At 47.0% G+C, this 142,362-nt stretch overlaps 4 protein-coding genes across 14 annotated transcripts; 2 read left to right on the plus strand and 2 right to left on the minus strand.

The window, feature by feature from the left end:
• Positions 1-44,091: 44,091 nt before the first annotated feature.
• ERMARD (ER membrane associated RNA degradation) lies at positions 44,092-75,083 on the minus strand. 8 transcript variants are annotated; one of them, XM_060168370.1, is made up of 18 exons: positions 75,040-75,083; positions 71,957-72,125; positions 70,493-70,632; positions 69,437-69,538; positions 69,056-69,145; positions 66,774-66,871; positions 66,195-66,331; positions 64,706-64,820; positions 63,664-63,766; positions 60,113-60,142; positions 59,389-59,457; positions 57,786-57,959; positions 55,091-55,174; positions 53,454-53,530; positions 52,786-52,911; positions 52,271-52,489; positions 51,302-51,415; positions 44,092-50,125 (listed from the first exon to the last, which is right to left on the minus strand). In XM_060168370.1, exons 1-18 carry the CDS (start codon positions 75,043-75,045, stop codon positions 49,945-49,947), a joined length of 2,034 nt encoding a protein of 677 aa, XP_060024353.1. In that variant the 5' UTR covers positions 75,046-75,083; the 3' UTR covers positions 44,092-49,944. The 8 variants fall into 8 exon arrangements, 7 of the variants coding, with proteins under 7 accessions (XP_060024353.1, XP_060024352.1, XP_060024358.1 ...); XM_060168369.1 differs by having other exon boundaries at positions 55,091-55,177; XM_060168375.1 differs by lacking the exon at positions 75,040-75,083 and adding an exon at positions 74,849-74,864 and having other exon boundaries at positions 55,091-55,177.
• Positions 75,084-75,194: 111 nt separating this feature from the next.
• On the plus strand, positions 75,195-88,974 carry DYNLT2 (dynein light chain Tctex-type 2). Of its 2 annotated transcripts, none has more exons than XM_060168176.1 (4): positions 75,195-75,309; positions 83,620-83,826; positions 86,610-86,768; positions 88,809-88,974. In XM_060168176.1, exons 1-4 carry the CDS (start codon positions 75,202-75,204, stop codon positions 88,917-88,919), a joined length of 585 nt encoding a protein of 194 aa, XP_060024159.1. In that variant the 5' UTR covers positions 75,195-75,201; the 3' UTR covers positions 88,920-88,974. The 2 variants fall into 2 exon arrangements, with proteins under 2 accessions (XP_060024159.1, XP_060024160.1); XM_060168177.1 differs by having other exon boundaries at positions 83,620-83,710; positions 86,674-86,768.
• A 6,786-nt stretch (positions 88,975-95,760) lies between these two features.
• On the plus strand, positions 95,761-114,802 carry PHF10 (PHD finger protein 10). Of its 2 annotated transcripts, none has more exons than XM_060167519.1 (12): positions 95,761-95,894; positions 98,800-98,906; positions 101,381-101,511; positions 102,133-102,216; positions 103,106-103,239; positions 103,330-103,479; positions 104,088-104,197; positions 106,239-106,392; positions 108,289-108,444; positions 112,964-113,072; positions 113,338-113,526; positions 114,618-114,802. In XM_060167519.1, the coding sequence occupies exons 1-12, from the start codon at positions 95,808-95,810 to the stop codon at positions 114,701-114,703; spliced, it is 1,497 nt and encodes a 498-aa protein (XP_060023502.1). In that variant the 5' UTR covers positions 95,761-95,807; the 3' UTR covers positions 114,704-114,802. The 2 variants fall into 2 exon arrangements, with proteins under 2 accessions (XP_060023502.1, XP_060023503.1); XM_060167520.1 differs by having other exon boundaries at positions 102,139-102,216.
• Positions 114,803-115,365: 563 nt separating this feature from the next.
• Positions 115,366-116,591, minus strand: C12H6orf120 (chromosome 12 C6orf120 homolog). 2 transcript variants are annotated; one of them, XM_060167521.1, is made up of 2 exons: positions 116,489-116,591; positions 115,366-116,217 (listed from the first exon to the last, which is right to left on the minus strand). In XM_060167521.1, exon 2 carries the CDS (start codon positions 116,171-116,173, stop codon positions 115,619-115,621), a length of 555 nt encoding a protein of 184 aa, XP_060023504.1. In that variant the 5' UTR covers positions 116,174-116,217; positions 116,489-116,591; the 3' UTR covers positions 115,366-115,618. The 2 variants fall into 2 exon arrangements, with proteins under 2 accessions (XP_060023504.1, XP_060023505.1); XM_060167522.1 differs by having other exon boundaries at positions 116,415-116,550.
• Between the last annotated feature and the right edge of the window lie 25,771 nt (positions 116,592-142,362).

Below are 142,362 nucleotides of genomic sequence, written 5' to 3' on the forward strand. Positions count from 1 at the left end.
CCCCGCCAGTCACAGAAGTGACAGCCGCAGACGTGGATGCACGTTCTTGGGGAGACCCCTTCGCGGCTGCAGGGAAAGGCTGCGGGAAGCCGCTGAAGGAAACCATGGCCCGGCCACATCAGAGCCGCCGGCTCTCCAGTGTCATGTCTCAGCAGGGTCGCAGCTGCCCTCCCGCCAGCGCCTCGTGTTCGGTGAGGACCCCAGGCCGTCTTGACCAGGCACTTTATCCACTCACCCTCGGTCACTCACTAAAGTCCTCCCGTCACCAGGCGCCGTTCCTCCAGAACCTCCTGTGTCACCCCTCCCTCCGGCCTGACTTAGACAGCGTCAGGCCCGCCGCCGGAGTCTGAGAACCTGGAGATGCCACGTAGCACCGACGAGGCCACTTTGTAAGTGAGGTTGAGACTTGGAAGCTGTTTGTTTTCTGTTTTTTTTTTTTTTTCTCTTGGCTCACTGGGAGCTGTTCTTGATTCCCAGAGATAAGCGGGTATGAAAGCGAAACACAGACTTGAGAAATGTCCAGACCTTTTCTGGGAAAAAACCTGGGCTCTGTTTGCTTTCCTTTTCTTCTTAAAGGAATTTGAAAGAGGAAGAAGGTGCCGCGGGCGCAGGTCCGGCCGGGTGGGAGCAGCGAAGAGGGGGCCGTCTGTCTCGGCCGCTCTTCTCCCTGCGTGGGTCTGGAAAGTCTGTGACAGGCCAGGGGAGCTGGCCAAGGGGTGGAGGCCTACGGGGTGCCTCGGGTCCCTCAGCAGCCCAGGCCTTTTGGTGGCAACGGCGCACACGAGGCTGAGCCGCACAGGGAGGCCCTGGAACCCGAAGTCTGCACGTCTGTGGCCCCGAGATAAATGGAGCGGCGGGTCTGGCTGGGACTTGTGGTGGCCAAACGCAAGGCGTGTTGTATACAAGAGGCTGGATCTCACAGTCCTGGCTTCAGATTCCCCCTCGCTGTGATCAATAACGTGTCATATGTAACTAAGACAAACGCCGCATAATGGCCCCGTGTTTATGAAGTCAATATATGGCTTGTAGGGAATTCCTTGGCGTTGTTTGTGTGCCGTGTAAATATTTTAAGACTGTGGCAGTAACAGGAATCTCTGTGTGTATTACACAGAGCTCTCTTTTATCCGGTTTGGAGAAGTCGGTCCAAGGAGCGGATGCATATTGTCCAAACAAACATTTGTTTCCTCCTCCAGCCGGCTGGGTGGACTGCCGTCCCCCCGCTCCCCGGGAAGACGGGCGGCCCCAGCGTCTGTTCACCGGTGGGGAGCCACTGGGCCGGGATCCTGTGGTGTGTGTGTGGTGTGTGGTGTGTCTCATGGTGCGTGGTACTCTCTGCTATGAATGGAACATCTGTGGACGGAATTTCAATTAACAATGAAAAACTTTCAGCCGCCCTCGAGTCCAGCTCCCGGTGCCCGTGTGCCGGTGAGGTCCTACGACCATCTCACAAGGCACACTTCAGCCGCTGAAAGGGGAACGTAAGGCTGACGTCAAGCTTCCCAGATACAAGGAGGAGACGGTCCACGTGCCCGTGAGCCCCTCCTGGCCCCTCCTTCTCCAGGCTCGCCATGCCAGGCGAGGCCTCCCCACGTGTTGGGCTCCTTGGGACACGCTCCTTCTGGAAGCGCTGGGAAAGGCAGGTGCTGGCTGCAAACCCAGACCTGTCATGTCGTTCAAGGGACTGGAATCAGCTTCCAAAGGAAGCCTGGGTCTGGAGCAGGTGGAACCAGCCCAGGAGGAAAAGCAGCCCGGCGGGTCTGTGGACCCCCCGCTGGGCAGCATGAGCATCAGGGGGTCCAGCAGCCGTGCCGAGCTGTTCACACGCTGGCGAGGGGCGGGGGGCCTGGGCGGGGTGAGATGGGGAGAGGCAGGGTCTGGCCTTCGGGGGAGGGAGGTGTGAGGAGGCCCCAGAGGAGGAAGAGGGTGGGTGGGTGCATGGAGGACAGGGGCGTGGAGTCCCTGGGAAAAGGCTGCAGAGGACAGAGGCTGGGAGCAGCCCCCAGGCCCCGTGAGAGCGGCCCACACCCTGGGATCTGTGGGCGCAGACAGCTCCTCCGCCAGCGTCCTCCCCGGAGGCCCTCGGGGGAGCCTCGCTGCCCTAAGACGCAACATCTCCATTTCCACGCGGCCCGAGAGGCAGCCAGTCTTCATCCTGTTAGAACAGACATGATTTAGGACATAACCGAGAGCCACCTGGGACCAAACAAACGACAGGGCTGAGAGTCAGCATCTGCAGTGCAAAAGAGGGCGGCTGCAATCCGCACTCCTCAACCAGAGATTTGGAAAGAGCTCCCCAAGGTCACGTGCCCGAGCTCCGTCCCCTGGAACGAGCTCACACACCTTGGAGCCCCCCCAAGTGTAGACGCGTTTCCTGAACTTCAGCCCCATTTCTTCCGTCCTATCCCAGACAACGCCTCTTCCTGCCCCCAGCGCATTGACTGGATGGAAATGGGCTGAAAAGAGCAGGGCCGTCTGAGGCGGCTGGACCCAGACGGCAGATGCTGGGCCCTCGCCATCACCCGCCCGGGCCGCCCCCCCGAGCCCTGTGCCCTCTCACAGGTGAACGGAAGGCAGGGACAGGAGGCAGAGAGCACGAGTCACCCCGAAAGAGAAGCAGATGAGACACTGGGGACACTCCACCCCTCGCGTGGTTCACCCTCGCAGGCGGGGGTCCCTCGTGGGCAGGGTTGGGGGTCCCTCGTGGGCAGGGCGCTGGCTTTCCTCCAGGACAGGGCCTGGCACCCACTTGCACCATGAACAGGGCAGAGCACGTGCGTGTGGCCCGTCAGCCTGGCCTCAGAGTCGGGCGGTTGTGACAGAGGCTGTAGGTCCGTGAAGCCTGAAATACTGACCATCTGGACATTTGCGGGAAAGCCATACACAGCTACTGTTCCTGTGGTTTAGAGAGGGGACCTCTAGTCCCTGGGACGCAGCCAGACGGTGCCTGACCACATGGCCCCAGACTTTCTTCCTGAGCCCGTCCTGGTCCCACACCCAGTGGAGAAGGGCGTGTGCAGGCTGAGACCCCCTGGACGCAGGCCCTGGGCAGCCGCAGCTGCCTCCGCGTTGGCCGGGTTCTGTTCCACCGGTGTCGTCGGTCTGCTCGAGCTTTTCCCCAGGAGCACCTGCACGCATTTCCTGATGCTCAGCTCTCCGGGCAATTGGCTCGTCCGTCGCAACTTGGGCCCCGCTCACCCTCTGTGATCAGGGAGGGTGTCTGCTGCTCAGACGGTGGACGGGAGCTGAGAGGTGGTGGACTCCTCTGTCCACTTGCACACAGTAGGCACTTAATAAATGCCTGGTGCTCAAAAAAACCCCTGCTCCAGCCTCTGCGGTGGGCAGAGTGCCCCCGGCAGGTGGCAAATCCTAGCTTGCGCCCTGAGGCTCAAACAGCCAGGAGGCACCAGGCTGGAGCGCAGAAGCACCTGCTCAGGTACCGGCCTCTCAGCGGAAAACCAGGTGAGCACAGGTGTGACTAGACGCAGGCGTCTGGGCCCCCTCCTGACTCAGCAAAACCACACCCCTCCTTCCCTCCCCTGGGGCGGCCCCCACCCACTCCCTGGTGCTCCCCTGGTGCCGTCACCCCACCTCCACCCGGAAAGGCCGATCTGGACCCTGGGGATCCTGGGGTCAGATTCCTGGAGGCCCTTCATGCCAGAGAGCTTCTATGCCAGGCCTCCACCCACCGTCCTGCTCGCTGATTAAACCTCCAAGTCCAGCCGTCGTGAGCGACCTGGGCCCTTCCAGGCGGACCTGTCACCCTGGAAGCTTCTGCACTAGAGCTGACTCTCCCTGGCTGTGGGAGGGTGCAGGGAAAGCGAGCCATGGCGGCTGTGAGACCTTAACTCTACGGGTTTCCTGTGAAGCCAGGCGCCACGGGGCACTGGGCACAGGGTGCCTGCCCCTCTGCTCCATGTAAGGCTGGGCGTGTGTGCCTGTGCGTGCACGTGTGTCAGTGCACTGTGCGTGTGAACGCACATGTGAGTGTGTGTGCCCCACATGTGCACGCGCAGTGCACGCATGTTTGCATGTTGGTGCACATGTGCACGCGTATGGACTTGTGTCAGTGCCGCCTGTACAGATGGAGCCAAGTGCTCCTGGAGCCAATGCAGAGAAAGGAAAGGGAGGCCAGGCGAGGGGAAGGGCTGCAGCCTGCCGGGCGGCTACTCACAGACCCAACACCCCAGCGGCCTTTGGCTCCAGCCCAGGGATGCCCTGGGCCGTGGGGGAGTGAGGGCTGTGCTGAAGCATCGGAGGCCCTGGGATGGACGGGCAGGAGGACGGCCCTGCTCACAGCACGTGGTGTGCAGGATCCCCTCCCAGCAGCCCACCTCAGGGCCTCCCGGTGCACACGTGGGAAGGGTCAACACTCACTCACGTGTGGCGCCGAGGCCAGGGCACCGGCGGGGACAGCTGGGTGTGTCTTCAGGCCACACGGCCTCTTGGCTCCGTGACCTTGGGCAATGCTGGCAGGTGGGATGTGCAGCCTTTCCGGGCTTTCTGCAAGGACGAGATGAGACGTCCAGCAAGTCGCAGTGCCCATGTGCAGGGCCAGCGGGGCCAGCCCCCCCGTCTCCTCTGCTCCTCCCGGGGCCCCGCCTCCCACCTCCGCACAGATGCGTACTCACACCCGCATGCACCTTCAGCTCGCGCACTGTCGGTCACACCCTCCGAAGACAGGCCACCCGGCATCCGGTAGGAAAGCAGACCGTGTGAGTCCTGCGGCCACACTGGCCTGGAGCCCAGGCACCACAGCCTCTTCTCAGGTCCCTGAGCTGCAGGGGCGAAGCCAGCAGTGCAGATGTGGGCCCAGACCCAGGGCCGCTGGGCCCTTCGATGGTCCTTCCAGCATCTGGAACCATCCACTGTGTCTCCCTTCAGATCTGCCAGATTGGCTGGAGTCGGAGCTGCCCCTGCTTGAGGTTCTTAGTAACAAAATGCAAACCGGGGTGATGCCGACACGGAACTCCCTGAGGACCGTCTGCCGAGGGGAGAACCAGGTGTAAGACGTGCATCTCAGGAAGATTCTTAAACATTTAATGTCATAGAGCCTTCTGAGATGGTGATAAAAAACTGTAGACCCCATCCCTGGAGACTTGGAATTATTCCTCTACCAAACATTAATTTATATTTTTAAATACTTCAATTATTATTATTAATGTAATTATGTATATCCTGAGGCACAATATCAATGTTAATATGCAATTTTAGGCGTCAATGCAATTTAGAGGAAACCCAAGTTCACAGATTGGATGTTTAGACCACGGGGGAGGTGAGTGTTTTTTTTAACAAACTCTGGAGTTATTCTTCAAGTCACGCAGAAAAGTAGGCTCCCGAAGGATTAGCCTTCGGAACAATCTCCTCAGGGTTGAGCAGCGGAGTGAACGATTGTGTTGGGGAAGATCTATCCATAGCTGTTTTAACAGGCGGGTGAGCCGGTAGCACCAGCTGTGCTCTTGCCTCCCCTTCACCGCCGCCAGAACCTGCGCGGGAGCCCCGTGGGGAGGGGCTCGCGGGGAATCCCACAGGAGGGGATGCGGCCCTGCGCCTCTTCTGAGGCATCGTTAGGCGGGTGAGCAGCTATGGGCCCCACCCTCCCAGTCTCCCCAGCTCAGCAGGCACCTGGACGGAGCATCTTATGCTCCAGGCTCTTACCCAGCAGCTCCCTCCCTCCACGGCACCGCGATCGGGACGTGCCCCCAGGCAGACGTAGTGGCCGCACAGACAGGCGCGAGGACGGCACTGTGGCCGCGGCCGCTTGCCCTCGCGTCAGCCCCGCACGTGCGGCCACCACCCTGCACTCGGGCCTCTCCCGAGCTGCACATCCCCTCAACTGTCTCCGTGCACGCCGGGGGCGAAAGGGGCGCCACTCGCTGCTACCTGCTCCCGGAGGCAAGGGTTTGAGTTGTGTTGTGATTTACATGGAGCTGTCCTGGTGGAGGCCAAGATAACCACTTCTGAAGACGTTGCCTCTGACGGTGACAACTGCACACAGAAGTGGCCACAGGCCGGCCTCCACCCAGCCTGGCCAGCATCTGGACCCCGTGGGTCTTAAATTAACACTGATCCTCCACAGCACAGCCTATCCCCATGGTGAGGATAGAGAGTAGACACGCCTAGTGACCCTACAGCAATGCCACCCGGCCACAAGGGGCTGCGTTCACATTCGTTCATTTGCTTCAAAGCACGTGTGAGTCTGGCCCAACGTGACGATGAGGATGGTCCCAGAGTACAGCCCACCCGCCGACACCAAGCAGTGCTCAGACCCCAGCGCCGCGGCGCGTGTGCTTGAACGGCCCTGCGCGCCGCAATTATCTGCTTACGGACCCGGGATTTCCTGGGACGGCGGCTCCCTGGGGAAGCAGCCTGCCGCGCCACGCTGAGTGTCAGGACACGCCACCTGGGAGGTGACAGGAGCAGGCTCCCAAGGGACCTGGGCGTGGGGACCCGGGTGAGCCCTGCCGGACGAGGTCTGGGGAGCTCTGTGAACCGCTCCGAGACCCCCGTGAAATGTGCGTGTGCACACACGTGCCCACACACCTGCGCACATGCACACGTGTACCATGTGCCCACGTGCACACACACATGACTGGGTGTGCATGGCAGGAGCCATTTCTATAGGCAGCCCCCCATGGGCACCCCTGCCCAAGGGCCTCTCGTCCTGTGGGAGAGACCCAGCGGTCAGTCCTGGAAGAGTGCCGTGTGAGCCAGGAAGCCACCGCCCTCTTCCAGGGGAACCAGGGCAGCAAGTGGCTTCTCTCAGATCCAGGGGCCGGCGTCCCTGCGCTGGTGACCGGGGACAGAAGGCCCTCTGGGAAGTGGCCTCGTTCCTGCTACACCAGGGAGGGCGGGGCACAGAGTTTACTCCCGGTTTCTCCCCCTCAGCTGCAAGACCTTTGCTAGAAGTGTCCTGGAGTCGACCTGACAGGAGAGGGCTTCCAGGGGATCAGGGGCCGCACAGAGGGGCAGCCCGTGCCAGGATTGGGGACGGGTGGGGGGCGCAGGAGGGAGAGTAGGGGCTCCCGCGGGGCGAGGCGTGTGCGCAGGACGGGCTGCCAGGGTGCCAGGGCGTTTGGGTGGCACGCCCCCAAAGCTCTCGGCACCATGGGGCACCCGTGGACAGAGGACACCTCGTGGGAGAGGCACAGCCCCAGGGAGGAGGAACGGCTCTTCCGTGGAGGAAATGTGAAAACACCTGTGCGAGGAGCCTGGGCCAGTTGGAAACCGGTCGCATCAGGGACCCATTGTTACTTAAGACGCGCAGAGCCATGGAGACCTTCTCCGTTCCATCCAGTACCCGCGGCAGGTTGAATAGCAGCCCCTGTGGCCCGCACAAGTCCACGTCCTGTCCCCAGAACCTACGTCCTTTACACGGCGAAGGGGACTTTGCACGTGGGATCAAGGGATGGATCTGGAGACAGGAGATTATCCGGGCTTAGCTGTTGGGCCCTTAGAGAGGGACGCAGGAGGGGCCCAGCCAGGGAGCGCCGGGGGCCCCTGGCAGCTGGGGCAGCAAGGCCATCGCTCTCACCTCCAGAAGCAGCCCTGCCACCGCCCGGATGTGAGCCCAGTGAGGCCGATTTTGGGCGTCCAGGACTGTAAGAGTACATTTGTGCTGTTTCAAGCCACTACGTTGGTGATTTTCTATCACAGCGTCAACAAGGAACTAATACAAACACCTTAGTGCTTTATTTCAATGAACAGGAAAAAAATTTTTTCGAAAATCTGTGATAACTTTCATAGGTTCACACTCAGCTTTAGGCCTCTCACCCTATTTTTTCCATAAGATTTTATGTCTTTCAACTACAAATTTCCTATCACGAAGGTTCACAGAAACTTGACTCCTAGACTCAGGGAAGAACTTCTTTGTTAACCATCTTCAGTCGCTTTTCTTTTATCCAAGAGGTAAACCTGTTTTCAGGGGGTCCCACTTCTTCCCCACGAAGGGGGCTGGTGTTGGTAAAGCAAAGCCGCAGCGGCATTGTTGGGCGAACAGGTGGCTTGACTTGTTTACTCTCTACACGTGGCAAACTCGGGGCCCAAAAGCCCTGGGGCAGAATTCTGCACACGCTTCCCGTCTTGGCCCCCAGTACGATCTCTTCTGCACGGCAGAGGCAGAGGGGGATTCAGGTCTGCTGTATGCTTCTCCACCCTGACCCACTCCGTTTCCCTGCACCCGGGGCAGGGATGGAGCTGGAATACTTACAAACGGCCCAAACGATGTTGCCCGTTGAGCACCCCTGCTACCTCTCCCGAGCCAGCCTGCCCGCCACCTCCCAGGGGCGTGTATCCTGGAGGACAGGCCACACGCTCAGGCTTCCAGGTATCGGTCACTCCACTTGCGGCGTCTGCCGATGGCTGCAAGGCCGGCTGTGATGGAAACACCAACGCATGCTCCCTCGAGGTGGGATGGGCTTAGGCTGGCAGGGGAAGAGGGTGGGTTCAGAACTGGACACTTTAAGTTTGCAATGCCTTGTGGTATCTAAGTAGAGATATCCAGTACTCTTAAATAACCCATATCTCAAGAGAGATCGGGGGCAAAAATGCAGACTTTGGGCCATCAGAATATGGTTCTCCATTACAACTGCAGGAACGAGTGGGAGAAGGTGCAGTTATAAGGGAAGGTGGTCGGTGACGGAACAGGGGGGCTCCAACATTCGGGCACATGAAGAGAAGAGCATTAGAACAACAGAGAGGGTGGCGTCAGGGGAAACGGAAAAGGAGAGGCTCTCGGGAGAGAGAAGGGGGATGGAGACCCAGGGGCCCCCGCTGGATTCGGCAACGAGGGTGCGTCGTAGCAGCCTGGCTAGAGCAACGGCGGTGTGCTAGCCAGGTGGAGGAGGGCTTAGGGGGGAGCACAGAACGGAGGAGACTTCGGCCGTCCCGTGACTTAGAGGGAGGGGAGAACAGACGGGTTTTAATGCCTCTGTTTGCAGATAGAGGGACCCAAGCAACATGCCATTCGCAGCAACATGGGTGGACCTAGAGATTGTCATGCTCAGTGAGGTTAAGTCTGACAGAGAAAGACAAATATCATATGATATCACTTATACATAGAATCTAAAAAATGATATAAAAGAACTTATTTACAAAACAGAAACAGACGCACAGACGCAGAAAACAAACATGGTTACCAAAGGGGATGGGTGGGAGGGATAAGTTAGGAGCTTGGGATTAACAGATACACATACTGTGTATAGAGTAGATAATCAACAAGGACCTACTGTACAGCACAGGGAACTCTACTCAATATCTTGTAATAACCTATAATGGAAGAGAATATAGAAAAAGATTATGTATTTTTACACATAACGTATAACTGAATCACTTTGCTGTACACCTGAAACTAATACATTTTAAATCGACTATATTTTCAATAAAAAAATTTTTTTAATGTGCCCACCAAGACCTTTGCGGGGAACACAGCTGAAGCCAGCAGAGGAGAACGCTGCAGAGCTCACCAGCTTCTCAGTCTACTGTGAGGTCTGGACATTTTTAAGAAGGTTTGAAAAGAAATGGGCTTATTGTCGCCCTACACCCTCGGTTTGTGGTCCCCAGCGTCCCCTGCCCACCACTCACATGACCCCACATCCCCACGGGCCCAGACGCAGCCCTGAGCGTGGTCACGTGACACGACCGGTGCTACAGGAAGGAAATCCCGGCAGGCAGACCGCCCCCCAACGCGGCAAGGCTGCAGACCTGCGCGGGGGCCGAGGGCTCTCTCTGCCTTAACCTGGAACCTTCCCAACCCTGATCCTACAACTTACAGCAGTTGGGCTGTGTTTGAGTTTGCATTTGTGGAGGTTTGCAAAGGAAAAGGAGCATAGAAGGGGTAGTGACAGTGGGCAGAAGAGGAGTGACGCTAGGGTAGAAGGGTCAGGATGGAGACTGTGCTCCACGACGCATGTGTGTACCAAGCTCAGCTGTGCCTTTTTATGCCCGAGCTCAATAGGCCGCAGTGCGCGTGGCCATCGCCGAGCTGCTGAGGTGGAGGCCCGAGCGAGCCCGTGGGTCTGGGGGTGCAGCTGCTGCTGGTAGATTTGTTACCCTTGACAAAGTGACATCGCAGGGCCCTCGGGGCAGGAGATCGGGCTTTCCTCCAGGCAAAGGCCTGTGGGGCTTAGTGCACAGCCGGGCAGCCCTGTTCTCAGACTGGCTGAAAGCGTCGGTGCTGGGAACAGCTCAACTCTCCCTGAGCTCAGACAGCAGAGGGAGATGCTGCAGGGAGATGTCAAACGGTCAGTTCTGCAAAGACCGGCGCTCAGGCCAAGCTCCTGTGTCAAAGATGGAATTCTCTGTACAACGTGAGTCAAGGCAACTTACACCCGTTAACGACGACCTGCTGAGTGTATGTCTCCCTGTCCGGCCTTCAACAAGACACACGAAGACGGCCTCGTCTTTCAGGAAGTAGGAAGAGAACTGACGCGGCTTCTCCTGTCTCCAGGTGGTCTGTGCTCCATGCCAACCCGCCCTCCGTCAGCTCCGCTTCTGAGATGAGGGGCCCGTCAGGGGCAGGATGACAGGGCACAGCCCCACCGTATGCCAAGGGCAATGCCAAGGTGGCAGCCATTCGGAAGTGGAACTCATGATGCTAATCCTTTGATTTTCACTGTCCACCAGAACTTCCTTTGATTATGGAAACGTTCCGCAGTCTGCGCCGTCCAATCCGGTGGCATGTGGCTACTGAGACTGAGGAGATGAATTTTACATTTCATTTCATTTTAATTAACTTAAATGGCCGCATGTGACTCATGCTACCACACGGGACAGCAGAGGCAGTCGCCGGAGCTCTTGTTTTATTTACAGACTTTCAGGTCCGAAATGTATTTGATAGAGTCTGAAGGTGACAGGGAAAAGTGCATTAACCTAGCTAGAAACTTTATCTGGACGGGACGAACAAAGACAAAGTGCAGTGGCGAGCCCTTGTGTTTATTAAGTCTGTATTTTAAACTGTGCTTTATCTGGGACAACACTCCTGAAAATTTCAGTCTTTTGCTTGGCTGCCTCCAGAATTCTGAAGACTGAGAACTCCCAAGGCGTGCCGTGCAGTGCCGGCACCCAGAGGAGTAACTGTCTCCTAATTACCCCTAATGAACAGCTGTTGCGAGTGAAGCCTGGTCAGCTGTTTGTGTTCATCACGGACACTTTACAGGTGACGGGCAGAGGGTCAGGCTCCAGAGGGGAAACCACACCATGGGGGTCTCTGCCCCAGACGATGGATCAGGGGCTGGAAGGGACCCGGCAAGGTCATTAGGTCGTTAGCTCCCAGCTGATCAAGACCATGTACCAGTTATCTGTTGCCGCGTAACAAATTCCCCCAAACGTAGCAGCTCATACCACAAATCCTTACTATCCCACATGATTAATGGAAGTCTGGGAGTGGTTCTGTCAGGCGGGTCTGGTTCTCGTGAGGCTGTAGTCACCCGAAGGCTTGACAGCGCCCAGGACCCAGGACCCACTTCCGAGATGGCGCACAGCCATGGCCGGTGGCAGGAGGTCACAGCCCTGACCACGTGGCCTCTCCCCAGGGTGACAGGGCATCCCCACAAAGTGGCAGGAGACGTCCCTGGGAGCAAGAGATGCAGGTGAGAGCAAGCGGGAGGCCAGGGTGGCCTCTGTGACACAGCTGGGAAGTCACGCAGCATCACTTCTGCACGTTCTGCTGGCCACACAGACCAACACGGTACAACACGGAGGGTGTGAGCACAGGGGACAGGCTCACTGGTGTGATCTCGACGACACTTCACCCTAACTTCTCATACCCATCCCGGCTGCTGATTTCAACTTCTCTTCGTTTTAAACTCCATCCAAGTTTAGGTAACACATCATCTCCTTTCAAAATAAGAGACGGAGTTCCCATCCATGAAGAAAGCCCTCGTGGCCTCCCAAACCTCACCCTGCTCAGTCATCACCCCATTTCCTCAGGAGCCACCCCTCCCGCTGTCCATCTGCCGCCCATGGGCCGTGGACGCACCCGCTCCGTGAGGAGACGGGGCGCTAGGGGTAAGGCAGCGCCAGCGACGCTGAGGAAGAGACCAAACCGCGGTGCCGTGTGCACCAAGTGTTTGCTTATTCAGCACTTATTCACCGAGCCCTGCTCTGTTCCGGGTGGCATGTGGTGCCCCAGGATTCAGGGTGAGTAGCGGTGCCTCAAAGAACCCAGCCTCACCCCAGGTTTACCTGACAACGTCACAGTGTATAGATTTTCCTCCCTGAGATCTGAATCAACTCTTTTAATTTCCTATCTATGGTGTTATTTATTTTTTAAAGAGCAAGCAAAACAATACTCCAAAGCACACGGCAAAGGCAAGGGATCTGAGGGTGTTTCTCACAGATTTGGTCAAAAGCAATCTGGAATCCCTACAGGCGGCCTTTATGACCCATGTTTACAATCGTTACCGAATCTCAGGCTTGAAGAGCAGGCCAGGCATGTGCCACAGGGACGCTGCAGGGAGCAAGGAGGAAAAGCACGCCAGCAGTTTGCACAGCTCCGTCTGAGCGTCTGCCCCGCGGTGCAAACCACTAAACATCTTAAAAATAACTTTATTTAAAGAACCCGTATGGACTTTTGAGCCCATGACATAAACAGACCACAGGGGGATTTTCCCTCATCTCCATTTCTCCCCATCTCACCCATGTGCTCCAGGAATGTTTAAGTTAATCACTAATTTTCGTTGTTCACAGCAGAACCCAGCAGAGAGTTCAGGAAAGGAGCCCCCTCCTCCCTCCTGAGCCTGCAGCTTCAAACCCAGCTGGATCTGGGAACCAGCGCGAACCTCGCACTCCCATGTGGACTTGCCGTGCAGACGTAGGGGACGATCCCCAAAGGTCCCTCTCAGGGGCTTCCTCGCTCTGACACTGCCGCAGTGACCCAGAAGCCCGGGTGAGGCCCCCTCATCCTCACAAGTAGACACTTGAAGGGGTGCCTCTGACCATCTCTAGGCCACAGGTTTGGATTAATTAGGAAATGAATAGATCCTTTATCACTCAGTCACTCCCCCCAGAAAACCATCTGAGAGATGCCCAGAATTGGAGGATGCTCAAAGGTGCCCAGATGAACCACACAGAACTCCCGCTACCCACGGGTACTCACTCTGGACACAGGCTTGGGTGAGGTCGGCCGTAAGTCAAGAAATCTCTTCAGGAGCTGGACGGGACTGTGTCTTCAGACAGCGTCTTTCAGGAGCCGGTTCGGCACACCTGCCTCTAGGTGAGGCAGAGTAAGACCTGCTGCCTGTCTTTCTACATAAGCCTTTACAGGGATGTCACTGATTCTCCTACATGTCACCTTTGGCTGGCTTCTCTCCCACCAGCAGAGTTCAGTCGTTGGGACTGAGACCAAGGAGCTGCAAAGCCTCAAACATTTACTACCTGGTGTTGCAGAGAAAGTGCGCTGACCCTGCTCTGGGTCACCACGTGACAGATCATTAACTAGGCCGCACCAACACCAGACACGGATTTATTAAGCTTCTCATTGCAGGTGCCTGGGCCGGGGGTCGACAGAGGTTCACAGTCACCTGCTGCCTGACAGCTGTGAACTGCAGAGCCGGGAAGTGCAGCCAGGTCCGGGGCGGGGGGCTGCCGCGGGGCGCCAGGCAGGAAAGGCCGCCGCAGCTCCCTGGGCCACGGGCGGTGGTGGGGACCCCGGCCCTGAATCCCTGGGGAGCTCGGCCTCCTCCTCAGGGCCCCTGGCTTCAGATCTGACTTACACATCACCCTCCTCGGGCTTTTTCTCCTCTGGGTCTATCTTTCCTTCTCATGTAAATTATACTTGTTGAGCTCCTACTGTGCGCTGAGCACACAGTAGGACAGTGGAGAGCACTCTCTGCAGCGTCACAGGGTAGAGCATCGGCTCCACACTTCTAACCAAGTTGACCAGTCAGAGCAGTTTTCCACCCACCCCTGTGCTCTGTCAGCCGGGGAGCCAGGGGGACGTTGTGGGTTCCTCTCTACACCAGCCTCAGAGGTTATGGGACGCCCCCCAAACCCCTCATGTCATCATAAACACCTCTGTGACCACACTTCTTAAACGGAATCGTGCACTCGTTCTCACCCCGCTGTATGGGGCCATTCCTTCCAGCCGCACGGCTTACCTCACCCGTCCACCCAGGCAGGGCTTCCGCAGTGTCCACGACGTGTGGACACTGTGCTGGCCGTCTTGGAGCACACAGACCTGCTCACAGGACCTAGAGTCCTGCTGTTCAAACAGTGCCCGTGACCCGGCATCACCAGGAGTTTCTGGGTAGAAGCAGAACCTGTCCCACTTCGTGCACATTGAGTCCGTCTCATTTTGACAAGATTCCCAGGTGACTCGTTGTCCATTAGAGTTGAGAGATGCTGCTCTAGGGAAGAGCTCACACACATTAACACAAAGGTAAGTGTGATCGAGGCCTCGGCTGGAGATGCCACAGGGGATGGTGACGGGGACAGTCGCTGAACTCTCCGTGCACTGATTTTGTACAGATACTGTCTTACCTGACCTTTTCTAGACCTTCATCAGGAGAGGATGTGACTGACGGATGAGACGGAGCCCTTGCGAGCTGGGTGTGTGTGCAGTCCACTCAGCTGGTCCTTGCGCAGCGCAGATTAGACCCAGGTTTGCCTGAACCGGAGCCCGTGAGCGTCTGCCCCCACAGACGCCCTGCCCCCTTCTCAGCTCCTGAGCCGCCTTACGGGTTGGGGCCGCCGCAGACCTCCCTCTAAGGCATTGGCCGAATTTTCTGCTGACCAGTTGGCCAGTCTCTACTCATTTTCTCCCAGAAATGTCCACCCAGACCCTCTGGCCCCCAAGGCCCTGGAGGTTACTTGGGCCACAGCGATGGGTGCGTTTTCACATCCTCAGCCATGCAACCCCAGAAAAGGTGGGGTCAGGAGGGCCGAAGAGCCGGAGGAAAGAGAAGAGGCGCGGAGACGTTCAGACAGAGCCACTGGGTACACCGTACATGTTAGCGCGCGCTCCCTCTCTGCAAATTCACTGCATTTGTGTTTTAAGAATGTCCCACCCAGGAATGCCAGTGTATATTTTGAATAAAGAATAGAATTAGCTCAAGTCAAGCCATGCGGTTTTCTATTATTTCTGTAAACACTGAATCTCAAGCGATATCTCACTTTTACTTTCACTGAACTTAAAAGTCTTATATTAACAGGAATTAACAACTGACTAGGATTCCGAATGGGTCATCTTCTTAAACCTTAACTATGTTAACTATCCCTTCACTATCTTAATTTCAACACCGAGGAGAAAAAAAATGCAAAAGAGACGTTCAAACAGCCTTCCAACTTCAGCAGAAATTCAGACACTGACCCGTGTCCTTCTGATGACGCTGCTCGTGCCAGGCTGGGAGCTCCGGTCCCTCTGAGCTGTTGGCCGGAGCAGCTGTCTGCCTGCTCGGCCGGCAGAGCGGGGGCAGCCCCCAAATACACAAAACTGCTTGGGGGGTCGAGTGAGAGAGGGGCCTGCCCCGGCCCGCTCAGCAGGGTCCCATTCCTGGGTGGGCAGGTGCCGCTGGAGAAGAGCCTGGTTCAGGGACAAAATGCACGTGCCACGCCCCTCGGGGGACCGCGCCACGCCCCCAGGGGACTACGTCACGCCCTGGGGAGGAGCCTCTGCGCCAGGACAGCTCCTCCCCCGCAGGCCCTGCAGCCCGGAGTCCTTATGGCGCCGACGCACAGACAGCGCGGTGCGGAGAGCGAGGCCTGCGTGGCTGAAACGCCCCGGGGTACCAGCGACACGCTCAGCGGCAGGGCTGCCAGGACCCATCAATCTGCACGAGCAGGAGTTGTTGTTCATTTCGCCATCACCACACCCTAAATCTGTGGGCTCTTTAATGCATGTGCAAATATTTTCCAGAAAACTAGTTTTTATTTGCATATTAAAACTTTCCCTTTGTGCTTTGTCTCCAATAAGTTCCAAAACGTGTATTTGCATAATGTGATATTTCTTGCTTTTTCTCTTTGACTTACACCTAGTCAACCCTCCCCCTAGTTGGTACCACAAACACGTGATTCGAGTATTGTCTTCTCTTGCTTTCGTTGTTCTGTTTCAGCTGATTTGTTCATAGTAATAAATACAAATGTCATTTTATTCCTGCTTGATATAAACTTTAAAGGGTAAAACTTTCATTTCTCTTGATGGAAAACGTCAGCCCAAAGTGGAAGCCAAACAAAATGTTTCCCTTTTCACAGCAGCGGGTTTCTCTTGTGGCAGCTACAGCAGGACAGTGTGAATGAACGTGGACCTGGGCCAGGAAGGAGCCCTGGGGCCACGGCCATGGGGAGGACACAGGAGTGGGCCCAGAGCAAAGCTCCTCTGACCACAAAGTTCTCTCGAAGAGTCAGCTTCCCGGTGCCCTTTAAACAATTCCGATGCAATCACCCAATTATGCTCGCTTTTAGCTATACATCGGCTGAGTAAAGGGAGGGGCATGACTGGTGACTCTTCTCATAAGAACCGTGGTGGTTACACATGCGCAGCATTTGGCCACACCAACCCAGACCTACCCTTAACGCATGAAGCCCAGATGCTGTGCGCACGGTAAAGGCATCGCTATAGACTCCCGACTGTTCAGCTAGAATTAAACCTCTCACTGATGGATGTCCACTCCCGGTCCTAGGACGCAGCTTCTGGTCTCACATTTGTTGATCGCCCACTACACGTGAGGCAATTCACAGGCCACACCTAGGCTTTCTTCACAGCTAATCTTCTTCTCGGAAAAAAATCTCAAAAGTCAGAAACTGAGTAGTCACTACTGTTAATTTATACCCACTGGATAATAGCTATAATAACAGACAATAATGTAACCATTCAAGGGAGAGGACAGTCACCCTGGGCTCACAAGGTCACCAACAGTTTCACAAGGAGACGGACCTGGGCAGAGGGTCTGGGTGCAGCTCTGGAGGTCAGTGGGCAGAGTCCACACGTGGAAGGAGTAGCCACGAAGGAGCAGCTGGAAGGGTCCACACCCCAGGGAGGCGTGTGGAGACCGGCCAGCCTAGAGCAGGGGAAATAAAGCCCTTTCCCACAAACGCACGTCTTGTTTACCAGAGCCCAGCGTAATCACCCTTGGGTTTTAATTCAGGACAATTCAATGATCAGCTATTGAGTAATACGCCCGATTGTCTCCATTGCACTGATTAATCTCTAATGAAACAGAATAAGTAGGTGGGACGTGTCCAGGTATTCCAAGCCTGACAACTGTGGCTTCTAGACAGTAGTAGTTCAGGAAAACAGTCAAGGATATGGGGAAAAGCCTTGTCCTCAAGAGAGCCCGTCCTTCCGGGGGTGGGGGGCTCTCCTGGGCCTCCTGAGGGCAGGGCAGGGTTCTCACCAGTGGTCGCCTGCTACTCGTATTGAAGGCCCAATAAATCAGCTGATCGATTGATTCCACTTGAAACACCCCACCTTGCCTAACACTCTGTAAACACCCAGGACCCCTTCAGCAGCGCTCCCTGAGGAGCCCCTTCCTTCCAGATTTCCAAAAGACCAAGGGACGCCTGAAGGAACGATGGTCTCTCTGGAGACCGGCCTCTGAAGACGAAGGGGCTGTGAGGGATTCAAGTCCGGATCCAGATTCCACGCTCTGTTCGCTGGGCTGGACTCACTGAACCCTGCGGGCACTTCCCTCCCCTGAAGCCACCGGGCTCGAGGGGCCTCTGCTTAGTCCAGGCTTTGCCTCCTCATGATCTTTATTGACTGCAGAAAAGGAACAAATTCCGTAGCCTGAGGCTGTCTGAAGGTGACAAGTGAGTGGTGGGGAAATAGCCTCACTGGCTGGGTCCTCACGCTTCCGTGCTGACAGCAGTGCAGCCGCTTCCGGAAGGCTCAGCCCTGGTGTAGTGGGGAGCAGGTCCTCATGGAAGCGTCTTCTGTGAGCACAGAGTTGGCAGACTGATAAATTTAGGCTGAGCATTTAGAAGAGAGACCCTGCAGCAAACTGAAATACGGCTGGCAGGTGGAACCCAGGTCTGGCGCCCTATACGAGCACTCCCAGGTGACACGTGTGCGTTGCCTGTCATCTGACCCACGAAACACAGCACAGGTAGCCCTGGGCTGTAGCTAGGTGACATTTCCTGTCCAGGACCAGAAAAAAGAGCAGGTGTCCTGGCTCGTGAGAGAAGACGCCCCAGGTCTCCAGGAAACAGGACACTCCAGAGTGTGCAACCCCACTCCACCCCGGCTGTGTGTGTGTCACTCCAGCACGTGTGCTCGCGCTCCGGGACGGCTTTCGGTGAGGGGTGCATCCTCGCGGAGGGGCCGGACCGCCAGGCCACTTCCTTGTGCAGCCGCATTTGCCACGAGCAGGGAATATTCCTAAGCCAGTGCCCGTGGTCAGGGGGCGTCCTGGGATGGAGGCAGGTCAGCCACACCCCAGCCCCGTGGATGACGTCCCAGACTGGCGCGTTCCCAGAGCGGAGTCAGAGTGACCAGGGAGGGAAGAACCTGGGTCCCTGCCGAAACACAGCCCACAGACATCCGCCCTGAGTGTCCTGTCTCATCCAAGAAGGAAGAAGGTCGAAAAGTTCAGGCAAAATTAGTGGCAGATACATTTTTTAGGAGATATTTTCTGTAGCTCCAAAACTGTGCCCAAATCTGACACAGATCCTTAGACCCTAAAAACCGAATGATTTCGAGTTGTCGCGGACATTTCCCAGCCACGAGGGAAGAGAGCAATATTCTAACTGGAGGGAGGGTGGCCACTGCTTGGATACCTTCCTACCAGAAAGTCACGCTTTGGACTCGGGGTTTGCCATGGAAGCGGAAAAGGGGCAAAGAGCTAACCTCAGGGAACCGTCATCGCTGAAGCTGTCATGCCTCAGACAGATTTCAGGGAAAGCAGATTGTAGTGAAGACACATTTCAAACATGGAGACGATGAAACAGGCTGCGTGCCTTCCTTCAAGAACCAGGACGTCGCCCAGGAAATGCTGTGTGTGTGATGCAGAGGGCTACCCCAGACTCACGACATGGGAATCAGATCAAGCCCCAGTTAACCGTGACAGGTTGTAAAAGAACGAGCTAATCCACTTGGACAGGAGAGAGAAATGATACGTAGACCCTGGAACGAGGCGAAGAAGATGATTAGTATGTGCAGGTGACATGATTTGTGTGGAAAACCTTTTGATGACAGGCGGGTGCGGGCACGGAGCGCCACGTAATTGATGAACAGAACCGACAGGTGACGTGGGCGGCCAGTGCTGGGATGTTGGAGAACAGCCTAGGGGGCAGGAGTGGGTGGGGGGAGGAGGGCTCAGGGCAGGCAGCACCCACCCCAGGCCTGCTGCCCAGCACACAGGGACGCTGCCCCCTATGGGGTTTCCAGCAGGGGCGGAGCCTGGACTGATTCCCAGGTTTCAAGGGTCCTTTCGGGTCCAAACGGGCTGAAGGACCAGTGAAGGGTCCCAGCTATCCCGTGGCTGTGATCGTGCTACGAGGGGCGGGCAGCCCCAGCCCTGGGGTCGGTGGGGTGGAGGCCCACGGGGGAGCCCTGGGGAGGGGGGCACTGCCCCTTCCTGCTCGGCTTCCCTCCTGCCCCAGCAGCTCCAGACCCCAGCCCCATCCTGGAGCCTGGGCGTTGCTCCGCGGCACAGGCAGGGCTTGAAGAGGGGTCTGAGGAACCCCCCGGGAGGCCTTCTCCACCACCTTCTGTGTCCCACTTCCTCTTCCCGCCACTCCTCCCTTGCAAGCCTCTGGGTCCCCCATCCTGCCACGCCTGTCACAGCCGCCCCGTCGCCGAGGCAAGGCTGCTGCAAGAGCCCTGTCCGGGTCTCCTTTCCACGTCAGGCGATTTAGACACGAAACTCCCCAGGTACCTATCTATCTCAAGCCCCCCCACCAAGGGACCTTTCCAGGAAAAGGCGGCCCATTTGGTGAGAGGGCTCGCGGTCGCCCACGGATTCCGAGAGGGTTCCTGCCCAGGTTTCGGGAGCACCCTGCACACGGTGAGCCCACAGGCCCCTCTGGCAGCCCTGGCATTTAATCAACTAGTTGCAGCGCACCGACAGGAGTGCACAGAGCCTGGTGTTCAGAGCGCACTCTTCCCTTCCAATTCATTTACCATGAGCCCACAAGGACGGTGATGCGCCCCCCGAGGGGATGGGGCTGTAATTGGTCCCTCCTTCTGCCAGTGTGGCTCTGAACCCCAGAGCGTGTCCTGGACACAACTGACACTCAGGAGCCGTGCGCTTCGCCCAGACGCACCCCCAAAGACTTCACCAAAAAGCTATTAGAATAAGTAAATTCAGTAATGTTGCAGGATACAAAATTGATAAACAGAAATCTGTTGCGTTTCTATACACTGATGAACTATCAGAAACAGAAATTAAGAAAACAATCCCATTTACAGCTGCATCAAAAAGAATAAATGGTCTAAGAATAAATATAACCAAGGAAGTAAAAGACCTGTTCTCAGAAAACTATAAGACATAGACGAAAGAACTGAAGACAACACAAGCAAATGGAAAGATATTCTGTGCTCATGGATTGGAAGAATTAATATTGTTAAAATGAGCATACTTTCCAAGGCAATCTATAGATTCAATGCAATCCCATCAAAATAACAATGGCATTTTTCACAGAACTAGAACAAATAATTCTAAAATTTGTATAGAACCACAAAAGACCCCAAAGTGCCAAAACCATTTGTGAAAGAAAAACAAAAATAGAGGAATCATGCTCCCTGGTTTCAAACTATACTACAAAGCTATAGTAACCAAAACAGTAAGGTACTGGCACAAAAACAGACACATAGGTCAATGGAACAGAATAGGAGCCCAGAAATAAACCCACGCACCTACGGTCAATTAATCTGCAACAAAGGAGACAAGAATATACAGTGGGGGAAAGACAGTTTCTTCAACAAATGCTGTTGGGAAAATTGAACAGCTACGAAATAAACCCACGCACCTACGGTCAATTAATCTGCAACAAAGGAGACAAGAATATACAGTGGGGGAAAGACAGTTTCTTCAACAAATGCTGTTGGGAAAATTGAACAGCTACATGCAAAAGAATCAAAATGGACCACCTCCTCATAAAGATAAACTCAAAATGGACTAAAGATTTAAATGTAAGACTTGAAACCATAAAAATCCTAGAAGAACACACAGGCAGTATGCTCTTTGACATGGGTCTTAGCAATATTTTTTTTGGCTGTGTCTCCTCAGGCAAGAGAAAAGATGTTTGCAAATGATACATCCAATAATGGGTTAATATCCAAACTATGCAAGGAGCTCATATAACTCATCGAAGAAACAAAGAGTCCAATTAAAAATTGGGCAGAAGACCTGAATAGACATTTTTCCAAAGAAGACAAAGAGATGGCCAACAGGCACATGAAAAGCTGTTCAACATGACTAGTCATCAGAGAAATGGGGATCAAAACCACAGTGAGATGTCACCTCACAGCAGTCAGAAAGGTTATCGTCTGAAAGACACCAAATAACGAGTGTTGTCGAGGGTGTGGAGGAAGGGGGGCCCCGTGCACTGTCGGTGGGAATGCAAACTGCTGCAGCCCCTGCGGAAAACAGTATGGGGGATCCTCAAAAGCTAAAACTAGAACCACCATATTACTCAGCAATTCCACTTCTGGGCATGCTTACAAAGAAAACAAAAACACTAATTTGAAAAGATATAAGTACCCCTATGGTCATTGCAGCATTATTTACAATAGCCAAGATACAGAAGCAGCCCAAGGGACCATCACAGATGAATGGATAAAGAAGATGTGGTACATACATGCAATGGAATATTACTCAGCCATAAAAGAAGAATGAAATCTTGTAATTTGTGACAACATGGATGAATCTAGAGGGTATTATGCTAAGTGAAATAAGTCAGGCATTGAAAGACAAACACTGTATGATCTCACTTATATGCGGAATCTTAAAAAAAAAAAAAGAACAGGGCTTCCCTGGTGGCGCAGTGGTTGAGAATCTGCCTGCTAATGCAGGGGACACGGGTTCGAGCCCTGGTCTGGGAAGATCCCACATGCCGCGGAGCAACTGGGCCCGTGAGCCACAACTACTGAGCCTGCGCGTCTGGAGCCTGTGCTCCGCAACGGGAGAGGCCATGACAGTGAGAGGCCCACGCACCGCGATGAAGAGTGGCCCCCGCTCGCCACAACTAGAGAAAGCCGTTGTGCAGAAGCGAAGACCCAACACAGACAAAAATTAAATAAATTAAAAAAAAAATTAAAAAAAAAAAAAAAGAACAAACATAACAAAACAGAAACAGAGTCATAGATACAGAGAACAAACAGGTGGTTGCCAGGAGGGAGGGGAGTGGAGGGATGAGAGAAATAGGTGAGGGAGGTTAAGAGGGACAAACTTCCAGTTATCAAATAAATAAGTCCCAGGGATGAAATGTACAGTGTGGGGAATATAGCCGATGATATTGTTATAACTTTATGTAATGACAGACGGTAACTAGACTTTGTGGTGATCATTCTGAAATGTGTAAAAATATCAAATCACTATGTTATACACATAAAATAATATAATATTGTAAGTCAATTATACTTCAATAAAATAATGTTTAAGTGTTTACTGTTAGGGTAAACAATCAAAAATTTGGGAGACCAAACAATACCTCCAAGTAAGTCCCGGAGGGCAGTAAACTGGGGGGTTGGTCAGAGTCTCAGGGCACATCCTTGGCAAACCTCAAAGACGCATAGTTAACAAATAGGTGTGTTTCTAAAATAATCCCAACATCTGAACAATATTCAGCACAGACACCCACAGACGCACAAATAAGCAGACACCATGCCAGCTCTTGCCGGGAATGAAGGCAGGATTTCCACATCCGGAGGACAGAATATTCTAGGTGGAACCGCTCAAGGGAACAAAGACATGGGAGTGCCTGGGGACTCTACAGGCCTTGTTGCTGCCAGGACTTAACTCTGGTCCCAGGAAGCTCCCCTGGGCACCTGGGGGTGGGGGATTATGTTTGTCTTAACACAGTCACTCCACCAGTGGAGCTCTAGCACCAGGGAGGTGGCAGCTCCAGCCAAGGGGCCAACTAGCAGTTCCAGAGCTAATTGCCCCGTGACTACATACGCTTCTGCTCAGACACCAGCAAAGCAGGCACGCTGGAAACTCAACAGCAACAAAAGATTTGCACAAACTTACCAAGAATTTTGCAATCGGAAAATCTAGGGGAATTTTTTAAAATTTCATCATAAAGTTTGTTCTGTTCCAAAAAACTTTTTGCATTTGAATTCCACGTGGGAGGGAGCCACACGGTCTTTTCAGCGTTAGGGCCCTAAATGTTTACAGCAGGGCCTGCCCACAACGAGACCCAGCCAGGAAACAGAGGGAGGCGAGAACCTCGCAGAGCCCGTGCTCACTTCTCCGCGGCGTCCAGCTCCAGCCTCTGCAGGACGCCTTGCTCCCGGACCCCGGAACAAATGCCCCTCCATCTCGTGGGCTGCGTGTGCTCGCCCCTCGCTGTCTTCCCCCCACCCCCAAGTCCCGTGACATCACAGGTGCGCGTCCACAGCCCTGACCTCGCCCCCAGGCACCCGGCTGTGTCTGTGGCCAGACCGTGCAGGTGAGGGCGGCAGGGTGGTTCCCACGCCTCTTGCTGCCCTCGCTTCCTCCGTTTGCCTCACCCCACCCCAGATTCCACCACTGTTCCAGTAGCTTTAACCTCAAAATGCACTGCACGCCCTCCTCTCCCTGCGCCCCTCGACCGGATCCCGAGCCACTGCAGGTCCGGCCTCTGTTCTCAGGGGAGCGAGCTCTTCAGACACCATCAGAGTAGGCTGTTCCTCCCCTCAGGGTCCCCCTGCAGCAGCCCGTCCCCCGCCCCGGGCTGTTACACAGCCTCCCTTCTCGCCCCCAGAAAGGCCGCTCACTCCCCCTCAGGACCTCTGCACTCGCTGCCCCTCTCGTGCAGATTTTAACCCGAGGGTCCTCTCCCCAGGGACACCCTGCTACGTGTTACCATGTCTGGCCAGCGCCCGCCCTGTCAGATTCCCTGTCTGTCCTGCTCACAGGTCTTACAGCGTGCAGGGGTTCCGCCTGTCGTCCATAAGTTCCGGGGAGCAGAGACTTACCACCGCGTTCCCAGCTTTATTCCAAGCGCCAAGACCAGTGTGTGGTTTATAGTAAATGATAAGTAAGTGGTGCTGAATTCACGAGAAGGACCGAGGAGGGGGCAGGGCAAGTGGCAGACTTGGGCCAATGACCCTAAGCACAGCCTGCGGATGTGCTTTACTCGGCCTCTAATTGTTTCCTTTAAAACATGTTCCTGTTTAAAATCAGGAGATTCTGAGGCAAAACCCAGACTTCCAGATGCTCCTGGCAGCCCTGCCCTCTGCGTGGGCACCCTGGGTTTTCGAGCCCCTCCTGTCCTCCCCACGTCCCTCCTGCCCGAGACGTGGGCCTGGCTGACGTGCACAGGGCGCAGTCAGAGGCTCCTTCCCTTCCTTTAAGGGCGAAGCCTCATCAGGGAAGGGCATCCGGGCTGCCAGGGCTGCGGGCAGGGGGCGACCCCAGGGCCACGGCAGGTCCGCGCGAAACTCCTCCTCAGGCAGGACCCCAGGCAGGGGTCAGGGGCCCCCCCAGCTCCTCCCGCAGGACTCGGGGCTCAGCCGGGAAGAGCCAGACTCCCCTGCAGCCCCAAGAAGCGGGCCGGGGTCCCCAGACCCCGGAGTCACAAGCCGGGCCTCCCCTCGGGGTCACTGGTGAGCTTTCAAACATCACTGATGTCAAAACAGAACAAGCAGCAGCGGTGCCAGGCCTCCGGTGAGGGCAGATCAGGTCACGGTTCCTGGCTGTCGGGGTTTGCGAGACTCCCGGTGATTATGATTCACGCCCAGGATTGAAAATCTGGGCTGCGATGTCAGGCCAGGTGCGTGAGAAGAACCCCCAGGCAGAGCGCGAGGAGAGGCTGGCGGGGACGGGCAGAGCCGGAGCGCGCAAAGGTGAGAGCGAGCAGCAGCGTCAGCTCAGGGAGGGCAGGCGGCCCCTCAGCCCCATTGGAGGCCCCCCACCCCCAGTGCCCCCAAACCTCAGTCTCAGGAGGGAAGACGCGGGCCAGGGGCCACCCGCCCCGATGCCCCCCCCAGCCCGGCCTCTGCCATCAGCCACCTTTAATCATGAAACACGGCGGGCGAGGTGGGCTCAGCCCAAGGACCCCCAGAGGTCCCGGGGACTCCAGCGCCAGGCTCTGGTCACCCCCAGAGGGCCCCTGGGGCACGTGTCCCATGGGAGAGACACTCCTCTTCCGTCTCACAGCTGTCGGGGTCCCAAGTGGTCTCGGAAGGTCACTGCCAGCCGGAGTTTACAGGACATGCTGCCCCTGGTCCCCTCCCCCACCCCACTGGGTGTCTCCATCTCTCTCCATCTCTCTGTCTCCCCCTTTCCCCTCCCACTCTCTCTCCAATTCAGGGCGTCTCTCCCATTTTGAATCACATGTGGGAGCCTGGCCTGGACACAGGGAGACTTGCTGAGCTGTCCCTGGGTGAGCAGCCTTCTTCTCCTTGAATTCAGTCCAGATCAAGAAAAACAAACTCTTCTCACTGGAAACACAGGGGAGGGTCTTGCTTCTTGGGGAGCAAGAGTTTTCAGGGTTACACGCTGGCCCTCTGCCCAAACCGACCTCGCTGTGCTGACTTCTAATCGAAGAAGCATCCTTGCCTGTTACAGTTTGTAGCAAAGGCGCCCCTGATAACAGAACTCTGGCCCAGCCGGCCGGGCACCTACACCCACACCTTGAGAGAAGCACGGCCCCTGCATGGGCAGCTGCAAGTCCAAGGCTCTCCCCCCAGCTTGGAGCTGAAAACGTCGGGGTCTTCTTTCCATCTGCAGGATGGAACCAGGGAAATTTCTTTGTCATCACGGCAGATACATAAGACCAAGCGTCCTCCGGTGTTGGAGTCCCGACAGGCTACCTGCTGTCGTGGACGGCCCAGCACGTCAGTGCCTTGTCCCGATGGGTGCGAATTGCTCCTGCCACGGCCTGGTGTGGGTGAGGCAAGGGCTCCGCCCCATGAGGTTGTCCGGGGACCCTGCACACCCCTGGCGGCGGAGGCGAGCACGTTGGCGGTGGCGTCGTCCTCGCCCGCGTCCCCGGGACCCACTCGGCAACGCGGAAGCCCAGCAGTGGGCCAAGAGGAAAACCAAATGGGGTTCAGCCAATATGGCACGTGGTCTTCGCCCTCAGCGTAGGAAGGGGCGGTGGATGGAGAGTGTGTCATCCCTGCTCTGGGCTCACTTGGCCTCTTTCTGACGTGGCCATCGTCCTACCACCGGGACCACGGCCACCAGCTCCTGGTGGGCTGGTGGGGGGCACGTTCCCTGCGGAGACACAAAGTGGAGATGGGAGTCTGTCCCCAAAGGGAGACCGTTCGGGCGAGTTCTGGGAGCGCACGGCACGGATCCGCGGGGCGGCGGGACCCGCCTGAGCGCCTCGGGCTCCAGCACGCATGCGCCTGGCTGACGGCTCAGAGCCAGGGGGCCGCTCGCAGAGCTCAGCCAGGAGCCAGGAACGCGGGGCGGCTGCGCATCGACCTCACAGGATAAATGTTCTCAAGTTAAATGGCAACGAGACAGAAAGAGCGACACGATCCTGACCCTGGTGGCTGGCTCCTCGCCCTTTTCTCGCGTATTAATTGTGACCATTAACAAGCAAAAAAAAGCTCCAAGTAAACACGGTTTCAGAATTTAATGGATAATTTAAGATTTAAACCTTCACTGTTGTCATTTAGGCCACATTTAGACAAAAATAAAGGCTTATCTCAGAAGATGGAAATCTCTTAAAGAACGTGCACTCACGCGGTTCGACGCAGATGACACACAGATGACGTCTCAGGCGCAGGGGCCTGGCAGGAGGGGGGGGGCGTGGTGGCCGCGGAGCACGCGCGGCATGAGGGGGACTGACGGGCGAGGAGAGCCCCTCCCTGGGTGAGGAGCCGCAGGTCCACGGTGTAATGGGCACATCACAGCAAAGATCGTGGACGAAAGGCAGGACACCCCGTGTCCCTCCTCAGCAGCGGGTCCGCTGCCCCATCAAAGGTGATGACAGCCTATCTGTTCCTTGAAATTTCTGACCTGAAGACCCATAACCTCCTTAATAGATATAAATCCCATGTCATTAACGTGCTCGACGGGGACCCGAACACCCCAAAACACGATGAGCAGCTCTGAATCCCCCCAATAACCAGCGCACAGAGGCGACCTGCTCTGTTCCCCACAGCAGGTGGGGGGGAGGAGGCTCTCGGGGCATCAGGGCCCCCAAACCATCTGAGGACAGTGGGAGAAGATGCAGAAGTAGGAGCAGAAGGTGAAGAGAAGCATCAACTTTTGCTGAACAAACCTGACCTCATTTTCTTCTGCTCTTGGCAAAATAACAATGACAATAAATTGTTTAATTCCAAAAAAAAAAAGAGTCAGATTCCTTAGGTGTCTGCACAGAGCTGTGGTTGGTACAAAACGTAGGTTGATGGCTCCTGAGACGAGCTCGGAATCTAAGAAATTAGTAGAGTTTCTTAGAAAATAAGTTTTCAATTTAGTGATAATCAGTAGATTCAAGGGAAAATAAGTTCTCATAATTTCATCCTAACAGCCATTATCTGGTGATTTGTAAGATACCTCTCTTTCAAAAAGATTAAAACATTTTGAGCCTATGTACGTTGTTTTCACAATACAGAAACCAAGAGGGGCACCTTTATCCTCTTTCTGATAAACATGAACCGTGGCAACCCTGGCTCAAAACCTACCACTCCCACCAGAACTTAATACAGAAATCCCAGTAAAGACGGCCTTGGCATTTCTAGAATAAGAGGGTAGCCTGATCCTGGCTGTGTATTTGACCTCCTACGGGAGCAGAAATATGGCCTGGGAAGTGCCCGACATCATCTAAAATTGGTGCAGATTCAAGGAGAACCTAGACCTTTAACCTAACAATCTCCGTGTCAGCTGACCCAAGTAAACGATGTACGATTTTAATCTATGGCGAGGCCGGCCATAAAGTTAGTCAATAAATGTTCAGTGGAAAAGCCATCCGTGACGACGGTGTCTCCAATCTCCCACTTAAGCTTTCCACCTGGCATCTGTCCCCGGACTCTCGGACCTTCTGGAGTCGATAGGATCTTCCTGTGTGACCTTGTCACTGAAGGTAAAGCACATCCCATGTGACTTGTGTTCTGTATAAAGGGCCTTGTGAACGTCTGCAACACCAGTTTACAGCCTCCGTAGCAGGTGCAAAAGCCGCTGGGCTCTGAGTGACCAAGCGTGCTGGCAATCGCACCCCCAGACCCGGCTGGCATCCCTGACAGCCGGCGCTTTGATGAACTCCTAAGGGCTCTGTTAGGTCTGAGTGATAGGTGGTGCTGCATGACTCAGAGTCCCCTAAGGAGGAGCCCCAGTATTCACATCCCTCCCCTGAGAGAAAGGCTGAAAAGTCCACATGTGCCCCTCGTGCGGAGTAACTGGATCGAGGCCCCGCGCCCACCCCACGCCCTCCAGCCGCAGGGACACGCCCTCGTCCGCCAGCCCCTCCAAACCTCCCCACGCTCCTGGCAGGCCTGGAGCTGCCTCGGTGCCTGTGAGGACGTGAGGCCCCTGACGATAATTTCAAGACCCAAACCCCAAATGGAACCCACAGTGGAAAGCACAACTCCGTGGTCAAGTTGGGGACGACGTGATAAAAGCCGAGGGGCAGGGTCCCCACCGTCTCCTGCTCTGCTCCGCGACTCGGGCCCGATTAGCAAAGGCTCATCGTGGGGACAAGCCGTCTGCGAAATAAGATCAACCGAGAGATGAAAAAATCAGACCCACCCCCATCGTTTTCAGGAGTGACTGTGGGCCTCACCATCCCGCGTTGCCTGGCAACGTTCGCCTCCAGGCCGCCAGGGGCTGTGAGCGAGGCCCGAGCTCCCAGACACGGCCGAGCACCCGCTTCCCGGGAGAGGCGAGGCGGCGCTTGTGAAGACAGGAACCGGGGTCGGCAGAGGCCGCGGCCTGGGCACGGTACCAGCCAGGCTGTGCCGGCAGAGCGTGGGCCAGCCGCTCCCGCCAGGCCGGCTCCGAGCAGGAAGGCCCCGCGGCCCGCGCTGGGGGTGCTGCGAGTGTCCCACGAGGGTGCCCCAGGGCAGAGCTGCTGCAGGAGGGGCGGCGGCCTCGCCGCGCACCCGCTGTGGCTCTGGGCCTCCGGCTCGCTCTTGGCCCCAGATCCCCACATGCACAGAATCCTCCCGAAGTCCCCAGAACGCGCTGAGCGCCAGCCTTTCCCACCTCCGACGCCCTCTCCTCAGCTGCAGGTTCAGAGCATCCCCTGGGGGCAGCCGTCCGGCATCCGCGACAGAGAACGGCGTTTCCGAGGGTCACCGGGGGCCACCTCCACCGGCCACCACCCCACACGCGGTCACAAATATAATTCAGAAAAATTTCTCAAAGCTCATTTTTTGTGAAGGCGCTTCCCAAATCCGTGAGTGAAAAACAGAGCAGCGCTCCTAGAACTGCTGAATTTCTACTTAAAACGTCGGTTTCACAAGCTGTCAGATGTCACTGGACCGATGGAACTACATATTCGGTCAGAACGTCCTGCGCCCTGTGTAGAAAATGGGAAATAGACGAATCACCCGTGAGACGCCGAGTCCGAGGCACAGCCCAGGCGTCAGGAGCAGCGAAGAGCAGCAGAAGGCCTCCCGCACGGCAGCAGGGGAGGCGCGGCCTCACGCGCAGGGGGAGGGGCGGGAGGCCACGCGAGAAAAGACGCGCGGTGCCCAGGGGACCACCGCAAACACCGCGCACGTCGCAAAATCCAAAATAGCGATGTTTCTCCTCAACTGCCTGACACCCCGCTAAGTGTTACTCCTCCTACGTCTTCTCGGCTTCCTGTCTTTGCCTCTTCACGCGAGAGCAATTTTCACATATTTTCCATAAAGAGAAGAGATAATTCAGCCTTTCCTTTCAAATGTTGTATACAGAGTTGTCTTTGTTATGAACGGCTCAGAACAGTGTTGCAACTTCATATCTTGTCACTGGTCTAAACTCCCAGAGGAGCACCTAGTCCTGGAAGGCCTTGCGGCCCGGGCAGCAGCGCAGAGCTGCTGGATCTCCCGATGCCTGCAGCCTGGCCGCCCCCGAGGGGTGGAGGACGGGCGGTGCAGGAACGTGGGCCACCCGGCAGCCGCTGGGCCAGCAGACTTAGGGGCCGAGGAGCAGGCAGAAGGGCCTGGGAAGGTGGGTGCAGGAGCGCTTATGGAGGGAAGTCGGGAGGAGCCACTTGTCTACATGGCACACAGGCCCTGGTGGGGCTAGGGGCTGGGATTCAGCAGAGGCGTCTGGACAGAGGATGGCCCCCAGGGACGCTGGTGGGAAGGAGGCCGTGTGCGGGAGGAGGGAGGGAGGGGAGAGCCAGGAGGAGGGGTGACGGGCAGCGTCTACTGGGGGAGGGAAGGAGGGCGACAGGAAGGACAGGCAGGGCCCCGCCTCACCCCGCAGACCCTCTGCAGAGACAACTCAGTGACCCGAGTGCCCTTGCAGGGAAAGGCCAGCGGGCACCCACGGCCCCCCGCCAATCCCGGCCCCCCATGCAGGCTCTCCGCTGGCTGCGGGGAACACTCACAGGGCCTCACCCCTGCCTGCCGGGGGCCCCGCTTTGCAGAGGGGGTTTGGGGCCCGCGTGCCACGTGGAGGTGGAAGCCCGTCACGGCAGGGCTGCGGCTACAGCGTGTGCAGCCAGAAGAGAGGCAATTTCGGTCTGATGAGGTTACTCTCCGGGGGACTCTGAACGCAGGCGGGGGCGGGGGCAGGGGGTCTCTGCCAGTCCCTGGAGCATGAGCTCCACCCGTCTCCCGACAGGGACCCCGGAGCAGGGTGCTCCCAACCCCTCGGAGCCAAGAGCTCACTTATTAGGCTCTTGACAAACCCCACTGTCCCACTGAGTCAGCTGGCAAAGCCCCGTGAGCCGCCCCCTAGCTGGTAAAGGGTCGTGTCCAGAGGCTCAAAGCCGGCCTCACCCCCAGGGCTGCGTGCCAGGGACAGCCCCAGACAATGCCACCAGCCCCTCCGTCCCCAGACCCTAACTACAGGCTCTGCTGTAAGATTAAGACACTAATCCACGTTCATCTCCGGTCCTTTGAGGCCATTTTTAAAGGTAATTCGGGGCCAGGGGAACTGAGACACAAAACCTTGGGCAGGAGTGACCTCTGACCCCCTCTGGAGGCGCACACTGAGGCGTCAACAGGTGAAGCGTTTCTATCCCATCCTGACAATGCTGATTGATAACATGGAGCTAATCTCCCGCCTTTGTTCCCAGGGGGCAAAGGTTTGCGCTGGGCCTTTGAATCCGGGCCTTTCAACTCTGCAGTGAGTAAATCATAGCAGGACCTGAGGCCCCAGGATTAATTCCCTGCAGGAAATGCTGTCCCGGCCCCTAACAACCACGGCCTCCCCTTGGCTGCACACGCCTCTCCCACACCTTGGAAACAGGGAAACCCTGCGTCTCGTGGCCGCTGTACCGCGAAGGGGGGATCAGGACGAGAGTTTAACGCTCTGTGGGGTTCCGCAGCTCATCTGAACAGAGCCAGGAAACCAGAGCGCACGGCGTGGCAGGCAGGGCTCAGACTCCGGCCTGGGTGCCGGGCTGGCGGGTGCCCGGCCTGCCTGGAGGACGGACCGGCTCCAGACACAAAACCGGCCACAGCTGAAATGCACTCTCCCTAGAGCCGCGCCCCTCCCTCCCCACACGTGCCCCTGGACCCAGCACGTCGTGCACCTTCTGTCCAGGGGTGGCCTCCTGATCTGCTCCAGGCCGGCTGCCCTAGGAGAGCCCCCGCGCTACAGACCAGCACCATCAACAGAGATGCTATGAGAGCCACGCCGAAACATAACAAGGAACAGAGAGACCAGTCTCCACAGTATAGTTCATTAAACCAATGTATTCAAAAAGACACATGCACTCCAATGTTCACGGCAGGCCTGTTCACAATAGCCAAGACGTGGGAGCACCGTAAGTGTCCATCCATGGATGAATGGATAGAGAGGATGTGATGTATACATCATGGAATATTATATTATGTATATATACAGAAATGTTATTCAGTCGTTAAAAAAAAGCTTGCCATTTGTGGCGACAAGGATGAACCTGGAGGGTATTATTCTAAGTGAAATAAGTCAGACAGAGAAAGATACGGTATAATCTCACTTGTATGTGGAATCTGAGGAACAAACCACCAAACAAGAAGTCCAAGTCCGTGGGTGTAAAGAACAGATTGGTTGTTACCAGAGGGGAAGGGGGTTGGGGGAGGGATGACTTGGGTGAAGGGGCTCCACCGTCTGGTGATGGACGGTGACCAGACTTGGGGGGGGCTCACCCTGCAGTATACACAGATGTCGTAGTACAATGCTGTACTTGAAACTTATATTTTAAAAAATCAATAACTAACTTCACGTTTAAATGTAGGTGGTTAAAAATGCTAAAATCCTTTTCCTGTTTGGAGGGGTAGAAATACTGAACAATTTTGGGTCTGTTAAAAATAAAAATACAGTAAGATATATGTATTAAAATCTTAGGGTAATTTTAAAAAGAGAAATTGAAAATAAAAAAGAGGAAAAGAGGAGGAAGTTATTTAGATCTATTTACCAAAACCAGTAGCACTCCTATACCCAATAATTATCAATTAGAAAATATAATAGGAAAGAAGACATCGTAAACAACAGCATGAAGGCTATTTTTAAAACACTGCTACAGAAATATGTCTAAAAAGGACATCCACAGTCTTTGGTGGGGAAATGTTAAAATATTGAGGAACATAAAAGGATTTGAACACATGGAAAATATACTGTGTTGCGGGATGTTAAGACTAATATTGTGAATATGGTGACCCTCCCCCTTAAAAGCTGTGAGTTAGATGCCATTTCAATCAGAATTCCTGCTATATTTATCATGGAACTTAGTAAGGTGATGGTAAAGTTTATTAAAGCAAAAAGCTAAGAATAGCAAAGAACATTTCAAAGGAGGAGGAGACGGTGGTACCTGCCCTGCTGGGTGTCAAGACTGACTCTAAGGCTGTAATAAGGCAGTGGTGTCAGGAGAAGCAGAGGCCACGGAACAGGACAGAGAACCCAGAAACAGATACACATGTTTCGAGAATTTTGACATATGACAGAGGTAGCAGTAAGAATGAGTAAGGAAAGAATGCACTATTAAAATGTAATAATATGACACCAAAAGCACGGCAACAAAAGGAAAAATAGATGAATCCGACCACATCAAAATTAATAATTCTGTGCATAAGGAACAGTATCAAGAAAGCAAAAAGACAACCTACAGAATGGGAGGAAATATTTGCAAATCCTCTATCTGATAAGGGATTAGTATCCAGAAAATATAAAGAACTCCTACAGCTAAACAAAAAAAAATTAAAAATGGGCAAATGACTTGAACTGTCATTTCTCCAAAGATGATATGCAAATGGCCAACAAGCAGATGAAGAGCTGCTCCACATCCTGAGTCACTGGGTGAGACAAGCCAAAACCACAGCTGAGATGTCACCTCACACCGAATCGGATGGCCGCAATCATTGTTGAAAAATGCAAACCAATGTATGTTGGTGAAGATGTGGAGAGCCTGGAGCCCCATGCACGTGTGGTGGGTGAGAACGTCCAGTGGAGAACAGCTCAGTGCTATGTGGCCCAGCAATCCACTCCTGGGTACATACGCGAAAGAACTGAAAGCAAGAACTCGAACAAGTGTTTGCACAGTCATGTTCACAGCAGCCAAACGGTGGAAACAACACCAGTGTCCACCAGCATATGAAGGATAAAGATGATGTCACACACACACACACACGCATGCACACACGCACACACACACAGAATATTATTCAGCGGTTAAGAAGGAAGGAAGAGTTGATACATGCTACATCATAGACAGACCTTGAAAACATTATGCTCAGTAAAATAAACCAGACACAGAAGGGCAACCATTGTATGATACCAGTTATATGAGGTACCAGAATTAGCAAATTCAGAGACAGAAAGTCAAAGCGAGTTGCCGGGGTGGGGTGGGGTGAGGAGCTGTTGATGCCTGGGCACAGAGCTGATGTCAGGGATGAGGAACATCTTTAGGTAAAGAGAGTGGTGATGGTTACACAGTACTGTGAATGTATTGAATGCCTCTGAATGGTGCGTCTATACAAATGGTTAAATGATCAATATTATAGTATGTATATTTTACCGCAAACATCCTCAGAAGTGAGCCAGAGAATTGTGAGTGACTCCAAGTCTGTACTGCAGTCAGGCATCCCCTGATTTTTCAGCATTAAAAGAAAGGTTAGGCAGAATCCATGTTGCTAGACATGAGAATCTGCCCACAGAGAAGATGTGACTCGCCCAGGGTCCTGCAGCTTGTAAGCAGCCTTGAACTCAGACTCGGTGGGAAAAGCATAGACCTGAGGCCAGACAGGCTGGGTTCCAGCATGACCTCCCCTGGCTGCAGGATCCGAGAGCCCGCACAACCTCACCTGTAAACTAAGGACAGAATCCGGGGGCAGCGTCAGCGGGCCGTCAGCCCAGCCTCACACGCCCCCTCCACGGGCAGCATCGCCCTGGGGCCGGGCTCCCCAGAGCCTCCGTCCCCTGCCACTGGCACCTGGGTCGGCGGGGAGAGGACCTGCCACCTCCGGGCAGGGAGAGCAAGCCTGCCATCCCCTCCCTCCCGTCCCCACCCCGCGCTGGCCGAGCAGGGTCAGCAGCTGGCAGCCCGGCCATCCACTTCTCCGGGGCAGGCAGGCGGGGAGCTGGGCAGAGACTGCCCCGCCTCGCTGACCTGGCCCCTGCCCCAGAGGAGGGTGGAGCCGTGAGACGGAAGAAGCCCGTGGTGGGAGGGGGATGAGCCACTGGGAGTGGCCACCCCACCCTGCGGGCACACCTACTCTGGGCAACATGGACGCCACCGTGAGCGTGCACCCCTCGAGGGGTCCGCCCGGGACCACCAGGGCTGGCGTGGGCTCAGCTCCTCCCCTGAGCTGCACGCTTCACTCCCCTGATGGTCACCTCCCGGGGCTGCCACGCCGTGTCTGGCTGACGGTGGACAAAGAGCTGCAGGGCCAGCATGGGAATGTCACACACACCAACGGCGGGCCAGCGGACGGAGGGCGGCTGTGGCAGGCAATGCTCACCTGAGAAGCACGACGGCGGGAGCGGGGCCAGGCAGCTCCAGCTCCAGGTGATGCCGGGTCAACGTTCCCTCTTGGCCACGCCGCTGACGACAGCAAACCAGCCCGGGCGTGACCCAGGGGATGGGTCTGCTGGGTTCCTTGGGAGAGCGGACGGAGCATAACTGAAGGTCGCGGCCTTAAGGTGACCACGGATCACGCAGAATTTAGAATTTTGCTGACAGAAATGTCAGCCTCAAAGCACATCTTACAGCTGCTGCAGCCCAGCCCGTGTTTCTGAGGCTGCCGTTCCAGTCCAGGGTCCCCGGGCGGTGGGCTCCACTCGGGCCGTTGGTCAGAGGCCAGTGTCCCTCCTTCCACGCAGCTGACCAGGAAGCCAGTGTCCCAAGTGGGACAGCGGGTTGTCGCTGGGAAGCTACTCGGGAAGCACAACGGGTTTACGGCCGAGGCCTTGCGGGAGCCCCTTCCCAGCCTTTGAGAGAAAGTAGACAAATAGTCCGTTTTGAGTGGCTCCGGCCAACGGCTTGACGTCATTTGTAGGAAACGGTGAAATCAACCCAGAGTCTCCCCGAACCAGTATGATGCCCCGACTCGGGCCGCGACAACGGCTTTTCCGTCTGAGGACTTAAAGCCACGGTCAGCGGGTCAGGGCCAGTCTGCTCGGCCCACGGACGCCGGCCTGTGCGCAGACGGACGTGCAGACAACCTGCGCCCCGGGAACCCGGGCCCGTGGTGCTTCGTGGAAAGACTCTCCCGGGAGCGCACCACCCGGCCCCATCCCAGGACCCGGGGCCCAGCCCCTCCCTCCGTTGTCCCGGCCACTGGGCTGCTCCTAGCGGAGGGGCCCAGCGTGGCCTCCTGTTCACACCGTTTGCTGCCTCCCGAGCCCCGCGGGCCTTGCTTTCGTTTCTCTGTTGGTCTCACCAGGACTGAGACAAAGAGGTGCTGCCGGGTAACCAGAGGTATGGCCCCAAGTGCGGAGCGGGGGCCACAGGAAGAGCCCCCTGTCCGGTCGGGATGCACGGGAACCACTCTCCTGGCACCGGGGCTGCTGTGAACATGAACACGGAAGTTCCGGGCACCAGCTGGGCTTACGTCCCGCTGTCGGAGCTGCTGCCAGCCCGACCTGGCAGGAGCCACTGTTGCCATGAGCTGGAGGGAAAAATGGATTAAGTGCCGCCGAGCACACCGACGCCGAGTCAGATCGAGACTCAGGCATCAGCAGAGGAGCGGGGGGCGGGGCCCGGTTTCAGGGCCGTCAGGACAGATTGTGTTTTGGCAGCTGAGGTAACGCCTGGCGGGAAGGTGGGAGACCCTCTGCGCAGCACAGCCTGATGAGGTGTGTGATTAGAAGCTGCCTGGCTGCGGCTCCAGGTGAAAGAAGGGACCCCCGGGCAGCGGGGAGGCTGTCCACACGGCACACGCCCTGGGCCCCGCCAGCGGGAGCCGTGTGCACAGCAGGCGAGAGGCAGAAACATTAACCAGATCGACAGTCAGATCGTTTGCCTGATTGCTGCTTCGGGAACAGTTTACCTTTCACACAGGCCCACCTGTGCTCCTCCTAACACTTTATTTGGGCTTTTGGGGGCGTGTTATCTTGTTCAAACATTCCTTTGCCGAGCTGGGCAGTGGGGCAGGGGGAGGGGCTGTCAGAGGAGGGAGAGCTGCCCCTACCGTCTGGCAACCTCGTGGGGCCCGGCTGACTCGGGACAGCAGGAACCCCTGGGCGGGCATCTCTGTCGGGAGCTTGGTTTCAATTCGCCACTAATGTTTTCAAACTGCTTCCTGATACATGAACGTGTCACCACCTCGTCTCAGCCTCTGCCAAACTGAATGGCAAGTGTGTGTACAGTGTGTTTTCTGTTTTCCGGGAAAGATAAATAAATAACACTCGCTTTGCATAATGGCTTGGCCCTCACCAGGGAGCTTGCTAGGAGGTACTTCTGACAAACACAGGTCTTCTCTCGGTGTAAATGCTCTAGACGGGATTATCCCTAAAGAAATCCAGGCCAAGGAAGGATTTAACTTTTTGACTGAAATATTATATTGTGCTCCCGGAAGCTGAGTCCGCAGGATGGACTTGGATGATGGAATAAGCCTTCCTGCTTATCTGATGCCTGGCCACATACGTAAAATGTCACATCACGCCAGCCGCTCCGTCCAGGGTGCGCCGTCCACCAGCACTGCCTGGGGGCACGTGAACCTCGGCTATTTTGTCCTGTGCGTGGACGGCAGGTCCTCCTGACGGAACAGGAGGTTTTCCAGGCACAGGAGCCCTGGGGCAGAGCTGAGCACACAGACGGCCGTGTAACGCCAGTTAGTCAGCAGATATGCATGGGCCGTAGGCCCCCTTACGGTGGCTTCTTCGTTAAGCAATCTTTGAAACATTGAAGAAGCCGTTCTGCTCCTCTGCTCGGCCGCCCACCCCCGGATCACCCCTCCCGCAGTTTACCCACCGCCCAGGGCCCCACTGCAAACGTGACCTCGGTGGGCCGAGATCCAGCTGGTTGGTGGGGCCTTTTGAGCGGGAGCCTGCCCGGTGCCTTCTCATTCGTTTCCAGTCTTTCGCTTCTGGTCAGTCTCTTGTGCGGCTTTTACCCCGCGTGCAGGTGAGAGGCGGCGGCACGGACAGTACGCGGGGAAACCCTTGGTTCATCTCCCAGGCTGCTGCTGTGGGGATGAGTTCTGTTATCGTCAGCCATGCTTTGCCCCTTTTGAAAAATGGCAGCGTCAAGGCTTTGAGTCTCGTGCCATCATCAGAAAGCATTGATTGGTTTAAACAAACATGTTCCAGGAGCCTTGGATCAGACAGCACGCAGGTGCCGGGCTCCACCCGCACTGGCAGCCGCGTGAGATCCATCACCCAGCGTTACAGCCGTCGGAGAGGATGCGGTCCCTGCCCAGCTGTCTAAGGAGGAGGTTCAGGAGGAAATGCCAGCAGGTGAACAGCTCTCGGCGTGATGAGGCTTTCCCAGCGCCCCTACCTCAAGGTGGTGTGTTTACTGCCAACTGCACTGCAGAGGCGACAAATAAATAACCCATAAGTCAGTGTCTGTAGCCCATTTACAGGCACCTCCACGACACACATAATATCAGAAACTGGGTCCTGCGTGTCATCCAGACCCAAGGCTTGGGCTCCTTGCACCTGACCAAAGTCCCGGGGGATAAATATTTTGTAAAAAGCCTCAAGATCGCTCCCCTTTAGTGGTGAGTGCCTGCTCCATCTTGGAGGTAGAAATCTTTTCTCCTCTTGGTTTCCAGTCACCACAAAATTGTAATGTGATTCTGTAAAATTGAAAGGCAACAAGCAAGCTTCGGAAATGACGGTGTTCAGGGGATCCATAGGCTTACTGTGGCGGCTCCTCCGTCTCCGGTCCCTCACTCTGCTGTTGCCATGGAGACTGGCGTGCTGGCAGGTCCGTCTGATAGCAGGCATCTGTGAACTTCGATTTCCTATGTATTTGCTTTCTAACTTATTTCTTATGTTATTTTTAAAAGGCATTTTAAAAGTGTGTATCCCGTCAATTTAAATTTATTGACAATGTTTATCTAATCCTTCTAGCTTCCTACATACCTACTTCTGTGCACTCTTGCTTTGTTTAAGACGCTTGCTTTGTTTAAGACGAGCATACTGTATGTCACTTTCTTCATTAAAATATATATATCTATTATTTTTCAAACTCAGAGAACGAATGTCAGCTTTTAAATCATGGCATGACTGCACAGCTCTGGTTTTTTTTTTTTTGCCATAAGTCTTTGTTAAATGAATTCAAGATGCTGCTGAACTCCAGATGCTTGAGAAAATAGTACGTCCTTATGGAAAACTGGGTTTTCAATAATACATGCTATAGAGCTCAGCTAAACATAATTACATGTCAAAATAAAATTCAAAACTTTTAAAAAGCTGGTTTCAAAAGTGGTTATAGGTAATTTGTTTTATCTCTTAATAGATCTAAACATTTAAAAAATAATGGGATCATCTTCAGAGAAGCTGAAAAAGTATTTCATAAAATTCAGCATTAAAAACCTCAATAAAGGGCTTCCCTAGTGGCGCAGTGGTTGAGAGTCTGCCTGCCGATGCAGGGGACACGGGTTCATGCCCCGGTCCGGGAAGATCCCACATGCTGCGGAGCGGCTGGGCCCGTGAGCCATGGCCGCTGAGCCTGCGCGTCCAGAGCCTGTGCTCCGCAACGGGAGAGGCCACAACAGTGAGAGGCCCGCGTACCGCAAACAAACAAACAAACAAACAAAAAACCCTCAATAAAATAGGATTAAATATTTCCTTAACATGGCAAAATACATCTATCTCAGCCCAAAGACAACACGAAGTGAAAACCTTCTACAAATAATAAGAAAATTTAGTAAGATATCAGTGTATAAAATTAAAATAGAGAAACCAATAGCTTTAAAAGATATAATGGAAGAAATTATCTCCATTTAATTATCCAAAAAACAAAGATAAAGTTTCTAGGAATAAACCTAAGAAATTAACATCTATTTGAGAAACATTTTTAAATACCCTAAAAAATTCATATAAGAAAACGTGAACAAATGGAGAGGTTACCGCGTTCTTCACCAGGAAGACTCAACATCACAGGACACAGTCTCCCCAACCTGTTTCATAACTTAATGCAACCACAACAAAAATAAGGATGGACTGAGGTTTTTCTGGATATTTGATTTTGAATTTTTTTTAACATCTTTATTGGGGTATAATTGCTTTACAATGGTGTGTTAGTTTCTGCTTTATAACAAAGTGAATCAGTTATACATATGTTCCCATATCTCTTCCCTCTTGCGTCTTCCTCCCTCCCACCCTCCCTATCCCACCCCTCCAGGTGGTCACAAAGCACCGAGCTGATATCCCTGTGCTATGCGGCTGCTTCCCACTAGCTATCTACCTTACGTTTGTTAGTGTATATATGTCCATGCCTCTCTCTCGCTTTGTCACAGCTCACCCTTCCCCATCCCCATATCCTCAAGTCCATTCTCCAGTAGGTCTGTGTCTTTATTCCTGTCTTACCCCTAGGTTCTTCATGACTTTTTTTTCCCTTAAATTCCATATATATGTGTTAGCATACGGTATTTGTCTTTCTCTTTCTGACTTACTTCACTCAGTATGACAGACTCTAGGTCTATCCACCTCATTACAAATAGCTCAATTTCGTTTCTTTTTATGGCTGAGTAATATTGCATTGTATATATGTGCCACATCTTCTTTATCCATTCATCCGATGATGGGCACTTAGGTTGTTTCCATCTCCGGGCTATTGTAAATAGAGCTGCAAAGAACATTTTGGTACATGACTCTTTTTGAATTTTGGTTTTCTCAGGGTATATGCCCAGTAGTGGGATTGCTGGGTCATATGGTAGTTCTATTTGTAATTTTTTAAGGAACCTCCATACTGTTCTCCATAGTGGCTGAACCAATTCACGTTCCCACCAGCAGTGCAAGAGTGTTCCCTTTTCTCCACACCCTCTCCAGCATTTATTGTTTCTAGATTTTTTGATGATGGCCATTCTGACTGGTGTGAGATGATACCTCATTATAGTTTTGATTTGCATTTCTCTAATGATTAATAATGTTGAGCATTCTTTCGTGTGTTTGTTGCCAGTCTGTATATCTTCTTTGGAGAAATGTCTATTTAGTTCTTCTGCCCATTTTTGGATTGGGTTGTTTGTTTTTTTGCTATTGAGCTGCATGAGGTGCTTGTAAATTTTGGAAATTAATCCTTTGTCAGTTGCTTCATTTGCAAATATTTTCTCCCATTCTGAGGGTTGTCTTTTGGTCTTGTTTATGGTTTCCTTTGCTGTGCAAAAGCTTTTCAGTTTCATTAGGTCCCATTTGTTTATTTTTGTCTTTATTTCCATTTCTCTAGGAGGTGGGTCATTGAATTTTTTATTGTGAGAAGATGACTAGACAATTTGATTCAAAAGTTCAAACAGAAAAAGAAACAAGAATAGGTAGGCAAATCCAGTGTTAATCATTAGACCATTGCTGTGCTGGAAGTATGTGGTAAATTAGTATGTAGTAAAGGTGACATCTCAGATCAGTAGTGAAAAAGCAACCGTGGGATAAACAGCATTAGGACAACAGAGTAGCTATCCAACAAAATAAATGAGAAAAGATAAAAGCTGCAACCATGTCTCACACTGTATGTCAAAATGAGTTCCAAATGAGTCAAATATTTAAATGTTAAACATAAACTCAGAAAAGTACTAACAGAAATCATGGGCAAATTCCTTTATAACTTTGCAGTCAAGGAAAGACTCTTCTAATTAAAACTGAAAATCCAAAAGCAGTAAAAGAAGGATTTATAAATTCAACTACACAAAAATAAAAACTTCTGCATAAAAGAAAACTACCATCAGCAAATTAAGAAATAAGGGAAGACAATTAGGAAAAAAAAATATATATATATATATACTTCCTATCACAAGCTATATCCTTAGTATATAAAGAGCCCCTAGAAATCAACAAGACAAAGATCTGCAACCCAACAGATAAATGGACAAAACCTCTATATAGTCCAGGGGAAAAAAATACAAACAGACGCTCAAACTTACTATAAAAATACAAAACCTATTATATTGGCAAAAGTCCTTTCCCGGAGCCAGCCAGAGAAGAGATCAGAACTGTCAATAGAACCCAGTGGACTTGGGAACTTTGTGTTGGTCCCACAGAGGCTGAAGTTCCAAACCCTGCAGGGCTGACAGGCCACAGCCCACGGCCTGGCCACGCTCGGTTTCCTCCATCCTCAGGTGGACCCGCAGGCCTCACTCAGCATCCAGTCCAGGCCGAGCGCTTGGGTCAGACAGGAGCCTCCCGTCCAGCCACCTCGGCCACGGTGACCGTGCTGCTGCCTTTGTCCACTGGGTCCCATTCCCGTCTCACACGCGCTCACCCCGCGTGGGGTCCCTCTGGCCCCTGCAGCATCTTCTGCCCTTGTCCTTCACTTTGGGGTCATGCTCGGCCCACTCTCTGAGGTTGAAACACACCCCGGCTCTGGCTGACCGCTGCCAGCCCTCTGCAGGGTGTCCCCGCCCCCCGCCCCGGCGGCTGCCCCGCCGGCTCCCCTCCTGCCCACTGAGGCCTTGTGGGCGCGGTGCCCCCACACAGAGGGAGCAGCAGGGCCTGACCTGTCCTCCACCCACTTCAGCGTCCACCTGGACCCGAGGACGCGGCGGCCCCACAGGTGCTCGCAGGGTGAGCAAGGAGTCTGGGGAGACGCTGCCTCAGAGAGCGGCCGATTGGTCCGAAAGTTGGTGTGAAAAGTGCCTCACCACCACATCCTCAGCAATCAGACCTCCTGTCACGAATGCCCTAGAAAAGACGGGACGGTGGGGGTAAGTTAGCCGCTTCTTCTCGGACCCGACGGGCGGCGTCCCGGTAGCCACGGCAGAGCTGTCACGCGGGCGGAGGGCGTGCCTGGACCGCTGGGTTCACAGAGCACCTGCTCTGCACGAGTGACAGCTGAGAACGTGGCAACCTCTGTGGCGACGAACACCGTGGAGTCGGCAGTGCCGGCGCCGGCCTCCGGGGGGCGTCCCTCTCGGGATGGAGACGCCCTCTCGTCAGTCCCTGGGGCCTCGGTCCTCCGATGCTCGTCGGGCGCCGGCAGAAGGTGGAGGAAGCCGCGGGGACTCGGGCGAGCAGAGCCGGACTGGCAGGGCCTCGGTGGCCCCGGGAGGCGGCGGGGGGCAGCGGAGGGGGGTGCTCTGAGGACGTGTTACAAACACAGCGACGGGGCTGGACGGGCGGCAGCCATCTGGACACAACAGGCTTTACAGGCAGTGACACCCCAGCGTTTGTCTCGCCGCCGCAGCCCCACCGGGGTCGCTCTCACACCTTCTTGCGTTCCTGCCGCGCCACGATAAACAACAGCACGAAGCAAATGGGCCTCGACTGGTTCCCAGGTGCCCCCAGCACCAGCCCGTCCTGAATCCCCACTCGTGGAGGCGATGGCCAGGCTAAAAGGGCCACAGGGCTCCCCCGACCCGTAAGTAACCGAGGTCGACCGTCCACAGAGAAAGAACGGGAGGATGGAGCCGGCTCGCTCCCGTGTCCTGAGAGGGGCGGCGGCAGGTTTCCTGGCCCCCGGCTCCGGGGCAGTGCTGTCCTCCGCTGACTGATGCCCTCACCTCCTCCAAGCCCTGGTCCCACATCCCCACCCTCAGCCCCTCCTGCGACCTCTCCGCTCCTGGAAGACCCATTCTCTTCTTGCTTCACCGAGGGCATTTAGCTGCTTTGTGTCCATTTCTTCAGCTTCCTTCCTCCCTGAAACCCTCTGCACCATGTTTTCCCTCCCTCTTCTCTGAGGTCAGGCGGCCTCACGCAGGGCTCCGCACACCTGTCCATCTCACCTGCTCCAGAATTTTCTCCTCCTTCAGACACTCTGAGTCCTGAGACACTCTGAGTCCTGAGATGCACTGGTCTCCCCAGCCCCCTGGGCTCTCCAGCAGAGCCCCTGCCAGGCCCCTCCCCTTCTCTGCGAACCCCCGGGGACACAGTCTGTGGTTCCTGCCTCCTGCCCCCTCCCGCCCACCTGACCCCGATTGCCAGAGCCGTGGATGTTCCCCAGCCTCGTCCCGAGACATTTCTGGGGTCATGTCTTCCTCTGAACCCCCGGGGCCTCCCTCCTGCACTCGCTGGATCCTTCTTGGCCTTCCTGGTTGTGCTTTGTTCTAACCATCATTCCTCCCAAGGGTTCGTCCTCACCTCTCTCCTCACCTGGCATACCCTCCAAGGCCAATCTGATGACTCCAACCCAGACCAAGGATGGAGAGGGAAACAGCAGGACCTTATGGCACCTGGGGCCCCTGCTGAGCCCAGACCCAGCGCCTCTCCGAGGGCACTTCCTGCCATCCATCCCCGCCATCCACGGCGATGGCCTCTTCCCTCTGCAGCCTCTTGGGACCCTTCAGCCTCCCTAGCAGAATGTCTTGCCCACAGTGGAATGAAGTACTTATTTTCTGATTAGTTATGTCTATTTATTATGTAACTTTCATCCAAGCCAGAGAAATCGGAATTATCAACTACTACAGGGAAGAAAAAGAAAGAAATGAGCTGAAATACAGGCATCTGATTCCAGCAAGAAACTGGGCCCCTCCAGAGCGCTGACAGCGCTAACACACGTTCACAGGAAGGGCAGGCTCGTGACATTTCCTCACTGACACTCAAAGCCGTGTTACGTCTTACAAGTGGGAGGGGAGAGTTGCAGTAACTCAGGGGCGAGGTTTTGTGAACTACAGTTACTCATGGGCTGCAGCTGCCAAGTTAAATTCCCGCGCAGAGCTGCAGGAAGGCCCAGGAAGACTCCTGAGCACCCTCGGGTCTCGTAGTAGAACAGAGAACACGCTTAGGCGGTGCCGCCACCCAACAGGCCTTGCCTCCGTTTGGGTGAGTCGCCGGCCCAGAACGCAGGCCTGCATCAAGACCCTCCCCTCCGCGACGCTGGGAGCCCCTCTCTCGGGTCCTTGCTCTCTCCCCTGTAAAGCGGGCGGGATTGCGCCTTCACAGTGCTGCTGTGGGGATTCGCTCTCGGGAGAACCCACCTACAAAGCCTTGTAGAAACGGGGCTGTGATGAGATGGAGAGGAGATGCCAGGTGGCACGGGCCACGCTGGCCACGCCCGCTTCGGGGAGAGGACCAGCCCCACCCCGGCCCCGCCCTCCTCCCCCGAGGAGATGCCTTCCCAGGCCCCCTCGCTCCTGAAGGAGCTGTCCTACTGGGTGGGTGCGGGTGAAGAGGGGGCGGACGTGAACAATAAGGACCTCGGGGTACTCTGGGAACAAGGCGCCCACCCGGTACTTACACAGACGCAGCTGTGCCACCGCCCGCCCCGACTGTAACCAGTGCTGCGGGGCTCAGCCCGTGACGGGCTTTTTTGAATGTACCCTAAAATACTCTTGTCTTAAAGGAATTGAATGATGTGTCAAAAGAACTTCCTGCATCATCCAGGGTCTTCTTCGGAAAAACTTAAGAGCTGATCTTAGATGGGCTGTAAACGGTCCCAAATCGATTCACTCTGGTGTCACATTATCCAGGGCCCCGGGGACCCTGAGGGGTGCAGGCGCAGGTTATGTCCGCCTCGAAGACTTGGGGGCACGGGCACCGACAGAGCGACGCCGGCTTACTGGCACTGCGAAGCGTGGCTGTGGACCGGCCGCAGCCACGCCCTGCGGAGGCCTGCGTCCCCGCGGGCTCTTCTTAGCCGCCCCCAGACGCCGCAACGCCAGCTGGGAATTCGCGGTAAAGGGGAGCCGTCAGGGGGCCACTTCCACGGCACCTCCGCGCCGAACACCGTCCTCCGCAGGAAGTCAACCTCAGTCTTCAAACAAAGAGCTTCTCCCCTGCGGTTCGCTCTCTGAGCTACACGGTCAATCCCGCCCGGGCTTTCCTCCCTGAGGACGGGAGCTCCTGCCTCGCCGGGCCGGAGTGAAAGCTCGTTCCCGGGGAAAGCCCCGTGGGCCCTGCGACAAGCGGGCGGCCGCTCTTCACCCTCCCGGGCAGCCCGGGCCCTGCCCGCTGCAGGGAAGGCCGAAGGAGGAGCAGGTGCCGCCCGGATCCATGATCCCCCAGCCCCTCCCCTCAGAGGCTTCCAGCGCATCCCGCGGCCGCCGCGGCCTTGCTTTGCTGAAGAGCGCCGCCCCGCGACCCGACAGACAAGCGCAACCCCGTGAGGCACGGGCCCAGCCCGTGCGACGGCGCTCACAGAGCTCCTCCGGAGCGGCCCTCGCCTGAGGAACCCGGAGTTTACTCGCAAGAGCAGCTTCGCGACCAAACCCTTGAAGCACAGCGAGGCAGGAGGCGCCGAGGGACGCGACCCAGCGACCCTCCTGCAGGTGTGCGCGCGTCTGGGCACACCGGACACCCACCTGAGGGGCGCCCCCGTGGCTCCGGTGCGGCCCTGCGGCGCCGCTCGGGCTGAGGCCGAGCTGTCCTTAGCGCCGACGGGCACACGGGGGGCAGCGGCCGGCTCCCCGCCCCCTCCTTCGCCGAAAACCCCGCAGAGATCCGGCGGCTGCGGTGGGGGGAGGGGACCCCGGGCTCAGGCACGCAGCTCGGCTGCCACACGGAGGCACCCAAGTCCCTCCTCCCGGCAGGGCCACCGACGCCCGGGTCAGGACGGGGCTGGGGGCTGCCCGCACACGGTCGTCACGCCAACCTAACGGGGCGGGACGGTACCCTCCACACGTCACCCACGAGAAAACGGTGTGGGGGGCTGAGCCCGTGAATAGACGTGGCGGAGCCGGGGTCCGGCCTGTGTCCAGCGTCCGAGCCTGTGGCCTCTGCCCTCTGCGGCCGCGCTCCTGAGGCCGGCACGAGCTGACTCCCCCGCGGGCTCGCTCTCGAATGGCTTGGCGAGCTTTTGATGGAGAACAAATTTAGCTAATCTTCACTTCTTTCCTTTTCGCAGCAATTTCCATCTGCTGAAGGTATTCGGCCAGCAGAGAAAATAAAAAGCGTCCGGGGAGCATGAGGCGGACTCGCTAACTTCAGCCGCCTCCGGCCGCTTCTCAGCTGCCTGGCCTCCTCAGCCGTGACGGCCGGTGCCCATCGGGTCGTGGACCCTCAGCCGCCGGCGCCTGTTACCCTGGCGACTCCCGCTGGCTAGACAGCTGGTGTGGCACAGCCCTCAGGACGCCTGCCCCTCGGAGTGAAGTTCTCCATCAGCTCAGCGGCGAAGAGCAGCAGACATGTGACATTGAGGAAAACAATGAGCTTCGGCCCCCTCTGCTGCGGCTGCCACCCGCGTGGACGCAGGGAGGCATCCGATCAAGGCAGGGGTTCTGCAGGAGCAGGGCGGACAGAGAAAACAGACCGGGCGGACAGGAGGAAGCCCGTGCGCAGTGCCCAGCCCAGCACCGGCCGGGAGCGGCGTGGCCTCCCCGAGGGCGGGCAGGCACCAGCCACACCGCCCTAGCACCCGGCACCCCAGCAAGGGCAGCGCTTGTCACGGGTGCCACGTTGCCGCCGTTTGCCCACAGGGAGCCGCGGGAAGGGCCTGCAAGCGCAGCGCGACACCAAAAGAATGCACGCCGCTCCCTGTGGGAGCACACGCTGGGGTCCTCGGACTACGGGGGCAGCACCCACACAGGCCCGCGCCCGGCCTCCCCCACCTCGAAGGCCAGACCAAGACCGGCGAGAGTCCTGGGCAGGACAGGAGATGGTCTTGGGGCAGAATGGACGGAAAGCTGACTGCGAAGTGACGGCCGAATGTCACTCTGAAGTCGCCAGCACCGGCATCTGGGGTGTGGGTGTCGAGCCTTCGCAGAGGATCTTGGTGTGCGGGCGCGGCCTGTGCGGTGCTGGGGCTGAGCCACAAACAGGCCCACAGCACAGACCCAAGGGTTCTGGGACACAACCGTGACAGTAACTCTCCTAGCTGCCCTCTGGACCGTGTACCGGCTAGAACCCCGACTCCACCGAGGCTCCTAGTGTCCTCGTGACCGAGATGGTGGGAGGTGTCGTCCGAGCCCTTGCGGCATCGGGCTGGCGCCTGCTGGAGCATCTCCTTCTGAAACCGCAGACGCCCACGCAGGACCAGGCTGCACACGTTCCAAGGCCCAGGTCAGAGACAAAAGGCTCACATGCCCACACCTCCTCGCCGTGTGCCCACAGGCTTAAGGAGAGCTTCCTACGGCCGGCTGCCCCAAGTACGAGTTGTTTGATTTCTGCAAAATCCACTGACACCACCTAAAGGAGAAAGTTGTAGTGTTACAGCCTCAAGGGCAGCCCCCCCCCCACTGTCTCGGGGGGCAGGTCAAGCGCCGGGAAGGACCCATGGCCGTGAGGGTGGGTCTACACGGAGGAAGCAACTGGTAAGTGTGGCCAGGTGGTCAGGGGCCTGGAAGCAACGAGACCGGAAGGCGAGGGCCAGAGGTATCAGAGTGGTTCGCGGGCGTGAGGAGGTGAGTGCACAGCATGCTGACGTCTGTCCCACGAGAGCGCCCACCGCTGGCGTCAGGTGACACGGTGACCTGTGGACACCACCCCCCATCACCACGGCACAGAAGCCTTATCCGCTGGGTGGCTCTCCTGGCACCGCTTCCAAGACCTCAGCACGCGCTGCAGCCCCGCGAGCAGCCCCTGGAGGACGTGGCGGAGACGGGGACGCCGGGGGCTGCTGTCCACCCGACAGGCGCCCTCCTCTCTGAGCCACCAGGACACATGGTCGATCGAGGAGGCAGGTGAGGGGGGAGCATCCCTGTGACCCCCTCGGAGCCACGGCTTGTGGGGAGGCTAGGCCCCCAAGGCAGCCCTTACACAGGACTGAGGGCCCGCCCGCAGTGCTGGCCTTGTGTCAGGGAACCAAAGGACCGAGAGGGGCCGACTGTAATGGGGGTGACCGCCCCCCACGCCCCTGAGGACAGGGCTGCGGCCACAGGCGGGGACTTGGGGGCCCATGGGAAAGGATGCCCATTTCTAGGGATAAAAGTCAACAGAAAACTAGTTACCAAAACTAGGAAGACTGCTAGCGGGAAAGCCCTTTCAGGAATGAGGTTTGGGTCAACCTCCCAGGTGAAGACCCACAACCAACACAGGTGGGCAGCTGAGGGCAAAGGAACGCGATGAGCTGTAGAGCAGCAGCGTTTAACACGAGCTTCCGCCAGCCTAGTGGCCGCGGGGCTCTGCAGATCCTGCACTGGCTGGTGAGAGTACAGATCAGTCCATTTTCCCCCTTGCCCGTTCCAGCGCCAACACCAGGAGGGTTAGGAGTGGTTAAGCCTTCGAGCCCACACCCAGGAGGCTGTGACCGACCACAGGAGCACCTCTCCAGAGGTGGACACTCGACGTGGGCGTCTGGCATCACATCAGGCAGAAGTAGGTTTCACTGTCTTTACCCACAATTTCACTTTACAAGGGGGTTGCAGGTACTGGGCTGGTGAAGCGACAGATGGAACACGGATGGCTGTTGTCACACGGCCCCACCTCCCCAACGGCGGCCTCCACGCTCATCTCTGACAGCTGAGAAGCCAGAACAGGCTGTGGGAAGTCCTTCCTGGGAGGCCAGACCTGCCAGCAAGGCTGGAGGAGGCTGTGCATCACGGCAGGTGGGTGCAGCCGAGCACACACAGACTGGGGTGGGGGGCAGCCCTGCAGGGGTTCCTGGAGAAACACAGCCTTGCTGCTGCCACCGAAGCGGACGAGGAGCTTCCTGCAGTGGCCACCCAGGGCCTCCTGCGAGGGCTGACCCGGCTCTTCTGGCTGCAGCCCTGGCCCTCACTCCTCCGCCCTCCTGGTTCCTGCACTAAACCCGCCAGACCTGGAAACCTGGGGACGTGCAGACCGTTAGGCGTGCTGCCCAGCGCCTTCCAGGAGCTGTTCCTCCCCAACCCTCTCCCTCGAGATCTGAATCATATCAACCTCACTCTCAGCTCCAGGGACAAGGGTGACCAGCCCAAGCCTCCCTCTACTCCCCAGTGGCCAGTCCAGGAGTAGACGTCCACCTAGCCTGACTGGTGAGTGCAGGGCAGGGTCTTGGCCACAGCCATCGTTTCAAGATTAGGCCTGTGGCCAGTAAGATGAAGCCGCCCATTCCTGGGTGAGAGCTGGGTGAGAAAAATCTCTCCTCTGGACAGTATGCATTGGGAGATGAGGCCCAAAACTACTACGGCCATTTGGTTCCCAAGGATTCAGCCTGAGGTTCACACCAACAACTTGGGAAAAGCAAGTCAGGAAACTGCAGAGCAACGGACCTTGTGCCCTGATCAAGCAGTACCTGGAATCCACCCTGCCTTTGGATTTTCAACTCACATGCTGTAAAGTCTACTCAGGTCGGGTTTTCTGATAGATCCCAAAGCATCCTGACTTATTAGACTACTTTACTCGTGGATTTCTTGGCTAAATGTATTAACATTTGTTTCTTCTCACTAAAAGTCCAAATTTTCAACAAGGCCACCTGTGTGAGATTGACAGCTTCATCCCACTTGTTCTTGTCTTGGCTGGTGTAAGCCGCCAGGTTCTCTGTGTACTGCAAGACGGACTTTAAGAACCTGTTTAAAAGAAAGAAATTAATTTCTTTATCTATGCCCTTGTAAAATGCAATAATGATTTAAATGTATCCCCTTCATTTTGAAATTACAACTAAAGTTCTGTAGTTAATTTTTGTCTGAGGATTCAAGAAAAAGAAATACATTCAAAACAGAAATGAGAGAATACAAATTGGATGAAGGAGAAGAATGCCGAACTAGAGTGTCACTGGAGGGGATGGACACCTAGACTCCACACAGCTCACATACTCTCCATCTTTCTCTCCCAAATCCACATATGACGGATGTTCTTAGCTGATGGGACTCGGTTCCAGAAAGGACCTTAGAGGCCGTCTAGACCACACTTATGCATAATAAACCCACAGGACACAGGACCTCGGGGGCTGTGCCTCCTGTTCCCACCCTGATGACCAGCCTCACCCGACGGAGAGAGGGGCCACCCCTTCAAAGGAGATACGTCCCACCTGGAGCAGCTATTGCTGTTGAAAGGCTTTTCCTGAAAGATAATTCGTCAGAAAGTTCACAGGGGAATTACCTCTGACTGATGGGAGGAAGCGCTATTTTCACATTTTCCAAGTTCTCCTCAAAGGTTCCCAAGTAGCCTAAAATTTTCTCCAACTATGAATTTTTGAAATTTTCAAACTTAGGGAGCAGTTAAAAGAATAATACGATGAAAATCCACAGACCCTTTGTGTAGAGGCGTAGCTTTCACTTAAGGTGATTTTGCCCCCAGAGGACTGTGGCAACATCTGAGCCGTTTTTAGTCATCACAGCTGGGGGCTACTGGCATCTAGTGGGTGGAGGGCACCACCCTACAGTACCCGGGGCAGACCCGCGGCAGAGACAGTCCACGGTTTTGAGCCGTGACCTGGCCCCAGGCATCCGCACAGCTGCCTGAGACGGTGGCAGCCTCTCCAGCTTCCTCCCGATAACACTGTCTGGACATTATTCTTACACCAGGGGGAGGAATTCCGAAATCATTCACATGTAAATCACATTAAATTTTCTGAAACATGTCAGTTTTAAAGGCTCACAAATTTGCACTGAAGTCCACAGAGAAGAACAGTTCAGGACCAGACTGTGGGGTTGAAAAAATCACCAAGAAAATAACCAACAGGAGTGAACATGATTCAGAATTAGCAAAACACAGCTGCGTCTCCCGTACGTGAGGGCACTGACCTTAGATACTGCTGATATTCCGAAGTATTTTTCCCAAGAACCACATGAATGTTGACCAATTCCAGTGCAATCAGCAATAAAATCAGATAAAGCATAGGAGACAGAAGCTTAATACTAAAAATAAAGTAAAAGTTAGTAAACGTAAGTATTTATCACCTTTATAAGGAGAAAAATGTTTCACCCAACCAATCCTTCTTTCAAAAGTCCTTAAATTCAAACTTCTCAAAAGAACACTCTTGTGCGGACAGCCGTTATCCCAGTGGCCGTGAGCCCTGGCCCCTGCAGGCTGTGTGGGATGCCCCTCAACCTTGGGCCTGAGCTCCTCGCCTGGTTCTGAGCCCGCAGGCGCCCTGCCTGCTCTGAGGACCAGGCTCCACCGGCTCGGCACCCAGTCCCTTTGCCCAGTGGCAGCTCCTTCCTTACAAGTCAGCGTTCAGCAAAGGACTCTCCCAAGAGGAGAAACACAAATGGCTTAAACATGAGAATGGGTTCAACATCTCTGGGACCAAATTCCAGTTAAAGTCAGACTCCAGTCTTCCCGGGAGGAATTTTAAAATATATCCTGTTTTGGGGAAGGATGTGTGATGTAACAGCATCACCTCATAAACTGCCGGTAAGGGTGTAAACTGTATGTAACCTTCCGAAAGCAAAGGAATACTTACTAAAAGCTTTATAATCACAGATACCATTCAACCCAGAAATTCTAGGAATTTGTCCAAAATGGTAATTTCATGAGGATGTAGCACATTCTAAAATACACAATGCTGGCATCCCCAGGTAAATCTGCTGTTGTATTTTAAATCCGGGTCCGTAGAACCCATATCCCAAAATTATAAATGGTATTTTTAAGTGACACATATGTAACTTCTCCTGAAAATAAGTATTTCTCTGAAGTCAGGGGTAGAAGTGTACCCTGAGGTAAGAGCTGCCCAGCAGGGCTCCTCTAAACGAGACCCGCGAGCCACGCACCTGTGAACCAGGCGCAGGTAGTTCCGCCGCTGCCGGGAGCGCAGGCTCCTGTCCTCCCACCGCCGGCGCCTCAGCTCCGCGCAGGCGGCCACCTGGCCACACACGCGGCAGCAGTGGGCGCCGATCTTCCGGAGCACGGCCAGCACCTCCAGGACGGCTCTGGGGCAGAACAGGGTCCGGACAGGGATGCTGCAGAGCTCACGGAGCAGCTGGGGCCACCTGCAGGGCAGAGTGAGAGTCCCGAGGGCCTACGGTCACCAGTCCTCCGCGGCCTCCAACGCGGTCTCGGTTTCCTGCTGCAATCGTTACACTGGGCGGGTGTCGATGGTGAGAACAGATCGTGTGTTGTAACATCCGTCAGACAGACCAACGCACGCACCATCAGGGCTTATCTAACAATTCCTCCTGGGACACAGTGGGATTCTAACACTACCTTCAACGTGTAAGACTTCAAACACAGAAAACTGCGAGGTCGGCGACCCCAAAATACTTCCCCCAGGACACCCTGGACTTACTCCTCAGGACGAAGGTGCTCCGAGGCGTGAGGAACGCGGTGCGTCTCGGGCACGTGGTGACACAGCTCAGCCACGATTTCTGTGATTAAAGAGTGGCAGGCATTTATTTCAGAATTACCTTCTGATCTGAAAAACAGAAAACATTTAAAGATACATGACAATGAGCAAGATGCAGAATAATATTTATTTCAGTGGTTCGCTGAGCAAAGCACTCAATCTGCAACTCGCTTTCCCCAAAAATACAATGAAAAAGCCACCATCAGAGGGAGAGGTAAAAAGAAACGACACACACACTGTGGGCGATGCACCTGCTGTCAGAAGATGCCCTGTGACCCTCGAGAGTCCTCCCTCGAGCTGACTCTGCAGTGTGTCCACGCCCACTCCTCTCCTGAGCTTCAGACCCGCTGTCACACCGTCCACTAGCCATTTCTGCCAGATGCCACCCTCCTCCCCACAAGGCCTGCCTCTCGTCCCTGTGCCCTTGGTCTCTGCAAACGGTTCCCCCACGACCGGGCCCTGAACCCCCAGTCTTGGCCCTCCAGTCACCAAGACCTAGCAACCCCTCCTTGGGACCTGTCTCCCAACAGGCTTGCCAGAGAAAAAAAAATCGTTCAGAGGCTGACATTCTCGGACCCCCGCGAGGCCTGTGTGACTTGGGGGGCACTCACCGCTGAGCCTCCCTTTCGGATCCTTCAGGCAAAGGCAGCAGAGGCCAAACTCCGATGCTCCTCTCACAGCTCAGCACCTGACAGGACAATGTACAACTGCTTTTCAAGATTTTTAAATAATGTTCTAGAAAACATGTTTTTAAGTTGTTACAGATGTTGTCATCACTTCCAAGAAAAGACATATCTGTAAAATTGTTTCAGATGCCACACTTTAAAACTAGGTGATGGGTCTGTTACTCAATCAAATCAGGTAAAGGAAGGTAGGTGAAATATGGGATTCCAAGGAAGTGTCCAAAATTCTTCTGATGCCTCCTGATGAGAGTTGGTCCGTGTCCCCGCCCCTGGTTGGGGCCAGCCGTGGCGAATGGCCGTGGCCATGAGAACACAGGGAGAAGCAGGTCGGAGACGGGCCCCTCCCCTCGTCCCCACCTCTGCTCGGGTGCAGCTGGCCGAGCACCCAGCACAGACTTCCACTTCTCAGATGGGTTCCTGTCCGGCAGAGTCCGTCCCAAATTTATGACCCACAAAAGCATAAGCAAATTAAGTGGTTGTTGTTGATGCCACCAAATGAGGTACTTTGTTACGCAGCTGATATCCCGAGCAGCGGACTTAGAAAGAACAGGATGCAAGATTGGCTGCAGAATAAAAGGTGACTAAATCACATGCGGCAGGAGTACGAGGCCACGGAAAAGGTGAAGGTGCAGAACGCCCACTGTGGGGAAAGGAAGGGGCGTTGACCAGGGACCTGGAAGCAGCAGCCAAGGAGCAGGAAGGCTGGCCCCCCGAAGCTTCTCTTCCTTCCAGAACCTTCCCTCCTTTGCTGAAGCCTCCCTCCCTGAATGCTTCTGGGTCCTCCTTCTAACGGCTTTTGTTCTGGAAGCTCGGAATCACTATGGGCAGACAGTGCGATGCGAGTGGATAAAGGTACCAGAGCAGCCCGACGCGCCATCGCAAACAGGACCCGCTGACAGAGGAACTCAGGCTGATTCCTTCCCGCAAACAGCAAGGACAGAGCGCCGCTGGGTTCTGCTCCTGCACAGCTGCTGATAACCCCCTCCTGCCTGATGCTACTCAGGACCTGTCTTCTCCAGGCTCGGCTTCTCCCCGGCGCCACCGCAAATCTCCCCAATCCATTCTGTGCTGATTTTACAGCTTCCTTTTAGAATTTCTCAGTTAGCAACTATCATGATTATTATATTCTTGGAGACGACCCCATTTTTGCCCCCTCGTACCGCCTACCATACAGAAAATAAAGTCTCTAGGCTACTCGCCAAATTGTAACTTCCTGGTAGAAATGCTTAAGAAAGTTTGTTGCCTGCTTGTTTACCTTACAGGTTAACAAAGGCTGGCCTCATAAAGCTGGCGTCCCTCACCACGAAAAGCAACACCTGTGACCGATCCCGGGTTACCAGCACTCAGCCACCCATCAAGTACCAAGAACGCCGAGGACACAAACCCCACCACAACCCGAACTGCTGGACCTTAGAAAGACACAGTGGCTTGGCCAAGGCCATGTGTCCAAGGTGAACGCAGGCTACAAAGCCAGCTCTGCGGACTTGCAGCCCGGCTGGACAAGGCCGGCCTGTACCTCTCAAATCTCTGCAACAACTGACCTGCACACGCCCCTCCCCACACACCTGCTTTTTAAGCTGAGAAACTGGATGGCAGCGAGCGCCATAGGCTTCTGCAATGCTCACCAATGCTCTCACTGCTGCTTTTTCCTGCTTTAGAGAAAACAGATAATTGTTACTACAACTTCTGGTCAGGCTCCTACTTTTCTTCTATTGCATCTTAGGTCATTTAAGAGTCCCAATTTCCAATCAGCTTCCTTCACATAATTCTCTCAGCTAAAATAAAGCAAAACTCTTCATTAAAATAGGTCTAACAAGGCTTCCCTGGTGGCGCAGTGGTTGAGAGTCCACCTGCCGATGCAGGGGACACGGGTTTGTGCCCGGGTCCGGGAAGATCCTGCATGCTGTGGAGCGGCTGGGCCCGCGAGCCATGGCCACTGAGCCTGTGCGTCCAGAGCTTGTGCTCCACAACGGGAGAGGCCGCCAACAGTGAGAGGCCCGCGTACCGCAAAAAAAAAAAAAAAAAAAAAAAAGGTCTAACATAGTAGTCAAACCATAACCAACAAAATTTTTAAATGAGGCTGATTAACAATGATAAATTACAAAGGCCACTCTGTCCACAATGCAGCAAAACAAGAAATAAATGGGAGAAAAAAAGATGCCGAACAATTGGAAAATGTAAGAGATTCTCCTAAAAAACTAGGACATAAGAATTTAAACATTAAAAATCAATATAACTAAAAGAGGATTACATACTATAAACACTCAATTGCCAAACATACATTTTTAAAAGAGTAAATATAACATTATTTACAGCTGACGCATCTGTATAACTGGAAAACCCAAGGTGGCAGACTATTACCTAGTCAGTGAGCTGAGAGTGGACAAATTTAATACACAAAAGTCAAGAGCTTTCCTACGTATAAGCAGTAACTACCCAGAACTCTCAATAGCACAAAACAACTCATATAGTTAGTCGTTACTTGGAGAAGAGATGCACTCAACTTTCACTCACGCAGATACCTACACGGGTGCTACACGGAACAGAGAGAAACCAGCCCTCACTGTGTGGTGAACGTCCAGCGGGGTCGCCAGGACTCACACCTGAAGTCAGTGACGAGCCGGCAGCCACCACAGCACACACGGCTTCTCCCCTGAGACAGGAACCTCAGGAGGGCCTCAGAGCACAGTGGGGACACATGGGGGCCACACCCCTCCCAGGGGCTCAGGGGAGCAGTGGGGGTGGCAGAGGAGGGGGGATGCAGATCTGGGGCACCAGCTTGAGGTAGAGGATTGAACGTGGAGAGTGAAGAGTGGGGACTGGCCTGTGTCAGGGAACAATGTGCAATCTTGCAAAAATGTCAATTACCCCCACATTAATCCATCAGGAGCCCATTCCTGTGGGCTGGTTGGTTGGGCTTGGGCTTTGTGTTTAACTACACAGGTTCACTGGAATAATAACAATTAGAGAAGAGGCAGGACAATTCTGAAGAAGAAGAGGGGCGGGAAAGTAATCTCTCAGATATCAAACCGTACCATGAAGCTTATTAAAGACAGGCAAAGAGAGTCCAGTGCACACAGTATAGAGATATTTATTCTCTAAATGGCGTTTGGCCAACTTGCAAGCAATTTGTTAAAAAAAGAAAAAAAGTACAGCTAGATTCTCTAACTTACTCCCAGCTGAAATAAATTCCAGCTGCATCAATAGATGTAAATCAATAGATGTAAATGATCAATAGATGTAAAAAGCTATAAAACTATACAGGAAAACATATTACATTTATAATTTTGGAAAGCAAAGGGTCTTTTAAGGACTTCAAATGCATAAGTCAGAGAGAAAAAACATCAAAACCTAAAGACTGGTAACAAGCAACACATACTCTGAAAATGGCAAATAAGGCTAATAAACCAGTGAGGAAAATGAAACTGAATAAAACAGAGCAAAGATGTTAACAGGAAGTTCACAAAAGAATTTCAGCATCATAGTTAGACATTTTCCACAGCAGAGAAAATTCTAAATCACCCATCAATGAAGGACAGCTTAGACAAATAATGACACATTGATAAGATGGGGTATCAAGCAGCTGAGACAGAGTAAGGTAGAACAAAGTTGCCAAAAATAAACTGTTAATGAAATGCTAGTTATAAAACAGAGTATGTCCTGCTTTGGAACCCGCACTGCAGGCTCATGGAAAGATGTGGAAGCAGAGACACTCAGCTACTGACAGCAGTCACCTCTGGGAGAAGGGATTCCTGAGAACTTTCACTTTTTGTATTAATTTTTCTATCCTGTTGGAATTTTGAAACAAATTTTCCCATAATTATTACATGTACAGTCTGAAAAAAAGATTAAAATATAACTAACAATCTAACCTATTTCTTTTAATATATAAAAGAATTAGTTTATTGACAAATGCAAATATTCTACTCTCTCATTTAATAGTCCTCTGTAAATTTTTCCAATTTATTTAGTTAATCCTGTTTTATACTTTGTTCTCTGGTTTGCAATATCCCATCACTGTTAAAAACACAAGCAAATGTATGCTTAGGAAATAGGCTGAATTATTCTTGGTGAGATCAAGTAATATTGATTTATTTGTTATAGACAATGCCTGTACACATGCACACATGTTCAGATGGAGGTACACTGTACTCACATAAATTAAAAGATGATTAAAATATAATTACATCTGAAAATAAACTACATTCCTTCATAACTTAATGACCGTGAATTTAATTAATTTTCTTTCCTACACATTACCTTAAACACTGATAATAGATCTTCATCAATAAATCTGAGTAAAAGTACAAAGGAAAATGCAAGCAACTGATTGGCTGCTTCTTTCGGAAATTCAGGTAAACTGATTTCCCCGTGGCTTAAACGATCTCTTAGACGGGGACCTTCCTGATGGTTCAGGAAATCCCAGAGAAACTCCTATCAAAAAAAGGACACAGAAAATATTTGGTTAGTATTCTCAGCAGAAAGAAGGAAAGTCCGAAGGCCCAGAAAGGGCAAGCCCAAAACATCTGAGGAGCAGCAATGTTCATTACAGAAAAGTTAGACTGAAAAAGAAAGTCATTCAAGGTCACGCAACTGAAAAGTATCAAGTTACGATAGTCCCTGGATCTCTTGGCTTTATCACTGCACTCAACTACCTCAGGCAGGACTGCACCCCACTAGCTCAGGATGGCCCTGAGGAAACCCCGTCCTCTGTAACTGCACTCCACAGCCTCAGGCAGGACTCCCCTGAGGGCACCCTGCTGTCTGTAACTGCACCCCACCCCTCAGGCAGGACTCCCCTGAGGCACCCTGCTGTCTCTAACTGTACAGCCTGCTCCTCAGGTAGGATAACCTGGGGAGCCCTGTTTCTGTACCTGCTCCTTGGCTGATTGATAAGAACCTAAGAAGTTTGTAGAACTCACCACCAGGGCTGCAAAACTGCTTGCATGGCTCCAGTGCTTAGTAAAAGTACCCTTTCTCATTCTCACCCTCGTGAAAAACGAGAACTGGGTTGACCACATTTGGAAGCTAACTTTCCAATCAATAAAAGAATCCACTGCTGTGCTCCTGCACGGACAACACCATTTTTCTTTCCCCTCATGGCTCTCCTTCTTACATGTCCTTTCTCACATCACTCGTTTACTTCTGAAGCCCTATGAAGACACTGCTTCTTTCTTAATGGCAAAAATCCAAGGACTCTTCCACAACATAGAGGAAAATAAGTCAGAAAACCCAATTTGCTGACCCAGGCAAATTGCTGATGGACAAACAGAATTAGACAAACTACTTCAATCATCCTAATTTCCTGATGGCAGAAAGGACGCCCAGAGAGCGTATGGAATCTGACTAGTGTCACACAGCCGGAACTGGAACCTAGGTTGCTAACTCCCAGTTAAAAGGAGAAAATATGAAAATTCTATTTACAGTCCAAAGTAGTCACTGCAATAACTTCGTAAAATACAAAACTGTGATAAATAGAAAATGGCTCTAAATAACTACCTTCTCTCATCCAACACTCTGTCTTACTAGTCGCATCTGACTTTGCTGTCATTCACGAAGCAAATGCAGTCCCTGCTACCAGCGCAATACAAAACCCACAAATTCAAATATTGCTCAGAATCAGGTCAGCTAAGTCATCAGGCCTTAGGAGAAGGACATTTAAACAAAAACATGAAGCACAGTACCTGAGCTGGGCTCAGAGCCAGCAAATGACAGTTGCACAGACAATGAAGTTCAGGCATGGGAATGCTTCAGAAGCATTTTTTATGGGCATGTCACAAGCCAAAATTAACATCATTTTTGAGAAGTGCTAATCACATCCATAAATACAAGGATGTTAGATCGTAAATGCCTAATACTTTACCATTGCAGGCTCTCCAAGGAAAAGAGGAAGTTGATTGATTTTACCATCATTCAAGTGTTTTGCCAATATCTAAAACACCAAAAAGAAGTAAGTTGATTAGCTGGTACATATACAGAACTTTCAGTGTCAAAAGATATTGTACATTTGGTATGACATGCTGTGTAAGTCCAAAGCAGATTAAATGAAATAAGGACAGTCTTAAGAACATAGCAACCACCTGTTCAGAAAAGGTTTTCTCAACCAATACAATGACTTTAGGAAGATATATATATGTATTCTTAATTGTGTGTATGTGTTTATGTATATTTACATGTATATAGGTGTGTATATGTGTATTCATGTATATGTCTGTGTGCATTTATGTGCATATATATGTACATGTGTATTTGTGTGTTTATGTGTAGTGTGTGTATACAGGTATACGTGTATATTGTGTTTATGTGTATTTGCAAACACTGTGTATGTGTACATGTATATACGTGTGTATATATGTATATATGTATGCTATGGCCTTTCCATAACTTCAGAAGCTAGGTTAATAAGACTGGGTCTCAATTAGTCTGAAAACTGTATTCAACACTATCATCACCTTTTTCTTTTTCTTTTTGCTTATATGACTATCAACATTTTCCTGTAAGCATATGATTTATGGCTGATCTTTAATTTTAATTTTAAAAGAATATAATGTTTTATTTGTTTCAAAATACCTTATAAGTTTACTTACCTCATCAAAGGTAGTATAAAGAGCTGTTGACTTCAGAAAAGGAAATAAAAGAAATAATTAAAGCAAAATACAAGTAGTGTGACACTATTCAAGCAGGAAAAAATTCTAGCACAGGGCCACAAATATGAAACCTCCTTTTGTGTAAATAAATCTTTATCTAGCAACACTTTGGGAAGAATGTCATTGACAACATAAACACAATATAAAAGACATGAAAATACAGCAACCCTGGCAGTCTAGCCATGTTAGAATACTGCTCTAACAAGGACTGTAGCTCAGATACTTCTTTTTTTTTTTTTTCTTTTCTGTTGAGAAATGTTTTTTTATTGTTCATGGACTACTGATCACAGACAGAAAGCATCTGGCTTATTTGTGACTTCAATCATTAGCTCTCCATTTTAGGTTAATGCCAATATTTGAGAATCAGGCCTGAGTGAAAGCAGTAATAAATACTAGACAGAAATGACAAAAAAAGTCAGAAGTATCATAGTCCAGATTTCCAGAGGTCTGATCTAAATCAGCATATCTCAGCTAACGGGTCTTTATTATCTTATAGATTTGAATTTAAAGTGTATAATTGAGTTTAAGGACTTGATAAGAAAATAGCATTTTTATTTTGCAAATTAAGGGTAAAATGGCTGTTCAATTTCTTCATACAAACTGGGCTTTTAAAGCATACACTTGACTAGCATACTTAAATATTTTACTCTCCAAGCATTTTTTCCCGCTTTGTTTTTTTTAACATCTTTCAGATACCTCTAACACTTACGATGCCACAACTTCACAAATCACTACTCACACAGAGCACTTCTACTGATGGCTGGTATTTGTGTGCAAGTGAGCACAACTGAATATTTTCTCCAACAAATAGCCTTTGTTTTTCATGCTTCTTGGTATAATTAGCCCAGATTTTATAGACACGGCTCGGGGCCAGGCTGCCTCAGCACTCTAATCCCAACTCCACACCTCCTACAAGTGAGACCCTGAGCACCTCCATGCTCAGCTTTCTCTGCAGAAGTGTAAGTGAGGAATGCCCATCTCAAAGGCTGCTGGGGAATTCAGTAGGATTTTACATTCAGGTGCTCAAGAAATGTGTTAAACTTATTAATGCTTATTAACATATTTTCATTTTAATACTATCAAATACTCCTGAACATTTATTACTGTGCAGATGACTCTAAAGCCCATGTATTGCTGACCCTAAAATTTTTTCCAAGCTCTATTCTAAATATTCAATTGCCTACTAAATATCCCCACTACTTCCTCAAAAAAGCTGAACTTTTCATTCATCTCCATAAACGATGTGAATTAACTTCTACCTTTTTTTTTTTTGCGACGCCGTGCAGCCTGCGGGATCTTAGTTGCCTGACCAGGGATCGAAGCTGGGCCACGGCAGAGAAATTGCGTAGTCCTAACCACTGGACTGCCAGGGAATGCCTAACTTCTACCTTATTTTATGGAGTTGGTATAAATGTCTTATCTCTCACCCCTAATACACACAAGCTTCTAAAAGTCCCTAGGTCTTTGCTCATCTTCATATCCTGCACTGATTCTGAAGAGACCTATGCCATAACAAGTATTCAATAAATAATTACGGCATTTGCACAGCACTTTATAATTTTCATGTATGTATTGCTTTGTAAATAAATTGATGCTATGTTTATTCTGGATAAAAGCCTGGGCTAAAATTTAAGATATTCTTCGATAAACTACAGCCTCTGTAGAAACAGTCACACTATTTATTTGTGCAGTGAAATGACAACTAAATAACCAAATTCATAGCATCACAGAGCCGTGCAGTGACTGGTCAGGTTACCATGAAGTCAACTGTAAGAGCACTCGAGTGAGAGCTGTGACAACTGGGGCTCTAGTTTCTGCTGGAAGACCCAGGCTTCACTCCACAACACTGGACTGGGCAGAGCCTACATCAAAGGCACCGGGTGTGGGCACCAGCGGACATATATGGATGACCCACTCCAAAGGGGCCTACACCAGAGAGCTCTACAAAAATGCACATAAGGCAAAGCAGAACTGCCTCAAGATAAGACAGAAAGAGAACGCAGAGAAAAGCAGCTGTTAGATCCAAGTAGATGTGGCTCTGGGAGGTCACCACTGTGGCCGGGAGTGGTCAGGCAGGGGACAGTGGGCAAAGTGAGAGGAAAGACACGCATGTTCAGGAACTGGCGAGGAGCTTAAATTATGCTGGGAATCAGAGGGAAAACAAACTGGAGAAAGGCTGAGGCCAGACTCTGACATCCTTACAAGCCATGCAGAAGCGTGAGCCTTGCAGGCAGGCGCTGGGAGCCATGGAAGGTTTCTAAGCAGAGGAAACCATAAAAGACACAGGAATACTCGTGAGTTTAGAAAACAATTAGTGGCAGTGTGAGAATGGATTAGAGAAGGAGAATCATGAAGACTTGTGGAAGATGAGTTACCAGGTGAGCATGATGGGGAGCCAGGTGAGACCTCAGCACTGAAGGACCACAAGACAAATCAGGGGTAGAACTGATTGGCAGGGCAAGTCCATGAAGACAATGGAGTGCAGGCAGAGCATAAGATGGTGCTAAAGCTTGGTGCAGAGCAATTCAGAGAATAAGGATAATAAGGAATACCAGAGAACAAATTTGTGGAAGAAAAAATTTGCTCTTCTGAAATAAAGTAAATTTGAGATGCTGGGGAAAACTCATATGAAGATATTCAACGAACAGGTGTAAACCTAACTCAAATCAAAGAGATCAAAGAACCGTGAGTTAGAGACAATGCCTTGGAGACTGCTGGAACTTAATGCTATAAATTGCCCTCTTGGCACTGCTTTAGCTGCATCAACAACTTCTGCCATGTTGTGCTTTCATTTTTATTAGTTTCAAAGTATTTACTAATTGGTGTTGCTCCCACACGGGTAACAGCTTAAGGCATGGTATTATGTGAGGTCTCCCAAGGAATAAATATAAAGAGAGTAAAGGGTTGAGAACAGAATTCTGAGGAATGCCTATATAAAGGGGCACAAAGAGGAAGCTGAACTAGTGAAAGAAACAAGAATCCCAAGTATGGTAGATGCTGCTGTTTGTCCCATAATATATATTCTTCCTTTCCCCTACCTAATGGATTCTCCCATAGCTAACTAGGCCCGTGGCCACCCAGAGACATTGCTAAGCCTCCCTGGCAGTTCTGGCCAAAAGGAAACAGTATCCTTCGAGAAGGGCATGCTGTAGACCACCCACGGCCCACCTCATGGGGTTACAATAGTACCAGTAAATATGCCTACAGAGGAAACACAAGCATCAACGCATCTGATGACACCATTAGGTTTAAAAGACTACCTGGAAATATGACAGAACCCTCAAAGACAATCACAAATAAAATAAATATATAACATATAAAATCACAATAGGAAGCCACAAAAAATGACAGTCAGGCCTTCCAAAGAAAGTTCTTAGCTAAAAAATTCATTTAACAATAAGCAAAAATATGATATTAAAAGCTTTTAATTAGGCACGGAAAAATGTCAATACAGCAACAACAGTCACCATCAACCATTTAAAGCAGTGTACCTCAGCAGTCAGAAGTCTCTTTGGACATTTGTTAACTGTGGCAAAAACTTTCCTAAGTCCAGTCTCTAGTTGCACCAATAACAATATGGCACAGTCAGCAAACCTGTGAAATTGAAGGAAATAAGCAAAACTTCATGTTTTCAAAGTAAACACTGGCACCAACACCATAATAAGGGCGCTGTATTCCAGATACTACCAATATGTGTCCAAAGCAAGGAGGAGTGACATTACTCGCTAATATGAGAAACAAAAACAGAATCAAAGTCTCATTAGACTAGTGACTGTAAAACTATTTTCCAGTGTCTTAATGTATGATGAAACACTTTTAGCAGCTGCAGTAGAATAAAGTGTCATCAAAGATCTGCTAAATTTATTTCTTCACTTCTAAAAAATACTCAGAAACCAGGATTTCAGTGGGTTCTCAAGGTATCCAATCAAATGTACATATCAGGATAAGGTAACTTGAAAGGAAGTAAAGACCACTGACCTCCTGATGCTTCCACTCCTGGGCTTGCTCCCCAGGGAACATAGAGACAAACTGTCATCTTCTTTCTCTCATGATTCTCTAACATTGGACACTATGTTTCAGTCACAGTAAGAACTCAAAAAACTATTAATAAGTTGATTCTGAAAACTGATCATCAGGGAGCTCCCTGGGGGCCTAGGGGCCAGGGTTCCGGGCTTTCACTGCTTGCTGTGGCTCGGGTTCAATCCCTGATGGGGGAACTGAGATCCCACAAGCTGCACAATGCAGCCCAAATTTTTTTTAATTTTTAAATAAAAATAAAGTCATTAGTTAAATAAAAAATAATTGTCTTTATTAATTGTACAAAAACAGTACAAAAAATAATGTTTAAAACACAGTTACAAGATGCCTTTTAGTTAATTATATAAAGATATTCTATGCTCGGGTCTGCCCTTGAGTCAGTCCCGCTCCTACCTGCTCCAACTCCAATAGCAACAAAGCAGAAAGGTTAGGGTTTTTAGAAGGCCTAGCCTCCAAGCTGCCAATGACCACTATGTAATGCCACACTTCAGGTACCTGTGAGACTTGAAGTTGAGTAATGCAACTTCCCAATATGGCAACATGATTTTTAGTATAAAAGTGGATTTCTTCATCACTTCTTCTAATACTGAAAGTACCTCATAAGTAACATCTGTAAAAATAGCAAATATTTTTAAGCACAACCACACTAATCAACTGAAAAAAAAGGTGTAAACACACTTAGGGAGTGATGCCACTGAGCCGACCTCTTCAGGAAAATAAACTGTGGGCCCTGGGCAGCATGCCACCTAAGCGTGAGACCACCTGAACTAGCGCCAGGGTTGCAGGTGACCACAGGCACCCTTGGAAAAAGGGAACGTGGGCAATTACATCTCTTTAAGCTACAACAACTTTGAGTAGAGGAGTTCAGGGTCAACAAGCTGACCACACTGACCAAGAAAATTAAAAATATCTTCAGAAGATACAGGAACCAAGTGTGACCCCAAAGGTAAACTATGGACTTAAGGTGATGATGACTTGTCAATGTGGGTTTATCCTTGGTAAAAAATGTACCCTCTGGTGGGAGGTGTTGATAATGGGGGAAGCTGTGCGGGGGGCGGGCGAGGGGGGTGTGGATGGGAAATCTCCGCACCTCCCTCTTGATGTTGCTGTAAACTCAGAACTGCTCTACAAAAATAAAGTCTTAAAGAATATATACATTGGGCTTCCCTGGTGGTGCAGTGGTTGAGAGTCCGCCTGCCGATGCAGGGGACGCGGGTTTGTGCCCCGGTCCGGGAAGATCCCACATGCCGCGGAGTGGCTGGGCCTGTGTGTCCGGAGCCTGTGCTCCACAATGGGAGAGGCCACAACAGGGAGAGGCCCACGTACCGCAAAAAAAAAAAAAAAAGACTATATACATTATTGCCAGTCACCTGACTACCAGAAGGATCCGTGATACAAAAAGGCTAAGGCTGCCGGGACCAAGATGATCCGTACTGTTCCCTCCAGGATTAACATCAGCAAATACAGACACAACACTTCAGCCAAAGTGGAAAAGAATGAGCCTGGAGCAAACACATGGTTTAACTGCTCTTTCAAAGTCCTGTGTCCCCCAACCCCACTAATTTGGTAAATGGCTTTCTCATGAAAAGAAAACAAAAGATGATATAGGAGAACATTTATGCTAGTGGTACTTTTGGCATAAGGATTATGAGTACAAAGACACGAGAGCTAAAAGGAGAAGGGAAAGTGCGTTACAAACTGGTCCAAAGCCATCTGTATGCCAACATATCTGCACGATGAACTAACTTTATCATTAACGTTGAGTCACGTAGCCATGGCCCTCAGATAACCCCGGGGGCACTGTGGGAAGAGGTAAGGGTTGATGTGGCCAAATTTAAGAGGTTCTTCGTGAAACTTTCAAAGGCATCTTGCCCCTGGAGAATAACTGTTCCACCTACAGAGTTCAAGTCTCAATGCTATTTAATAACTCTATAAATATCTTTACAGAGATATATTCAGGAAAAATGTGGCATGTGGTACTTACCAGGGAAAACGATCAAATCCTCTAAGCTTGTAAGAGTTATGAAAGGTCGATGTGCCAATGTGAACTTAGTTTGTTGAAGGTAACCCTTTAGTAGTTGACCCAATCCTGCTGTCAGCAATATCATCATTGAACAGTATCTAGTGGGAAATACCACAGAGATCCATTAGAGAAATGAACTCAGCACACATACAAAAAGCTCTACTTTCAAAAACAAGAAGTTTAAAATTAAGAAAATAAAACAGCATTAAATCACAGGAAACTCCACGGGCTGTGGGGATGGGGCTGTGCAGTGGTCGGAAGGACCAGCGACATCTCAGAAACCTGTGAGCTTGAACCTCGGGCCTCCCACGCACCAGGGTGCTGTGCCTGTCACCACCTGAGCTTCTGGGGCGCAAGTCAGCGAAATCATAACCCTATCACGCCAGTCACTCTGCCACTAACATTCAGTTTTATCTTCAAAATCTTGTCCCCAAACTCTCATTCTTCTCAAAATACATCTTTCCTTGATGTGAAATTCAAAATAAAACAAACTCTTAAGTATATCAAAAAAGAGAGAGAATCCCTCCCCCAGCATCTTACTTTGGAGGAATCTCCTGAGGTGCCGCGAAGCCGTGCCACAGAACGTTCCGAAGGTTGAGTCCACGCGGAGAGCCCACGAAGACCTTGAGCACGTCCATCTAGGTAGTGAGGGGGCAGATCACCGGGTCACTGAGTAAACCAATACAACACTGGGATTATGTGAGCTCTCTTCTTGGAATTAGTGGAACCAACGGTATATAGTAATGATAACAATAATAATAGACCAACACTTGCTGAGCATTCAACATGTCAGACACATTTTGTGTTTATTTGTTACTCACTCACCCTCAGGACAACCTCTGAGGAAAGTACTATTATTCCCACTATGCAGAAGAGAAAAATATAAGCAAGGAGAGGTGAGACCAAGGTTTCAGAGGCCACAAAGCCACAAAGAGGGATGAGATGCCACCCAGGCTACACTGCTTTCATACCATACATCAACATGGCCAGTATCTAGATAAAACAAAACAGAAAGTGATAAACAGAAACTCCACAGTAAACAGCGCGTGCTCGTGATAAAATACAGAAGGCAGTGACGAAGAGCCAGACCAAGAGGCGCCAGCCTCTTCTCTGACTTGAAGCTCACCGTTCACCTGCTCTGTCCCTCCATCTACAAAGCAAAGACCCTCCCAATACAAGGACCCTGCTTATCAGACTGCAATAACTATACCTTTCGATGGGCTACCTCTGGGTCTGGAGCACCACACCTTAGGAGATTCAGAAAAACGGAAGCCGTTCAGAGACTAAAAGAACTCAACCCCACGTCACATGAAAGAAGAGCTGAGCCTCCAGGAGACTCAGGAGAGGACTGAAGCTGTCTTCATACAACTTAAAGACTCGCTGGGAAGAGGAAACAGATGCATTCTGGATTTCCCTCAAAGGGCAGGACGTTTATAAAGAGGGGTTTCAACTCAATGTCAAAAAGCTTGACAGCCGGTCCTTCGACGCTATTCTGGGAAGTCTTGGCTCTACACTAATTTTAAATACTTTACTATTACCTTAATTAAATGTTAATGACTATAATATTAAGAATTTAATATTGTTTTAAATTTAGTATTATTTTAAATTAATTGTTCATACCACCTGGGCAATCAGAAATATATATGCGAATCAACTAGGAAAATTATCTGGGAGCTAAAAGGGCTGCAGGTAGGCAAAAGGCTCACTGCACAACACAGGCAGAAAATAAAGAGCAGAAGAAAACGACGGAACTTAAGAATTCAGCATGACACCAAGCAGTCTGTATTTCCCTCCACACCCTCCACCAAAGAAAACAATCCTTAAGCTGACAAGGGGTAAGGAACCACCACCGTAAGAGTGGGAAAGCTCTACTGACAACGGATTTCTTAATGTCTTGTTTGTAGTGTCCTCCCGGCTTGGCACTACCCTGGCTTCCCCCTTCACCTCAGCCCAGCCTTATTCAGTTGCCTGAAGGTTATTCACTGGTCTTAAACGATCTTGATCATGTGGCCTCTAGAAGGTTTGAGAACGTACATAGCTCTGCATGTTTTTTAATTGGCATCTAAATTTTTTTTCCACGGTAAGTTTGAACAGCTGCAAAAGGTGTAATTTCTCGGATGTTAAAAATATTGATCTTTTTAATAATAAAACTATAATATCACTCTTTAAAGGGTTAAAATTTTATTCTAGAATAAGTATTATAATCTATAACTTGCAGAATTAGCATTATAATTAATACATAATTAGTGGATCAAAAGACTTCAAATTGCTCATTTGCCTGGCCCCCCAGAGGTTATTATATCACAGGCTATCCCACCAGAGGTCATCACATCAAAGGTTACTACTACACCTGAGGCTCTTAGACCTGAGGCCCTCACACCAGCAGTCATCACACCAGAGGCTATTATCAAACCACATTAACACTCAGGACAAGAGGGAGGTGTGTCTTTTGGCTGGAAAGGGGATGTGGGAAAGTAAAATATGCTTGAATCACTGGAATTAATTTTTTCCTAACAGAGCATCAATTTTTTTTTTTTTTTGCGGTACGTGGGCCTCTCACTGTTGTGGCCTCTCCCGTTGCGGAGCACAGGCTCCGGACGCGCAGGCTCAGCGGCCATGGCTCACGGGCCCAGCTGCTCCGCAGCATGTGGGATCTTCCCGGACCGGGGCACGAATCCGTGTCCCCTGCATCGGCAGGTGGACTGCCAACCACTGCACCACCAGGGAAGCCCAGAGCATCAGTTTTTGAAGAACAGAAGTACAGCTAACATCGACTGTTTTGTGCTGTGTCTACTCCATCAGGTTTAGGCAAACAAGCTTACCACAGACTGCCCAAAGACTTGAGAGAGCTCCTCAGATGCAATCAGATCTCTTAAAAGAAAGGGGCATTCCTTCCTAATCAGTAAATACACCTAAAATTCAAACAAATATTGTGTAACAATCGTATTATGAGTCAGATGATGTTAACAAAAACATCGCCCATAAAGCAAGTATCTGTACAAATGAGAGGACAAAAGTACCGAAGACACTGACGTTTTTGATCTCATAATCATTCAAAAAGAAAAATATTTAAAAAATCTATGCTAAGTGATTGTATAGGAAAACAATACTTAAAATCAAGAAATCTGAGCTAAACTGCAAAACAGGTTAATGTTCTTTCTGATACTTTACTGGACCAACAACGAAAGAGTCCTCACACTTACGTCACCCAGGGCTCGCTCCAGACATGATGTCAGCTTCATTAAGCTAAGAGAAATAGCAAGAGATTGAAGACTTCCCAAGGCATCAAACATTTCAGGAAATAACTGTTTAGAATAAGACATATGTTAGAATTCGTGTTCAGTAAGTATTATTTCTCAAAGGCACAGTTCTATTAATGAAGTTCAAACCTCTGATGATTTCAATTGGCATATTTTAATGACTTTTTTGGTATAGGTAAACATTTTCTATATAACAATATCCAAAGAATCAGAGAGATGTTTAACTCGTTAGACGTTCAATATCTAAGGAGTTTTTGGAAAGTTCTTTATTTACTTAAATGTTTATTAAAAGCAATACATCTGGCGTAACTGTAAATTGAAAGGTCAAATATTTTGACCTATCTTATTTCCCATTTTGATTAGTTCTTAAAAATAGGTAAACATAAGGCAGCTCAGCCTGCCACTTAAGGGAGCTACTACACAGGGAAAAGGGAACACCCTTGACCCTCCATTAGGAAATCCAAAGTATTTTAGAATTAGACTCTTTTATAGTTACTGCTCTACTGTAATAATTTAATGTTCCAAGTGAAATGGTTGGTTTGAACCAACCACCAAACCAACCATCAAGCCATCCAAAACAAGGTTTGGGCCCCAAGCAATTCCTCCTCCCTTCTATTCGCCCTCAACAAGCCAAGCATCCCCACCTCCGGTCTCCCGGTCCCACCGTCTCAAGAACACCTTACTACCAGTCTGTAAAGTCTTTCTTTTTTTCTGGAGCTGTCCATTTTTCTCTGTCCCAGGACCAGCACCCATGCACCAACCCACGTCCCTAAACCCCAATCCTGACACTGCATCCAAAAACTTCCTTTGGTCAAAGGATGTCTCAGCTCAGGCTCTGCGGGCTTTGCCAACAGCTCCAGCTTTGCCTTGCAACACTCAAGCCTTCTTACAGCTGAGGGCCCAGAGGATGGAGGAGACCCCTTTAAAATCAGCAAGTACTAAGGACCTCTAAGTGGAATCTGAAGTCTTTTATTTCTAAAGGTTGTTAAAAAGCCGAACCTCTGGAACACCTGTCCACTGGAACCCCGATGAATATCGCGTCTCAAATTGCCCCTTGGTCAGAGACGACAGATGTAAGTGGACAGCCTGGCACACAGGGCCCAGCAGCCTCACGCTTCCCCCGTAATCCAGACCCTGGGCTTCAAGGATAAGAAAGCAAGTTAGTACCACAGCTCCACATCGTGTGATGCAAATGCCTAAATCATCAAAGAAAAAGGGCTTTAATTATGAAATTTCCATAAAGTTGGCAACCAGTTTATAATTGGACTTACAATAAAGATACTCATGTTGTTGAAAATAAGTTACATAGTGTTTTTATCTGCTTATAAAAGAAAAACTCTCATTAGCGAGTTTGAAAAATAAAGGTTCAAATATTTTTTCATTTTTTCAATCTCTTTATCTGTATATAAGTTTGTACAAAATCAGCTTCATGTTGTTATATATAATATTTTAACTTGACTTTTTAATGTAACATTATTAGACTATGAGATTTCCAATGACATTATTAATAATTATTATTATTATTTTGGAACGTATTTAGAATATGAATTTTTGGTTTTGTTGTTTTGATAAGTTTTGGTTGAACATTCACATGGTTCACGACCAAAAAATATAAAACGGTGAAAGTCTCCCTCCTGCCACCAGTTCTCCTTCCTATAGCAGCTACTGTTATAAATTCCTTGGGTGTATTTAGAAATATTTATACATACACAAGCAAATAATACATGTATGTGCTCCTCCTATTTTTTCACTCAGCCATACAGCTCAGAGAGATTTCTGGATCAGAAAGATGGGCCTCCTCACTCTTTTTCACTACTGCATAATATTCCCTTGCATGCATTTTTTTTTTCCATAATTTATTTAATCAATCCACTACTGCTTGACATTTGGCTATTTCCAGTCTTTTTTCTTTCTTTCTTTTCTATTACAAAATGCTGCAGTAACTTGGCACAAACACACGTTCATACCTGTGACTGGGCCTGTCTTGTACGTTCCTGGACGGAATTGCTGGGCCACAGCACATTCCCTTATAATTTTTACAATTATTATTATTTTTCCCATCCCACATCCCTACTTCAAAAGACATACAAGAATGCCTGGAAGACATTTAAAATAATTGTATATATCACTGGTCATTCTACACCCTTAATTCTTATGACTTCTATCTTCTTCCCTCTTCCACCTGGATCACAGGCCGTAAGCTGAGAGCCCCTCAGCCCTCACTGCCTCCCGACCCCTTCCTCCTCACACCTGGTTTTCAGAGCCCAGCTTTCCCTTAACTCTCCTATGCTTCTCTGCCTCATTCCCTCTTTCCACACCGATTCCTCTTCTCTTTCAAATTAAGGCTGTACTATAACATCTCCTAACCCAAAAAGCAATGAGCAGAGAGGGAAATTTTACAGGTCAAGACATTTTAAATGCAACAGTATTGACGGGCATTTGGGCTTCAGAGAATGTACAAACCTGATTCTGTATAAACCACACAGTCTGTAATTGTCGTCCAGCATACTTCACCATTTTGAGTTACAATACTACTGATATCGCAATTTTCTCTGGCTTCAAACCCGAGTTTACAAATCATATCATACACTGAAGGAGAAAGACACGTGGTAATAGGATCCTCTATTAATATCTGAAATATAAAACATAAAACACTGTTTAACATGAAGTAAAAATTAATTTTAGTATATATTTAAGTCACATGAAAATTCTATTCTGTCTATTCTGAGTATAGAATATACTCAGGTATAGCTACTGCGTTAATACACTTTCCGAATGTCATGAGAACTATATGATTAAAACATTGTGATTAAATGTTAACTAAAGATTACTTATGCAAATATTTCCAAGTAAATGCTTAAAGATTTTTAATTACTTTATTAATCATAGTATTTAAGAATTTACAGAAGCTCAGTATATTTTATGGATAGTGCCTTATTCCTTTCAGCATTCTTTTGCTATCCCAAAGTTATCAAAATAAGCATTTTTTAATGAGGAGTGGGAAAACAGAAAATCAAGCATAATGAGTTAAAAGAGAAGCAAAAACCATAACTCTGACTCCCTATATGGTGTAAAAAGCAGCACACCACACTGCTTTTCCATGAAGGATTAAATAAAACCAAATTTTCATAATTTTCCCGACATTACATGAAGCTCATCTTATAAAGCTGCAAAGAGATCACATTCTAGGTCTAAAACTGACCTGGGGTCTTTATGTGATGTACCAAGTTCAGGGGTCTCTGTGTTCTAACATCAGTAAGTCCTGGCAGCTCCCTGATTTGGAAGCCAGCCAGCTTAAGTTCCTCCATCCCGGTCAGCATCACCCTGTTATCCTGCCCGCTATTCCTGTCCCCAAAGGCTTCACTTCCCCCTCTCAGGCCTGACTGTCAACCAATCCTTTCAGGCCCTAGCAGGTGAGGTGCTGCCCGAGAGACTCGTGTGGAATGTTCAGTGGTCCTCTGGGACACCTGCTCAGCCAGTCGGTGCACACCCCTAGGAGCACTGCGGGACGGCAGGGGAGAGGGGACTTGCTCCCGCTGCCTGCAGCCTGGGGCTTCCTGTGCGCTTCCTATTCCTTTGAGCACCGCCCTGCAGCAGCAGCTGAACTCAGTCTGCAGTCTTCCCGACACCTGTAGGCCCAGCTTTACCACCGAATGCCCACCACAGACACACCACCATGCGTCAGTGCCTTCCCTTCAGAACTCTGTTTCCCAGACTTGCCAGGCCCTTACACGTAGCTGGGCAGCACAGTTTCCTCCTTAGACCCCTGAGTTTCAGCCAGGCAGGGGCCCTCCTCTAAGTTTCTAAGCTCTAAAATTCCGACCACTTCCCTTAGCTCCCTCAGTCCTAGGGGGAGTGACTGCTTCCCGCAGCTGCCGTGTCCACCATACTACTTGCAGAGATCCCTTTTTATCCTTTCAGATAACTAGTTAACAATTTTTACCTAGTTAACTCTTTATACCAAATTATCTTAGTGCAAAAACTAGTGTGGTTTGTCTCTGGACTAACACAGAAATATAACTCTAAAAGGTCACATTCACATCAAAAGGGACTCCTTGCATTTTTAAAAAGGATTCGAACTCTAAAGGAATGAGCTGTAGTTCTGGAGTGACAGGTGACAGACAGAAATGGTATTTCTGCACAAAAGCCCATCTACTCCACTAGCAGAATGGGCCCTGGATTTGGCACCTGAAGTTGTAAAAAGGGTTCCTTTTGGTTGTAGGCACTGGATCGACACAGTTGTCCCTCAGACTCAACCAAACAGTAAGATCTCAGAGCACAGAGACCACGCCTTATACAATGCTGTAACCCCAGGACACAGCATAGACCCTGGCACACAATAAATGAAAAATAAGAGTTACATGAATGATTGGCTCCTCCTACCCTGAGCTGCAATACACCCCTCCAGGTCTCCAAGACCTTCAGATCTGAGGAATGGCTATATGCTACCCCTCCCAACACACATACAATTCTACAAGTTGGCTTCTAGGTTAACTTTTAAGCCCATACTCTGTTGGACAATAAAATCCAACCTCAAATCAACAAACATTAGATGCTGCAATGCTCTGTCACTCATGACAATAAATACATCATCCTGTGTATTACACTCAGGAACATGCCTGTCCCCCCCCAGAAGCCAGAAACCCTGCATGTTTATGTACATGTGTGTGCACCTCCCACGCCCTTTTTGATACTTCAGTGTCTTGTCCAGAGCAGCATGGGGTAGTGCAAACGGCCTGTGCTTGACAGCTAGAATGATCTGAGTTTGAATCCTTTCTCAGACTCTTTACCTCTTGCCTTGAAAACGTTACTTAACATACCCGAGGCTTTTAACTGTAAAGCGGTGCAAAATATCGCCTTCTCTGGTTGCAGTACTTAGAGATGATACTTGAAAAGCACCTGGCACACAGTACTCAGAAAGCAGCAGCTAGTGCTAAAACTGCTGACAGATGACTGACATTGAACTCCCCGAGGCAGGAATGTAAGTAAAATCCTTATTTTGAGGCAACCCCACTGAATCCGATCTACGGTCAGTTAATGAGACCCTTGTGATTTAGTTTTACGTTATCAAAATGGCCTAAAAATGTCCAATGTAATTCTGACTTGCAAATGTGAACCAGAGGCGAGTATTCCTACACATACTTCCCACACTGCTCAGGGTACCACCTAGCGAAAACTTCCCTTGGGGCGAAAGCCAGTCAGAACAAAAACTATAACCAACGGCGCGTTGTGCGTGCACGACCCGGCCCCGGTGAACAGCTCCGGGCCGTGGCTGTCGAGGCCACAGAGCCTCCACACGCGCGCAAGGCGTCCCCTCGGCCCCCACACCACGTCCTCGCGGACTGCAGCAGGGACCTCGAGCCCCAGGAACGACGTGGGCTCGGGCGGCGCCAAGAAGCAGGAGGGCGGGGCGGGACGGGTCCAGCAGGCGCCACCCAGCGCAGGCACGGCCGCCCTCCGCCGCGGCACCGGCTGCGGCCCGGACGGCGCTTCCCGCGCCGCACCCCGCGGGGCGCGCTCAGGAGAACCGGCGACTGCAACTCTACCTCCATGACTTACGGCTCCCGTCCACGGCGCCGAGGGATGACGCAAGCCACGCCATGCCACGTCACGTTACGTCACGGCCCTCCCTGCGGCGCACTTCCGGCTCCCGCGGCGCAGGCGCGAGCGAAACCCTGTCGCGGAAATAGTCCGCGAGAGCCTGCGCGATGGAGAAGCGGGGATGGAGTGGGAAACCGCCCTCGGCCGCGGCGCCTCAGCAGCCGCCGATGATGCCTCGGAAAGAGAGGAGGCCTAGCATGTTCGAGAAGGAGGCAGTGAGTGAGGAGACTCGGGACGAGGGCCAGCCCCTGGGCTGCAGAGCTCCGGCTTTTGTGGTGTAGACCCTAGACCACCGCGCTGACTGAAACAGCTTCAGTTCTCATCAGATTTGTTCAGCCCAGGTTTCCTAAGAGGCGCTTTCCCCAGAAATACGTAATTTTAGTGTGTTTAGTGCCACCACAACCGCAGCTTTACCAGCCAGAAGTAGGTGTACGTGTGCTGTGCTTCAAAATAATAATAATAATAATATTTGGATTGGATATAACAAGCAGAACAATGAGATGTTTTGAGTTTTTGTAAACAGCAGCAGCCTCACTATTTGAGGAACGTACGAGAAAGTTAAATTGAAAATAATTCTGTTCATTAACTTACTGTCTGAAATTAATGCAAAATGACATTCAGTTTTATTGGTGGTGTAACACCATGATTTCTGTATGAGCATAGTGTGAAAACCATTACAGTACAAAACTGTAATCATAGAGCTGGGACTTCTGGTCCACTTGCCTATAATTGTTTCTTTTCATACCTACTTCGTGGGACCCATAATCAACAGGATGAAGGAGAGATAATAGGCAAAACACTAATTTTTTTTTTTTTTTGCGGTACGCGGGCCTCTCACTGCTGTGGCCTCTCCCGTTGCGGAGCACAGGCTCTGGACGCGCAGGCTCAGTGGCCATGGCTCACGGGCCCAGCCGCTCCACGGCATGTGGGATCCTCCCGGACCGGGACACGAACCCGTGTCCCCCACATCGGCAGGCGGACTCTCAACCACTGCGCCACCAGGGAAGCCCAAAACACTAATTTTTGAAGATCCTTATTTCAAATAACAGAATCCTTCCCAACCCCCCCCCCCAAAAAGTCATGGCAACATTTCAGGGTTCTAATGACTGCTCTTTGGTGTCTACATTTTACAGAGGAAAGAGAAACAAAAGGAGGAAAAATAAATAGGGCAAGTTCTCAGAACCAAGCAAAAGCACAGCAAGGCCAGAAACCTTAATATATTGGATTTTAAATTCATGCTCCCAGAAACTTTGTTGTATTGCCTCGTAATAAGTCTGAGAAAAAGATAGGTCGCCTGCAGTAATGAAAAATATTTGTATTTTGAGGTGCCTTTTATAAACTTACTGTCTACTGAAGATCTGAAGTCTTGAAAAGTGAGGAAGTCTGAATCCAAAAGGAGGGACGACAGATAGGTTCACTTGGTATATAGGCCAGAATCTGGGGAAAAGGGAACATGGACCAAGGCAGTTCTTGCTTATTTGCTATGAATGTGATTAACCATAGCTGCCTTTAAAATCTGGGCTTCTACAGGTAAGAAATTTGAATTGGGAAGAGACTGAGAAAAGATTTCACAAATGCTCACTAAATGTGCCTGAGGGCAGTGAGTCACTAATTAGTCATTCCTAACTTTCAGGTAGCTGATTATTCTCATGAACCTGAGCATAAGAAAGATTAGGACACACAATTTAATGGTTATAAATGTTTTTTGATTTTCTCTCTCGTGCATCCATTTATTTTCTTCTACTAGTAGCAACTCAGTTTTCCTTTGGAGAATTAACTAATTCCCTATTGGATAGAGTTTTGGTGGGACTGTCAGTCACCTTCCTTAACTTTGTGGTGAGGATGAGACCAAAACTAGGCTGATTAGATGAACTCTTCCTGTAATAATTAAAGAAAATGATTGAGGTTAATTTAAATTGAAGGCGGCATACTGAACTGCCTCAAGTGTCAGACTCTTTAGGCTTCTCTTCCATTCTGTGAGCTACTCCATATCTTTCCAATTAGTTATGTATATGGTTAACAAGATTCCGTGCTTATTGCTTGCAACCAAAGATTCCAAAACCATAAACAAATTACTGAAAATTGAAAACTTGGTTAGTCTCACTTGTCTACGTACATTTGAAAATCTTTAATACTAGCAAACAGGTTTTAGAAATACATTAATGTAATGGCATCTCATGACCATGCTCTTTTTTTTCTAGGATTGTAGGCTCAACATAAGGAAATGCCCTATCAATAGGTTAAATAATTAAACTCAGATTGTTTTAGTAGATACCAAAAAGTTCTTCATATTTAAAGCCTATTTCTAAGTTTTGGAAGTGACTACAAAGATTTTTCCTTAATTAAGAGATAAAATACTCTTAATAAAGAGAATACTAAATCAGAAAGCCAATATATATATGGAAGAAATGGCAGAGATGTGAGTTTTCAGCATATTAGGATCTCTGATTGTTATTTTTAAACCACAAATGCATGCCCTATCCCCAAGGAATTCATTGCAGTTGAGAGCCACTATTAATGATGTAATATAGTTGTATCCCTTGGGTGTATTGTGAGAGGAAAAGAAGATGGCAGTACCCTGGAGAAGCATTCTATTAATCAAAAAGAACAAAATAAAGATTTCATTTTTAAGAGGTTTGGGGAGCTATAATGCTTCTCTTCCACAACTAAAACATAAAGCAGTCTGACAGATGATTAAAACAGCAGGTTTGTTTCTGATTAAGGACTTCTACTAGAAGCCAACTCCTACCAGAAACTACAGAAAATTACACAAAATGTATGAAGTACTTATTTCCACTGGCTGGATGTAAGGCAAGACAGGATTGTGATATTTGAGAGATTACAAACAAGAAAGGTGAGCCCCAAGATTTCCCCTAATGTACTGCCTGGTGAGGGCTTCCAGCCCATACCTTATGGAGATGTCTCCCTTAGTTGAGAATGATTTGGGAGTCAGGGTAGTTCACGGTGATACAAGAGCAGAGTATTAGAGAGGAGAGAGCTGTACAAACAGTTCCCAAGATCTGCAGAGGATTTTCCTCAAGTCTTCAGCTTAGTACATCAGTGCATCTGGTGAGGAAGTCAGGTGTGGCTAGAGAAAGAACCACCCAAAAGAAACAGAAAAAAATCCTTGGACTCACACAAAATAGTTTTTTTTTTCTTCCCACCAGTAAGAATGGAAAACCATGTAAATCATAGGGCATTGGTTAGAGTGCTAAGAAGTGTATTGTCTAAGTATTGGGGGAAAAAGACCCTAGACTTAGGGTTTTCTCTAGTTCAGCCTATCAAAGCTTAAATTGGATTTTAAATTGCCTCGTAATAAGTCTGAGAAGGATTACAATGTTTCCAAGTTGCTACATTCTAGAAGAAAGCTCAAGAATGCATGTGGGAATACAAAAATATACAGCAAAAACGGAAGGTAAGATTCACAATATCTGGTATTTAATTAGCATACCTTCAAAGAAGCGGAATAGTACAACTCAAAATGGAGAGAAGAAACAAAACACCCAGAAATGATAAAAAGATAGTATAAAAGGACACTAAAGTGGTTATTATAAAATAGTTATTGTATTATATTAGTTTTCATCACATTAAAGCAGTTATAAAATACTGATATTATAAAAGAGTTAGTATGTTCTATTCAAGAATGAGGAGAGGGACTTCCCTGGTGGTCCAGTGGTTAAGACTCCATGCTCCCAATGCAGGGGGCCCGGGTTCGATCCCTGATCGGGGAACTAGATCCCACGTGCCACAACTAAGGATCCTGCATGCTGTAACTAAGGATTCTGCATGCCTCATTGAAGATCCTGCATGTGGCAACAAAGATCCTGCCTGTGGCAACAAAGATCCCGCCTGCTGCAGCTAAGACTTGGGCACAGCCAAATAAATAAATATTTTTTTAAAAAATCAGAAAAGATTAAGCATGGTAAATCCAAATCAAACCTCTACAGGTGAAAAATATAATGTTGGAAATGTAAAATAAACAGTGGAATTAACAGCAGATTTGACACTGCAGAGCAGGCTTAGTGAATTTAGAGACAGCAGTAGAAAATCTGACATGAGCTATGGGAAATTTCAGGCAAAAACTTTTATTGTCTTTGGAGTCCCTAAGTGAGGAGAGGGGACAAACTGACCAAGACTCGAGAGAAAACTCAAATAAATAAAATCAGAGATTAAAGAGAAGAAATTAAAATTGATACCACAGAAATACAAAAGATCATAAGAGATCACTATGCCAACTAGTTGGACAACCTAGAATAAATGGATAAACTACTAGAAACATACAACCTTCCAAGACTGAGTCATGAAGAAAGAAAAAATCTGAATTGACTGATTACTAGTGAGGAGATTGAATCAATAATCAAAAACCTACCTAAAACAAAAGTCCAGGATCAGATGGCCTCACTGGTGGATTCTACCAAATATTAAAATAAGAATTAATACCAATCCTTCTCAAACTCTTCCAAAAAATAGAAGTGGAGGGAACACTTCCAAACTCATTTTCAAGGCCAGCATTACCCTAATACCAAAACCAGCCAAGGACACCGCAAGAAAAGAAAATTATAGGCCAGTATTCCTGATGAACATAGATGGAAAAATCCTCAACAAAATATTAGCAAACTGAGTTCAATAGCACATTAAAGAGATAATACAGCATGATCAAAGGGAGTTTGTTCCAGGGATGCAAGGATGGTTCAACATCTGCAAATCAATTAGTATGATACACCACATTAACAAAATGAAGGATAAAAATCTCATGATCATTCAAATAGATGCACAAAAAGATTTGACAAAAATTAACACCCATTTATGGTTTTTTAAAAAAGCTCTCAACAAAGTAGTTATAGAGGGAATGTACCTCAGCATAATAAAGGCTGTATATCAAAAGCCTACAGCTAACATAATAATGGAAAAACTAAGCTTTTCCTGTAAGGTCAGGAAAAAGACAAGGATGCTCACTTTTGCTGTTTTTATTCACATAGTCCTGGAATTTCTAGACAGAACAATTAGGTAAGAAAAAGAAATTAAAGGCATTCAAGTTGGAAAGGAAGAAGCAAAATTGTTGCTTTTTGTATATGACATGATATTATATATAGAAAATCCTAAAGACTCTACCAAAAAAAAAAAAACATTAGAATTAAAAAACAAATCCAGTATAGTGGCAGGACACAAAATCAATATAAGAAATTCTGTTGGGTTTCTATGTGCTAATAATGAACTATCAGAAAGAGAAATTAAGAAAACAATCTCATTTATGATTGCATCAAAAAGAATAAAATACTTAGAAATAAATTTAACCAAGGAGGTGAAAGACCTGTCCACTAAAAACTGTAAAACATTGATGAAAAAAAATTGAAGACATAATAGAAGTATATTTCATGCTCATGGATTGGAAGAATTAATATTGTTAAAATTTCCATAGTATCAAAAGAACCTACAGATTTAATATAATACAATCCCTATCAAAATTCCAATTCCAATTCCAAAAAAAAATCTGATGAAAAAAGTGGGCAGAAGATCTGAATAGGTATTTTTCCAAAAAAGACATACAGATGGCCAACAGGTACATGAAAATATGCTCAACATTACTAATCATCAGGAAAGTTTCATATCAAAACTCACAACTGTTAGAATGGCTGTTAACAAAAAGACAAGAGATAAGTGTTGGTGAGGATGTAGAGAAAAAACATTTGTGCACTGTTGGTGGGAATGTAAATTCATGCAGCCACTATGGAAAACAGTAGAGAGGTTCCTCAAAAAGTTAAAAATAGGACTACCATGTGATCCAGTAATTCCACTTCTGGGTATTTATCTGAAGAAAACAAAAACACTAATTCAAAAAGATATATGCACCCTCATGTTCATTGCAGCATTATTTTCAATAGCCAAGATATGGAAATGACCTGAATGTCCAATGATGAGTGAATGAATGAAGAAGATATGGTGTATATATACAAAAAAGAGTGAAATCTTGCCATTTGCAAAAACATGGATGCGTCTCAAGTGCATTATGTTAAATGAAATGTCAGAGAAAGACAAATGCCATATGATCTCTCTTATATGTGGGAGCTCACAGATGCACAGAACAGATTGGTGGTTGCCAGAGGTTGGGGTGTGGGGAAAGGGCTGGAGGGTGGGCAAAATGGGTGAAGGGGGTTAAAAGGTACAAACTTCAGTAAAATAATAATAATAATATGCTCAAGTGTGGTTTATTCCAGGAATGCAAGGTTGGTTTAACATTCAAAAATCAATGTAACTCACCATATTAACAAACCATTAGGGATGAAAAATAGGATGGAAATTGGTAACATTGCTACCTAAATTAAAGCAGCTCACCCAGTCATGGGTCTAGCTGGATGATGACATATATCTAAGATGATGTCCTATCTCTGTAAAGCATATGCAGTGGTGGAACAGAAAATATGTACTACTTATAATTAGATGTCAAGAGGAGAGGTGGGGAGATTCTGCACTAAACATGCTCTTCCTCTTCCTAACTTGCTTATCACATAAGCTCCCTCAGAGAGGAACAAATCAGAGGGCAAAGAAGGGGAACTATTGCTCCATAACGGTTTCTGCCACATAGAAACATGAATGGTAGAGAATAAATATTTTCCCATAGTATTCCTGGGAATATGATGTTTAATGTATACACTTTAAACTACTGGTCTATGAAGTAAGGTGTGAAAAATGAAGAGGAGTGATAGAAATATGTAGAACTGTAGGAAAATCAAGATGTAATAAACATTAAAATTAATAAAATTTTAGTAGGGAACAATGGTATTTTTATGTTATACAACTCCTAAAAACATAAAATGTGTTTTTAAATCACCTTAAATGGGACATTGAAAGAATATCGCAGGAATTAATGCTTCAGAATAAATTGAAAGAAATTCTTGTAATATAAAAAATTAATTGTAAATAAAAGTTCTTCTGTAAATGCAGAAGCAAACCATGTTCCTGGTTTGAAACGCTGTTGTACACTTACGAAGTTATTTATCATTAACATTATTTGTAAACAAGTATTTTAAACTATAAATTATTACCTCGGACCCTGATCTCCCTCTAATCTATTCACCATACAGCAGCCACAATAATCTTTTAAGACTGTGAACTAGAAAATATCACTTGCCCGTTTAAATCCTTCCACCGGCTCCTCATTGTTCTGAGAATAAGTTTCAAATTCCTTTTCAAACTCTTAGTCCTGCATGATACCTTTTTGTTTTTAATGTATTTATTTTATTTATTTATATTTGGCTGCGTTGGGTCTACGTTGCTATGCGCGAGCTTTCTCTAGGTGCGGCGAGCGGGGCTACTCTTCATTGCGGTGCGTGGGCTTCTCATTGCGGTGGCTTCTCGTTGCGGAGCATGGGCTCTAGGTGCTCGGGCTCAGTAGTTGTGGCGCATGAGCTTAGTTGCTCCGCGCCAAGTGGGAGCAGGACTCGATCCCATCTCCCCTGCATTGGCAGGTGGATTCTTAACCACTGCGCCACCAGAGAAGCCCCATGATACCTTTTTAACCTTATTCTGTTACTACTATTTTCCTCACTCTAAACGATCCAGACACACCAAACACACGTCTATTCTCAGAACATGTTCTTTGTCCTTCCTATTTCCTGTTCCTTTTAGACTTCAGCCCAAACCGGACTGAAGGGACGTCTCCAATTATTCAGTCCAAATTAGGCGCTCATGATGAGTTTCTATCAAGTCATGTGGTTTTATTTGTATACCAATTACCACTATTTAAATTGGCTTATTCATTACCCTATATACGTTTTTATTGTCTGTCCTCCCCACTAGAAGGATACCTCCATGAGTGCAGAGTCCTTGATTATGAGTTAATACAAGTAAAACAATTAATTCCTGGTTATTATAATGAAGTTCACCACTGTAACTTCAGAGCCTAGAGTACTTAACTGAAGCGTAGTAGCCACTAAATAAGTAGTTCTTTAAGACAGGTTGAATGTCATGCAATAAATGTTGAATGTAAAAAGCACAGAAAGATGTATATACCAAATCAATACACTTTTGTTATCTTTTCAATTTAAGACTTAGAAATGTGTTATGTAAATAATTGTATTATTTATTCAAAGATAAAATAATTAAAATTATAAGAAGACAATAAAGGATAATATTTTCATAATGTCAGGGCAGGGAACATGAAAGGTTTTCCTTACATACCAGTCTTCTAGCCACTCAGTTGCCCTCTCAGGGGCCACTCTTGTTTCTAGTTCTTTTGCATCTTCCATGGATGTTCTAAATATATGCATTCAAATTTGTGTTTGTGTGTATTTCTGTTTATAGATAAATAGATAGATGATAGCTATATTCTTTTTTCTTCTTTAACCAAGTTGATAGCCAGAAATGAATCTAGGATTTAGCAACCATATAATCATTGAAGTCTTATAATGGATTTCCAAGCTTTGTGTCAGTCCTGTCCCATTGCACCAGGGTTCTTAAAAACAAAATTTCATTTTACAATTAAAAAAGTAATCTCTCTCTCTCTGTCTCTCTCTCCCTCCTTTCAGTATGCACAGATTTTAAAAGAAAGACTGAGAGAATCAATTCATGATGTTCAGTACGTAGAGCCACCATTTGATGACGCAATTGCTGACATAGGTAAAGAATGGAAGAGTACCCTGGCCAAACTAAAGTTTGCTAATTCATATAGAATGGAGCCATTGAAAAAATTCCAGGCTTATTCAGTAGAAGCGAAAGTCCAGCAGATATTAAAGGTAGGTTGATAGATACATATGATAGTAATATCTTAGCTTTGGGGGTTTGATAAACTATATTAAGATTTATGGCCATATAGTTACCCTGATTGATTTTTTTGTAGCTTTTATCTCTGAAAATATGAAAGTACTTTGGAGTCATACTCAATAATCTTCATGTTGATGCTATGATTAAAGCTAGACCAAAAGGAATATTCTTTTGCTATTTCATTTAATTCTTAATTATCCATAAATTATTTATCCTTCAGGTTCCATGTGTCTCCCATATTTGGAGTAATGAATTAAAGAACACATATTGAATATGTGTGAAAAATTGATTCATGATGACTCTAAAACATCTTAAGAACAGGCAGTCCCCAATTTATGCATCGGTTTTCTTCTTCATTAAACCAGCTGGAATCTAAAGTTCATTTAGGACAGTTTGAAACTCAGACACGTGTTTTCAGGCTAGTCCAACAAAGCTTCTTCAATTTTACAAAATTAATACTGTAATACGAATACCAATATTAATTATGCTAGTGTTGGTATCTGAAGACTACATGGTTCAGATGGAAAGAATTCCCTTCACCATCTTTCCTAATAAAGGGCCAAATTAAAAACTTTAATTATAGAATGTTTGTTTAAGGGACCACTTTTTCTGAATCCCCTTTTCACCTTTGGGCACCAGGCACCCAGGATTTTTCTGATGACCAGATTCCCTTTGTGGGACTCTACCCAGCCTAATCTCCCTCCCCCACCTCTAATTTACAAGATGCACTCCTTTAGTAATAACTGATGTAAGCTAGCTATTGGGAAGAAAGCATATGTTTAGTTTATTCTGTATAAATGATTAATGGCCCTTTAATTGTATCAAAGTTAATTCTTAAATGAATTAACCTTTATTAATACGGAAGAATATTTAGGAAACCCACCCTCCAACCTCCCTCCACCACCATAAACATAGATACATTTCTAAACTGAATTAATAATTATCAGATAATATTTGGTAAAGATATTATGGCTCATAACTTCAGGAAATAAATTCAATACAATAAAATAATTATTAATTCTCTGATCTAAACACTAATAGCAAGCATTTGTGATTGAGTATACATTTTGGTGTGTCACTCAGCCCTACTACATAGACTGAGTTCAAGTTTATTGACTATAGTAGAATTTCAAATTGTGTTTGCATGTGATAGCTTATAGAACTGCATTGAGCATGATGGGGTCTGGAACAGCTAATTGGAAATATAGGTGGAAGGCTAGGGGTCATAGAGAGGCCGGGGATTTTCCTTTGCGTTTAGGGAGCATTGAACACAGTTCTAGACACAGAAACAGTATATACTGATGGAGCTTATAGGTATCTTCCTATAGCACGTGCTCTTTATTTATTAAAAATGAACACTTATGTAGATAAAGCCTGGGATCTCTTAGGCAGATTCAGAAGGGAGAATGGATGTCGCTAAGTGTCCAAAAGATTGAGCCAATTGCCTGAAGGAACTAAATTCTTCTAGACCCAGTTTAGATCCAGAACCATTCTAGGAGGGAACCAAAACCAAAAAATGGGTAATTTATTTGGTTTTACTTGCCTATAAAATTACCAGGTAGGCATCCATTTGTTGTCATTAGAACTCAGAACATTGGTTAATTTATCATTGGTCTGAGTCAGTTAATCAAAGCCAGGCACCACCTGCTCACCAGCTGGTTCAGGTCTGCTTATGGTTTGTAGGAAAATGTAGTCCTTCATGGCCCACATCTGTCTCCCCGCCTGCCCCCAGCTATATATTAATTTAGTAACAAACATGAGAAATCTTTGATTTCCTTGATATTCTCCTGGAGGCCACAGAAAAAAGCAGTAGAGTGAGAAGCCATAGAAGCAGAATTAGAAAGAAGTGGCCTTTAATTTGTGGAGACAAGAAGACAGGAATAGGGACTTCCCTGGTTGTCCAGTGGTTAAGACTCTGCCCTTCCAATGCAGGGGGTGTGGGTTTGATCCCTGGTCGGGGAACTAAGATCCCACGTGCCACGTGGCCAAAAAAAGAGACAGGAAAAACATAATGCAGGCTCTGCGCCTGAATTTTAGCAAATACATAAATTTGAAAAACATTTAAGATTCTCTACCTAAGAATTCCTAGAAGCTTTGTTTTAAAATTCCTCTTGTGTCTCCCTAGTAACTGCTTGGCACAGTAATCTAGTAAAGGAAAACTTAAGCTTAAGGGTTGCTAATGAAGGGCAACTGAACAGAATTTAGAAACCAAACTAGGGCCTCCCTGGTGGTGCAGTGGTTAAGAATCCACCTGCCAATTCAGGGGACACGGGTTCAAGTCCTGGTCTGGAAAGATTCCACATGCTGTGGAGCAACTAAACCCATGTGCCACAACTACTGAGCCTGTGCTCTAGAGCCCGTGAGCCATAATTACTGAGCCCACGCACCACAACTGCTGAAGCCCGCATGCCTAGAGCCCATGCTCTGCAACAAGAGAAGCCACCTCAATGAGAGGCCCAGGCACCACAACGAAGAGTAGCCCCTGCTCCCTGCAACTAGAGCAAGCCCACGCACAGCAACAAAGACCCAATGCAGCCAAATATTAAAAAATAAGTAAATAAATAAAACTAAATTTTCTTCAAAATTATTATTGAAATAAATTGGTAAACATATCAACCATTTAATATTACTTGGTTAGAAATATGTATGTTTTTCAAAAAGTTATATGTATTAATCAGACACATTTTCTACTTCAATTTTTGTTTAGAAAATATTTGGTTTGAAAATTAAAATATTTTTCTTAATTTTTTTAAAGGAAAATCTTAAAGATGTTAAATATGATGACAAAGTCTTCTCTCATTTGTCGCTTGAATTAGCAGATCGCATATTGTTAGCAGTCAAAGAATTTGGGTTCCACCGTTATAAGTTCATTATAAAAGTATTACTCATTCAAAAGACGGGTCAGGCAATCAATGTAAGTACCTCACTGATCAGCATCTACCAAGTTCAACTATGAGGTCTCCCCTCTAAGTGACTTGATATTTATTGCAATGTCTCAAAGGCACTTCCAGATCCTGAGGTGCATCTTGACTGAAAGGATAATTATGTGAACTATATTTTCTTTCACTATGAATTATTTGAAAAATACTAAGCTAGAAATGGTAATTTTCTGTTAATAATTTATTAAATTGTATGGGTATTCTGTTCCTTGACCATAACAGTTTTGACAATTTAATGTCATTTAATAATTGATTAACCAGTAAATTGATTTAGGGCACTAAATAATAGGTATAGGTACTGAGGAAAATACAGAAAATTATATGACATGGACCATGATTGCCAAGGAGTTTTTACTCCAGTCAAGAAAATAAAGCAACACAGTTTAGAGAGTAAGAAAATAAAATGATACAGAGAATGTAATAGCCTAGGTTTTAGCGTCCAGTTGGCCTGGATATGAATCCTGGCAGCAACACACACTGCCTCTGGCCTGGACATAGTTTTTTCTTCTGTAGAATGGGGACGATAAAACCTACTTGCTTATCCGTATTAAAATCCTTAACAGAGTGCCCAGCCCAGAGTCCTCAATAAACAGAAAGGCTTATTTTTTTTATTCAATAAATATTTATTGAGCAATTCCTACATGAGAAAGGCTTATTACTATTACTTACAAGTAAGATTGCAATACCCCGAGAGCTGTGTGCGTTTCTAGTGAGTTGAGCGTGAGTGTGTGGGGTGGGACAGTCTGAGGGGCTCCATGAGGAAGCCTGGCGGGAGGACTTGGCTGGGCGGAAGGCTGCCGCCCACAGGGCAGTCAGCAAGGCTCTGGGGAGGACAGAATTACACCACAGCCTACGTGCACACTCGGGGAGCGAGACGCTTCTAGATAGTGACGAGTGCTCCACGGACGGAGTGACTACTTGGGATTGTCTGGGGACGGGGAAGGGCCTCTGATGTCTGAATGACAAGAAGAAACCAGCCGTGCCAAAGATCAGGGAGAATGTCCAAGCAGAGAAAACACGGAGCGCAGAGACGCTAAGATGGGCGAACTCGCAGTGCTTGACTAATAACCAGAGAGGTTGTGGTGTATTTAGGTAGCCCCACCCCAGAATTTAGCAGCCTATTTGCTCACCATTCTGTGGGTCAGCTTAGCCTGGATTAGCTGTTTAGATTTTCTGCTGGTCTCACGGATGCTCTGGTAGCCATCCAGTGACTCGGCTGGACCTAGACGTCCACGACAGCCTCACTCACAGGTGTGACAGTTGGTGCTGGCTGTTGGCTGGGGCACCTGGGTCCCCCTGCACAGGAGCCATCATCCTCCAGTGGACTGAATGGGCTTCCTTACATGCGGGGCTCCTCACAGCATTCCAGGAGGTGAGAGCACAAGACCTCTTAAGGCCTTTCTTGGAAGTTGCAGTGTTACATTCTTTTGCTCAGAGCAAGTCCCAAGCCCAATTCATATTCACAGGGTGGAAAAATAGACAGCCTCTCGATGGGAGATGCCACAGAGGGTTTTTGACCATTTTAGAGCCACCACAGAAAAAGATTATGTGTGGCTTTGCAGGTGAAGCAAGGAATTAGGGTTTCTCTTTTAACAGCCTGCTCACAAAGTCAATACCATTTTTTAATTTCAAGACAAACTTTCGGTCGAAAATCTTTTAAGGGTGGGAAGAATAATTCCTTATTACAGACTATAACACCGCAGAGTAGTACTGCATGCAGAACTACTAGACCCAGATTACAGAGTGCCTCCTGTTCCTGCCCCCGGACACTCTCTGCTAAGGGAGGGTCATTCTGTGTTAGATAACGTACCAGCTCCAGTAAAAGAAAAGATGGACCTAGGAAGCATCACTGTCAAGTCTTTTCAGCAAAGGGAAAATTGGACAAATTACTTTTAAAATATAACTTTCTGAGATAGTGATGCATCTTCTAAACAGTATCAAACATTGTATAGAGTTAAAAATTACTACTTAACATGTTCGATCTAAAGTGGGTCTTCTAAACATTTCTCTCATAGACTGCCAGCAGATGGATCTGGGATGTTGCGTGGGACAGCTGGGTTGCTGCAAAACACGAAACTGAAACTTACGTGGCATTGGCCTTAGTATTTGCTCTTTACTGTGAATAGCTTGTTACATGTACTAAAGAGTGTTTACTTCTCAACTTTTCAAAAATACATGAAATTTATAGATTTGTGAACCTCATAGTAGTTTTGATTAGCTATATTTTTATATCTCCAATTGAAGCTTCTTACTTGTATTCTTTTAACAACAAAGTTAAAGCTGGATTTCTACCTTTATACTTACTAGTTATCATATTTATTAACATTGTATTACCCCGAAGTATAAAAGTATAAGAGGTATATGTATATGCCTTTTTCATGTATATATACGAATACATGAATGCTTATGATGGATTATAATAGGGGGGAATTATTTATCATCCTAGTTAGGTTTAAGAAAATTAGAATTTGCTACAGGATATTATGATGCAACCTTGTAAAATGTCAAATTAAGTAAATGTTAAGATAGATTTTTGGAAAACTCCCAAAGGCAGATATTTTGAATGGTATCTTAATATACTACATGCATTCTTTTGAAAGAAGTCACCAAGTTTGAAAGAAAGATGTTGATATATTTAATACTTCCCTAACACCTCTCCCTCCAATCAAAACACTTCCAAGTGTGCAGTCTTTCTATTTGCTAGTCCATTAGTTAAGCTCTTTTTAGCTGCAAGAACCGAAAAACCTAACATAATTATTTTTTAAAAAGAAGAAAATTGTATTTCTCAGGCATTTGATCAAGGATCCGGGTTCTTTCTGTCATCCTGCGCTCCCCTCAGATCCTATGTACACGAGTTTAACTTGGTAGAATTAAACCATGTTCTCATGGCTTTATCATCATGATTCACTCCCTGAGCTGGGTTGGAGCTCACCTTCCCTGAAGCCATGTGGAGAATGGACACCACTGTCAATCGGGGCTTCTCCTGCAAGGAGGCAGGGGGTGGGCTTGGTGAGCCAAGTAGTAATGTCTGTGATAATTCATACTATTTTCATACTATTTTCAAGTTATAGTCAGAACTTGAAAACGCATGCCAAACTTAATGGACAGTAAAAATACTGATTAGTTGAATAATCTATAAACAGGAAAACAGAAAGACAGAGGAGAGTTTTCTTTTCACTTGTGTGTTTTAATGCGTTGGATAATCCAGGACTGGCAGTTCCATACTATACAGCATAGACATGATAGCTGTAGCCCAAAGAATCTTTAAAACAGGATTTATTGTTTGCTAACTTTGGTCACAGAAAAATCAGTAATAACAAACCTACGAAGGGCTTCTGTTAAGCAATGTTCCTTCCTGATGACCTCCTCAGGATAAGCACACTTCCCGGTATAGAGCAGATGCTTATAAACATGACTTGTAAAGTGAGAATTATGCCTTCCTCCTAAGGGTTGGTTTGTGAATTAAGTGAGGTAATATATATAGTCAGGCACTTATGCCCAGCACTTAGCATAACCCTGGAGCATACCAAATCCTGAAATGTTACCTGTTATCATTCAGTTTGACAGCTCAGAATTACCTTCAGTTCTGCTTTCTCTTGCCCTTGTCCCAACCCCCATTCCTACTTAATTGTTAAATTCTATGGATTCTGTTTTTTTTTTTTTGAAGTGACTCAAAATCATCCCCTTGGGACTTCCTGGGCAGTCCAGTGGTTAAGACTCCCCCTTCCGGGTTTCCCTGGTGGCGCAGTGGTTGAGAGTCCGCCTGCCGATGCAGGGGACACGGGTTCGTGTCCCGGTCCGGGAAGATCCCACATACCGCGGAGCGGCTGGGCCCGTGAGCCATGGCCGCTGAGCCTGCGCGTCCGGAGCCTGTGCTCCGCAACGGGAGAGGCCACAACACTGAGAGGCCCGCGCACCGCAAAAAACAAACAACAACAACAACAAAAACACACTTCCCCTTCCAATGCAGGGGGTGAGGGTTCCATCCCTGGTTGGGGAGCTAAGATCCCACATGACCCGCGGCCGAAAAGCCAAAACATAAAACAGAAGCAATATTGTAACAAATTCAATAGACTTTAAAAAATGGTCCACCTCAAAAAACAACCTGCTGTGATATCTCTTGCCTGGGTCCTCACTCTCTCACAACTATTTCGATAGTCCTTCTTTTATTTATTCACGTGTTAATTGTTTTGTTCAACATATGTCACCACAGAAATCTGAATACCCCCTAATCTGATTCCCTGCTTCTCAAAGCTTTATAGCAGGTTATTGACCATCGTTTACATGGTTCACAGAACTCCTCTGTCATCCCACCCGCTCCTCCAGATGCATTCCGAGTTTCTTTCCTTAACAAGGACCTGACTTTTCCCTGAGGAAGAGTCCCACTGCAGCCCTCTCAAGTAAAAGCTAGTTTTTCTCTCATCCCTCATCGCTAATGCCTCAGAGCCAGGAGGTAGGTAGGCAACCCCACTGACTAAAAAGCTCAGGCTCCTGGAAATTTATGCTATCTGGATATACAGCTCTTTACTTCTATGTGTCATTGCTGCCTACTAGTCCCCTGGCCTGTTCCTTCTCATTTCTTGAAAACCTGAGCTACTGGATTGCAAGCTTCATCTCCACTCAACTCCTGCTGTCATTCTTTGTGACTTCAATATCCACGTAGATAATCATCCAGTAAGGCAGCTCTCGCTTTGCACAAGTTGTAGCTACTACAGTTTAGTTGAATCACACCAGTCCCCCAACAACATGGTTCACATTTCAGTGACCACAGTATATTAACCGTGAGTAACTTCATAAAGTACAAACTCCTCAGCCAGCTCTTCAGTCCTCAAGTCACTACGTAAATAGCAGGTGGGCGTCACGAGCCTTCTGTCAAAGTCCGTCAGTCACTGGTCACTGCACTTCTGGTATTCAGCTCTTCATGTCACAAGACAGCAAATCATGTAGTTGTGTTGCCTCCTTGTCTCCCAGTGACAAAACCACATGATATTTTACAAAAATGGACCACCAAAAGAGGAAATGGGGCAAAAAAAAGGTGAAAGTGCATTAAAGAAGAAGTGATGATGCTAGAAATGAAATTCATTAGGAAATTTGAACATGACAACAGCAAAACCAAGATAGGATGAGACCTAAGCCCGCGTGGAAGTACTGCAGGAATCATGGGGAGAAAGTCCAATAAGTAAGAAAAGTAAGGTGAGGTTGCGTCAACATCTTTTAGCTTAAATTATCTAGGAACAGAAAGCGACTTGTGGTTGTGAAAGACTTCCTTCTACTTTGGATAGAAAACTGTACGGTATCTGCTGTTCCACGCCTGCGGATTTAACCAATGGCAGATGGTGTAGTAGTGTAGATATATTTAGTGAAAACAATCTGTATAAGTGGACCTGCACAGTTCAAGTATCAACTGTAATAATAATTTAAAAAAATCTCAATCAGTTTGGCTAGCATTCAGGCGAAAGCGTTGAAGTTAGTTACTCTGTTGAAAGAAAACTATAATTACAAAGAGACAGAAAACCAACCTTTTTCTGCAAGTAAAGGCTGGTTCCATCCTTTTAGGCGTCGACATGAACTGATTCATGTCGATCTATCTGGTGAATCTGCTGTGAAATACGCACCCAGATGTCACAGGTTAGTTACAGACAGTTGTTGTGAGAAAAGGTTGGAGGTGTCCAGAGGAAAGGAGGCTAAGAGACTTCACGTTAAAGAGACTCTTGGAGATTACTTACAACATTGAAAATGCAAAAGATAAAATGCTGGAAGCCATCCAAACTTCGAAAGAAGTATGACAATTTATCAAGGCATAGGAAAGATAAGTTACAGGATGAGAAAAAGGCAAGCACAATTTAAATTACTCTTGGTAAAGTTTTTAAAAGAAAATACTAATTCTCAATGTTTGTCATGTTTCAAATTACAGTGCGCTAAATAGAAGTTTTACATTGAAAAAATTCTGTACATGTGTATAATTGTCAGTAAGGGAGTTTTCAGTTTTTTAACGAAAGCTTTTTAAAGTCGTAGAAGAACTCTACTTTTTCTCTTTGATTAATAAGATTACTTTGTACGACTCCAGCTTCCATGGTTGTTTTTTTTCAGTCAACACACCTAAATTGCCTTAAGTACAACTGTATATTTGTATCATATTCTTTCAGTGTTGAAACTGCCTATGTGCAGGGATTGTAATCCGCACAGTGCCACCTTAATATTATGCCTTACCTTTCATGTTGAAAGGCTGAATCAGTGTTTATTGACTTGGAATGAAGAGTTTTAACTTTGTATTTGATCTAAAGACAGAATACCCAAGGGACATGAGTAGAACCAAGTAACTGAATATACAAATATATATTTAACATTAAACTCTATCCAGAGAATCTAACTGAGGGTCTGGATCAGTTGAGGGAATTTGGGGGAAAGATGTTGGTTCTTCTTGGCTCATTCAGACAATTAGGCCATTTTCTTCAGTGGGCTTTTGACAGGGAAATGGGGAGCTGCTCTGACTGAGGTTGTGAGATAAAGCAAAGTCTAGATTAGCAGCAGCTTGGGAGTCTTGAGTTGTTGGTGATGCCATCTCTGATCTGATGCAAGTGGAGAAGCCAGGAAAGGGTGGGATGGGCTAGAAACAATCCCTTTGTCTTATCTTTCCAAACTTGTCTGCTGAGTGTAAGCGAAAATAATGAAGGAAAGGGAAGCCATCTTGCATTCTAAATCCAAGAATCTTCTCTGTTGCCATAAAACAAGTCATCTACACTCTCAGATACAAAGCGTCTGCTGAGAGGTCAACTTTAACACATTTCTGGCACCACTGTCATCTTTTTTTTTTTTAACATCTTTATTGGAGTATAATTGCTTTACAATGGTGTGTTAGTTTTTGCTTTATAACAAAGTGAATCAGTTATACATATACATATGTTCCCATATCTCTTCCCTCTTGCGTCTCCCCCCTCCCTATCCCACCCCTCCAGGTGATCACAAAGCACCGAGCTCATCTCCCTGTGCTATGCGGCTGCTTCCCACTAGCGATCTATTTTACGTTTGGTAGTGAATATATGTCCATGCCACTCTCTCACTTTGTCACAACTTACCCTTCCCCCTCCCCATATCCTCAAGTCCATTCTCGAGTAGGTCTGTGTCTTTATTCCCGTCTTACTCCTAGGTTCTTCATTACATTTTTTTTCTTAAATTCCATATATATGTGTTAACATACGGTATTTGTCTTTCTCTTTCTGACTTACTTCACTCTGTATGACAGACTCTAGGTCCATCCACCCCATTACAAATAGCTCAATTTCGTTTCTTTTTATGGCTGAGTAATATTGCATTGTATATATGTGCCACATCTTCTTTATCCATTCATCTGATGATGGATACTTAGGTTGTTTCCATCTCCGGGCTATTGTAAATAGAGCTGCAATGAACATTGTGGTACATGACTCTTTTTGAATTATGGTTTTCTCAGGGTATATGCCCAGTAGTGGGATTGCTGGGTCATATACCATTGTCATCTTAACACAGCTGTCTCTCGTGTTCTTTTAAGGTTCAGTTACTTTGTTTTTTTCTTTTAATTTTTGGTGAAGTCCAAAAGTGACCAGGTGAAGCCTAAGAACTCGGATTAATAATAAATTCAGTTCAAATAAAATAGGTCTCTTTCTTGGTGACTTTTATGGGTCTACCATTGTACGCACTTTACAACAACCCTGAAGATTCAATAAATGATCGGCTAGGCTATGCAGCCAGAAAAAGCGAGGCAGAATCCAGCGGAGGCCAGTATACTCCCCAAATGTTCCGCTGCGGAAGCGCTGTCCTCCCTCTCCGCAGGCTCGCTCTCCCGTCTTGGGTGGGAGCTGCTGCAGCAGCTACATCCCAACGAAGTCGAACGTGAACTTGTAAGTTTTATGATTTCCGCACGCACTGAGGTGAATGTGGATAAACTTTTCAAATGAAAGCAAGCTGAGGATGTCTTTGGAAAGTACACATTCCATGGCAGGTGGTTCAGGAGCCCCAGACAGCTCGAGACCGCGAGCAGAGAACAAAGGCGGACGACGGGCAGCGACTGGGAACCGGGAACACCGGGAGATGAGGCAGGGCCCCCACAGTCCACCGCGACGAGGCCCCCGGGAAGGGGGGTTGGGGAGGGACCCCCGGTAGGGAGAGGACGCCCGGAAGGGAGAGGACCCCCACGAGGAAGAGGATGGGGGTGAAGACTCCGGAAGGAGGAGGAGGAGGAGGGGGCGGGGCGGCGAGGACCCCGGGAGGGAGGGGAGGGCAGAGGCGGGAGAGGGACCCCTGTAGGGAGAAGAAGGGGGCGGGGACCCTCAGAAAGGAGGAGGAGGGGGAGGGGAGGGGAGGGAGGGGAGGGAAGCCCCGGGAGGGAGGGGGTGGGGACAGGGTCGCGGACACCTGGGAGGGAGGGGCGGGGAGGGACCCTCGGGATGGAGGAGGAGGGGGAGGGGCGGGGAGCCCCGGGCGGGGCGAGGTGGGAGGAGAGGGCTGACGTGTGAGGGGCTGAGCCGGGGGCGGCGGGCAGGGGGCGGCGGCGAGCGCGCCCAGGGTGGCGGGCCGGGGCGGGGCTGGGGGCCGAGGGGAGCGGCGGGAGGTGGGGCCGCGGAGCGCGCCGGGCTGCGGCGGCCGGTAGGCGGGGTAGCGGCGGGCTAGGGCCGCGCGGTGCCGAGGGCAGCGGCCGGGGGGCGGCGGCGGCGGCAGCGGGCGCGGCGGGCGGCGGCGGCGGCGGCCGAGGGAGCAGAGGGCCCAGCGGGCGCGCACGGCGGCGGGCTCGGCGGGCGGCGTCCTCGGCGGCGGCGGCGGGCGGCGCGCTGGCGGCGGCCATGGCGGTGGCGGCGGCGCTGGCGGGCCGCGGGGCGCGTGGAGGCAGGGGCCGGCCCCCGGGCGGCGGGCGGGCGGAGGGGGCGGGGCCCGGGCGGCGGGCGGCCCGCGCTGCGGCGGCGGCGGCGGCGGCGGCGGCAGCGGCGGCCGGGACGAGGCGGCGGAGGCGGCGGAGGCGGCGGCGCGGGGCGCTCGGGCTGATGGCGGCGGCGGGCGGCCCCGGGGCTGCGCTGTCCCCGCGGCCGTGCGACAGCGACCCGGCCACCCCCGGAGCGCAGTCCCCGAAGGTGAGGAGCGGCGGACCGGCGGCGGCGCCTCGGGCCCGGGGGCCTGGGGGCGGCCTCGGGCCGGGGGCGGGGGTGGCGGCCGTGAGGAGGCCGTGAGGGGGCGGCGGGGATCCGGCGTCGGGCTGGCCCGTCCGGCCCACCGAGCCCTGGCACAGTCGCGGAGCCCCGCGCGGTCCGGGGGCGAGTCGGCCTCGGTCCGAAGTCTTTTTGGCGGTTTCTGCGCCGAAGGAGCTTCTGAGCACGTCCCCCGGGGACTTTCTGCTCCGCGTAGAAATAAAACTTTCCTCAGAAACGGAGAGAGTTTTCTTCACGTTAGTCTGGGATGCTGTATTTTTAAAAGCTCCTTCATTTGAGGAGTATCTTTCTGAAATATTTGAGCTCTTCCTAAAAAACAGAAATGTGTTCCAGTGGAAAAACAAGCCAGCCAGTTAATGAACTTGGTTTGAGAACAAATAACCGTTCTGTTATTTTCAGGCCGACTTTTTTGTTTTCAAGTTTTGTAGTTTGCACTGTTTTAAGGAAGTAAAACAGACTTAGTGTTTTAAAGTCCTAGAGGAGTGGAGAGGAATCGACATGAGCGGTAGGATGTCGTGCATTAAAACATTTTGTTTTCAAAGTTAGTTTACTAGTTTGTGACAGAAGGTTCCAATGGAGCGATGAGTTGTACAACCCCAGTGTTTCAGTTGTAAGTGAAAAGTTGGAATTGCAACGTGATGGGAACCGGAACCCCGAGGACCCTTGTCTTCGCTGATCCGGGGTCAGCGTTGGCATAGGGACGATTCTTCGCTCCTCTGGCGAGGCAGCCCCTGCCAGGAGCCCCTCCTGTGCGGTCCTCTGTGCACGAGGGCCCTCAGGTGCCCCGACCAGTGACAGCGGTGGGTCTCCACGCAGCTGTGCTCGCAGAACCTGAAGCCTGGCCTGCGTGTGGCGGGGCCCCCCAGTCCAGGCCCAGCTGCAGGAGCGTGTCTGAAGCAAGTGTGGGACCCCCAGAAACGGGTTTAATCCCAAGGTGGGAGCCGCCTGTGACTCTGAAATGCAGTTAGCTGATATCGGAGATTTCGGCAGCCTTAAAGCTTAGGACTTCTGGGTCAATATCGAGGTTGCAAGCGAAGTTCTTTCAACTTAATTGTATTCCATCATAATATTAGGAGGTATATATTGCTGTTCACCTTATGTAATAGCACATTTGCCTAGAATTTATAATAGTAAATTCAAACACTACTTGTGAAATTGTGGTTTCAGCTTTTCTGAGGACTTCGCATTTTTAACTTTTTGTCTCTTTTTGAGTGTCTATATTTTTTAGCCAAGGGAAATGTGCTTCAATGGATATTAAAATCCTTAAAGTGCTCAGAAGCAAGTAAAATATAAATGATACTCGAATGCTTATTGAATATGAAATGTTTCACTTGGGAGAATTACTGTTATGTGTAAGTTTTTGGAGAATGGATTTAGACTGTTCTCCATCTCCTACCTGGTTGCTTTTCTTTATAGGAGTATGCAGAGCTCTTCAATTGAATGCTTATTTTGTAAGAACTGAAGAGGAGAATATTCCCCGTTTTTTGCTATTTGGTAAAGAATCTGAGTAAATTCCTAACAGGTGGAGTTTTTTTTTTTTTTTTTTGCGGTACGCGGGCCTCTCACTGTTGTGGCCTCTCCCGTTGCGGAGCACAGGCTCCGGACGCGCAGGCTCAGCAGCCATGGCTCACGGGCCCTGCCGCTCTGCGGCATGTGGGATCTTCCCGGACCGGGGCACGAACCCGCGTCCCCAGCATCGGCAGGCGGACTCTCAACCACTGCGCTGCCAGGGAAGCCCAGGTGGAGCCTTTTAACACTTTATAATCATATCATCATAATCATATTAACTAACTTTTACTGGGCACTTAATTGTTCGCTAGGCCTTGCTCTAAGGGCTTCCCATGTATTAACTCATTTAATCTCTACATTAGCCAAGTATTGGAAGCAGTATTAGGGTCCCAGTTTTACAGATAAGGAGCTGATCACAGAGGATAACCACTCAGCCCGTGAAGGGCAGTGCCCAGTAAGATTCCAGGCAGTCCAGCTTTGGCATGCTTGACCAACATACTTACTACCTCTGTATTCTTAGAACCGTGGTATTTAACAAAATTGTATTGTCTTAGGAAGCTACATTACCTTGATTTTATTTTTTAATCTATTTTTTTAAAGTCTTAACTAATATGCGATTAAATTAATTTCCCGACACTTGATAACATCATTCATTGCCTTAATGAAACGGTCTAACTTAACAGCTCTTCATATTGTCACGTAGTGGAAGATGTTGCTTAAAATTTTTTTTAAGCCTCTCCTTTTTGGGAGGTAGTGTGTGGTGTTATATAGATTGATGACTCTTATTAGGGTATATTTTTGCTAAATTTTTGCAATGTAAGAAAAAAAATTGACAGGATTGATCGTCTGTTTTCAGTCCTTTTGTGTCCCCTTTTCACAGGGATATAAGTACCTAAAGTAGCCAGTTAGAATAGTCCAGTAAACCAGCTATAAGTTGAGTTAAACACTACATGATCCGTACATTTTTATCCTAGCTAGGGTAGGAGGATTTGCTTTAATTTCAGAGTATTGCAGCAATTTTATGTGTTTCTCTAAAGCAGGAGGCATTTTAACCTCTTGGTAAGAAAGCAAAAGTAGATTTAGACTTACAAGTTTATTGAAAATTTTCTTACTTTGATTTGTATTGAAGATTAGTTTTTAGTTTTTCCCAGATCTTGCCCATTCCAGATTCTTGTCCCTCATTAATTATAGTAGGACGTTAACATTTGTATAGTCCTTAGAAAGCCTTTAAGTTGAGCCTTCTAGCAAGTCTGGGAGGATACATAATTAATCTTTCCTTATTTATTTGTCTTGTTATCTTTTGAATCTTTTAAATGTTTAGGATGATAATGAAGATAATTCAAATGATGGGACCCAACCATCCAAAAGGAGGCGAATGGGCTCAGGAGATAGCTCTAGGAGCTGTGACACTTCCAGTCAGGATCTTGGGTACTGTCATTTTATTGCTTAATAATGTTTTTTGTGGTACGTGTCTTTTCTCTGCATTAGCTCCCTGCTCCCCATCCCCCAGCCCTGGCAAAGGCAATTATTAAAGATTGTAGAATGTTTTTAATTGTGTTTTACAACGTGACAGCAAAGTTGCTTTTTGCTACTTAGTGCAATTTAAAAAAAATTTTTTTTATTGTGGTAAAATACACTTAAATTCACCATTTTAACTATTTTTAAGTGCATAATTCAGTGGCATAAATTACATTCACAGTGTTGTGTAACCATCACCACCATCCATTTCCAAAACTTTTACATAATAAAATTCCCATTTCGTGTATCCCCAGCCCCTGGCGGCCACCATTCTACTTTCTGTCATTATGAATTTGCCTATTCTAGTTACCTCATGTAAATAGAATCATACAGTGTTTGTCTTTTTGTGTCTGGCTTAATTTGGTTAGCATAATTTCTTCAAAGTTCATTCATGTTGTAGCTTGTGCTAGAATTTCCTTTCTCTTTAAGGCTGAATTATACTCCATTGCTATAATTATACTCTATCTTATGTTCATCTCTTTATCTGGTGATGGACACTGGGTTGTTTCCACATTTTGGCTGGTGTGGATAATGCTGCCTTGAACATTGGTGTATAAATATATTTGTTCAGACTTCTTTGGGTATATACCTAGGAATGGAACAGGTGGGTCACATGGCAATTCTATGTCTAACTTTTTGAGGAGCTGCCAAACTGTTTTCCACGGTGGATGCACCATTTCATATTCCCACCAGCAATGTACAAAGTTTCTGACTTCTTCACATCCTTACCAGCTTGTTGTATTTTCTTTTTTTTTTTTTTTTTTGATAACAGCCATTCTAAAAGGTGTGAAGTGGAATCTTGATGTGATTTTGATTTGAATTTCCATAATGACCAGTCAAATTGAGCGTCTTTTCATGTGCCATTTGTATATCTTTGGAGAAATGTCTGTCCAAGTTTTCTGCCCATTTTTAAATTGTTTTGTTGTTGTTGTTGTTTAGACATTCTTATCAGACGTATGATTCGCAAATATTTTCTCCCATTCTGTGGGTTGACTTTTCACTCTGTTGATAGTGTCTTGATACACAGAATCTTTAATTTTGCTCAAGTCCAAATTATTTACTCTTTCTCTTGTTGCTCATGCTATGAATCCACTGCTCAGATTTAGCAGTGGATTCATATCTAGAATCCATTGCTAAATCTGAGATCATGAAGATTTACCCCTATGTTTTCTTCAAGAGTTTTCTAGTTTTAGTTCTTACATTTAGGTCGTCCATCCATTTTTTAATTAATTTCTCTGTGTGATATGAGGTAAAGGTTCAATTTCATACTTTTGCATTTGGTTGTCCAAATTCCTAGCACCACTTTTGAGAAAACTGTTCTTTTGCCTGTTACTTTTAATTGGATAGATGCATAACATGGTGTTATATTCTGCCTGTATTATCCCCTGATGAAATTCAGAGGTTGCATTGGTCCAGGTCCAGACATCTGTAGTCTTTACTGTTCAGGATTGGGGATTGATCTGCAGTGCACTGGGTATGTGGAGTCTATGTGCTTTATAGTTCAGTTTACTGAGAAATGGGTTTTTAGAGTTCTGCTTTCTCTGCTGTTTGTGACTCACTGAACAGAAGATGGGAAACAGAAGTTGATTACTTTATCCTTTGGGTGCATGAAATAGCGGCTATGGGTGCTAACCCATGAGAAAGAATTGAGAACTGGTATCACTACCCCGATTTGCAAAAGCTAAAAAACGTTGCCTTTGTTCCTGACAGTTGTGAGACTTTGTTCTTTGTGATATGTGGAAAATGTTATGTCCAGTGTACTTTTTTTTAAAAAACATTCATTTATTTTTGGCTGCGTTGGGGCTTTGTTGCTGTGCGTGGGCTTTCTCTAGTTGCAGTGAGTGGGGACTACTCTTTGTTGCGGTGCACGGGCTTCTCATTGCGGTGGCTTCTCTTGTTGCAGAGCATGGACTCTAGGCATGCGGGCTTCAGTAGTTGCAGCATGTGGGCTCAGTAGTTATGGCTCGTGGGCTCTAGAGCACAGGCTCAGTAGTTGTGGCTCATGGGCTTAGTTGTTCCACGGCATGTGGGAAGAGATCTTCCCAGGCTAGGGATCGAACCTGTGTCCCCTGCATTGGCAGGCGGATTCTTATCCACTGTGCCACCAGGGAAGTCCTCCAGTGTACTTTTTTGCTTTGGTATTCCAGATGGTTGTTTCTTTTATCTCTACCTCTTTTGTAATTTCATTGATGCACATGAAATCATAAGAACTTCTTTGTATTACAAAATCATAGAAGACTGAGAATTTAAATAATTAAAATAGTTTTTCCAAATCCTTAAAACATATTCTCAAAAATGTTTAAAAATGAATATCCTTTAAAACAAAAATGATTAAAGTGTTATAAAAGCTACATTTAAGGCATAATATATATTTCTGTGCTTAGCTTTAGCTACTATCCAGCAGAAAATTTGATAGAGTACAAATGGCCGCCTGATGAAACAGGAGAATACTATATGCTTCAGGAACAAGTCAGTGAATATTTGGGTGTGACCTCCTTTAAACGGAAATATCCAGGTATTAAGTTTTAGTTTATATAACAGATTAAATCTAGCTTTTAACTAATAGTAATTCTTGTTGATAGGTTGTCAAGTGCTGAATACTTGAGTACGGATTGTTTATAACGTGTTTTATATTCGTCTGCTGGCTGATTTTTATTTGCAGCTTTCATTCATTCAGCATCTCTCTTATGTCTTGTAAACTGATTTACAAGCAAAATGAGGAAGATGAATTTCCTGGAAAAACTTCAGGGAGAAATCATTTTGTAGCCACATGAATGAACTAAGGGCTTTGTTTCTTGACTGTTGCTTCTTGGCCTTAGGGATGGAGGTAGCCACATCAGCTATATCTGAACTTGGAGAGGCTGTGTTTCATCAGCTAGTTTAATACAGTTATTTGTCTTACCTTCTGGCTTTGGATTACTCTGTTTTCAGTTTTATTTTAACTTTCATTTTTTTAATTTGTAAGCTTTTTTGTGTAGTCTTTTAATAATATTTGGAATATGTAACAGGGAATACTTTTTTAAATCCATGAAGATTTTAACTTTAAACATTTTTTAAAGGTTTTTAAGCTTTTAAAAGTTTTACAAATGCAAAAGACTATTTTTGATAGTCTTTTATTCTTTTTTTTTTTTTGGAGATTTAGAGCGACGAGATTTGTCTCATAAGGAGAAACTGTACCTGAGAGAGCTGAATGTCATTACAGAAACACAGTGCACTCTAGGTAATGAACATTAATTAGGCGATACCGGATGAGTATTTATTCTCTTTCCCAAAATATTTTACAGAATTAATAAATAGATTGAATTATTTAAATGCTAAACTGTTAACTTCATTTTTGATTATTGTTAAAATACAAAAGAGAATGATGTTTTATAACTATCATTTTCTAATAACTTTAACAGAAGTGTCAAAGTGTGTGTATGTTTTGTGTGCAAAATTTGTACAGTACTTTTTAAAGTATTGGTCCTTGTCTCTTAAAAGGCAAATTTTGCTCAATTTTTAGTTATGTATAGTTATCTATCTCCCTGCTTTATTTGTAATTTTCCCTTCATAAATATATTAAGGCAACTTTTTAATATAAAACCATGGGAGTTCATCTCAGCAGTTGGTATAATCTGATACCATGAGTTTCAGAAATTGCCTGTGTGACTTACGTGTGTGTGCTGATGCTTTTGGTGAAATTTGAATTGACTCTATAATATTTCTAGTATATCGAATTTGAAGACTAAGAACTGAAGTATATTGAAAAAGTCTTTTTCTCCTCTAGTGTCCCATGTTGATTGCCAGTGGTTAGTGTGTGTCATTATTTAGCAATTGTTTCTAGTAAAGGGATATATGTTTATATATAGTATGTAGAATCTTAAAAAAGTTTTGGTTGAAAAATTGACTTATTTGCCTTTGCAACTTTGGTAATCTATTTCTTTTTAATTGTTTGACTTTGTATTATGAGTATTATTTTTTATTATTTTTGAATGTATTAAACTATTTTGCTTTGACTATTGGAAAACTTCTTAAATGTAGAGTAGTTTGAAGGAAAAGCAAATTTTGAAAAGTGGTATGTTCACTTAGCCTTGAAAAAGCTTCTTTACCTTTTCTTTGGTCTGAAACAGGCTTAACAGCATTGCGCAGTGATGAAGTAATTGATTTAATGATAAAAGAATATCCAGCCAAACATGCTGAATATTCTGTCATTCTTCAAGAAAAAGAGCGCCAACGAATTACAGATCACTATAAAGAATATTCTGTAAGTATCTAGGTGACCACCGTGTTGGTTTGGGGGAATGACGTTTTATAAAGTTAGATGTGACTTCCAACTGTAATATTTTTATTTCAGCAAATGCAACAACAGAATACTCAGAAAGTTGAAGCCAGCAAAGTGCCTGAGTACATTAAGAAAGCTGCCAAAAAAGCAGCTGAATTTAACAGCAACTTAAACCGGGAACGTATGGAAGAAAGAAGAGCTTATTTTGACTTACAGACACATGTAGGATCTCTTACATTTATTAATCCCTGAACCTCGCTAATTGCTTCTTACTGTAGGCTACTGAACACCTTTACCGTAATGTTTTGTACCAGCAGTATGTCCTTTTCTTCCCCAGAACCGAAGCTGTCGTTTTTAATGTGCCTGATACTGTTTGCTTCACTTCTCTGCGTGTGTGTGATATGTCTCTTGCTTTTTGGTTGGCATGCTACTGAAGGAGTCTAGTAGCTGTATAGCATCCTTGTGTGTCCCAGGGGTAGGTATAAGAGACTTCCATAGTAGTTCACGTACTTCTCACCCTTACCACATGAGGTTAAAACTTACTATTTCTGTTTCATAGATGAGGACGTTGAGCCCCAGAGGTTTTATAAGTAGCCCTTAAGTGGTGAGCAGACACACTGCCTTTCCTCAGAAATGATGGCCACGGTAAACAGCCAGACGAACTCACTAGAACTAGGAATACCAACCCCCTTAGGTCATAGCTCCTAATGTCTCTTATATTTTTAGCTTTTGGGGGGAGAAACACTGTAGAGAGCAAGAGGGAGCTGTTTTCCTAAAGCCTTGATTCTTCGCATGGAGTCGGGTGTGTCTTTCTCTTTGTGTTAAACCAGGTTATCCAGGTGCCTCAAGGGAAGTACAAAGTGTTGCCGACAGAGAGAACCAAGGTCAGTTCTTACCCGGTGGCCCTCATCCCTGGACAGTTCCAGGAATATTACAAAAGGTACTTAGTGGGTTTTTTTTTTTTTTTTTTTTTGTTTTTTACCATTAACATCAGTGTTGGTGAGGGACTTCAAAGCCTTGTGTTTGTCTTCTAGAAGTTTTTAGCTCTATAAGCATCACCATAAGATGTATAAGATTTGTATCAGTCTTTTCTATCTTCTATGGTTCTGTGGTGAAGAATGCTCTTTACAGAACTTGAACATCTGCTGACAAAGCCTGGGGTGCCATCTCACTGCCCACCTGTTTGTGTTTCTGTGGACAGGTGCCAGGGGTTCTCCAGACCTCCATCCTTAAAGTATGGTCCATGGCCCAGTATTGCTGGTGTCATGTGGAAGCTTATTGGAAATGCAGACTCTCAAGCACGCCCCCAGACCTTCTGCCTGGGCGTCTGCATTTTCACAGATGTAGAGGGCGTGAAGGAAGGCACAGAGTGGCTGTGGGGAGGCATGGCCACCTGGGAGCTTCTGCTACCCTGGCCTGCCACTGCTTCCGTTCCTGTAGCAAGAACGCTGCTTGTCTCTCCTTTCCAACCTGGATATAACTGAAAACAGGGCCCACAGCGTCACTTGTGTCAAAATCTCAGCTTTTACATCATAAAAAACCTTATGCTTTCTAGGATAGCGAATATTCTTTAGACAGTAGTATTTAAAATAGACTATACGTGCTTCCATGGTGGTGCAGTGCTTAAGAATCCGCCTGCCAATGCAGGGGACACGGGTTCGAGCCCTGGTCCGGGGAGATCCCACATGCCGTGGAGCAGCTAAGCCCATGTGCCACAACTACTAAGCCTGCACTCTAGAGCCCAAGAACCACAACTACTGAGACCGTGTGCTACAACTACTGAAGCCCACGTGCCTAGAGCCCATGCTCCACAACAAGAGAAGCCACAGCAATGAGAAGCCCGCGCACCTCAACGAAGAGTAGCCCCCCGTTCGCCACAACTAGAGATAGCCCATGCACAGCAACAAAGACCCGACACAGCCAAAATAAATAAATAAATAAATAAAATTTAAAAAAATAGACTATACAATCACACTATTTGACAGTCAAACTTAAATCATGGGTCAGCAAATTTTCATTTTCTCACTTTGGGCAAAGCACGTTATTGAGTGATAGGCCTGTGTCCCAACCCCTGTGCTTTTTGGTGTGACGTCTTAGGTGAGCAGGATGCTGATCCAGTGTCCTCTCCCTACTGAGGTTCCGAGATCATAGCCACCACAGGATGGTGCAATCCTGTGGGGATGGCTCGGACGTCATCCGCGGGCCGTGTGCTGATTGACCTGGGGAAGGGGTTGCCGATCCCTAGTTTCAGATAAAAGAGATGATTACATTTGTTAGAATACATGCTTCACAAATTGGTTTAAAATAATTTGTTGCTGGAAATTTTGTTTCTTAAATGGTATCTTGTACCGTGCACCGCCGTGACTTACCTGTGTTAATTTATTTGATGCTCACGTTCACTCTGTGAGGTGGACTTGTTACCATACCTGCTTTACAGGTGAAGCAGCAGCAGTGCACAGGCAGTGAGGACTCAGGAAAGTGGGAGGATGGAGGTGCTCAGGCAGGATTCTGTATTGCCACAGTTTCATCCTTGTCTGCTGACATTTTTTGTGGGGGGGAGGGTGTTGAGGGTAAAGGAGAGAGACATAATCTTTTGATAACAAGAATCAAATATACATTTTATACTCTTAGACTGGTGAAAAAATGTTTAGGCTTTTTTTTATTCCTTGCCCCTATTTGAGTACCAAAATGAAAAAAGTATTTATTGCCTCTAATCATTTTTCAAAAGTATTTGTGGTTAATATTAAGGCTATTATCGTAGTTCAAAATTAGTCCATATATATTTAACAATAAAGGAAAACTGGGGACTTCCCTGGTAGTCCAGTGGTTAAGACTCCGAGCTCCCACTGCAGGGGGCACGGGCACGGGCACGGGATGGAACCAGTTCTCTCCCTGGTTGGGGAACTAAGATCCTGCAAGCCGTGTGGCACAGCCAAAAAAAAAAAAAAACGAAAACTGAAAATCCTCTCTCTGAACTATAGGTACTCGCCAGATGAACTGCGGTATTTGCCATTAAACACAGCGCTTTATGAGCCCCCCCTGGATCCTGAGCTCCCTGCTCTCGATAGCGATGGTGATTCAGATGATGCCGAAGATGGTCGAGGTGATGAGAAACGGAAAAATAAAGGCACTTCGGTGAGAACGTTTATCTTCAGTAGGAGGTGTCTCCTTTTCCTTTGAACTTTTGCTGGTAGCTTTCCTGGAGTGTTAAATTGAACTTGTATCACTACCCTCTTTTTGAAAAAGGACAGTTGCGTATAAGTTCCAAAAGCTTCCATCAGGAAAAGTTATTGATTGTGTGTGTTGATACGGACTATCTGTGTGTGGCCTTTGGTAAGTTTTATCCTTAAAGTTACCCCTGTTTGGTTTTCACGAGCAGGTTAGGCGGGGTACTAGACATTGGTTTACAATCTGATGCTTAACCATCTTGGGTTAGGGGGAGCACATTAACTTGTGTTCCTGTTGCTTAATTAATAGTCTTCGGCCTCTTCTAGGATAATGTTAAGGTTACCAGCATGTTGTGCTGTTAGTTAGGTTTTCCTGCATGACTTTTTTTTTTGTAGCAAAATGCAATTGCAGGACAGTTGGGAAGTTGATGTGCTCTGTGGAACTGAAGGAGAACAAAGAAAACAGTAGTCAGGGGTTTGATTTTTATTTAGCATGGCATATTAAGCAGCTGGCCGTTTTATATCTTTCTAGCCGACCTGAACGTGGGGTTGTGTTAGCATTAATGGGCACTACACTTTGTCACTAACAGCTTCTAAAACATATTTACTGATACATGTCGCATTAAAGTAAGATGCTCTTCAGATACTAAAGTGACGACACTGCTTTTCTTCCGTCACGTTGGTACAGGGGTGCTGTGTTGTGATGAGGTGTGATGAAGTTGACACTCTCCTACACTGCTAGTGGGAGTGTTGGTTAATACAGGTTTCTGGGAAAGTGTTTTCACAGTCTGTACCAAGATTTTTAACTTCCATGGAATTTGACTTGGCAAATACACTAATAGAATTTATCCAAAGAACCTGATCAGATGGTAACAAAATTTAAAATCCAATGAAAAAATGTCCATTGGAGTGTTATTTTCTATAGCAGAAATTAGAACTATCATGTCCACAGTGGGTTATATATTACATTTACATGGTAGAAATGCAGTTCCAAGAATATTTAATGATGTGATGAAATGCACATAACACTTAAAAATAGTAAAACGCAGATGCACACACACATACAATGTAATTCAGCTTCGTGTTTGTGTTTTAAAAAATGAGGGCACACATGTAGGTAGGATGTGTGTGTGTTAGTGTGTGAATCTGGGTATTTGTACAAACACGTAACTAGAAAAGAGATACATCACGTTCCCAGGCGTTGTCTCAGGATATTTACCAGGGTGGTTATGGATAACCTGGTCTTTTATAATTTTCATAATTTATATGAATGTAACATTTTTATTCTAATTAGAAAATTTTAAATGACAAAATGAAGAATTAAGTGATTATTGAACTCCTAAACTTTGAACATGTACAATATGTCTGATACTGTTGTAAATACTTGACGATATTGGCCCTCTGCCTAGTTTAACATTAGGAAGTTACAGGTGTGGGCTTGAAGAACTTCTTTAATAACCTTTATTACTCAGTAAAAATACCCACACTTGGTTAACGTAGTTTCTTTTTTAAAGAATATTTTTGTGTGAAACAAATATGCTCCCTTGTGACATGGTAAAATGGTGTTGAAGCTGTGTCGTGTAATAATAGCTGAAGTAGATAATTCTGTTACTGTTGACTTAGGTCAGAAAACAAAGTCGATTAAGGTACTTGCTGATATAAATGGAACTAGCTATAATGTAAGATGGATAAATGATTCTTACCATGACTTCTTTCAGTCTCACACTGGAAAATGTTTTCGTAGATGAGAATTATCTTTTTATTTTTGAATTGATGGAACTTTAAAACTTTTCTTGGATATATTCTGTAGTTTTCAAATCTGCATGAGTTCCAAGGAACCTCTGTTTGTGCCTTTGGCTTGCAGGACAGCTCCTCTGGCAACGTGTCTGAGGGGGAAGGCCTTCCTGAAGGCCAGGAGGAGCCTCTGCAGGGAAGACAGAGGTCCAGGGACAAGGCTGCTCCTCCACGAAAAGATGCTTCCAAACGTTCTGTACTGTCCAAGTCAGTTCCTGGGTACAAGGTAGAAGAAAAAAGCCCCTGACTCAGCTTCCTTCCTGACCAGCCTCTCTCCCTGAAATATTTTAACTTTGAATTTCAAAGTCGTGGAGCTCCTGCCTGCTGCACTTCACTAGCTGTTCTTCTGTGGTGTGTGCCCTCTGTCGGCCTCCCTTCCTTTTTGCTTTATCTTCTTGGTGGCTTTTCTATCACTGTGGCTATGGTTCAGCTTCTGTTTTCTGTATATGTACAATTGTTCTTTTAAATAATAACCAGGCAAGTATGGGTTTTTAAGGAGTGGTCTAATAGGCAGAACTTTATACTTGTTCCCTCAGACTAAAAAGCATCATGGTCTGACGCTGAAAGTGCCCTGGTACTGGTGAAGCTGGGCCCGCTGAGCCATGCAGTGGGGAGGGAGCCCCTAGGCCAGGCTGCATTTCTGCAGTGCCTTTCACTAAGAGCCATCTGGGTTCAGTCTAGGAACTCTTGGGTCCACTCACTGGCCACGTTGAGCTAACCCTCTGGTGGAAAACAGTAAAACTGGTCTACATTGTGGTGGCTTTCAGCCTAACCTTGGCAGGTAGCCTGTGCAGTTCTGTGACGAGGATTTACACATTATCTAGCAGGTGCTTTGGCTTAGATGCACTTGTTAACTTTTTCATCCGGTTATTCTCAGAGTCAGGTAGCATGCTGTCAGCAATAGGTTTATTTTGATCATTTCCTCCTTCCGTCTGCCCCTTCCCCTTCAGAGGGTCGGGTGAGAGATGAGTAGCCTTATTCATGTATGGGATTTAAGAGTATCATAAAAGGAGTAGAATTAGCTGCAAGTTTTATGTTTTGAGTGGTAACAGTAAAATACCCAGTTTTCAGTCTGGCATGTATCAGTATGCTTGTTATGTGGTTATGAAGGTGTTTTGAAGGAGCATTTTAGAGTAAGTTGATCAGAAAGTTTTGCTGAGCGGAGTTGCTGAACACTTGTGTATGTCAGGTCAGGGTTGTGGTGTATAATCCAGAAGCACGGGTTCAAGTGGGCGCTGGCCAGTGTCCCTTCAGCCTAAGCAGAGCCCTGCTAACAGTCCATTGCCTTTCTTTTCCTGAAGTAAAAAAGCAACTTCACAAATTAGCATATTCCATATTTAATTAGAAAATGCCTAATCAGAAAATGCCATCAGCTTTCAAGTATATATTTTTTCAGCCCAGCTTCATTCAGCAAGGACGGCTGCACTAGGCTGCAGCCATGTGATTTTTGTCCTTGTTTTACATACATAATCTAATTGTTTTAAACTAAAGATTTAAATTAATGCTTAATAATTGAAAGCAAATGAACTCCAGAGATTAAATTTTGGAAAGTTAGCCTGCTGTGTTTGCTAAACAGTGTGCTTCTGGTCCTGGAAGAGCTTGGAATGGGAGTTGCAGCTCAAAGCACACTGTCAGTGTTACATAGACCTTTCAGAAAGTAAGCCTGGATTAATCATGGGTTAAAAAAGAAAAAATACTGAAACAGATGTTTAGAGACTGAAAATGAAGAACTATTCAATGCTATCATTGATTTAAGGTAGAAGAAATGAATTGATTAACCTAAATTGGTAGTACTCAAGGGAGTCGATACGCAGAATGCACATTTTATAATCTGTGAATATTTTTAGTACCTAAAAATGTTTCAGTTATTTCAAAGTTTGGAACAACCAGTATCTAGACAATACATTAATGTGAACATGTTTATTAAAAGCTAACCTCTCTATGAAAAGTATTAATAAGCCAAGATGTGCCTAAATATTAGGGTACTTTAAGCTGAAGGTCATATATATAAATATGTTTTAAAATATGGGAGTTAAGAAAAATTATAATGTATTTGATGTCTTGCTTAATAAGATTCACTAGTGCTTGCCCTTAATCTTGTAGGACAGTATTGTTTAGGTTACATTAACCTGAAATTGCAGCATAATTATTAGGATTCAGGCCTATGTTAAAAGTATATAATTAAAATCTATACTATATTAATGCTAACATGAAAGTCTCACTATCTTTGGTTGTTTTTCAAGCAGGAAAATAAGTGTATTGTGAGCCTTTTATTTGAGATGCTGAGAACTCTTAGGGAGATTATTTTTTTCTTGTCAGTAGTGAAATTTTGATGTTCTGCTGTTACGAAGTAGGGCTGTCTCCATCAGACATGTATGGAGGGTTCCGTTCATTAACCTTCAGAGAGTTCCATACACTGTTCCCTTCCTCCACACCACTGCAAAGCCCGAGAGACGAGCTTCCCAATCAGCGATTGGTACCCGACGTGTACAGTCCTCGATGTGAGCAGTGTGGCTTCTGAGAGAGCTCGAGAGTGCTTGAGTGAACAAAGTATTTTTTTATATTGAGCTGTGGCATCATCATAGAAAATGCTGCAAAGCTCTGTCTCTCTGTCTCTCTCCCTCTCCCTCCCTCTCCACCCGTCTCTCCCTCTTTTCATCAAGATGAAGACTATTGGGTAAGAAAAATTTTAAGTGGTTTAACAAAACATTATGATTTTAAGCTTAGAAGTAAACCTAGAATTTTCTTGGTATCCCTTTTATCATAGGTGTTCAATGTATATTTTAATGATTGTAGAACTTGAACTGCTCTAGAATGTGAATGACTAGCTTTGTGTTTTATTCTTTTTGATTTTTTGTAAAGGATCTCCTATGAGGAGTTCTTGATTTAGATTTCAATACTGTGTGGTTACTTCCTTGACTTTACTGAAAAATATTAAAGTACTTAGTATGCCAGTATCTAACTTGAACTATAAGTATTAAATAAGTGTATCTTTTACATTTAGTGCAGGTACCATAACCAAAAGATATTTCTTTTTTTGGTGGATTGAGAGGTAGCTTTCTGCTGTATATTATGGCGGTTACAGATTTACAGATTTGGTCATAACCGAACCAGAATTTGGATCATAGAAGTGCACTTCCTAGCTATTTTTTATTTAGGTATGAGAAAACACAATGAGAACCTTTTATGCTTAGAATGTAGCAGTAACAACAGAGGGTAACTACACTGCAAGACTTAAGAGGTTTGAGCATGTGACACTATCCTTTTGTTGGGGAGCAGGGTATAAAGATATACAGGAGATGTAGAATAGTCAACAGTAAAGTTTTATATGTATGTTTTAACTTCCATGATATTTATTATTTTGTAGAGACATTTGTGATTGTTTAGAGTTATTGTTTTTATAATATTTATGTATAAGGTTGACTTTTTTTAAATAAATAAGCCAAAAATTATTTTTGAATGCCTCTGTCATCTTTTGTAGAGAAAGATAATTAAAAAAATAAAAAAAAACCTAAAGAATTAAGAACAAATTAGGCTGTGCAGGTTTTGAAGGTGGCAGTGAGACATTTCAAAGCTGGAATAATACAGTATGCAAAGTTGGAATTTTGTTTAGGCTCCTCTTTTGTTCAGTAACTTAGGAAAGGGAAACATAAGATGCATTTGGCTGGGTTGTATTAAACAGAAATACAATATTTCTACTTAAAATGCCTTTTCTCCCAGTTTTTATATAAATGAATGAATGAATGAGTGAATGAGTGAGTGAACATGCCCCCGGCCCCCATTTCCTACCTGGCCCCGGCTTGCTCTCCTTTCCTACCACTGCCCCATGTTCATGTGGAGCCAGTGAATATCATGTTACCACGGTCAAGGCTGTGATCTTCCAATGTCCCCTTCCCCTCCCAATTTCAGGTGTAGTGAACCTTCTTCTTTGTTCTTTTCCATGTGTTGCCAAGTGTTTTCTTAAAGCCCAGATGCCTTCATTGGATAGTGCCTGTTTTTAATCTGAAAAATGAATGGTACTTAAAACATAGGGTGTCTGCATACTTTTAAGTGATAATTTCATATTTTGCCTGTCTGAGAACTACTTTTCTCTTTCATGTTTTGTATGTCATAGTGAATGCTTTTTCTCTTAAATATAGGCTCTTTTATTAATGTATTAGATATGCAAAGGGAATAATGACACAACTCGGATACCGACAAACCTTTTTTGCGCACGATTGTATGCTGAGACATCTTGCAATTAAAAATGTTAAAACATTGATTTTGTAACTTAGATTTTACAGATCTAGTTTTGCAACTTTGGAGAATATCAGGTTTTTTAAACAAAAGGAGCATATAAGCTGCTTACAATGGAGTCTTCTCTTTGGGAACAAGCCTAAAACTTCCGTGTAATGGTCACTCAGTACTTGGATTTTTCTCTTTCAGTTAATACTGCAGTTTGACAATGTATTAGTCTTCCCTTCCAGTTCATTATACAGATCTTACTGGGCATGTAGGGAGTGTAGAATGCTATATCTAATCCTAACATGAGATCATGCCATTGACAAAATTTAAAAATGAAATCTAAGGCTTTAGTCGGTAGGCTGTTGTATGTTGAAGGCAGATTCATGTCAGGTTATGTCCTTCAAGAAGGTCCTCATTAGCAAGTTAACCAGAGTAAAGATAAGGCAATACAGTGATAATTCCTTTTGAACCCATAGTAAGTTCTTCTGGCATGAATTTATAGCCCTCTTCTACCCTTCCAGCCAAAGGTCATTCCAAATGCTCTATGTGGAATTTGTCTGAAGGGTAAGGAGTCCAACAAGAAAGGGAAGGCTGAATCACTTATACACTGCTCCCAGTGTGATAACAGTGGTAAGTATTGACATGTCTTCACATTTTAACCACCCTATTTGTTGCTTCGAAAACTAGGATTCTTAGTTGTCAGCTAGACCTGAACCAAAGAATCATCAAATATATAAAGTCCATGTATTTTTTTCGACTTTGTGTGTTTTCATTCCTCTTTGGCAGTTAAACATTGTAGCCATTCTTGAGACGTCCAAGCAAACTAGCATTTTATTATGCCATATTAAGTTACAAATTCTTGTGTGAAATACAACTAATACTGGTTTTGGTTTAGGCCATCCTTCTTGCCTGGATATGACCATGGAGCTTGTTTCTATGATTAAGACCTACCCATGGCAGTGTATGGAGTGTAAGACTTGCATTATATGTGGACAACCCCACCATGAAGAAGAAATGATGTTCTGTGATGTGTGTGACAGAGGTTATCATACTTTTTGTGTGGGCCTTGGTGCTATTCCATCAGGTAAAGATTAAAAAAGAAGGAATGTTATCTTTGAGTGAAGTGTCTCTTCCAGCATTTTTTTTTTTTTTTTTTGAGGCTGCATAAACACCATAATCACCTGAAGGGCCTGGAGATCCTTTTATTCACAAGAAGTGACCAAAGCTGTGGTCATGTCCACCTGTTTTTCATCCTTAGACAAGCTGACTAAAGGACAAGTGAGATATCAGACTGCCTATAAGTTTTGGAAGTAGAGCTCAGTGTATATAGATTGAGCCAGTGTTCTACTGAAATAGCTAAAGGAGTAGCATCAATTTGTTTCAAAGCCTTGATTTTATAAGTCATTTAGAAACTTAACAAAATGACTGCTATGCCTTTATACATATTAAACCAGATTTTTGTAAATTGAGGCAGCATAACAATTCCAGGTAACTTCAGAATGAACACAGAATCAAAGAATAAATTACAGTAATCGGACTAAAACATTACACACGTAATTGTGTAACTTTAGAACTTATTTGCATGGGTGACACTGTCTCATACTTTATAAAATATATGCCTGGGTTTCCTGGGACTTGTTGAGATGCAAGCAACTTAATTATTCGGAGTTGTTCAGTGACTGAGATCAAGTATGTTGTAGAGCTCATCACAATGCCGTCAGATACTTGGCGCACTTCACAGTGCTGCGTGACTGCAGCACACCAGCACTTGAGAGGATGCCAGGAGCGCACAGCTGCCGCTGAGCAGCACAGGCTGGAACTAAGCGAAAGTCAGTAACAGGTCTTATGCTGGGATTTGTATGCTTGAACTCTTAGAGTATGATAGTGTTTGAATTTCAGAAAGGATTTTAACTGTTTAAAGGCCCCTACCATTTAGTTCCTCCCATGACCCCTTCCCTCCCCCTGTGCATTTCACAGGGCATTGATGACACTGATTACCTTAAGGGAAGTTTGCATTTTTCTCCTTAAATTAAGGAACTCGTTAGTGCCCGTCCCACCAGAAATCCAGTGAGGATTATCAGTAGCCGTTGCTAAAGAAGGAGAGCTAACTGGGTTTAAAGTTCAGTCCTAAAAAGTTAAATTCCATCCTGTATTAACTAACAATTTTTCTCCTAGGTCGCTGGATTTGTGCCTGTTGTCAGCAAGCCCCCCCAACACCCAGGAAGGTGGGCAGAAGGGGGAAGAACAGCAAAGAGGGATAGGTTTTGACCCCGATACTGGAACGTGCGCTTAAACGAAGCATTTGGTGCCAGTTTACAACATGCTCATTTTTATGCCAATAAAAGGTTTCTGAAACTGTGCTTAAGATCTGCAAGCTCGTTCATTTTGTTACAAGCTACTCTTACCCTTGAAACCACTTTCAGGCAGAAGAATGGTTCCAGCTTCCAAAAGGGCTTTATCTTAGTACTCTGTCTCTTTCCAGAAATTCAGTGGTAATATCATGCAGCTTAATTTGAAATACTTTATTACTCCGTTAGCCTAAAAGTTACTATTATTTTCATGAAATTTTCCTAATCTATAGCCTTTCTTGTCTACCATGGGTAGGTAGCATAGCAAAGTTATTTAATAACGGAAGACTTTTAATAGGAGCCCAAGATGATAAAATTACAAATGACCTGATGAGATTTGGTGCAGCTGGGTTTAGAACTGTCTTTAACTGGGACCTGCCTACCAGGAAATGCCGTTTGGACAGGAGGTGCTGTCCCTGCTTGGGGTGTAGGCATGGGACTTTAGTCCATGCTCAGGCAAGTGTGGAGAAATCATTACATTTCAGACTTGCTTTTAGTTAACTCTTCAACGCTGACACTTTGTAACTTCATAAGTCACTGCAATCATGTTTAGTCACCTGACAAACTAATCAAAATGGGGTTTAAACATTTTATTATGCACATTCCTTTTACAGGAATTTTGATGTTTAGAGAGAAAATAAATATCGTGCTTGATGCTGTTCATACTTCTGGGGTGACTGAGGTAACAAAACTGTATGGCTTTATTTTTCCATCCCCATCTAGGAAAGGTAACCAGAATTCCAACCAGGTACAAGTAGCTAGGTTCACAGCGAACTGCACTCAGCTTCACAGATTAAGGGTATTATACTCCACAGTATGTTCAAAGAATCAGAAAAGAATTTCAAGTACCAATTTCAAAATACTAATTAATATCGTCCAAAGAACAGATTCCTCTTCTTGAGATGCATCTTCTGGAGCATAAGCCTGCTTCCGACTCGTATCTGTACCGTCTGAATAGGCAGTCTCACCGAAGGGGTGCTGTTCGATCGTTGTATCATAATACACTTTCATTTCAAATTCACTCTCGTGGTGAGATGGATGTCCATAAATCCCTATTCCCACGGGGCGCTGGAAGTGCGCTGGTATGAAAACCACGTCCTGGCCACAAGTGACAGACTGTAACTCGTAGTCATCAAAGCTCGGGTGCAGGGTGCTATCGGATACATACAGGTCCGCATCACCTTTCAAGCTCTGCATCTTAAGAACTATCTTTCCCTCATGATTTAACCTCAAATAGCTGTAATTCCCAGCTCCTATCTGACCCTGAACAACGTGCAGAAGGATCCATTCTTCTGGAACTTCCTCCTCGTCAGAGGCGTTCAACGAGGAGACAGCCTGAGATGCCAGAAGCAGCAGCAGAGCGCTCTTCCACGGAGCTGCCATGACTGGGGCGCCTAGTGCGGTGCCTTCCTCATCTGTGACTTGTCCTGCGGACACACGACAGCGGAAGGACACGCTGAGCGCGTCCGGAGCCGCAGACTGCGGGCGGGTCCCGGCCACCTCGGCGGCCCGCCCCGCGCTGCCCCCGCCCCGCCCCCGGCCCGGGGAGGGGACCCGCGGGGAGGAGGACGCGCGCGAAGGCGGGGCGGGAGGGGCAGAGGAGGGGAGTGGGCCGGGGACCCACCGGGCGCGGGGTCGGGCGGAGGGTCCGCCGGGGTGGGCGCGGGCGGCAGGTCCGGTATCCGCCCCTGGACTCACCTCCACTCCCCGCAGGCGCCGCGCCGGGAGCATGAGGACCGGGCGGCCGAGCCGGAGGAGCCAGAAGTGAGGCGCGCCCGGAAATAAGGCGTCCGGAGGTGGCACGGCGCCCGGAAGTGAGGAAAGCCGGTAGTTGGCCGGCGCCCGGAAGTGAGGCAAAGCCCGGAAATGGGGTAGGGCGTAGACTCCGGGTTCTCGCGAGAATGGCGAGGTGGTGAGGGCGCCGAGCGGCGGGGGCTCGTAACCAGGGCGACGGGGGCGGGGCGCTGGCCCTACGCCGCAGGGTGCTCACCTGGATTGCGCGTCCACTTGGTGAGTTCAGCCTCAGGTCCCGGAGAGTCCCCAGGTAAGAAACAGGTGCGCCCGAGGGACCGTTGTCCGGGCGCCTGTTACCTGTTCTCTCTTTCTTTTAACTGTGTAACTTCTCGAAATGCTCCTAAGAGAGGCTTCAGACTGAAGTTGTATTTATATTCAGCATTTATTTTGTTAATTTGGAATATGGTGTTAATGGACGCCTGTTGGCCATTGGAAAAGATTCTCCCAAGAAAGATTATGTGCATTTTAGTATCACACTTTCGTGTTGATTCCAATTCCTGTGTTTCATTTTAGAACTTAATGAATCACTTTTGTGGAAACAGGTGGAGTGTAAATATTAAAAACAGGCAGTGACCCTTGTGCTCCTTTCTTCAGAACCTGAACTCTGCTAAGTAGCTACAAGATGTGGGTTGGTCATGTTGCTAAGGAGATTGTCATGTGTTGGGTGAAAGAATATGTCTGTTGCCGCATTGAATAGTTACATTTGCTGTCACCTTTGGGCATGTAAAAGAGACATGACAGACTTAAGGCTGATTATTTTGGGGGGGTTGATTTGCCTGAAGTTAGGAGAAATTGTATCCAGGTGGGTAGTTACTGGTTTGGGTTGATGATGAGATGGCACTAGTGGACCTCAACACTTCCTCCTGCAAGAAGTATCTGGTTACATGTGACACCCGCTGAACCGGGGCTGTTCCAAGTTTAACATTTTCCTGTCAAGAAAGCATATCAGACTGGAATACAAGGGAGTGTGTAGGTTATAGAGATACATCTGGATCTGTTTTAAATCATTGGAAAAGATTGACTTTAAAACTTTAGCATCATTACTGCTATTGGTAGTCAATGATTTGTGCTTGCCTAACAAGTCATGGTGGTGTGGACTGAAAAAAAAAGCACAACCTAAAAGCTGAGAGTTATGTTTTATTCGGTGGACATTCTGAGGACTTCAAGCTCAGGAGACAGGACTCTTAGATAGCTCTGAGGGACGGCTGCGAAGAGGCAAGGGGGAAGCCAGGATATGTAGGAACTTTTGTAACAAAGACCAGGTAGTTGGAACATCAAAAGATTACTGTTAATTAGAGAAAACCAGATATCTCAAGTTAAGGAATTTAGTGCTTTTCTATGTATGGGAAGGTGCAAGAGTCTGGGCTCACTGAAATCATTCCTTTGATATGCACTTCAGCTATCTGGGACCAGTATCCTGTGTTTTCTCATCCTGAGTCCCCTCAGGGTGCACCGCTGGGATGCTGTAATGTGACGGTTTGATGGCTGCAACATCCTGTGTTTACTGATATGGCAGACAGCTTTCTTCATTCACATGGCTTAGAAGTACAAAATTCGTGTTTCAAGAACCACAGGTTTGTGAAATCAGGCTTTACTCAGCCTGACCAACAGAAAGAGTGTATCAGTTTTATTTTTAATTAAAGCAGCTAAATATAAAGAGTAGTAATACCTTTTAAAGTGTTTAATAACTTAGGAAAGGACTTAAAGTCACGGGAATGCCTGAGTATAATTTGATAGTGTTCCCATACCTCCGTGATCAGCCATTACTCCATTTTTATACTAGTTCTGTCCTCAAAGTAGCTAGAATTAGAACCTGTCTCTGGTTCTGGCGAATGTGTAGAACTTTATATTTTCTTTTGCTACAAAGTAAGCCATTAAGGGTACTTTAATTATGGTGCCTGTGGGCACTCAACCTGCTGTCTGACTACCACACTGTGTTTTCCTAACTCAAGAATAAATTGGCACATCTCTGGCTGGCTTAGCTGCTAAAAGAGAAAGATTATGATCTTTTTTACTCAAAGTGGAGTAGTTTTCTCTTTCTAAAAAATATTCATATACACATTTATACAAATGAAAAAAAAAGGAGATGCGCAAGGTTTTAACAGTGGTGCCCCTTGTTTTTTTTTCTAGTCTGGATTTTCTAATTTTGTGCAATTTACATGCTCTGCTGTATCAGTGAAAGGGTCTTGAATATACAGCCTCTAGCTGTCTGGGATTTACTGACTTAACTTTAAAACAATGGTCTCTCTAGCAGCCACTGTCTCCAGATTTTCCTAAGGTGCTTCTGTAGCCTGAGATACACGAGAACCTTATTAAAACTAACTGTAGTGTGTCCTCTCAGACTTGTTCCTGTGATGCGCGTACTGGACTCTTACATTGATTTTCCTTGGGGGAAGACACAGCAAGGAGGGGTGGTAGGGAGGGAAAGGCCAACTCTATTATTTTTGCATTGTTTAAATATTTTGCATTGTATTGCTTTTGTACATGAAAAGGGTTAAACGATTTCTGTCGGTGTGGGTAGACTAGTGCAGAAGCACAGAACCCTGACAGATAATAGCATGCTCCCTGCCTACAGGGTCCTTGTGGCTGTTCAGGCCGGATGTCACTCCTCAGCATCTCTCCCCTGGTGGTTCCCTCCTCAGTAGGCCCTCCAAGGCCTCTCCACCTAGCCAGGGGGTGGGGGGAGGGAAGAGAGTCAGGTGGGAGGGTTTTCTGGGCTGGGCTTGTAAGTGGCCTGCATTGCTTATCCCACATACTCCCTGCCCCTGCTGCCCTGGCCAGAACTCAACCGCGTGGTGGCACTTAGCTCCGAGGAAGCTGGGTCTTGTAGTTTCCAGAAGGGAAGGGAATGGCTCGGGGAACAGGGGCAGCCTCCGTTATCTGACTAAAGCCAGAAGTCCGCTTCGGCTCCGAGCCCACAAGCAGAACCCACCTCCCCGGGGCACAACCTGGGCAGGGCGTCCAGCGGGACACAGAGGACTCCCAGCATGCACTGCTCTCCCCGTCAGCCCCGGACGTGGTTCCTCAGGGCCCAGTGACCCATGAACTGCTCCCCCTCCAGAGACTCTCCCCTTCCTAAGGGAGACAGGGCCATAGCAGTGCTGAAATCGGGTGGAGTGGGTGTTGGAGGAGTTTCCCAAGTGGACCCTGACTCTGCTGCCTGGGGACGGGACGGCTGTTTTCTGAAGCCTTTGGTCCTCCCCTCAGACCTTCCCCTCCACGGCCTCGTGTAAAGTGGTCTGTGAGGAGGGGGCTGCCGTGGTCCCCCTCCTGCAGCCGTGAAGACGGGGGCCCAGAGACGCTCAGTCCTAAGCAGTCAGCCGTCGTGTCTGCTGTGCCCTTGCTCTGGCCTCCTGGCTCTCCCAGGAGCACGTGGGCTCCTGGCTCTGTTCGTCCTGTCAGCTCCGCCTGCCAGCCGGCAGCTCTACCTCAGTCCCGCCGGGTGTGCTGTTCAAGCCCGACTTTTTCTTTTCTTTGTGCGTACTTGCTCTCTTGTCTCTCTTGAAACTGAATGGCTGAGACCTGGAGGTTATGTGGAACTAAAGGCTTGAGTGGGAAGGTAACCATCCTTGACCTGACCTTCCCAGGAAGGCTGAGTCTAGATGGTCCCTGGTCTCTTTGGAGCTTTGAGGGGCAACCCATTCCAGTTTGCCTCCCTGAAGCCCCCAGGCTTCTGGATACTTTCTGTTTCCACTCGTTTCTGCTTGCTTGAGCCAACTTTAAGTGTGGGCTACCAGTGCTGGTTCTTTCCCATCATTTCCTTGAGGGCTGCAGGATCAGAGAGAGGGGTCTGCCTTCCAGGTCATTACAAAGTGGAGTTTAACCAGATGCTCCGTCATCGTGGACCACCTGCATACCGTGTTCTGGTGCGTCTGGGCGGGCTTTTGCAAATAATCTCACGTTTCAGTGCCTGACACGGTAGAAGTTCGTTTCCTGCTTTTCACCACTCCAGCCCAGTGCTGCTGGTCAGGTGACCCCTACTGGGTAGCAGCTCAGGTGACCAGTGCTTTCCACTAAGCGCCCTCTCTTGGTGTTCCGGTGGACGGAGGCTCGTGCCGGTGGGGCCTAGCCTGTGCGTAGGGCTGCAGCTTCTCCCTGCATGCAGCTGGGTTGTGCGACTTCCAGAGAGGCCGGGAAATGTGGTTTGGCTGTAGGGATAAAGTGGAAGGGGTTTTTTGGTGAAAAACTAGCAGGAGAAGATGGAGTACTAGGAGGCCGCGGAATTCGCGTCTCTGCACAGCCAGGGCACCTACCAGGCACCGGTGGGGGACCACGGACACCAAAGGGGATGGGAGGAACCCCGAGCGACTGGTTGTTTCAATTATAGTTTTATTTTTCCTAATATATTTTTTATCTTTCTAATTTTATTTTGTTTTCTATTCTTTGATATTGTACTGCTTATTTCCTTCTTTCTTTCTTCCTTTCTTCCTTCCTTCCTTTCATTCTTTCCTTCCTTCCTTCCTTTCTTTCTTTCTTTATTTTTCTTTCTTTCTTTCTCTCTCTCTCTCTCCCTCCCACCCTCCCTCTCTTTCTCTCTCTTTCTTTCTTTCCTTCCACAAAGCTTGTGGGATCTCGGTTCCCAGGCTGGAGGTCAGGCCCGAGCGCCTGTGGTGGGAGCTCCGAGTCCAAACTGCTGGACTGACAAGAGAACCTCAGACCCCAGGGAATATTAATTGATGTGAGGCCTCCCAGAGGTCCTCATCTCAGCACCAAGACCCGGCTCTATCCAACTGCCTGCAAACTCCAGTGCTGGACGTCTCAGGCCAAACAACCAGTAAGACAGGAATACAGCTCCACCCGTCAGAAAAAGAAAAAAAGAAACTACAGAAAAATATGTTACAGACGAAGGAGGAAGGTAAAAACCTACAAGAACAAATAAATAAAGATGAAATAGGCAAGCTACCTGAAAAAGAATTCAGAGTAATGATAGTAAAGATGATCCAAAATCTCGGAAACAGAATGGAGAAAATACAAGAAACATTTAACAAGGATCTAGAAGAACTAAAGAGCAAATGAACAGTGATGAACAACACAATTACTGAAATTAAAAATACTCTAGAAGGAATCAATAGCAGAATAACTGAGGCAGAAGAACGGGTAAGTGAGCTGGAAGATAAAGGGGTGGAAATAACTGCCAGGCAGCAGAGTAAAGAAAAAAGAATGAACACAACTGAGGACAGTCTCAGAGACCTCTGGGACATTAAACGCAGCAATATTCGAATAATAGGGGTCCCAGAGGAAGAAGAGAAAAAGAAAGGGTCTGGGAAAATATTTGAAGAGATTATAGTCAAAAACTTCCCTAACATGGGAAAGGAAATAGTCAAGTCCAGGAAGCACAGACAGTCCCATACAGGATAAACCCAAAGAGAAACACACCAAGATACATATTAATAAACCATAAAAATTAAATACAAAGAAAAAATATTAAAAGCAGCAAGCGAAAAGCAACAAATAACGTACAAGAGAATCCCCATAAGGTTAACAGCTGATCTTTCAGCAGAAACTCTGAAAGCCAGAAGGGAGTGGCAGGACATACTTAAAGTGATGAAACGGAAGAACCTACATCCAAGATTACTCTACCCAGCAAAGACCTCATTCAGATTTGATGGAGAAATTAAAAACTTTACATACAAGCAAAAGTTAAGAGAATTCAGCACCACCAAACCAGCTCTACAACAAATGCTAAAGGAACTTCTCTAGGCAGGAAACTCAAGAGAAGGAAAAGACCTACAAAAACAAACCCAAAACAATTAAGAAAATGGTAATGGGAACATACATATCAATAATTACCTTAAATGTAAATGGATTAAATGCTCCAACCAAAAGACACAGACTGGCTGAATGGATACAAAAACAAGACTGTACTTGTTTTTGTACATATGCTGTCTTGTACATATGCTGTCTACAAGAGACCCACTTCAGACCTAGGGACACATACAGACTGAAAGTGAGGGGATGGAAAAAGATATTCCATGCAAATGGAAATCAAAAGAAAGCTGGAGTAACAATTCTCATATCAGACAAAATAGATTTTAAAATAAAAACTATTACAAGAGACAAAGAAAGGCACTCTATGATGATCAAGGGATCAATCCAAGAAGATATAACAATTATAAATATTTATGCACTGAGCATAGGAGCAACTCAATACATAAGGCAACTGCTAACAGCCACAAAAGAGGAAATCAACAGTAACACAATAATAGTAGGGGACTTTAACACCCCACTTTCACCAATGGACAGATCATCCAAATTGAAAATTAATAAGGAAACACAAGCTTTAAATGACACATGAAATAAGATGGACTTAATTGATATTTATAGGACATTCCATCCAAAAAACAACAGAATACACTTTCTTCTCAAGTGCTCATGGAACATTCTCCAGGATAGATCATATCTTGGGTCACAAATCAAGCCTTGGTAAATTAAGAAAATTGAAATCATATCAAGTGTCTTTTCTGACCACAACACTATAAGACTAGATATCAATTACAGGAAAAAAATTGTAAAAAATACAAACACATGGAGGCTAAACAATACGCTACTAAATAACCAAGAGACCACTGAATAAATCAAAGAAGAAATAAAAAAATACCTAGAAACAAATGACAATGAAAACACAACAACCCAAAATCTATTTGATGCAGCAAAAGCAGTTCTCTGAGGGAAATTTATAGCAATACAGTCCTACATCAAGAAACAAGAAAAATCTCAAATAAACAATCTAACCTTATACCTAAAGGAACTAGAGAAAGAAGAACAAACAAAACTCAAAGTTAGCAGAAGGAAAGAAACCATACAGATTTTAGCCTCAAAAGGGATGTTTTCCTGGCTGCATGATAATGGGTTTTAACTTTTTCTCACTTATTTATAATAGCTCTCTAATTTTTAAGGATAGTGGATAAAGAATGTCACCTGCCATCCCAGTAAACAATGAATGTTGTCTGCCATCAAGACATCTGCCACGGTGCACCCTGAGGGGACTCAGGGTGGGGAAAACCAGGGTACTGGCCCTAGGTAGGTACGGTGCATACCTAAGGAATGATTTCAACGAGCCTAGACTCTTGCATCTTCCTATATATATAAAAGCACGAAAAGCATTAACTTGAGATGTCTGTTCTTTGTGATTAGCAGTAATCTTTCGTTGTTCGACTACAGGTTTCTTGTTCGTTTGTTTTGTTTTGTTTTTCAGCAAAAACTCCTGTATATCCTGGCTCTTCCCTGACCACTTTGGAGCAGGTCCTCAGACCCATGTGAGAAGCTGCCTCCCAGGCTATAGTCCTCAGTAAGTTCCCTGAATAAAACTTAACTCTCAACTTTTAGGTTGTGCGTTTTTCTTCAATTGACAGGATGTTGATTCTTTGTCTTTATTGTTTCAGATTTTTTCAATACTTTTTGTTTTTTATTTTATTTTTGAATTTTTGAATTTTTATTTTTTTATACAGCAGGTTCTCATTAATTATCCATTTTATACATATTAGTGTATACACGTCAATCCCAATAGCCCAATTCATCCCACTGCCCCCCCCCCCCACCATCACTTTCCCCCCTTGGTGTCCATACGTTTGTTCTCTACATCTGTGTGTCTATTTCTGCCTAGCAAACCAGTTCATCTGTACCATTTTTCTAGGTTCCACATATATGTGTTAATATACGATATTTGTTTCTCTCTTTCTGCTTACTTTACTCTGTATGACAGTCTCTGGATCCATCCACGTCTCTACAAATGACCCAATTTCGTTCCTTTTTATGGCTGAGTAATATTCCATTGTATATATGTGCCATATCTTCTTTATCCATTCGTCTGTCGATGGACACTTAGGTTGCTTCCATGTCCTGGCTATTGTAAATAGAGCTGCAATAAACACTGGGGTGCATGTGTCTTTTTGAATTATGGTTTTCTCTGGGTATATGCCCAGTAGTGGGACTGCTGGATCATATGGTAATTCTATTTTTCGTCTTTTAAGGAACCTCCATACTGTTCTCCATAGTGGCTCTATCAATTTACATTCCCACCAAGAGTGCAAGAGGGTTCCCTTTTCTCCAGACCCTCTCCAGTATTTGTTGTGTGTAGATTTTCTGATGATGCCCATTCTGACTGGTGTGAGGCGATACCTCATTGTAGTTTTGATTTGCATTTCTCTAATAATTAGTGATGTTGAGCAGGTTTTCATGTGCTTCTTGGCCATCTGTATGTCTTCTTTGGAGAAATGTCTATTTAGGTCTTCTGCCCACTTTTGGATTGGGTTGTTTGTTTTTTTAATATTGAGCTGAGCTGCATGAGCTGTTTATATATTTTGGAGATTAATCCTTTGTCCGTTGATTCGTTTGCAGTATCTTCTCCCATTCTGAGGGTTGTCGTTTTGTCTCATTTGTAGTTTCCTATGCTTTGCAAAAGATTTTAAGTTTCATTAGGTCCCATTTGTTTATTATTGTTTTTATTTCCATTACTCCAGGAGGTGGATCAAAAAAGATCTTGCTATGATTTATGTCAAAGAGTGTTCTTCCTATGTTTTCCTCTCTGAGTCTTATAGTGTCCAGTCTTACATTTAGGTCTCTTATCCATTTTGAGTTTATTTTTGTGTATGATGTTAGGGAGTGTTCTAATTTCATTCTTTTACATGTAGCTGTCCAGTTTTCCTAGCACCACTTATTGAAGAGACTGTCTTTCTCCATTGTATACCCTTGCCTCCTTTGTCATAGATTAGTTGACCATAGGTGTGTGGGTTTACCTCTGGGCTTTCTATCCTGTTCCATTGATCTATATTTCTGTTTTTGTGCCAGCACCATATTGTTTTGATTACTGTAGCTTTGTAGCATAGTCTGAAGTCAGGGAGTCTCATTCCTCCAGCTCTGTTTTTTTCCTTCAAGACTGCTTTGGCTATTCGGGGTCTTTTGTGTTACCATACAAATTTAAACATTTTTTGTTCTAGTTCTGTAAAAAATGCCATTGGTAATTTGATAGGGATTGCATTGAATCTGTAGATTGCTTTGGGTAGTATAGTCATTTTCACAATATTGATTCTTCCATTCCAAGAACATGGTATATCTCTCCATCTGTTGGTATCATCTTTAATTTCTTTCATCAGTGTCTTATAGGTTTCTGCCTGCAGGTCTTTTGTCTCTCTAGGTAGGTTTATTCCTAGGTATTTTATTCTCTTTGTTGTAATGGTAAATGGGAGTGTTTCCTTAATTTCTCTTTCAGATTTTTCATCATTAGTGTATAGGAATGCAAGAGATTTCTGTGCATTAATTTTGTATCCTGCAACTTTACCAAATTCATTGATTAGCTCTAGTAGTTTTTTGGTGGCATGTTTAGGATTCTCAGTATCATGCCATCTGCAAACAGCGACAGTTTTACTTCTTCTTTTCCAATTTGTATTCCTTTTCTTTCTTTTTCTTCTCTGATTGCCGTGGCCTGGACTTCCAAAGCTATGTTGAATAATAGTGGTGAGAGTGGTCATCCTTGTCTTGTTCCTGATCTTAGAGGAAATGCTTTCAGTTTTTCACCATTGAGAATGATGTTTGCTGTGGGTTTGTCATATATGGCCTTTATTATGTTGTGGTAGGTTCCCTCTATGCCCACTTTCTGGAGAGTTTTTATGATAAATGGGTGTTGAATTTTGTCATAAGCTTTTTCTGCATCTATTGAGATGATCATAAGGTTTTTATTCTTCAGTTTGTTAATATGGTGTATCACATTGATTGATTTGCATATATATTGAAGAATCCTTGCATCCCTGAGATAAATCCCGCTTGATCATAGTGTATGATCCTTTTAATGTGTTGTTGGATTCTGTTTGCTAGTATTTTGTTGAGGAGTTTGGCATCTGTATTCATCAGTGATATTGGTCTGTAATTATCTTTTTTTGTAGTATCTTTGTCTGGTTTTGGTATCAGGGTGATGGTGGCCTCATAGAATGAGTTTGGGAGTGTTCCTTCCTCTGCAATTTTTTGGTAGAGTTTGAGAAGCAGGAGTGTTAGCTCTTCTCTAAATGTTTGATAGAATTTACCTGTGAAGCCATCTCTGGTCCTGGACTTTTGTTTGTTGGAAGACTTTTTTTTTTTTTTTTTTTTTTTTGCGGTACGTGGGCCTCTCACTGTTGTGGCCTCTCCTGTTGCGGAGCACAGGCTCCAGACGTGCAGGCTCAGTGGCCATGGCTCACGGGCCCAGCCGCTCTGTGGCATGTGGGATCTTCCCGGGCCAGGGCACGAACCTGCGTCCCCTGCATCGGCAGGCGGACTCTCAACCACTGCGCCACCAGGGAAGCCGTGTTGGAAGACTTTTAATCACAGTTTCAATTTCATTACTTGTGATTGGTCTGTTAATATTTTCTATTTTTTCCTGGTTCAGTCTTGGAAGGTTATACCTTTCTAAGAGTTTGTCCATTTCTTCCAGGTTGTCCATTTTATTGGCATAGAGTTGCTTGTAGTAGTCTCTTAGGATGCTTTGTATTTCTGTGGTGTGTGTTGTAACTTCTCCTTTTTCATTTCTAATTTTATTGATTTGAGTCCTCTCCCTCTTTTTCTTGATGAGTCTGGCTAATGGTCTATAAATTTTGTTTATCTTCTCAAAGAACCAGCTTTTAGTTTTATTGATCTTTGCTATTGTTTTTTTTTTTGTTTCTTTTTCATTTTTTTCTGCTCTGATCTTTATGATTTCTTTCCTTCTACTAACTTTGGGTTCTGTTTGTTCTTCTTTGTCTAGTTCCTTTAGGTGTAAGGTTAGATTGTTTATTTGAGATTTTTCTTGTTTCTTGAGGTAGGATTGTATTGCTCTAAACTTCCCTCTTAGAACTGCTTTTGCTGCATCCCATAGGTTTTGGATCGTTGTGTTTTTGTTGTCATTTGTCTCTAGGTATTTTTTGATTTCCTCTTTGATTTCTTCAATGATCTCTTGGTTATTTAGTAGCATACTGTTTATCCTCCATGTGTTCGTGGGTTTTTTCCCCTGTAATTGATTTCTAATCTCATAACTTTGTGGTCAGAAAAGATGCTTGGTATGATTTCAATTTTCTTAAATTTACTGAGGCTTGATTTGTGACCCAAGATGTGATCCATCCTGGAGAATGTTCCATGCGCACTTGAGAAGAAAGTGTAATCTGCTCTTTTTGGATGGAATGTCCTATAAATATCAATTAAATCTATTTGGTCTATTGTGTCATTTAAAGCTTGTGTTTCCTTATTAATTTTCTGTTTGGATGATCTGTCCATTGGTGTAAGTGAGGTGTTAAAGTCCCCCACTATTATTGTGTTACTGTCAATTTTCTCTTTTATAGCTGTTAGCAGTTGCCTTATGTATTGAGTTGCTCCTATGTTGGGTGCATAAATATTTACAATTGTTATATCTTCTTCTTGGATTTATCCCTTGATCATTATGTAGTGTCCTTCCTTGTCTCTTGGAACATTATTTTAAAGTCTGTTTTATCTGATATGAGTATTGCTACTCCAGATTTCTTTTGATTTCCATTTGCATGGAATATCTTTTTCCATCCCCTCACTTTCAATCTGTATGTGTCCCTAGGTCTGAAGTGGGTCTCTTGTAGACAGCATATATATGGGTCTTGTGTTTGTATCCATTCTGAGAGCCTGTGTCTTTTGGTTGGAGCATTTAATCCATTCATGTTTAAGGTAATTATTGATATGTATGTTCCTATTACCATTTTCTTAATTGTTATGGGTTTGTTTTTGTAGGTCCTTTCTTCTCTTGTGTTTCCTGCCTAGAGAAGTTCCTTTAGCATTTATTGTAGAGCTGGTTTGGTGGTGCTTAACTCTCTTAGCTTTTGCTTGTCGGTAAAGCTTTTGATTTCTCTCTCGAGTCTGAATGAGATCTTTGCTGGGTAGAGTAATCTTGGATGTAGGTTCTTCACTTTCATCACTTTAAATATATCATGCCACTCCCTTCTGGCTTGCAAAGTTTCTGCTCAGAAATCAGCTGTTAACCTTATGGGAGTTCCCTTGTACATTATTTGTCATTTTCCCCTTGTTGCTTTCAATAATTTTTCTTTGTCTTTAATTTTTGTCAGTTTGATTACTATGTGTCTTGTCCTTGGATTTATCCTGCCTGCAACTCTCTGTGCTTCCTGGACTTGGGTGGCTATTTCCTTTCCCCTGTTAGGGAAGTTTTTGACTGTAATCTCTTCAAATATTTTCTTGGGCCGTTTCTCTCTCTCTTCTCCTTCTGGGACCCCTATGGACCCCTATGATGCAAATTTTGTTGCATTTAATGTTGTCCCAGAGGTCTCTTAGGCTGTCTTCATTTCTTTTCATTCTTTTTTCTTTATTCTGTTCTGCAGCAGTGCATTCCACCATTCTGTCTTCCAGGTCACTTATCCGTTCATCTGCCTCAGTTATTCTGCTACTGATTCCTTCTAGCGTATTTTTCATTTCAGTTATTGTATTGTTCATCTCCGTTTGTTCTTTAATTCTTCTAGGTCTTTGTTAAACATTTCTTGCATCTTTTCCATCTTTGCCTCCTTTCTTTTTCTGAGGTCTTGGATCATCTTCACTATCATTATTCTGAATTCTTTTTCTGGAACGTTGCCTATCTCCAGTTCATTTAGTTGTTTTTCTGGGGTTTTATCTTGTTCCTTCATCTGGTACATAGCCCTCTGCCTTTTCATCTTGTCTGTCTTTCTGTGAATGTGGTTTTTGTTCCACAGGCTGCAGGATTGTAGTTCTTCTTGCGTCTGCTGTCTGCCCTCTGGTGGATGAGGCTATCTAAGGGGCTTGTGCAAGTTTCCTGATGGGAGGGATTGGTGGTGGGTAGAGCTGACTGTAGCTCTGGTGGGCAGAGCTCAGTAAAACTTTAATCTGCTTGTCTGCTGATGGGTGGGGCTGGGTTCCCTCCCTGTTGGTTGTTTGGCCTGAGGCGACCCAACACTGCTCCTACCTGGCTCTTTGGTGGGGCTAATGGCGACTCTGGGAGGGCTCACGCCAAGGAGTACTTCCCAGAATTTCTGCTGCCAGTGTCCTTGTCCTCATGGTGAGACACAGCCACCCCCCGCCTCTGCAGGAGACCCTCCAACACTAGCAGGTAGGTCTGGTTCAGTCTCCTGTGGGGTCACTGCTCCCTCCCTGGGTCCCGATGCGCACACTACTTTGTGTGTGCCCTCCACGAGTGGGGTCTCTGTTTCCCCCAGTCCTGTTGAAGTCCTGCAATCAAATCCCACTAGCCTTCAACGTCTGATTCTTTGGGAATTCCTCCTCCCGTTGCTGGACCCCCAGGTTGGGGAGCCTGACGTGGGGCTCAGAACCTTCGCTCCAGTGGGTGGACTCCTGTGGTATAATTGTTCTCCAGTGTCTGTCACCCACCCAGCAGTTATGGGATTTGATTTTATTGTGATTGTGCCCCCGCTACCGTCTCATTGTGGCTTCTCCTTTGTCTTTGGATGTGGGGTATCTTTTTTGGTGAGTTCCAGTGTCTTCCTGTCGATGATTGTTCAGCAGTTAGTTGTGATTCCGGTGCTCTCGCAAGAGGGAGTGAGCGCACATCCTTCTACTCCACCATCTTGAACCCTTCGTTGTTTTTTATTTTTTAATTGTGTTTGGTAACCTGCAATCCATCTGAAATTCAGTTGTTTTTGCTATTATTTCCCAAGTGTTTCTCTAGTCCCTGAAAATTAAAATGGTCTGTTTCTTACACTCAGGGTGATATTCCTTCATACTGTATCCCAGCTCAGCTGTCTGTCCGGAGTTCTGTCCTGGGCTCTGCTCAGCCTGTTGGTTAGAATTAGTTGGGATGGGCTGCAACTCAGTGCAAAGGAAAACCACATCTGTTTCCTGGGAGAGACCAGCCCAAACAGTGCATTTGGTCCTGAGGGTTGGCAAATCCTCTTGGGGCTCAAGTCAGAATAAATAGGGTGAGTAGGTTTGGAGGTGGCAGCTCCGAGCATGGTCACCTGCCGCCGTGGGCATAGATGCCAAGCCACTGAGGTGGCCCTGAGTGGCAGACCAGACCCACGCTCCTCCCCTCGGTGTGTTTCCTTCTCTGCTGAGGCAACGCTTTCTGGGACCAGATGGGCTGTGAGGTTACATTAAAGCACCTGGTGGAGGTACTACCCACCACGAGTCAAAGTGTAGGTGTGGCGATTCCACTGACTAGTCTTAACACTTTCTAATCTTTCTGATTTTGTTCTCTGGAAAATGGGAAAAAATATAACCATTTTAAAGGGTTATTGTAAGAATTAAGTGGTATAATGTATTATTGATAAACACAAATCTACATGTTAATATCTATGAAAGTACTATTTGCAAATCATGGTGATAAACTCTATAGGAATTACAGAAGAGATTAAGACAGTTGAAATAAGGCAAATACAATACAGTTTATCACAGTTTGATGGATGGATTCTTAAAAATTTTGAAACAGTTGTGACTTGATATATTATTTCATGTGTTTCTTGAAATGTTTATGCTTTCAAAACACAGCGGAAGGAGGCACAGTAGCTCCCTTTCATCCACTGGGGACACGCACACCCGCCGCTTCCGCATGCCAGCAGTGCTAGGCACTGGTACTTTACAGTTAAAAACTTGCAAAGCAAATCGTGGTAGTTTGAAGCATTTAGCTATTTTTTGTATGAAGCTCTCTGCTGTACCTTGGAAAATGGAAAATAAGTAAGTAAAACCAATTTGTAAATTAGAGAAGAATGTGCTTTAAAATATTCAACACATTTTATTTTTGTTTTTGTTTTCTCCAAACATCGCAGGCTTCTCAAGTCTTTCAAAGTCTCTGGTTTATTACTACAGAGAATGTGTGTCCTGGGGAGATCGGGGAGCGCACAAGGCCTGACTGGGTCTGGTGTCTGGCCTTACAGGTGCTAAAATAAGGCCTCCTATCCACCTCCTATTGGAAGTGCTTCCTGCCTTCTTTGGGGTTATTTCCAACAGAGTTTCTTAGGTAGCATGTTTTTGTTTGTCTCCTTTGTCTTGTTAAATCGCGACCCCTGCACCTGTAGGCTGGGAGGTGATTACAGCCCCACCCATCGACCCAGGAGGTGTATGCTGGGGGGTCACCCTCCATGAAGTGGCCTGGGGAGTCTAGATCTGTACATTCCTCGTCGTGCGCGTGCGTGCTGCGTGGGTGCCCCAGCCTGAGGCCCCTCGGCCGGTCCCCTCTGGCGGTGAACTTCCCACCTCTGAGGTCCTGCGCTCCCGCTGTCTCAGATTGTGTGCTTTTTCTTTTCACAGTTGGAATGAAATCAGATAGTCCATTATTTAGGGCTCTCTGGTTGGAAATAACAGAATAGCCTAGATGAAGGGAAACCCCACCGAATTCAAGACAGAAGGAGTAGAACCAAATGCTGGGACCCAGTGGCCCAGACCCAGTCCTGCTGTTCTCTACACAGCGCGTCCTCCGCTCCACACCCCACGGCAGCATCCCGCTTGCCCTTGGCTTCCGCGTTCTTTGCTTCTGTGCTAATGGGATTCTGGCCCCCGAAAGAGAGAATCACTGCAATTTTAGCAGGTAATCCACCAGGTGTCTGCAGCAGATTATACCTTTAGGATTGGCATGACCCTTCACTCGCTGGGTGTTTGAGGGACAAATCTGAAATTCCCCACGAAGAAAGAAAGGGCTGGGCATGGATTGGATATGAGGGCAAAAAAAGGAAGGAATTAATATTCACTCAAGCTTTGTGCCTGGAAACTTGGAAACTAGGAAAACGGTTGTGCGGTTAAGAGAAATGTGGGGACAGGAAAGGTCTGCAAGGGAAGGAGAGGGTGGAAACTGAGGTGTTGGCTGACCTTCCATTGTCCTTGCAGAGCTACTGACCAGGCTCTCTGGGCCAGACCCCAGGCCTGGACTTGGCTTTAGCCCCGTCGTCCCCACCCAGCCCCTCTCAACTCTGACCCCCGGCGCTGCGGCCAGATTGACGTGTGTGTTTCCGGACGGGCAGCCCTGATTGACTCAGTCCTTAGCTCCCCAGGGTCACCTGAGCATAAGGATGAGCCCTGCTCTGCGGTCTGTTGAGCAGCGACCATCCCAGGATCTCCCCTTGGGAGCATCAGCTGCCCCCACTTCTTAGCCCCACCCCATCTCTGCTGGTAACTGTCCAGAGTCTTCTTCTGTGTTAACTACCACTTCCCCCATGACGCCTGTCCAGGCCGAGTCCACACAGCCAGCATGGTGACCACGTGGCTGGGTTCTCTGAATCTAAACAACCAGCTTGGTGGCCGGATGGCGAGGCGCTTTGCTCACGACTTTGTAGCTGAGGCTTCAGGTGGGTCTGGTGCCCGTGAGGCGGTGCGGAATCAGGGGTGACCCAGGGCTACTGCCGCACGTGTATAACCTGGTAGCCGTTACAGAGTTACTGACTGTGAAGTGGGACAGGTCTGAGACTGTTTTCATTTCTGTCTGTGTGTCGCTGATTGATGCTTTATAAGACACAGCCAGTGAACCAGTGGTTGTATAAGCCGAGATAACCAACTTTAACGACCTAGAATGTTGTGAACTAGTTGAACGAGTCCCAGATGCACAACGGGTATGGATTTGTTTTGTAGTTCACCACTGACTTTGTTCATCAGTGTAGAACGTAACTTTGCATCTTGTTTTTTGTTTTTTTTTTTCTTTTGCGGTGCGCGGGCCTCTCACTGTTGTGGCCTCTCCCGTTGCGGAGCACAGGCTCCAGACGCGCAGGCTCAGCGGCCATGGCCCACGGGCCCAGCAGCTCCACGGCCCGTGGGATCTTCCCGGACCCGGGCACGAGCCCGTGTCCCCTGCATTGGCAGGCGGACTCTCAACCACTGCGCCACCAGGGAAGCCCATAACTTTGCATCTTAATCGTTGCTGACAGTCTTCGATTTTGGTCGTGGCTCTCTGAAAGCACTTCTTGGTGCCGGTGCTGGAGCATCGTTTGGTCCTCGCGAGGCCTCTGTGAGGGTGGCTGGCGTTCCCTCCGTTCCCAGTGGGGGAGCAGGCGCCCCGCGTCGAAGCAAGGTCTGCTCAGTGGGAGCCGTGGCGCTGGAACCGAGGTCTGCTTAACTTGAAAGCCTGTGGGAGCAGTGAGCAGTCATGACAGGGAACTTCCGGGATGTCAGTGATTTTCTTTTTCTTGGGGGTGGGGAGGGAAGACGAGTCACCAGGTGTGATGTGTGTGTGATCATACTGGTAATTACGAGTAAACAACAGACTGTCCTCTGCATGAAATACCATACCTATAGTCCGCTTATATGTACTTTGTGTTTCAGGTTGAAGATGGAGAACCACAAGAGATTTTCTCCATAAATGATGGCCATGCAGGTGATATAGTCGTGGAAAAATACCTGGTGGATTCCAAGAAGTCCGCATCCCACGTTCAGCTCGCCTGCAGTGGGCAGTCCTGTGCTTTCGCCTTAGATAGAAACGAACTTTGTGTATGGGACACCAAGGAACCTCCTCACCAGGTATTTAAAAAGTTATACATGTTTTTTGTTAAGTCACAGAAATTTGCCGTCAAGCTCTGTTCCTCTGATGCTGTTTGGGTGAGTTTGCCCTTTATGGATTCAGTTACCAGCTACGGGAGAAAAATGCTAACAAAACAAAGCATATTAAGTTTTGACTTAGGAAATAAACTGGAATCACTTTATTTAAAAATAAATTTAAATACTTTAAAATCATTTAAAATTTCTTCTTGAGTAAGAATATAAACAAGAAGAGGTTCTTCTTAACACAATCAAGACAAGTTGAACTTTTAATTTTAATTGTAGATTTTTAATACAACATTTAAAGGAGTTTATTGTGTTTATTGCAGAATCTTTAACATCAAACTGATAGGGTTTTAAAGACATCAGTTTTCTTTCTAAAGGTTATTTTATGACTAATATAATTATCTTAATACTGTTAAAAACAGGTTTTATTGTAAAAAATAAAAAAGCAAAAGTCTATCAACGTTTTTGGTATTGGGATAGTTTTAATCTTCATTTTGGGCTTCAGGGGTTTGAGAACAGTGATGACAGTACATGCAAACCAAAACCGTATTTGCTTTGAAATTTTCTTTAACTTTCAATTATGCTGGCAAACACTTTACTAATAGTGGAAGCTGTTCATCATTGCTGAAGGGAAATCTGTATTTTGATTTCTTTCCCACTTAGTTAAGAGAGGTTTTTATGTGTTTCTTCAACACAACTTGCATTGATGAGTTGACCCTACATTCCGGTCTCTGGCTTGATCTCTCTTGTTTTTCTATCGAGCATAAAATACTTAGAAAAATGTGTCCCAGGTGTTAAGTGCACATTGTAGTGATAATACCAAAGTGAACACAGCCGGGCGGCACCGCCCAGGCTCTGCCTCAGCTGGTGCTCCCTTGTCTCGTCCCCAGAGGTGGCTCTGGCCCCACTTCCAGCATGTAGCTGTGCTCGTGTTTGAACTTTGTATAAATGGTGTCACACATCACACATTCTTTTTTGCTGGTCTCTTTGGTTTGCCATTATGCTTATGAGATTTATCCACATTGCTTGTTTTCATTGCTGTGCAGTATTGCGTTGTATGGCTAGACCACACTTTATCCATTCTACTATTATTGGAGGTTTGGTTGGTTTCCATATTTTGATTGCTACATTCTTTTATATGTCTTTTGACGCACATGTATATGCAATTGCTGAGTCTTAAGGAATGCATATATTTAGTCTAAAAGTTAAAGCTAAGATTTCCAAAGTGGTTGTACCAACCTGTCCTTCTGCACATGGTGGGTCCACATCCTCACCTACACTTGGTCCTTTTAATGTTGTCCCTTCTGGTGGGTGTAGTGGTACTTAATTATGATTTGCAATTCCCTTTGTGCACGTTTATTGGCCATTTGGCCGTTCTCTTTTGTGATATATGTGTTCAATCTCTTGCCAGTTTTCTACTGAATTATCTGTCTTTTTCCTGTTGATTTGAAGGGGTTCTTTATGTATCTAAATATAAACTTTGTATTGGTGTGTGTGCATTTTCTAGAGTTTTATGTAAGTGGAATCAGGCAGCTTCTCGTTTTGTCTGGCTTCTTCCACTTAGAATAATTATGTTGAGATTTATCTACATTGTTGCATGTATCAACAGTTTGTTCTTTTTGATTATTGAGTAGTATTCCATTGTATGGATATATATTGTAATTTGTTTATCCGTTTTCCTGTTGGTGGACGTTCAGGTTGTTTTCACTTTTGACTGTTATAAAGAAAGTTGCTATGAATACTTGTGTGTCTTTTGTTTTAGTAATGTCAGTTAGATCAAGCTGGTTCATAGCGTTCTTCAAGTCTTCTATTTATGACCACCTGCTCTATCGGTTATTGAGAGAGGCATATAGAAATCTATGACTCTAAATGTGAATTTGTCTATTTCTCTTCTATCAGTTTTGCTCCATGTATTTTGAAGCTCTGTTGTTAAGCACGTAAATGTTCAGTATCTTTATGTCTTCTTGGTGAAGTGACTCCATTAACATTATGGAGTGACATGCTTTATCCCTGGTAATATTTCTTACTGTGGAATTTTGGCTACACATTTCTTTTTGGATTCTACTTTTTACTTGCTTTTTGTATTTTGAGGCCATTATTTTTTAAGAGCAGTTTTAGGTTTACAGCAAAATTGAGGGGAAAGTACAGAGAGTTCCTATATCCCTGTGATATGCGCCCACACATGCGTGTTTTCCCCCGTGCTCAGCATCCTCCAGATGGTACATCCGTTACAGTCGATGAACCGACATTGACATTGTTTTCACACGAAGTCCATCGCTCGCCTTAGAGTTCCCCCGCCGTGCGGTGCATTTTGTGGATTTGGACAAGTGCACAGTGATATGTAGCCACAACTCTAGCACCACGCAGGTGTTTTCACTGCCTGAAATTCCGCTGGGCTCTGCTTGTTCGCACCTCCCTACCCCAGCTTCTGGTAACCACTGATCTTGTACTGTCTCCAGAGTTCTGCCTTTTCCAGAATGTTGTATGTTGGGATCATACGGATTGGCTCCTTTCTCTAGTCATGTGTAGTTAAGGTTGCTCCATGTCTTTCCATGACTTGATAGCTCACTTGTTTTTAGCACTGAATCATATTCTACTGTCTGGATGGGCCAGAGTTTATTTATTCATTCACCTACTAAAGGACATCTTAGTTGCTTTCAAGTTTTGGAAATTATGAATAAAGCTGCTATAAACATAAATTTCTGTGCAAATTTTTGTGTGGACATAAATTTTCAACTCCTTTGGTAAATACCAAAGAGCAGGATTGCTGAGTTGTGTGATGAGAGTATGCTTCATTTTGTAAGAAACTCTAATAAGGTGGCCACACCGCTCTGCGTTCTCTCCAGCAAAGGATGAGCGTTCTTGTTGCTCCACATCCTCGTCAGCATTTGGTGTTGTCAGTGTTCTGAATTTTAGCCATTCTAACAAGTGGATAGTAGTATCTTACTGCTGTTTTAATTTGACTTTCCCTGATGACATATACTTTTCATATGTTTACTTGCTATCTGTGTATCTTCTTTAATGGGGTGTCTGTTAAGGTCTTTGGCCCATTTTTAAATTGGGTTGTTTATTTTCTTGTTGTGTCTTAAGAGGTCTTTGTGTATTTTGCATAACAGTCCTTTATTATATATGTCTTTTGTAAATATTTTCTCCCAGTCTGTGGTTTGTCTTTTTATTCTCTTGATAGTGTCTTTCACAGAGCAGAATTTTTTAATGCTAACGAAGTCCAGCTTATTAATTCTTACTTTCATGACGCATGTCTTTGGTGTCTTATCTAAAAAGTCATTGCCAAACGCAAGTCGTCTAGATTTTCTCCTATGTTACCTTCTAGAAGTGTATAGTGTTCTCCGCTGTATTGCCTTTGTTCCTTTGTTAAAGGTCGGTTGACTCTTTCTGGCTCTCTGCTCTCTCCCAGTGATCTGTTTGTCTTTTCTTTTGCCAACATCACACAGTCTCGATTGGTGGAGCTTTGGAGTAGCTTTGAACTCAGGTAGGTCAGTCCTCCAACTGTGTTATTTTACAGTATTATGCGGCTGTTCTCGGTCTTTTGCCTCTCCATGTAAACTTCAGAGTAAGTTTGTTGATTTCATTCGGATTGCATTGAATCTGTAGATAAAGTTGGGAAGAACTGACATCTTGACAATGTTGAGTCTTCATGTCCACAAACATGGAGTATCTCTCCATTCATTTAGTTCCTCTTTGATTTCTTTCAGCAGAGCTTTATAATTTTCCTCATGGTGATCTTATGCATATTTTGTTAGATTTGTACCTATTTCATATTACATTACATTTTTGCTAATGTAAATGTTATTGTATTTTTAATTTCAAAGTCCACTTGTTTAATGCTAGTATAGGAAAGCAACAGAATTGTATATATTAACTTTGTGTCCTGCAAACTTGCTATAAATTGCTTAGTTCCAGGAGTTTTTTGTTCATTCTTTTGGATTTTCTACATAGACAGTCATGGAAACATCTGTGAACAAAGACAGTTTTACTTCTTCCTTCTCAGACACTATTCCTTTTCTTTTCTTGTATTAGTGCATTAGCTAAGACTTCCAGTATGATGGTGAAAGGAGTGGTGAGGGGGACATCCTTGCCTTGTTTCTGATCTTAGTGGGAAAACTTCTGGTTTCTCACCTTTAAATATGATAACTTTTGATATTTTGTAGCTACTCTTTATTATGCTTAGATACTAGTATACTGAGAGTTTTTTTTTTATCATGAATTGTTGTTGGATTTTTAAAATGCTTTTTCTACCTTTATTGATGTTTTTGTGTGATTTTTCTTCTTTAGCCTGTTGATATGGTGGATTAGTTGATTTTTGAATGTTGAACCAGCCTTGCATACCTGGAATAAATCCCATTTGGTCATGGTTTATAATTCATTTTATGCATTGTTTAGTTTGATTTGCTAATATTTTAAATATTTTGTTGATTTTTGCATCTCTGTTCATGAGAGGTATTGGTCTGTAATTTTCTTTTCTTGTCAAGTCTTTGTCTGGTTTTGGTATTCAGGTAATACTGGCTTCATAGAATGAGTAAGGAGGTATTCCCTCTGTTTCTTCTGAAGTGTTTCCTCTTATTTTTCTTCTATTTTCTGAAAGACGTTTTGGAGAATTGGTCTGATTTCTTTCTTAAATGTTTAGTAGAATTCACCAGTGAGCCCATCTTGGCCTGGTGCTTTCTGTTTCAGAAGGTTATCAATTATTGATTCATTTTCTTTAACAGATATAGGCCTATTTAGACTACCTACTTCTCTTTCTGCAATGTCTAATCTGCTTTTAATCCCACTTAGTGTGTTTTTCATCTTTCATTTTAGTTTTCATCTCTTGAAGTTAGAATTGGGTCTTTTAAAAATATATTCTAAGCCTCTGTTTAACCTTTTGAACATATGAAATGAAGTTATAATGACTGTTTAAATGTCCTTATCTAGTAGTTTTGACGCCTGGATCAGTTCTGGTTTGGTTTCAAGGTCTAAACGACTTGTGGGTGTTTTCCATCATTTCTTATTTCTCTTGTTTTTGACCGAATAGTCTTGTCTCCTTGAGTACCTTTCTGCTCAGACGGGCACAGTGTCCCTTCTGCCTGCTTGCCACGGGCCATAGCAGGTCACTGGCCAGGCGTGGAGCCGCGGCGGATGCAGGGAGGAGGGAGGACGGGATGCACAACTCACCTGGAGTCTGTGCGCGTGGCCTTCCGCAAGACATGCCGTCATCCTCGTGATGCAGTGTCTTCCCCACAGACAGTGCCCGTGTTCCACGTGTTTCCAGAAGAACTTTTCAATGTTTTTAATGCTCTCAAAGAGCCAAAATCAAACCAAAGCTCACGTCATTCTGCACGTAATCCTGGAATAGAGGGTTACGCTCTCAGCATCTCCCATGAGGTCATCTCGGACATTACACTAATGACCCAACTCCCTCCAGGGCGACTTCCACGAGGGACCGTCCTCGGCACCCTCCTGGGAAAGGTGCTGTGTTTAAGGCCTAGTCCCACCGATCATGTTACTGCGGTGTGTGCTGGAAACAAAGTATTCACACTGGACGTTGAGCTAAGACCCGACACCGCGTGAAGTTCCCCGGCACGACGCCCACGGCTCCCGGTGCTGGGCCTCACCTGCCTCTTCTCAGCAGGGTTTGTAACTGGGCCTGTTTTTGTAAAGATGTTAGGGGCAACGAATGAAAACATTTCTTTATCTTGCGATTGGAAAGCACTGGACCCAGATACTGCTGTTCTATGTAAATTAGGAAACCTTTCCAGGAAGTCGGGACACCAGGGCTCACTGAGCACACGTGTGGTAAACTGTGTTTCTCTGATCGGCTCCTCCTTGAGCGGTCTCTTCAAGGCCTGGAAAACGTAGTGCTTTTATCTCTTCTAGCAAAATTTGCTGTTCATCAAGAATTGGCCTCTTCTGCCTTAATTCTCAGTTGGGATGAGTTTAAGTAGGCGTGCCACCTCTTGCGGGTTCTGTGCTTTGGTTGCTCTACGCGCTGGCCGGACGCCAGGCCTGGAGAGCAGGCGGCTTCTTCCTCAGAACTCACCTTCTGCCCGAGACGCAGCTTGGAGACAGATCTTCCAGGGCCTGGTGTCGTATCTTGTCTTCCGTTTGCCAGGTGAATGCAGTCAGCAAAGCTAGTTGCCTGCAAGGCGTTTTCTTGCCATTTCCACTGTCAAAACCTAGCGTAGGAGGGACGTTAGCGCACCAAACCTTCACTGATGGTTAAGCCATGGTGCCTCAGGTGTCCCAGGCAGTTTGCAGTGCAGAGTGGATGTTTCTGTCTTCAAACAATTTTGGGCCAGATTGTGAAGTTGAGGGTCGCACATAACAAAAGGTCAGATGGTGGAGGTGACCTAGGATCAGGGCAGGGCTGTGAGCTTGTTCAGTGACACATTGGCATTTGAGCTGTAAATATTTAAAACGTTTTGTGCAGACACCTTTTGATGGTCACCCCCCATACCTAACAAACACCATCTTCATGTCAGGGGAAGGTAAACCAGGATGAGCAGGAGGACACTTAGAACGTACAGTGTTTGAAGGAAGACAGATGCTCCCGAAAGAGAAAGTGATAAGCCTGGCATGGAGTGCGGACGCCTCTGCAGGGCCGGCCGGCGGCGGGTGCGGCGGGGCAGCGTGTGCGGGGTGTGGGCCGTGGGGAGGTGGGGCGCCCCAGATGCTGCTTCAGGGCGTGACGGGGGTGTCGGCCTTGGTCAGTCTCATTTCTTCAGTCGCTGCTCCCGGGGCCAGGACCGCGGCACTTCCCTCTCGGCTCAGCCCCTGAACTTTAGCTTCCAGCGTTATGCACAGGAAGTTCCAAATTCGGACCAGGGGATTCTGTAAAGTAGAATTAATTTTAATAGAAACTGTTTTCTGTGAGATTCATAGAACTTCTTAATAAAAATAATAATTACCAGAACACTCGGTGCCTGGTCTTCCCTCACCAATTCCCCCAGGGCCGGTCTACCCTAGCCGAGCTGCAGGGTCCCCAGGGCCCAGTGACCGCGGCCGCGTTTTGCACTTGGCAGGCACGTGTCATCATCGCGGTGTCCGAGGACAGAAGCTTCGAGGTACGGGACGGGTGTTAGACTGTGGTGGAGTGTGAACGATTTGTGTTGTGCTTTTGGTTCGTGGTCACTGCCACACGCGTAACGTCCGAGGGGTGACTGTCCTGGACTCAGCCCGATGTCTTGGCTGCTTGCTGGGCGGCTCTGGGGGCCGGGGCTCGTGGCACGTTCTGGTGGCCTGGCATTCCAGGTGGGCTGAGTCAGTGACGGGACCCTCCTTCTCCTGGAATCCAGGGCCCTGGAGAGCTAGCACCTTAATTTACCTCCACAGTACATCCTAGGGGCCCAGCAGCAGGGCCACTTTCCAATATCAGAAGATTCATTCAGAGCTAAATTAGGCTTAAGAAGGAAATAACGCAAAACGCAAGCTCAGTTCCCATCCACCTCCGAGTCAGTGCACTGTGAGTATTTTCTAACTGACAAAGTGAGGATGTCCTATGTTGTGGCTGAAGAAAAGTTGGGGGTGATTAACAGGCATCTGCAGCGAGAGCGAGAGAGGAGAGAGACTGTAAAAGTGCTTCTGTTGTCACCGTGAAATTTCGCACTTGCAAGAGCTCTGCAGCAGGCTGCTGGGGCCAGAACCCCAGCTCGCCACTTACCAGCTGCTGCTGACAGATTAACCGAGCTCGCCTGACCTCTCTTATCTGGAAAATGGAAATGATGGCCTCCGTCTCCTCAAGGGGTGTGAGAATTAGAGCGGATGTTTGGAAAACAGGAGGGTGCGCCTGTCGCTTAGTAACTGGTCCTTTCTCGTCAGGATACAGGTGACAGTGACCTTGTCCCCTCTTCTCGGCAGTGTTGATGAAGTGCTGGAAATGTCTGCTACCTTCTCTTGTCTGGGGCTTCCAAACCTATAGGTTGTTATTTTTGGAAATGTTTATTTCCTGTATGTATGATGCTGATATCTTTAATTGTATTTCTGTAGTTTTATTATTTATATGCTTATTATTTTGTCCTTTAGATAACCATTCACATAAATTAACTTGTAATTTTGTAGAAGTATTAGTTCAAACTATAGCAATAATGGCAAAATTTTTACCTCTTCTAAAGAAACGTGTGTCTGTCCAAAGGTTTGGGACCATCGTATGGAATCATTAACATACAGCTCATCAGTGTTAACAGGTAACTTAAAACTTTTACCTGTTTTCTGTCCGTGGGCTATGTGTAACCTAATACATACATGTTAACCTGTAAGCCAGAGCTGTGACAGTCAAGGCGGTCTGAATCCATTTATCAGTCTCAGGGATAGAGCATACTTCTTGGAATTATGTTGGAATTATTTTCCTGAAATTAACTATGGGGACTTTATTT

This window comes from Lagenorhynchus albirostris, chromosome 12 (genome assembly GCF_949774975.1).
Source record: "Lagenorhynchus albirostris chromosome 12, mLagAlb1.1, whole genome shotgun sequence".
Lineage (NCBI taxonomy): Eukaryota > Metazoa > Chordata > Mammalia > Artiodactyla > Delphinidae > Lagenorhynchus > Lagenorhynchus albirostris.

Coding starts and splice junctions, on each gene's coding strand:
- ERMARD (XM_060168369.1), bottom strand. Junction 69,539..70,492: donor AGTGGACAGGTGTTCCAGAG/GTTCGGCTTTTT, acceptor TATTCTAAACAG/TTATTTCCTGAAATGTTTGA. Junction 53,531..55,090: donor TTTCTCAGCTTAAAAAGCAG/GTGTGTGGGGAG, acceptor TTGTCCTGTCAG/GTGCTGAGCTGTGAGAGGAG.
- PHF10 (XM_060167519.1), top strand. CDS start 95,808: ATGGCGGCGGCGGGCGGCCCCGGGGCTGCGCTGTCCCCGCGGCCGTGC. Junction 113,073..113,337: donor CTCCCAGTGTGATAACAGTG/GTAAGTATTGAC, acceptor GTTTTGGTTTAG/GCCATCCTTCTTGCCTGGAT. Junction 113,527..114,617: donor CCTTGGTGCTATTCCATCAG/GTAAAGATTAAA, acceptor TTTTTCTCCTAG/GTCGCTGGATTTGTGCCTGT.
- C12H6orf120 (XM_060167521.1), bottom strand. CDS start 116,173: ATGGCAGCTCCGTGGAAGAGCGCTCTGCTGCTGCTTCTGGCATCTCAG.
- DYNLT2 (XM_060168176.1), top strand. CDS start 75,202: ATGGAGAAGCGGGGATGGAGTGGGAAACCGCCCTCGGCCGCGGCGCCT. Junction 75,310..83,619: donor GCATGTTCGAGAAGGAGGCA/GTGAGTGAGGAG, acceptor CCCTCCTTTCAG/TATGCACAGATTTTAAAAGA. Junction 86,769..88,808: donor AGACGGGTCAGGCAATCAAT/GTAAGTACCTCA, acceptor TTTCTCTCATAG/ACTGCCAGCAGATGGATCTG.